Source organism: Mauremys reevesii, linkage group 23 (genome assembly GCF_016161935.1).
Source record: "Mauremys reevesii isolate NIE-2019 linkage group 23, ASM1616193v1, whole genome shotgun sequence".
In the NCBI taxonomy this organism is placed as follows: domain Eukaryota; kingdom Metazoa; phylum Chordata; order Testudines; family Geoemydidae; genus Mauremys; species Mauremys reevesii.
This window is the reverse complement of record NC_052645.1, coordinates 17,843,178-17,952,717: the sequence shown is the minus strand read 5'-3', so window position 1 is coordinate 17,952,717 and position 109,540 is coordinate 17,843,178. Positions and strand designations below refer to the sequence as shown.

Genomic DNA, 109,540 nt, shown 5'->3' with positions numbered 1-109,540 from the left:
GGGCCGGTCTTCCTCCACTCAAACACACGACGGCGCTGCCAGAGGGAGTGGGGAAGGGGAGGTGCAGCCCCCTGATCCCGTCCCCACACAGCACCAGCACTGAGAATCCCGAGACGTCAGCCTAGACGGGCCCCAGTGCAGTGCTGGAGTGCGGTTGGGGGGGGCTCTCCCCTCAGTTAGTGCTGACCCCAATGCCCCCGTGTAGTGCTAGCTGGCACAATGGCGCAGGCGTGACGGATGATTCAGCAGGAGGCGCCTTCCCCCAGGTCAGTACCAGACCCACTGCCCCAGCATGGCACCGGACGTGCCACCCTGCCGGAAGAGCCGTCTTTCCCGGGAGGCCCTGTCCGCTCATAGCTATCCTAGGGGCATGGCCTATATCTCTGAAGGAAGCAAAGTGCCTGCTGAGAGCGTTGGTGGAAAGCCCGGCCGCTCACTGGTGCCGTCCCCACAATCGGGCTCAGGTGGGGCACTACCAAGGGGGCAGCACCCCTGGGTGGGGGCTGACAGCATCCCTCTGCCCCCTCCCCATGCCTCATCCGCAACCTCCCCAGTCTCAGCTCCACGCCCCAAGAAGCTGGGGGTTCCCTCGCTCTCCCCTTTGGCAAGATGCCGTTGGGCTCTGCAGGCAGGCAGGGGGGGGGTCCAGCGCGATCCCTGCGCCCATCCTCGCCAGCCGGGGGTGGAGCTGGATGCGCCTGGGCCCGGGCAGCCTGGAATTGACCCCAGCAGAGGCAGCTGGAAATGGGTGTGGGCTGCAAGGGGACACGTGCCATGAGCTGTTTCCTGCCAGGCTAGGGCTGTAGAAAGTAGCCCCGCCCTCTCACGCGAGCACCAGGGGGCATCTCCCCTTCCCCCCCCAGCCCTTGGGCCTTTACGGGGGCGGGATGCAGACCAGCCTGAGGAAGCAAAGGACGCCGTGGCAGGGGCAGCAGCAGGCCACGCGCCCCACGAAGCGCCTGCAGCTGGATTGCAGGCGGGAGCACGTGCAGGTCACCTTCCACCCATGCAGCAGGAGCGGGCGGGCAGGGGCTCCCTGAGCAGGGAACCGGGGCTCTGCTTTCCCCCACCCCCGCCTGGCACTGCATGAGGCTGGCGTGTTGCAGGAGGGAAAACCGCCTCAGCAGCAGCACCTGCTCCACCCTGCGCAGTGCCCAACGAACTGGTGCCGGCGCCTGCCCCCTCCCCCCAGCACAGCAGACGATGCCCCACCCCGGCAGCAGAGATCCACAGAGAGTGAACTTTTATTTTCAACAAAGACAGCGCCTGCCCCATGAGATAGAAAGGGGGTGGGGAGCGGAGGGGCCCCTCCCAAGGTGGGCTCCGGGGTCTAGGAGATGGAGAGGGCCCCCTCCCGCCTGGGGGGAGCAGGGTGGGTGGAGGTGTGAAGAGGAAGAACAGTGCCGGGGGCAGCGAGCGGCCGCCCCCCGCGGCGGGCAGGGGGTGGGGCTGCGGCGATGGGCGTCGTTCCCAGGTGCACACGGTGCACTGCGTGAAGAGATGCCCAGGTACAAAAGAGTTCCAGGCCGGCCCCCCAGCCCCCACGGCAGGACACGCCGCACACACGCCGAGCGCGGGGCTGGCGGGAGGCCGGCAGGCGTGCGCGTGTCCGGGGGTGCGTGACCCTACATCCGCGGGCGTGGGGGGGTGGCTCCAGGGGTGCGTGCGGCCCGGCGGTGACGACGTCGGAAGGGAAGAGAAGAAAAGAAAGCCCACAACAAAAGGCGAAAGGAGGATGGTGCGCCGGGGAGGGCACCGGCCCCCCTGGCAGGGGGAGCAGAGTCCGATGGCCGAATGAGGAAAACAAACCCCCCCACAAAAGGGAAACAAAATCCGATTGTCCTTTTGTTTGCTTTTCCCTTCTGCAGCGTGGGGCTGCCCGGGCCGGGCCGGGTCCAGCTCCCCCCGGCTCACACCTCCGTCTGGAAATCCCCCTCTGACACGTCCAGGTTCATGCACGGGGGCTCCCAGTTGGCGCAGTGCAGCTCCAGCTTCTCCCGCCGCTTGGGGGGCAGGGAGCTGAGCGTCATGGCCTTGAAGGTGCTCCAGCTCTTCTGCTGCTGCGGCTCCTCAGGCCTGGGGACTTCCTGCGCGGGGCGGAGGAAAGAGACGCGTCGGGGATGTACCGGAGCCAAAGCACCGCTCCCGCTCTGGGCCTGGGGAGAAGGGAGCTCCGTTCTCCCCCCCTTGGCCTGCTCTCCGCAGGCTGTGATCCCGGCGGGGCTGGGGCGGGCTGTCTCCCTGGGCCCTGGCTACTCAGCCTGCAGTACCTGCAACAGAGAGCTGGGGGGCAGGCCCCCTACGCAGCCTGGCAGTGTAAAGGGGCCTTGGACTGGGCGGGAGCCTAGAGAGCCAGCCGGGGCAGGGCAGGGCACAGCTGGTGTAAGGGCTCTGCACTAGTGCAGCCCCCGTGCAGGGTTGCCGTAAGAGTGCACCGCACCACCGCCACAGGGAGCCCTGGGAGGCAGCACGGCTCTGGGCAGAGAGAGAGTGAAGCGCTGCCAGCAGGATGCTTTGCACCCATTTTGCGCCGCTTCGAGGGGACACGTGAGGGGCAGGGCGGCGGGGACCCAGGGCCGGGCAAGAGGAGGCTGGAAAGTCCCCCGTTCCCCTCTGCGTTCCTGTTCCCTGCACAGAGACCAGCTAGCAGGCTCAGGGCCAGAGAGCAGATGCTTTGGAAGCCACCTGGAGAGAAGGACAGGCAGCCGGGGTGCACGGCTTGGGGGGGGGAAGCGGGCGGGAGCCTGGGCGTAGCCAGAGGGCAGGCAAGCAGCCGGGGTGCACGGCCGGGCGGGGGGGAGCCTGGGCGTAGCCAGAGGGCAGGCAGGCAGCCGGTGCGCGGCCGGAGGGGGAAGCCTGGGCGTAGCCAGAGGGGCAGGCAGGCAGGCAGCCGGTGCACGGCCAGAGGGGAAGCCTGGGCATGGCCAGAGGGGCAGGCAGGCAGGCAGCCGGTGCACGGCCAGAGGGCGGGGGAAGCCTGGGCGTAGCCAGAGGGCAGGCAGGCAGCCGGGTGCGCGGCCGGGGGAAGCCTGGGCGTAGCCAGAGGGGCAGGCAGGCAGGCAGCCGGGGTGCACGGCCAGAGGGAAGCCTGGGCATGGCCAGAGGGGCAGGCAGGCAGGCAGCCGGGGTGCACGGCCAGAGGGCGGGGGGGGGAAGCCTGGGCGTAGCCAGAGGACAGGCAGGCAGCTGGGGTGCACGGCCGGGGGGCGGGGGGGGAAGCCTGGGCGTAGCCAGAGGGCAGGCAGGCAGCCAGGGTGCACGGCCACAGGGCGGGTGAGTGGAAGGCCTGGGCATGGCCAGGGGGCGGTTGGGCAGTCGGGACACACAGAACAGCCAGAGGATGGGCAGGAGGCTGGGGTGCGCATCCAGAGGGTGGGCAGGACAGGGAGTGTAACCGAGGGCGGGCGGGCAGGACGGGGCGCGTGCCCGAGGGCGAGCGGGCAGGATGGACGGGGCACATGCCCGAGGGCGGGCGGGCAGGACGGGGCGTGTGCCTGAGGGTGGGCGGGCAGGATGGACGGGGCGGCAGGATGGACGGGCACATGCCCGAGGGCGGGCGGGCAGGATGGACGGGCACATGCCCGGCGGGCGGCGGCAGGACGGGGGGCGGGCAGGATGGACGGGGCACATGCCCGAGGGCGGGCGGGCAGGATGGACGGGGCACATGCCCGAGGGCGGGCGGGCAGGACGGGGGGGGTGCCGGAGGGCGGGCGGGCGGGCTGGACGGGGCACATGCCCGAGGGCGGGCGGGCAGGATGGACGGGCACGGCGGGCAGGATGGACGGGGCACATGCCCGAGGGCGGGCGGGCAGGACGGGTGCGTGCCTGAGGGTGGGCGGGCAGGATGGACGGGCACATGCCCGAGGCGGGCGGGCACATGCCTGAGGGCGGGCGGGCAGGACGGGGTGCGTGCCTGAGGGTGGGCGGGCAGGATGGACGGGGCACATGCCCGAGGGCGGGCGGGCAGGACGGGTGCGTGCCTGAGGTGGGCGGGCAGGATGGACGCACGTGCCGGCAGGATGGACGGGGCACAGGCCCGCGGGCGGGCGGGCAGGACGGGGTGGGTGCCTGAGGGCGGGCGGGCAGGATGGACGGGGCGCGTGCCCGAGGGCGAGCGGGCAGGATGGATGGGGCACATGCCTGAGGGTGGCAGGCAGGACGGGGCACATGCCCGAGGGTGGGCGGGGGGCTTGGAGCAAACCGTGGGACAACATGTATCTGAGCCCGAGGCACATTAGCACGAGATGAAGATGGAGCCTGGGGAGGGGCCCCTGGACAAGAGCCAGGAGGCTGCAGGGGCAGCATGCGAGGGGAGGGGAGGGGAGGACACTTACGAGGGGGGTGGAGACGGGGTGGGGGGCATGGCCGGCTTTAGGCCTATTCCACCAATTCCCCCAAATCGGGCCCCGCGCCTAAGAGGGCCCCGCGCCCAGTGAGAATCCCTTCCCTGGCTAGAGGCGCCTTTTCAATTTTTACTCACCTGGCAGCGCTTTGGGACTTCAGCGGCACTTTGGCAGCGGGTCCTTCGCTCGCTCCAGGTCTTCGGCGGCGGGTCCTTCACTTGCTCTGGGTCTTTGGCGGCACTTCGGCGGTGGGTCCTTCAGTGCTGCCGAAGACCTGGAGCAAGTGAAGGACCTGCCGCCGAAGTGCCACCGAAGACTCGGAGCATCGCCCGGTGAGTACAAGCCCCACGTGGTTTTTTTACATTTTTTTTTCAAGTCATTCCTGCCGGGCCCCCGTTGAAACTGTTCGAATTGGGCCCCGCACTGCCTAAAGCCGGCCCTGGTGGGGGGCAAGGAGGATGGACAGAGAAGCTGGGAGGCTTTGCATGAACTACAGGGTCACATGGGCGGGAGGCCTTCATCCTGCAAGGGGCAGCGCGAGGATGAGGATGGGGTGGAGATGCCGACATGCCAGGATCCCTGCGACCGGACGTGACAACTCCACGGGGGGCGCAGGGCTCCCGGAGGGCAGCAGCTCCGCACTAGCCCGCCCGCCCCAGGGAACCCCCCTCCCGCGGCTGGGGGTGTCCAGGCACTTACGCTGGATGTGCTCTTCTCCCCGCCGCCGGAAGAGACGCTCCACCGCTTCTCTCTCTGGGGGTACGGCCAGGAAAGGCAGCGTCAGACACTAAGGTACAGGCCCCCTCTCCCCCCAGCTCAGCCCTATGGCACCGGCTACTGGTCGTCACCCATCCAGGTGCCTTATGGGTGGTATGGGCCCCCAGGCAGCCCCCCGGCTTGGGGGGGGGAGGGCTATGAAGCACAATACTGACCTCTCAATTCGACCATCTGCCGAAGCCCATCGCGAAGGGGTCCCTCCCAGCAGGGGGAGATGAAGGGAACAGGGTGAGACGCCCCAGAGAGACCCCCCAGCCTCTGCAGTCCCAGTCTTCCCAGAAGGGAATGGCCTGGTAGTGCCGGCTGTGGTGAAGCGACTCCGGCCAGCAGGAGGCGCTGCGGTACGTGCACTGGATGCAGAGCAGGCTCACAGATGCCCTAGCCTCCACAATAAACGCGGTGGGGGTGTTTGAAATGCACTAGCTCCATGAGAGCGCCAAGGCTTCTCCCAGCAGGAGGCGCCGTGCAGCACGGCTAATTGTGCGCCATCAAGGTGCCCTCCGTGCGAGACGGCAAACACCAGCCGGGGCTTCCGCCAAGGACAGCGAGCGGCAGCTGCCTCGGTCGGTAACGCAGCCCTGTGCCCATCCCGCCCGCTGCTGTGCAGGGACGTAGGAACAGCTCAGCCCTGCCCGACACGGACAGCCTTACCTTGGCAGCATTGGTAGCAGGTGCCCGGTACCGATCCATCGTGTGGAATTTCTGGTTCAGCTCATGGTAGAGTTCGGAGTGGCGCTTCCTCGTGTGCATGACTTTCTGCAAAGGGATTGGGGTGGGGGGGAAACGTACGTACGTCTAGTCAGTGCCGCTTCACGGACACACAGCATCGTCCCCCGCCCCCCGCGGCCTGCTCCTGGGCTATGGGAATAATGGTTGTTACTTTACTCGCTACAGCAGGGGGAGCTCACACACTGGATTTCTGTAGGACCCACAAGAAACCGTAGCTGCCATTGGTTTGTGTCTGAGATTTCTTGGTAACAGAGTGGCGGGAGGGACTCTAGCCCCCCTTCAGGACTCCCCCCGTCACCCGCCCCAGCAGATTGAAACAGTCACACATGTGCAGCAGGGCAAAATTTAGGGGCTTAAATAACTCAGTGGTTCCCCCTTCCCACCAGCTGAAATGACACTGCCTGATTGGGAGCATCAGCTCCCGCCATGAACCTGGCGAAAATATTCCCAGCAGCCCTCCGGCGTTTTAATCAACCGTGAGCGCTCTTTATTGCCTGGTATAAAACTCTTCGGAGCTCAGCTCTGCTTAAATCAGGCCAGGGATGCGGTTGCAGGAGAGAAATAGAGGAGATTTTATTCCCCAAACCCGGACAAGCTCCTTGCAGGGCTCCTCCCCAGCCCCCATCTCTCCGCAGAGCCCAAGCACCAGCCACCCTCAATCCCTCTTTGCTTCGGGCCGGGCGGCGCTCACCGTACCGTGAGTCCCCCCGAGCCCAGAAGGGAGCTCCATCACCGCGCCGGTGCCAAGGCACCAGGAACCGCCGCACCAACCGCAGAAGTGGGGCGGGTCTCAGCGGCGCTTACCTCGAAATCCAGATCTGAGTATCGTAACCGCTTCCTCTGGGGGTGAAATATACGCACCGGCCAAAGCAAACCGAAAAGGGGGAGGGGGAAAAAAGAAAGATCTTTATTGGTTTGTCCGGCGAAGAGCACACGCCGCAGCGCTGGGGCGAGGGGCTGGGAGAAGGACGCCAAATTAGACCTGACCGAAGGGGGCGCTATTCTCACTGACTTCAGCAGGAGACACCCCAGTCTGCAAAAACTCGATCCCAGGAGTGGAGGGCAGCCAAGCTCCCCTCTTTGGCTGGATTTCCCATAGCTGCTCCCTATGCATGATGGCCCCTCCGCACTGTGCTGTCTAGGCTCCTCCCCTGCCCTCATCTGCATATGTTAATTAGCCAGGGCCGTAGCAACAAAGAACGTGGCCCCCTCCGAACATATGTCCGGGGCCCCTTACAATGCAGAAACATTTTTTTTGCCACTTTTAGGGGCCCCCTTCCTTGCGGGGCCCCCTCCGGTCGGAGGGTACGGAGGGCACTCGCTACGCCTCTGTAATTAGCCACAGCCCCGATAGGCTAGCTGATGCCTGGGCTGCCCAAAGTGTTAGGGGGTGGGTACCACCGCTATGGCAACCGTTACTATAGCGCCTAACCATCTTTGAATGCAGTTAGCCTCCCAAGCCCACTCTGCTATGGGTATGTGGGTAACGGCTACTACCTCATTTTAGGGCTGGGGATTGAGTGACTGGCCCCAGGTCACACCCCCAGTCTGCGGCAGAGCCGGGACGACCCAGCCTGGCGCCCGAAGCACTTGCCCCGTGCTGGGGTGAGGATCACTCGGGGCTTTGTGATTCCTCGTTACTAGCTGGGAGGGACGCTAGGGACCTGGGCAGGCCCCACATCGGACCTGCTTTAAGAGAGAATCCAGCAGGGAAATGTCCTCTAGCCGCACGGCTTCTGTCTCTCTTTGGCATCAGTCACTCTGTCACCAAGAAGTTGAAAGCGATACTAACGCGGTACTCAGCCCGTGCTGGCGCCTCTCCTCCGCACCAGCCAGGTATTAACTGAACCTCCCCAGTCAGGCCAGGAGCATTATCCCCACTTTGCAGCTGGGTAAATCGTGCAGTGAAGCGGCTAGCACAGAAAAATTAGTGGCGGAGCCAGGACTAGTAGCCGGGAGCCCCGACTCCTGCGGACCCTACTCCCGACAGCAAACAGCCGCCCCCATTTTGACGTGTCACACAGAAAAGGGATGTGCAAGCGCCCCCTGGTGCTTTGCAGCCAGCAGTTAATTAACAGACACTATTCCCAGAGCGGGCCTTTGTTCGAGGGGGGACACCGGCCATGGGGCGGGGGCTTAGCCAGGGGAACGCATTGGCTCCTTCTCCTGTTCAGACGTACGTTGGGGAAAAGGAGTGAGCTAAAGGGGAAGGAAATGCAGCAAGAGACAAGCGCTGCATCCGGGCTCCTCCCCAGGGGTGAGACGCCCCCCGAGCTGGCAAGGAAGTGCTCGAAGCCGGCTCACCGCAGGGATGTGTGCTGGGCGGGACAGTCCTGGGTGCAAACGAATCCCAGTGAGAGAAAGAACGAGAGCCCCCTGCGCGTCACAGCACTATCAGCCCCCGAGACGCAGCTTCGCACACCCTGCTGTGCACTCGCTCACTCTCACACACCCCTTTGCAGGTGGCCTCTCACACGCTCGTGCAGGCGGTCAGTCACACGTGCTCACCAACATTCACTGTCTCTCTCACATACTCGTTGCTGTCTTGCACACGCAGTTACCGCTTGTGCGCTTGCACACCCACACCTTCTCTTGCACATACACACGTACTCACACGCACACACCTTCTCAAACACACACGCCTGTGCAGCCCCTTGCATGCACACCCCCCGCTACACGTGCACACTTTCGCGCAGTCCCTGGCCCACCCGCTCCCCCTCAGCCACCCTGGGCAGTGGGCTCACCTCGAGCGACCCCACTTTCATGGCGGAGCCCGGCACCGTGCGTGGCATGGTGCGGCTGCGCTCCGTGAGCTCCGAGGCCAGGATCTGCCGGACCGTGGGGTGCTGCTTGAACTGAAGGCCGTACGGGTGCTTCACCGTCCCGTAGGGCTGGTTCAAGTTCACATTGATGTGGTCCACCGAGACAAAGCCGGGGTAGGCCTCCGCCTCGGCCCCACGGCGCCCCCTGCCCACGCGTGGCACCTCATCCACCTTGATGTTGAGCCTGCCCTCCTCCCTGCCGAAGGGCTTGAGGCTCACGGTCCGGCGGGGCAGCACCATGTAGTCGCTCTCCAGCGCCGGCTCCGGCGCCCGCATCCAGCCGTAGTCGGCCTGCTGCAGGTTGCTGTCCGTGCACAGGTAGACGGGCCCCCGGCTGTCCAAGTTGACGTCCTTCTTGGCGGGTGGGTCGCTGAGTTCGTTCAGGCCCTTGTGCGTCAGCGTGGGCACCTGCACCAGGATGCCGGTGGGCGGGATGTTCCCCGGGAGGCTGGAGAAGCCCAGGCTTCCCTCGGAGCCGGGGTGGAGCTTGGGATCCTCGTCGCCGTCCAGGGAGATGCGCGACAAGGTGCCCGTGATGGTGGCGGGGTTGCACGCGTTCACCTCCTTGAAGAGGACTGGCCGGGGTGGGGAGAAGAGGAGACGTGGGTCAGAGGTGGACAGTTAATGTGCGGGTGTCTCCCAGGGACTCTGGGATGGGGTCAGGCTGGGAAGGGGACTAGCTCTGCCCTAAGTGGCGTGAAAACCAGGCTGTTAGTCCCGTGCGGGGTACCCGCCCCCACAGCGCCCCGCCGGTGCTGCCCCACTTAGCTCCTCCCACTTGATGCTAAGCCCCACCCCATCTCTGTTAAAGGGATGGCTTGGCTCTGTGGTGATTCCTGGCTTGGGGGGTGGGAGAGGGGCCCAGCACTGCCCTCCTGGCCTCCCTCCCAACCCCCCCAGGGGAGCGGGACCAGACCTCACCTGTCTGACACGCCAGGTCAACGTCCTTTTCAAAGTCTGTCTATAAGAACAGAGAAAGAGGGGGAGAGAGACGGGGGGGGGGGGGAGAGGGAGACCCGGAGGGATGAATGTATCACAGGCGGCGAGCAGGGTTAAAGGGGCCACGCAGCGGGGGCCCAGGGGGTCCGGCTCCACTGCAGCTGGGAGGGGCGATTCCCAGTGTGGGCAGACAGACGCACGCGCGCAGTGTGGATGTCACGGGCCTGGCGGTGGCACGGGCTAGCCACCGAGTCCGAGCCCTCCCGACCCGCTGGGAACAGGCTTGGGTGGCCAGTCTGAGCTACCGCCCCAGCCCGGGCCCCAGGCCGCCCGCTCGCCCCGTGCTGCCCCAGCCCGGGCCCCGTGCCACCCGCTCGCCCCGTGCCGCCCGCTCGCCCCGTGCTGCCCCAGCCCGGGCCCCAGGCCGCCCGCTCGCCCGTGCGGCCCCCGCCCGGGCCCCTGGCCGCCCGCTCGCCCCGTGCCGCGCGCTCGCCCCGTGCCGCCCGCTCGCCCCGTGGGGCCCCAGCCCGGGCCCCAGGCCGCCCGATCGCCCTGTGCTGCCCCAGCCCGGGCCCCAGGCCGCCCGCTCGCCCCGTGCTGCCCCAGCCTGAGCCCCAGGCCGCCTGCTCGCTCGGTGCCGCCTGGCTGACGCTCACTCACCATGATCTGCACCTGTCCGTTCTTGCAGGAGTCGGGCGAGTTCTCATTCTCGTCACTCTTGCACACCCCAATCTGGCACTTCACGACGTCCTGCACCTGGGCGAGGCAGAGGCTGCGGTTACTGCCCTGGGGGTTGGCAACGATGGGGGGCCCCTGCTGCCCTGCCTCTCACAAATGATTACTAGGGTCTGTAAGCCATCTGGATCCACCCGGCCAAGCCTCACGCCCTGCTGGGATCCACCCTGCCCCCATCCAATCCCTGCGCCCTGCCGGGATCCACCCCACCAACCCTCACGCCCCGCCCAGATCCACCCTGCCCCCATCCAATCCCTGCGCCCTGCCGGGATCCACCCCACCAACCCTCACGCCCCGCCCCAATCTGCCCATCTGATCCCCGAGCCTGGTGCTGGACAGTGACCAGGGGCGAGGGCAGGTCAGTCTCCATCTGCTCTTTGAGGCCTTGGACCCTGGGCCGGAGCTGACAGCACAGCGCCAGCTGGGGATCCAGGGCGTGGACACTTGAGCCCCAACCCCTGCAGAGGAGCCAGCATGAGGACAGGGCCCCCTTAGCCCCTCTATGCAGGGGGAACTTCACCCCAGGCCACCGCCGAGCCCTCACAGCCCCCTCTCGCTCTCCTGCATCTTGTGGGACCTCTGCCCTGGCACTGCCATGAGCATCTTTCCTATGCCCCCTGGCACCTGGGCAGCGCCAGCCGCTGGGCCCCCGCCCTGATGGGAACCTTCAGCCAGCAGCCGGCCACAAACTCTCCCTCCCTAGCTCTGTGCCCATCTGTAACGCTCCGACCAGCGCCTGCCGCCGTGTGAGCTGTTACCGCCGAGATATTTATAGACTGGCCCCGTCTCTCCAGAGACTCCTCTTTACTAGACTCTATAAATCCTACGTCCCTCGGCTCGTCCTCCCGACCCTCCGCTCCGGCCGCCCTGCTTGGCATTCCAAGGCGAGGCTGCTGTTGCTAACTTTCCCAGGCGGTTGCAAGGACGGAGCCATCGGGCGCTCCCTGGTTTGCGACAGGATGGGCCGGAAGCTCGTAACGATGGACCTTGCATACGCGTGCTCTGTGTTTATAGAGCTGCCATTCGCAGTGTATCACGCTAAGATAAATGAGCACCCAAGGGCGCTCCGGAATTCAGAGGGATGGGCTCGGAGGGACACGGTTCTCTCCAGACGGGTGATGGACAGAACTCCACCCCCCCCCCACCCTCCAGGGCTGGGCGACTCCATTAAGATTTAGTGTAGCATTTGGAGCTTAAAGCTGCAATTTGGGCTGGTCTGTGCTAGCCGCCTCTAGCCAGGACCGTGGGCTTTGATTACAAGATGCATTCGCTTTGCCTACCATCTCCACAACAGCGTGTTGTGCTCTACACACAAAGGGCCCCCCTTCCACAGCGGGACCCCGTCCCGCCCCTGCATTCCCGCCCGCTGTTTTGCACGGGCAGCGAAGCGGGTGTGCAAACCCTCAGTCCCTGTCAACGGGGTGTGCAAAGAGCGCAGGGCTACCAGGTGTGTGGGGGCAGACCCGCTGAGACTCCTTTCTCTGCAGGAGGAGTGGAAACCAGTGCGCAGCCCCTGGCGTGTTCGAATCCGGGGGCAGGCTGAGCCCCAGACAGCTGGGGGAAGAGAACCTCAGCCCAGGGATCAGGCCAGCGCGCGGGAGCTCGGACGGCAGGGCCGGCGCGTGGGGCCCCACCTCGCGGCGCAGGAAGCAGTGCACGGTGATGATGACGAAGCCCTGCACCGAGTTGAAGACGGCGAAGAGGACCTGGAAGAGGATGGAGCGCCGGTCGGTCATGGCGAGCACGGCCGACATCCAGGTGAGCGCCAGCAGGGGCAGGACCACGCAGGAGCTCCACAGCGACGCCCTGGGCGGGGAGAGGGAGGGACGAGGGTGAGACGGACGAGCCCCAGAGCCAATCAGGGGGGAGGCTGCTGTTTAAAAGGCACGCTCACTTGCCCGAGGGAGCTGCGGGAGCCCAGTTGCCAGCGCTCTGGGGTGCTGAGCGTGTCCCCAGGGCTAGGCAAACCGGCGAGTGCTTTCCGCCTGCCCTCACTGTGGTACTGCTGGCGAGAGCTGAGAGATCCGATCTCCCGCTCGCATACACAGCCCCCTGGCACCGCCCCTCCAGGCACAGCCCGGCCAGTTCCTGGCCTCTCTGCCAAGGCTGCCAGACTGCGGGATGGGGGCACGGAAGAGAGACCCAGCAAACTCGTTTCAGGTGGGACATCACCACCGTTCTCAGACTGGCCTGGATTTGATCCAGGCTTCGAATCCCACTCCCCTGAGCTGTTCAGCGCTGCATTCCCAAACTGCATTAAGGCCCAGTGGTTTAAAGGTATTCAGGTCCAAACCCTATTGACCGTCAAAGGGATTTTGGCTCCTCGGTGCATAAATCCCTTCTGCAAAGGAGCCTGAGGCTCCTAAACCAGTTAGGTGTTGCAATGCTGAGTGCAGCAATGCTTAAACATCTTTAAAAATCTGGGCCCAAGAGCCCGTCACCTCCTGGGGTGAGAAAGACCTGCAGCAACCCGATAAAGCTTGTAGCTTTGCCCAGCCGACGCCCCAGCTTGTGTGGATGAAGCATGCAAACTCCTGCAGAAGTGAGCCAGGCTCTGCATGCAGAGGACAGAGAGGCAGGGAGAAGGGCTCATGCACTCGGCTCATTAGATTTAACTATCTTCTCATTCGAACCTCTCCTCTGGCTGCTCCGTTCAGCAGCTGAAAGCTCATTAAGTGACAGGCAGAAGGCAAAGCCTCCCGGAGATTTAAGGAAGAGAAGTTGCAGAGTTGGGGACGGAGCGCCTGGCCTGCCTTGCCATGATCCGGGTCTTGGCTAGCTCCGGGGCTGCCTACGGCCCCAGGCACTCAGCTCCTGGGCTTGGATTACAGCTAAAAGGTCCTTCCCCCCCCCAGCCTTAGGGAGAAGCTGAGCTAGCGGGAGGAGAATGAAACCTGAGGGCCGGGTCTGATCTCGAACGTGCTGGGCTCCAAGTCCCAACTGCTCCGCACCTTGGGCCCGACGTGCAAGGAAGCGCTCGGCGCACGTCAATGAGCTGAGTCATCATTTACACCAGTGCAAAATGGGCGCAGAAATGCCGTTTGCGCCGATGCAAAACCATGGGCCAGGTGCAGGGCAGGGCTGGATGAGACCCACTGCGTTTACACTGGTGTGGCTACTGGTTTGAGTAGAGTCACTCCTGATTTGCACCAGCATGCGAGAGAATCGGGCCCGCTGGGGAAACCAGCAGGAGCACCTCCCTCCTCATTTTGGGTGGCTATTGGCCTTTCTTCCACTGAGCCCTGTATTCCTGAGACAACGTTCCAGGCGGAACGCTGATGCCAGATGCCGTTAGCAGAGTGATGCAAGATAAGCCAGGGGCCGGCACAGAGTGGGTGCACCTGCCTCTCTCTCTCGCCGTGAATAGCAGCAGAATAATGAGAAAGGATTCTGGGGGAGGACGCGGGGGAACGAGATGACAGAGCGCAGACAGATTAACCACGAGAGCGGCCTCCGACATGGAGATAGCCAGCCAGCAGCTCCCCTGCACCCCAGCCATGCACGTGGACTGACGGTCGCGGAGCACCCCCCACCCGGGGAGTCTCCAGGGGTTCACTCCAGCCTCTCCTGAAAGGCTGGCAGGGCTGCACTGGGGCTGGGATCCCACAAGCACTGTGAGGATTTTGGATCAGTGGGTACAGAGAGGAGCCCAATGTGAGAGGGTGACGCATGAGTTAGAACATGTGGGGGGGCTACTGGGTGCATGATGCATGGGGGAGTGCAGGGGGCTATGGGAGGTGTATGGGGGCGCATGTAGGTTTGAGAGCCTGAACTCCCCCCCTCCCCACCAATTCCTGCATTCTCTGCCCAAGCACAAGGATTTTGGTCTTTAAAAAACGGATTTTTAAAATTGTGCTTTTGGGGGATTTTCCCACCAGTGTGGCTGTGCCGCTCCCCAGGGTCTCCGGCTGCTGTCAGCACCATTGTCACCAGCACCCGCAGCCCTGCCCCAGGGCCTGGCTGGGAACATTCTCATCAGCTGCTGGGTTCCACCTCCGGTCCCGGAGAGCGAGGGCCCCCTCCCGCTGGGGTGGCCGAACCCAGCCCGCGTCCCGGCAGAGCCAGCCTGGACTCAGCTTCCCTGGGTTCCTCACATGCTGCCCTCCCCCAGAGGGCAGCCAGGCCCCCATGGGACTTGCCCGCAGCCACCTCTCTGCTGTGATTGCCAAGGACACATCACCCTGGGGATTCTGGTGGCAGGAACCACTCGGCCTCTGGACTGTAACCACCAACCCCCAGAAACTGACCGTCTGCTGCCATGGGCAGGTTCAAAGCAGCCGTGGAGAGGGGAACGGCTCTGTAAGGCACTGCCAGCCCCGCTGAGCCATGGAAAAGGAACTTGCCTAGCCCCCCGTGAACCCCATGTCCTGCCACCACCTGGGGTACAGGCTCCCTGCAGCAAGATGTGCAGAGTATCAGTCCCCCCTGCAGCTTTTTAGCTCTTTGCTACCTTGCCAGACTGGCTGCCCTCTTCCACTCGCCCCCAGCTGGTCCTGGCTCCCTGCCCCTGCTCATCTCCTCGCCCTCACTGATCCCTCTTGCCCCCCAATCTGTGCCCTCCCCTGGGCCTGGGATCCCACCCTGCAAAGTCCCAACATACAGAACACAAAGCAACCCAGTCTGGGGAGCTGGCTGCTGATGGCTGCAGAACCAGCGTTCCCCCATTCCCACCCCCACGAGGGACCTGCCCCAGGCAACGTGTTATTTGATGAGCGGCAGTGAACGGGCAGGAGTGACGGGTCTCACACACACAGGGCCCCACGCCAGCCACCGCGAGACACAGAGCCGAGCCGGCGAGCGCAGCAGACGCAGGCCCCGGAACAGCTCTGAGCACACGGCATTCTCCAGCCCCGGGGAGGGAGTTGAAAGGCTGAGCGCCCATCAGGCAATGCCCCCTCCCTCCCGCCCCCCATGCCCCGGCCGGCGGGAGAATGCTGCGCTCTCAGGTCCCGGGCAGCGCAGCCACACACGATAGCGCGAGCGAGCACAAAGGGCGCAGGCTGAGAGACTAACATGGCGCTGCTGGCGGTGGCAGAGGTCAGGGCGGTGCTGGACACCACGCCGCATTTGGTGCATTTCAGGAGCAGGCGGCCGCAGGCGGGCTGCTTCCAGCTGAGCGCCCCACCCCCCACGGGAGAGCCACGCGCGGCCAGGGGGCGGGGAGGGGCGGGAAGCGAGGGCACGAGGCAGGTGGGAGGGGACGGACGGACACATAAACCAAGCAAATGAGAAAAACAGAGAGAGAGAGAGAGAGAGAGAGAGATTGTTAGTTGCAAGCTGGCAGGCTGGCTGGTTAGTGACTAGCACGGGGCCGGCAGCTCTCGCTGGGGGACGGCTGGGGGCTCGGCCCCTTGTCTGGGGGGCCCTGCAGTAGGATCCCCTTTCCCTCCGCGCTCCGAGTGCAGCTCTGTGACAATGGCAATCCCAGCACTGGGCGGGGGGGAGAGGTTCGGGAGTAACGGGTGCAGGGCCTGGGCAGGGGCCGTGGGCACTTCTGGGTAACAGACAATGGGGCACAAGCTGCCCCCTCGCTGCAGCAGTCAGATCAGCGCCAACCCCCCCATTCCGTCTCCCAGGCCTCCAGGCTCGGGTGCTGGGGTACAGGGTGCCGATGGGTGGCTGGGGTGAGTCTCATCTGGTGGGGGACGTCTCTCTAGATGGGGGGACGGCTCATCTGCAGGGTGGGGGTGGTGTGCTGCTGGAGCTGGGGGTGAGGGGCACCCCTGGGAAATCCATACTCCACCACCACTCCCCTCTTAGCTATGAGAGCTGGGAGCCCGCTGAGGACTGGGCAGACTTCACTTCACTTGTGAATGGCTGGAGCCGAGCCCAGGTGCAGCAGGGGGGTGCATTGACACAGCCAAGGTGAGGAGGGGGGGCTCTTAACACCCTGAGCCTCCAGCCTCCTCGAGCCAATGGGACATGGACTGCCTGGCCCTGCCCCAGCTCCTCCGGACTGCACCTGGGCCGCCAAGGGGCAGAGGGTATTACCTGCCTGCATGTGCCCTCCCGCTCGCCCGCCCCACGTGGGGGCAGCCCCGGGGGGCACTTACCCGGCCCGCTGCTTTTTGGACTTATCTGAAATGCCGTCCCGAGACATGAGCTTGTTGAAGACAATGATCCCAATGAGCATGTTCACCTGGGTCGGGAGGGGGAGAGAGAGACAGAGCCCGGGTGAGGGACGGGGTGGTGACCCCACACAGGGGACCCAGCGCTGGGCAGCGCCCTCCCCTCCTGCGCCGCCCCCACCCCGGGGGCAGGGAGGGACCGGGCTGTGTGGGGAGTTCAGAGAGATTGTGGGGAGATTGCAGCAGCAGGCTCCGGGCTGGGAACGGGCTGGGGTCAGGGGAGGAGAAACAGGGTGGTGGGGTGCAAGGGGGAGGGGCTCCCTGGGGCCGGCAAGAGACAGGGGTTGGCCCTTTTCTTCAGCCAAAGACGTGCTCTCAAAGGGCAAACACCTACCAGCACGATGACGGCAGCGGGGCCGACGAAGGCATAGAGCAACCCGCCTTCCAGGGAGAGCCAGCAGCTGCAGAGGGAACACGGCACCATTAGGGGAGATGGGCAGATGGAATCCCCTCCCTGCCCACAGCCCGTCTCCTACCAGGGAGCCTGGCTCCTCGCCCCGCAGCCCCCAGCCCCAGCCAAGTCTGGTGTGCGGGGGAGCCCCTGGGGCTCCAGCCCCCCGTGAACCCCCTGCCAGGCTCCATTCCAACACTCACTAGCTGGCTGTTCCGTAGCCTTTGGTCCGAGTGAAGCCGACAGAGACTGCAACCACCAGGGCCGGCAAACCTGGCGGGGGAGACGAGACAATGGCCAGGATCTGCAGAGGGGCTCAGCACCCACCTGCCCCACTGACACCGGGGGGAACCTCCCTCCATTTCCTCCCCACTGACACCGGGGCAGCATCCCGCCCCCGTGCCGAACAACAGAGAGTGCCCGGCTGCCCCCCTGAACAGTAAGAGCTGCTGGGAGCAGAGCCCGGGGGAAGATCTGCCCCTGCCTCCCCACAGGTCAGCAGGGGCCGTGTCTATAGACCCAGGGCAGCAGCTGGAGAGCAGAGACAGAGCATGCAGTGACTGATGCATCAGCAGGGGGGCCCGAGCCACCCAGCAGCACATCTAGACGTGAAACAGCGCAGCGACCCACGGCGCCTCTGGGTTCCCTCTGCTCTGATGAGAGCGGGGCTCCTCACACGGTTCAGGGGCTGGGGTGAGGGTCAGAGCAGGGACTCCTGGCTTCTATTCCCAGCTCGCCCACTGAGGCAAGTCACTTTCCTGCTCTGTGCCTCAGTTTTCCCACCTGTGAAATGGGGGTGATAATCCTTAGCTCGCCCGGAGGCGGGGTCTGAGTGTGACCACCATTAACTCACGTGTGCAAGGTGCTTCCCTCTGTTCTGACCACTAGACCCCACCCATTCCTTGAGCTGGACCCACTGCTCGCGGGGGAGGCGAGCGAGGCCTCTTACCCCATCCTAGGCACAGGAAGCGCTTCCTGACCAGGCGTGTGCGGATCCTGCCGATCACGGCCAGGTAGGACTGCCAGGCCTCGGTCAGCACCCAGCAGAAGGACGAGAGGAAGAAGAAATGCAGAAATGCGGCTGTCATGGTGCACACGCCCTGCAAGGAGAGAGAGACGGCAATCAACACAGGCATGCCGCACAGAGGCCTGGGGTGCTTGGCGCCTCTCGGGATCTGGCCCTAGCAGAGCCTTCGGGCATCCCACACTCCCCGGCGTTGTTAATAATGGGCCAGATTCCCCCTGAATTAGATGGCGTAAATCAGGAACAACTCCACTGAACCCAATGGGTAGGAGCGGCGTAAGCCAGAGGGGAGCCCAGCCCAGTGCTCTCATGGCTTGGATGCATCGTGCACGCCAATCTCTGGGAAGAGGTGTGCCGCTGGCAGACGAGGTGCCAGCTCCTGGCAAGGTTCCCACGTCAAACGCTGACAGCTACAGAGCCGGATGCCGTCTGGTTCACCTATGCGTTAGCAGGGCCCAAACAGATATTAGATTGTAAGAAAGCTTGTGAGTCGCTGCCTGAATTAACCTCACTTATAACATCCGTATCCCACGCTATAAGGTAATATCTCAGCGGTTGTATTCTGAGCCTGCGAGATCGCGTAAATCACCAGACAGGAGAGAGACATTAATTAGTGTGACATTAATTAGGCCGATCTTCCCAAAAGGAGAGGTCCATCGATACCAGATGGACCACTGGGAGATGGTGCACCTGGCATTTCCCTACCTACTCTCCGCAAGAGAACAAAAGAGTTTTGTTGCTCTGCTCTCCTTCTCCTCCCCGGGAAGATGAGTCACGCCAGCCCATTCCTCCCATCAGCTGAGGTTGCAGCTCAGGGTACGTGGCAGGAGGGGAATAAAACCCCCAGACAAAAGGAACTTGGTCTCTCTGTGCTGCTTGGAATCTGGGGACCAAACGTTTCTAGGCACACGCAGGAGATCCCCAGCGGCTCAGCCTGGGTGAGCCCTAAGGGACGTGCAGAACATGCTCATGATAGAAGCTTTTATTGCCTTTTGATACTTAAGATTGTAACTCGTTTGTGTGTCTGTTTAACTTTGTCAATGCCGCTCTGGTTTCCTTTTCCGAGCTCGTAAACCTTTAGCTAGTTTCTCACAGGACTGGCTACAAGCGTCGTCTTCGGTGTGAGATCTGGGGTGCAACGGGGATCCTGCAGCAGCTACATCCCAGGCCTGCAAGGGCCTTGCGTTTATAGGGGAGTGGATGGTGCATTCCTAATCCCTGTGGCCCACCTCTCTGGTGATGCCATAAACACACACCAGAGCATTCGGCCACAAGGGAGCGCAGTCCACCCTTTGAGTAGAGACCAGGGGCTGCTCTCTGGCCCCCATCACGGCAGTGTCTGCGACCCTCAGGGATTTATCCTCACACTCCTTGTGCAGGGAAGGATTATGCCCATTTGGGGAAACTGAGGCACGAAGCCGGGCAGTGATTCAGCCAAGGTCCCACAGCAACCCAATGGCAGAACTGGGGATAAAAACCAGTTCCTCTGAGTCCCAAACCAGCGACAGGGACTGGAAATGGGTCCTTTCACTTCTCCGCTGCGTCTTGTCCCTCTCTCCCTCTCTCTGTCCCTGTAAGCAGCAGCCAGGTTCGCACTAACTGTGCTCCCACGGCCTGGGGGAGAGCAAGTATCACAATCCCACGCAGAGGTGCACACGAGCACACGCACACCACAGTGCGACTCATCCCCACTCCACTGCCGCTTGCTTCCGTCGTTCCCAGGAGCGCAGCCGGGCACTGCCCCACAGACCGCCGCCACACTTGGCGACCCACGCAGCAGGGCACTGCCTCACAGAACGCCGCCACACCTGGCGACCCACGCAGCAGGGCACCGCCTCACAGAACGCCGCCACACCTGGCGACCCACGCAGCAGGGCACCGCCCCACAGAACGCCGCCACACCTGGCGACCCACGCAGCAGGGCACCGCCCCACAGAACGCCGCCACACCTGGCGACCCACGCAGCAGGGCACCGCCTCACAGAACGCCGCCACACCTGGCGACCCACGCAGCAGGGCACCGCCCCACAGAACGCCGCCACACCTGGCGACCCACGCAGCAGGGCACTGCCCCACAGAACGCCGCCACACCTGGCGACCCACGCAGCAGGGCACCGCTCACAGAACGCCGCCACACCTGGCGACCCACGCAGCAGGGCACCGCCCCACAGAACGCCGCCACACCTGGCGACCCACGCAGCAGGGCACCGCCCCACAGAAAGCCGCCACACCTGGCGACCCACGCAGCAGGGCACTGCCCCACAGAACGCCGCCACACCTGGCGACCCACGCAGCAGGGCACTGCCCCACAGAACGCCGCCACACCTGGCGACCCACGCAGCAGGGCACTGCCTCACAGAACGCCGCCACACCTGGCGACCCACGCAGCAGGGCACTGCCCCACAGAACGCCGCCACACCTGGCGACCCACGCAGCAGGGCACTGCCCCACAGAACGCCGCCACACCTGGCGACCCACGCAGCAGGGCACTGCCTCACAGAACGCCGCCACACCTGGCGACCCACGCAGCAGGGCACTGCCCCACAGAACGCCGCCACACCTGGCGACCCATGCAGCAGGCACTGCCCATCTAGCGCAGCTAGGGTGACCAGACCGCAAGTGTGAAAAATCGGGACGGGGTGTGGGGGGGGAAGGGAATAGGAGCCTATATAAGAAAAAGACCCAAAAATCGGGACTGTCCCTATAAAATCGGGACATCTGGTCACCCTAAGCGCAGCCAGCAGAGCTGGGGGATGGGGGGTTGGGTGGCTCATTCATGCTGCAGGGATTTGGGCCTGGGGGATGCCATTTGAGGCCTCATCTGCCCTTTCCTCAATATTTATATCCATGAATTCACTGATGCAGTCACCTGGGGTGGCCAAGCAAGCTACTGTATCCTCTGGGCCACAGGACAACAGAGAGCCCAGAGGATCCCAGAGCACTTCACCAGCTCTGCTGGTCCAGGAGAGACTTCAGTCAGCTCTGAAATGCAGCCACCTCTGGGACAGAGCACAGCAGCTGTTCTAACAGCACGCAGCAACACTGCAAAGCAATTCAGAACAGGGAACTGTTCAGCCGGAAAAGCAGGATGCATCGATTTAAAGGCCACATCCTGCCATTCCAGGCTGTTCTGCCCACAGCTCTCTGGCTGTGATGTCCCAGGGAAATGTCCATCCGGTGCCTGTCTCTCTCCTGCTCTCCCTGACCTCTTCAAGGAACACGGTGTCATGGAGTGTGGGGGAGTCAGGGCCCTGCATCCCCCACTTCCTGCAATTCACCCTGACTCTCAGCCAGCCAGTAACACAGAAGGTTTATTAGACGACAGGAACACAGTCCCAAGCAGGGCTTGTAGGTACAGCCAGGACCCCTCAGCCAGGTCCCACCGGGGGGCAAGGCTCTTAGACCCCAGACTTGGGGTTTCCTGCCTCTTCCCAGCCAGCCCAAAAGTGAAACCAAAAACCCCTCCCGCAGGCTCTGCCCCCTCCTCCTCTCCCCCTCTCCCTCGGTCCAGTTACCCAGGCAAAGGCGTGGATTCGCCCCACCCCCTCCTGGCTCAGGTTACAGGTTCAGGCGTCCCTCACCTAAAGTCATCCCCCGCTCCCCAACCCCCATGCAGACAGCCCCAGTAAAACTGGACGACATTCCCAGGTCAATGTGCCGCTCCCTACTGCGTCACACCCGGCGTGTCCCCACTGGCTGCCCAGCCGGGCAACGCCCCTTGGCAGCTGTAATGGAGCAGAAGCCCTAGGCCAGATTCTCACCTTACTGAGCATATGGGACTGGCCCACAAGGATCAGCACATTGGAAGCCAGGATGGAGACGCAGAAATTCAGCAGGATGATGGAGCGCTCTGACTTGATGAACCTGCAGGGAGGGCAGAGGGAGGCAGGTTGAAGGGGTCCTGGGGCTGGGCCCCTTGCAAACATCCTGGCCTGGTTTCTCTCTAGACCTAAGGTGGAGAATGCAGGAGATGCTATGACACAATAGACTAATGGCCTAATCAGTCTGGTAGCCCGTCTCCAACAGTGGCCAATGGGGCTATGTTAGAGGGCAGCACAGACCTTCATATAGTGCGTGGAGTGTGTTAGCAGGCAGGGGATGCCTTCCTGACCCCCGGCTGGGGATCCGTTTATGCCCTGAAGCATGAGGATGGAGAGTTTATTTTATCCTAGGAAGTGTGACTCCAGGGGCTACCCCATTCATATAACAAATACTGACACTGGGATGAAACACCTGCACTTCCACAGCACTTGGGGAACACAACATGCTACACAAATGTGAACTAGTTAGGCCTTCCGACACCCCTGTGAGGTATGTGAGGGTAGGTCTCTGCTGCAAAGCGAAGGTATGACTGCAGCACAGGTAGGCATACCTGGGCCAGCTTTAATCTAGACAGTGCCTAGTGTCTCCTGGTGGGCTTGTACTCCAGTTACTAGCCTGTGCCACCCCATCTACACTGCTACAGACATCCATGCTAGCTAGATAAAGCTAACATGGGTATGCCTGCCCCTGCTACCACCACAACTTCCCTTTGCAGTGATGATGTACCCTGAGGGATACAGGGACTGCTTCACCTCTGGCAGAATGTGGCAGCCATGTGAGGCGATTTAGGGAAGCAGCCTATAAAATTTCCCTGAACTGAGAAGTAAAAACGTTAAATATTAATTTCAGCTCTTTGACTTAATAGCATCCAGCAGCAGAGAGTCCCACAGGTGAACAATCCATCATGAGGGGAAGAAACAAGTTCCTCTCCCCCCGCATTTCAGATGTGTTGAGACCTTTTACTTTCAATTCCAGGACAGAGCAGCGAGCCCCACAGATCTTCTCTGCGCCGGGCGATGTTTGTTGATAAACTTCCACCCTAACCATCTCTTCCTTCGCAGACTGAGGTGCTCCTCCTGCAGACACTTCCATGCATGCTTCCTGGTGCACCCAGGCTCCATAGCATTCCCTAGCAGGGGTGTATGTGTGTGGAGAGGACTGCAGGATTGGGAGCTAGCCTGCCCTAGGTGGAGCTTGCAAAGCCGACGAAGGGTTTTGGACTCCTGGTTCCCATTGCAGGGAACGGCATCAGCACTGAAAGCCTCATGCCCGTACAGCTCCCAGCACAACGGGGCCCCGAGCCCTGCCCGAGGTTGTTAGGTGCCACTGTACATTAACAGCCCTCTGTCTCTCTCCTCGGGTGAACCCTCCCCCCACATCTCTGATGCGTCTCGCCAGGGAATCTCAGACCTTTTCATGCCTCAGCAGCAAGGGAGGGCCTGATTCTGCTGTCCCTCTTGCTGGTGTAAATCGGGAGTGACTCCGCTGAGCGGCAGTGATGCCAGCGAGGCAGGATCAGGCCTTGCAGAGCCCTTCGGTCTGTGCCTCGTGCTTGTGGCAGCACCAGAATAGCAGCCCCAGCAGGGCACTACCATGCCCACCATTGTCTTTAACGCACTAAGAGCTTTGTTCTTTTCCTGGAACAATACAGTCAATCACGCAGCAGCTAAGCTATCGCTTGTTTCCTCCCCACTCCCGATTTCTCTTCCTCCCTCTGCTCTCGGCACATGCTTCCCGGCTGCCCAACCCTGGCCTCTTCCCCTCCCGCTGCACGTGCCTTCCTGGCAGCGCGGCCTCTCTTCCACTGCGCACGCGGGGAGCAAAGAGGAGCCGGCAGCCTGGGACTCGCCAGCTGCCCAGGGCCCCGCTCGAGGAGCACGGCCCTGGTCCTTGCTGGTACCCGTCTCTGGGCCTTGCTCCGCCCCCAGGATGCCCGTGGTGACGTTCGGATCCACGGCCCAGCAGGTTATGGCCGACTCGGCCACTGTAGAAAACCTTGACGTGAGCTCAGAGACTGACACTGCTCCGGTGCCCCCAGCTCAGCGGGCATCCACCGAACAAAAAGCTGCCAACCGTTCCCCCCAGCCACCCGGCTGGCGAGGGGGAATGATGCCCTGGCCTCTGGGCTGGTGCCGAAGGGACCGAGGGAGAAGGTGGGTCCGGGGATGGGGCCGACCTACCTCCAGAAGGTGGCGTAGATCACCAGCAGGGTCAGCAGGGCCATACAGGAGACGGCACAGCCGATCATGAGCGGGACGGAGGGAGTGCCGGAGGGGTCCATGGCCTGCCCGGGAGGAGAGAAGTGCTGAAAACGGGGGGGGGCTCAGCAGCTGGAAGGAGGGAGCTCCCCCGAGCCACAGGGGGTGGAGCTGGCCAGTGGGGGCAGTGGAGGGAGGGGGGAAGGATGGGTTCGTTGCTGCCGTTGTCTCAGTGCTGCCCCAGGGCTGTATCACTCACGTGCACAGCCAGTGTCCCTGGGACCCCGGAGGCTGCTCCCGCCCCACTCCAATCCCCGGAAATCCCAACGTGCCCCATCCCACACCTCAAAAGCTCCACCCCCAGTGAGCGGGGCAGAGCCCAAGGCCCCCTGGCACCAGGCCTCTCTTCCCTCCCCCCACCCCAGGGGCCCACTGGCCTGCGTGCTGGGGTTTTCGGGAGTGGGGATGAGGGGGGGGCTTGACCGCAGCCTCTGGGCTGCCAAGGCACGTTCCTGGGGGCGCCTCTCCGTCGTCCTGCCAACCGGGCACGCTCCCGGAATACCAATGGCCCGGCGCGGCCGCAGGGAGCTGGGTGGCGCTCGGCTTCGGGGGGGAGGGAGAACGCCCCGTCTGTGAGCGCTGGCGGGGGGAGCAGGACTCCCAGACATGAGGCAAGATGGCTCCTTTCACATCCCCTCCCACCCCTTCCCTCCTCCCGCCTTGCCGCCTGGAAGACCTGCTAATGAGCCTTATAAATCCCACCAGGCAGCCTGCCCGTGACTGCTGCAGAGCCCTGATCTCAGCACACACTGCAGTGCGGGGGGGGCTCCGAGGGGAGACGAGAGGAGCCGGGGGAGGGAAGAGTGGGGCACTTCCCCACTCACTGCACAGCCACCCCTGTGCCGGGGGGTGGGGGGGTCTGTTCATAGGGGGAGGGGGCCGGGCTTTGCATGATGGGAAATCTCCAGGGAGCCGGGCATGGGACCCCTTCACCATAGCTGGCCCCCCTCTCGCTACGGCCCTCCCCACCGCGACAGGGCAATGCCCCTTGGCTTGAATTCCAGTGTCCTGCCTCACCCCTGGGCTCGCCCTCTGTGCCAGGGCTCACACTCAGCCGGCAAAGGAGAGACCAACGTTCAGGGCCTCGGCTTGAGAGACAGCACCTGGCCCTAGGGCGAGCAAAGCCATCGGCGCAGAGCCAAGTAGGACTCTGTACCCATAACCCTGAGGAGGACAGGGACACAATGCCCTGCCCCCTACCCTGTACCCATAACCCCGGGGACGTCAGGGACACAATGCCCTGCCCCCTACCCTGTACCCATAACCCAGGGGAGACAGGGACACAATGCCCTGCCCCCTACCCTGTACCCATAACCCCGGGGAGGACAGGGACACAATGCCCTGCCCCCTACCCTGTACCCATAACCCAGGGGAGACAGGGACACAATGCCCTGCCCCCTACCCTGTACCCATAACCCAGGGGAGACAGGGACACAATGCCCCACCCCCTACCCATAACCCCGGGGAGAACAGGGACACAATGCACCCCCCATCCTGTACCCATAACCCTGAGGAGGACAGGGACACAATGCCCTGCCCCCCCATCCTGTACCCATAACCCAGGGGAGACAGGGACACAATGCCCCACCCCCTACCCATAACCCCGGGGAGGACAGGGACACAATGCCCTGCCCCCTACCCTGTACCCATAACCCCGGGGACGTCAGGGACACAATGCCCCGCCCCCCCCATCCTGTACCCATAACCCTGGGGAGGACAGGGACACAATGCACCCCCCATCCTGTACCCATAACCCCAGGGAGGTCAGGGACACAATGCCCTGCCCCCCATCCTGTACCCATAACCCAGGGGAGGTCAGGGACACAATGCCCTGCCCCCCATCCTGTACCCATAACCCAGGGGAGACAGGGACACAATGCCCTGCCCCTGCTACCATTTACCCGTTACCCTAGGAGAGGACAGGGCCAGAATGCACCCGCAAACCCTGTACCCATAGCCCTGTGGGGAGGCCGAGCAGCAGCAGGTGCACTTTGTGGGTGCCGCACCCCCACCAATGGGTTCCTGGGTGCCACACAGCTTGGGCCCATCGCTCTCAGCACAGGATCAAGCGGCGAGGGCTGGGGACAGGCGGGGGCTGCGAGGAGCACCGAGCCCAGTCCCAGATTCTCCGCCAGCTCCCGGCGCAGGGAGAGAGGCAGAGCTGGGGATTGTGAGAGTAGCAGGGGGGAGAGGAGAGGAGGACGGGAAAGCGTCAGTGGAGGAGAGGCAGAGGGATGGGGAGGGAGGATCTCGGGAGCCCCACACAAGCAGCAGCTGTCTCCTTCCCCAGCTCTTCCCTCATGCACGATTCCAACCTGTCACGAGGAACGGGGGACCCCCCATCTCACCCCATCTCCAGCCAGAGCATCAGCTGTCCCCAAAGCCCGCCCCAGGCCCTGGCAGACAGCCCCCCCCAGCATCAAAAAGCCCACTGGGGTGGGGATGGCTGGTGGAGTTTGGACACGTCCCACCCGCGCTCTGGGGTTATTGTTACAGAACCCCAGAGATCAGCGCTGGGTCCCACCTCCCAGCGTGGCCGTGTCCCGCGTCGCCTCGGGACCACCCCCTACGATCAGACCCCCTCCAGCTGGCGCTCCCCGCCCCGCAATCCCACCCTGCTCCTGCTGCCGGTTCCCGTTCGGCTCGGGCCCAGCGACAGCCGAAGACGAGAAGGGAAACTGGAGGGCGCTGGGCTGGTGCCACTTACCAGGTCCTTGGGCAGCTGGGCGAGCACGGCGTAGGTGGACAGGTGGCTACACAGGCATTTGGTGTGAGCTGGGAGGGTCTCCAGCGTTTGGCAGCTCTCGGTGTCCCAGTTTCCAGGGCCCGCATCCCTGATTAATGGAATGGGAGATCAGGAGAGAGTGTGATTTAAAATGATCAAACACAGAGCGCCCCCAGCCCCTCGGCTTCCGTGCTGACTTAACCCTTCGCTGGCGCTGCCCACCCGACAGCCGCATTGGGTCCGGGGGGGGGGAAGGTCTGAGCGGCGCTGGGGCAGGGTCTGGGCGGCTGCTTTAGCGCGTGACCCAGATGCTGGGGCAGAACCCTGCCCTTCCCCCGGGCTGCGCTGACGAAAGCCAGCTCAGCTCCATCCCCCCCACCCCCCTGCTCTCCCTCCCCCAGACACTGATCCCTGGGGGGCTGAACACTGCACACAGGCCTGATTTAATCTGAAGGCTCAGGCTGCTGGCTGGGGTCGGGGGTTAAACTCCAGCGAGGAAGGGAGGGGAGCCCGGCCCCAGGAAGGGTGGACGGAGGCCAGCCAAGGGCCAGAGCCAGCTCTCAGCCGTGGGCTCTCCCACACCCCACCTGGCTTTGGCCTCTTTTTCGTTCAACCCACCTGCACTGAAAGCTAACGAGAACCGAGGGGAATTAAATGAGCCAGGCCAGGATCCAGGCAACTGAGCCCTGAGTGACACAGCCCAGGACAGGGAGCACCCGTGCAACAAGGCATTACAGCAACTGCACACGGAACAGCGCACCTGCGAGGCCGGGGCACCATTCCCTGCACGCGCGGGCTCACGGACACGTGGCTGACTGCGTGCCAGGCCACACAAAGGTGTGTGAAGCTGCCACTCCCGGCCAACCGGGGACACCCCTCCGCCCCAGATCAGCCCAGAGTTCACCCCTGGAAAACCCAACTGTGGCCTGAGCAACGCTCCCCCATTCTGGTTACCTTAGCCCAGTGGTTCCCAAACTTTAACCACCCGTGAACCCCTTTCACTAAAATGACAAGTCTCGCGAACCCCCTCCTAAAACTGAATATTTCCAGGGACTTTCTCCTTTACCTGAGTATAAATGATAAAAGCAGTGAGCTTGGAACTATAACATTTGTTTTTTATGACATGCTTATTACACACTATTTATTATTAATTATTACTGATCATGACAGTATTTTTATTACATTATGAAAACAGCAACACTCTTCCAAGATCTCACTTTCGTAGCTTGTGTCACTTTGAATAAGCCTGTTATAAGACAAGGCTCCTACGTTTCACCAAGGAGTATCAGATGTGAAACAGCAGGAAGGGATTTAAGACGCCAACTCAAAGAGTTCCTCCTACACAAGCATTCAGGGCTTGAGCAGTCCAGGCAAACAACGCACCTTACAACAAAGCTTAAACTTGCTCTTCATAGGAATTTTAAAAACAAGACTAGCTGCCTATTTAATTTTAAAAACAACAAAATAAATCCACCTCCCTTTCCATTTCTTATAAGGAGTCTTGAAGTTTAATTTTCCTCAGTGTGACAGAGACGCTTGCTTTGCTCTGCTTAGCTCTTGGAAGTCCAGGGGCTATGGGCTGCTGGCCCCAGGCTGCCTGGGGTCCCTAGGGACAGCTCTGTCCGCCATTAGGGAATTTTCTTTCGAGAACCCCCTGTAACATTTCACGAACCCCAGTTTGGGAACTGCCTTAGCCGATGGCACAGCTGGCATTGCCCTCCCGTGGAACTGCAGGGGGTGGGGCACCCTGCGCTGAGTTAGCCAGCCACCAATGCAGCCAGCTGGCCCGGGAGATGCCCCCTCACCCCCCTCTCTTCCCCGCCCCCTGACCTTGCTCCGCTGTTTGGAAAGGAAACGGGAGGGAATGGAGCCAGCTGTACCAGGCCTTTCCCAGCTCTCTGGGCCGAGGAGCCTGCCTGCCCTACCCACGTCCCTGCCCTGCGTGTGCTGCTGGGGCCAGCTGCGGGCTCAGGAGCGCTGGCGCTATTGAGGGTGGGGCTGTTTCTGGCAGATACATTTTGAACGTACCCACCTTCCTGCAAGCACTACTCTGCCTGGAGGGGCCATTGCACAGGGTCTCCTGGTGACCAGACCGCGCCTTGGTGCCCAGGCATCAGCTTTGAACCCCAGGACACCAAGGGCCCGCAGGCCCATGTGTCAGGCGGGTGTGCGAAGCCCTGCATCTGGGCATGCAAAGCCAGCAGTGAGGGGCACTCTGAGCCACACCCCACCCTGCCCAGGGCTGGAGCCCCCAGGCTCACCCACTCCCAGAACCCACAGCTGGCATTTGTGGAGGTGCCAGGTGCCCGCAGTGCCCATTCACTTCTACTGACATGGCGGGTGCCCAGCCCCTCTGGGGACCAGGCTCTGTGACAGCAGGCACCACGGACGGGCACTGGGCCCGACTGCGCCTCACGCCGCAGCAAGGCACAGCCACACGGTCACGAGGGGTTCACTGCGGTTCGGGGCTGGGGCAGCTGAATTCAGCTGGGGTAAAACAAAGGCACAGAGCTACCCAGGGCTGCTGGGTTAAGTGGCACCCGGGCGCCAAGCGCTACCATGGCAATGGCTGGGGAAGATTTTACCCTCCTCCAGCCAGGCATCCCTGCCTGGGAGCCTGCAGCAATGGGCCCCTCGTTACTGCTTCCGGACGGGAGTGCAGGCAGCCGGAGCTGTGGGATCTCCCGGCAGCTAGGGCAGGTTCTGGGCTTTCTGAGCTGGTACCAAGGCTCCCACCCCACTGACGGCCCAGCCCCCCTGCCACATCAAGAGATTGGCAACTACCCACTCTGGGCACTGGAGAGCCCTTCCTGGGTGCTCATTAGCGAAGGTCCTGGCCCATCACTTCAGAGATGCCAGCGATACCCGCTCCTTGGGATGGCGGCGGTTCTGTCTGAGGCTTACCCAGGGTGTCAATGGATCAGGCCCCAGGCCTGCGTCCCCGAGAACTGGCTGTGCCCCGCCATCTTTGCTGCACAGCGTGTGCCAACTCCGAGCCGAGGAGGCCGGAACCGAAAGCCCAGCCCCAGATTTCGGTCAAGTCCAGCCTCTGGCCCATCTTGAGTCCGTCCCCAGCAAGGCTGCATGGGAACCAGTAACCCAGAGGGGGGGAGGCTCTGTCACCCACCCCCGAGCTGCTGCATGCCCTCAGGGCCCCGGCAGTGGCCTCAGGGGTGTGTGAGGGGTGTCGGAGCATCACAGCCGACACGGCCTGTCCACGGGGGGCAGCTGGAGTGGGACTGTACATCACGGGAGGTGGGGGAGCGCGAGCCGTGGCTGCTGCGACGTGCAACTCGACGTGCAACTCTGGCAACCCGAAGGAAGGGTGCAGGGCCAGGAGGCTGCGCTTGGCTAGATCCACAGTTTGCAAGGCCAGAAGGGACCCCTGGAATCGTCCCGCCCGACCCCCTGCCACGCAGGCCACCGAACTCCCCCCACAACCACTCCCACAGGGACAGAAAGGAGCAGACAATAACGAGGTGCTAAGACCAGGAGCACCCGCCCCCCCTTGGCATGGCTCCACTGGCCCCCAGCCCAGGCAGCACTGCTGTCAGAGCGCACGGCCAGGACCACGGGAGGCCACTGCCCACCCCCCCACACCACAGCAATCTGCCCCACTTTATCACTCTCCCGCCCGAGCGCTGCACGGCCCTGGCTCTCTGCTCCAGCCCATTGCTAACAACCTGCGTCTGGCAAGCTGCAGGCATCAATCTCCGGCTTCAAGCGGGCGCTAATCAATACCGGTATTAGCAAAATTAACCCACGGCCACAGGGGGCTTGGCCTCATTCTGGTCTCCTCGCTCTTTAAATGCGGACGTGACCGCCCGGCCGGGGCGGGGAGAGGAGCCCATTAGATCTCTCCTTGCTGTAGAACCACCCGTGCGCCAAGGATAACGAGATGGGGAGCTTGGCTCGGGGCTCTGCCTGGGATAACAGGAGCTTTCAGCTCGGGGGAGCGGACAGCACCACACAGGGCCCCCGCATTTGGCTCGCTGGCTCCCTCTAGCCAACAGCCAGTCCCCTCCCCGAACGCCAACGAGGCTGGGGCAGGGAAGGCACCAGAGCAGCGGAGGGATTTACACCCCGTTAACCCTCCAAGTGTGGGGGTGGGGGGTCCCCTTCTCATCCTCCTCTCTCCCTGCCAAGAAACCACAGGCTCGCCTGGCTCACCCATGACCCCCCTCACCCAGTCCCTGGTCCTGCCCGGTCAACCTGCCTCCCTGCATGGGGCCCTGCAGCCAAGATGGGTGGGTGGGCAGTGCCCGTGGGGCGGCTGGGGGCCTGGGCAGCGTGTGGCGCAGGGGGATCGGGGAAGGTTTGCAGCAGCGGCAGGGAGGCTGGGCACGGCCCAGCTGACACTGCAGGGAGGGGAGGCGGGTGGCTCTCACCACCCCGGAGGTGCATCCATCTCCCACGCTCTGCGGCGGGAGGACAGCGTGTAGTGAACGCTCTGCAGAGAGCCCGGCCTCTGGCACAGAGCCCTCAGCTACCCAGGAAAGGCAGGTGGGTGCCCGCTCCAGACCCTGCAGGGGACCAGGCCCAGGTCCTGGTGCGAGTGCCTGCCAGAGGCTGGCGAGCAGAGGGGCTGCTCCATGGGCAGCACGGGGCTAGCGAGCCACAGGGCTCACCCTGACAGAGCCCAGGGCAGGCTGGCACACAGCCCAGCCGGCAGCGGCTGGAGGGGAAGGAACAGCCTGTGCCGCGGCTCTCCGTCCCCGGCTGGCTGCAAGGGTGGGCAGGCTCCTGTCTCCGGGCAGAGGGTGCTGCCGTGGGGCAGGCCAGGGATGGGGAGGGCAGCACACCGGGCCCAGTGCACCTGCTCCATAGGCCCCAGCTCTGGCGCCAGCGAGCGGCAGGCTCTCCTCCCCGGCACAGAGCCGGCCCCGCCGCCCTCCAGGGAGCCCCCCGAGAGACACGCCGGGCCCAGAGCCGCACTCACGCTTTGGAGAAGTCCCAGGTGACGCACTGCGGGCGTGAGGTGCCCTGCAGACAGACAGAGCTGGGTTAGCGGAGACCCGGGGCAGGGACCGGGATGCTCCTTCTCCCCCCGCCCCCGCTCTCACCCGCCTCTCTGTGGCTCTGGCCGTGGCGGGCAGGAGACGCTCTCTGATCTGAGCATGGCCTGCTGCCCCCGTTAGCCTCATGACTACCTGCCCGCCACAGCACGGGCCCCTAGGAAGTGGCACAAGGGAAGGCACCAGCAGGGGCCGTGGCATCTGGTGTCTCTGCAGCACTGAAGCCAGGCGGACTGGTAACACGTGGCCATGGAAACTTCCCCCGCAGCCCCCAGCCAGGGGAAGCGGCAGCAGCTCCGGGCTGTGCCCCACTCGCCCAAGGTCAAGCCAGCCTCTGTGGGTGGGGACTGAGGGGCACTGAGGACTGGCATAGCAGGGGGTGTGGGTTTGGATGGCAGGGCACTTGCACGGCTGTGAGGAAGGCTGGGCACACAGGACTGGGACAGCAGGAAGGCTTGGGGGGGGGAGCAGGGGCCCGCAATAGCAGGGCATGCAGGGGTGGGTGAGGGGTGAACATTTCTCTGCCCTCACGATGGGGCCCGGCGGACGTCTGAGACCCCCCTCGAAATGCACAGCACTTACATTGAGCATGTGGGACAGCTCCACTGAGATCAGGGGCTCCGTGGGCTTGGTCGGCGGGCGCACGGTCACGGTGAGCACTCGGGACGTGACGGCCAAGGGGCTCCTGTGGAGACGAGGGAACACGCTGGAGCCAAGACGCAGCGCAGGACGTTACAGGTGTCAGGACGGGGCTCTCTGGGCGCTGGTACGTCCTGCTGTTGGTCACAGGCGTGTTGCGTGTGTGTGCGTGAGAGCGTGTGCGCACACACAGCGCTGCAAATACAGTCGTATTTGCTCATGCCCCACATTGTATGAGCTGAGTGTGCATCCCCTTAACACGGTGTGTATAAATGATAAACCGTGAAGGGACCTGACCTCTGGCACAACTCCGGCCCTGGAACTTCCCCGAATGGAATTCCTGTTTGATCTAGAACGCACGGTTAAGAAAAACTTCCCAGCTTGATTTAAAAATTGCCGAGCACAGAGACTCCACCACCAGCCTGGTAAGTCGTTAATGACCCTCACTGCTTTCCGGTCGGAATTTGTCTCGCTTCGGCTTCCAGCCATTGGACCTCGTTCGATCTTTGTCTGCTAGACAGAAGGGCCCATTTCTCCTCCCGGCGGAGGCACCTCCCGACGGCGACAGTGTCGCCCTTTCCCATTCTCTTGGTTACGCTAAACAGGTCAAGGGCCAGGAGTCGAGCCCTGTAAAGCATGTTTTCCAATCCTCTCGCCATGTCGCTGCACACGCACAACTGGGCTTGGTTTTGCTTGTGCCTGGGCGTTGTGTATGAACGTGTGACTCCTTGACCGTGCGCGTGTGTGTGGATACACCACCCCTCTCTGTATGTCAGGGGTGGAGTGTGCACAGGTGCAGTTTTGTTTGTGCATGGGTGAAGTATGTGTGTGTAGGGGGGGGTGTACACACACACACACACACCACACACACACACACACACACACCCATGAGTGCACACAGCCCTCTCGGCTGTCCCACATTTCAGACCTGAACTTTCCCCTTTCCACACAAACCTGCTGCTTCTCTCCCTTTCTCCTTCCTGTTTTCAGCTACGGACAGCAGACGCAGGTTGGAGGAACCCTTGTTTGAGTGGCACTGGCTCCCCGCCTTGCATCTCACCCCGTTCCCCTGCCTGTGCTTGTACAGCAGCAGGCTAAGATATGGGATGCGGGGAGGCGTTGCCTGGGGATGCTAAGCTACAGAAACCCAGACAGGTGCCTGCTCTCATCTGCTGCCCCCTCGCACCTCCAGCGTCCCCCCTCCTCCAGGAACCAAACCTCTGCTCACATATGGCGCCATCTGTGCTGCCTTGTACCCTCCCCCAGCCTGGTCCCCCAGCCCCAATAGGGTCCACCCTCTCCCTTACCCGCACTTGATCCTGAATCCAGGAACCAGATCTGCCCAGTGCTCAATTCCTCCCCTCTCCCCACACACGCTAAGGACACGTAGCAATAACTGCAGCAGGGTCACAGATCAGGGCACACGGCTGTGGATCGCCCCCATGCAGGGCCCAGCCTTGTCACCCCCACCCCCATGGCTGCATTTCAATGTAACGAGAGACTTGGGGCCCCACCATCCCCTGCCCCATTCAGAAGCCCTGGTTACTGCCCCCACGCCCCGGCCAGCCACTCACCTGGGAGGAGGTAAGATGAGCCCCAGCGTGCGGTACAAGATGGCCCCGATCACAAAGTACGACGACTCGTCCATTTCTGCAGAGAGACGGGAAGGGGACAGAGCAACGGTGAACAGGGGCCGGCCTCTGTCCCTGGGGCCCGGCTCCGCTCACACCCCACCCTGGGGACGGGGACACGTGGCCCTCCTGGAAAGCTGGAAAGGGCTTCAAGTCGTTACGTGCCCCCCTCTTCCAATGCGCCCCTTCCCCGTAGCCTGGGGATGCAGACAGGCCCCTTCCCCTGCTCTCCCGGAGTTGGGGGTGGCTCCATCCAGAGGAAGAGGTTACAGTGGGGGAGTGGAATCTAGGACTCCTGGGTTCTATTCCCTCCCTGCTGTGACTCGCTGGGGTACGTTGCTGAATGGCTCCGTGCCTCTGTTTCCCCACCTGTAAAAGGGGGTTAACGGTGCCGACCTGCAGCGGGGAAAGCACCACCCTGCAGGGGGAATAGCAGCCGGCCCCAGCGCCGGCCCCAGCGCGTGCCAATCCGGCCACGTCTGTGTCCCGGGGTGCACCTGGCTACCCAGCCTGCCTCTCTTCCAGCGGCCGGTCTCACACCCAAGTCCAGTCTGGGGCGTGTCCCCCATGGAAAGAGAGCGAGGGCCACAGGCGCCCCAGGTCCATGTCCCAGGATGGCCCCAAAGCCCAGGTCGAGGGCAGCCTGAGGTCACCCCCCAGCCGGTGCCACTCAGATTTTTAATCAACATTAACAGATGATGGAAAGATTAAAGCCTTCGCAGGCTCCATGCGCTGGGCTGGGAACCACCGTTTGCACCTCTCTACAGAGGAGCCACGGAGAGAACGGCAAAGCAACTGCAGCCGCTGGTCTGCATCCACGTCCATCCGCGTCCAAACAACCGTCACAGCGGCCAAACCAGCTCGCACGCACACGGACACGCACACACACGCAATCTCATGTGACCATGCACACAAGGCACATGTGCATTTGCTCCCATGCGAACTTTGCAAATGTGCCTTCACAAACATACCCGCACACACACACGAACAAGGACACCTGCTTCATGCACACGCACATGGGGATGCAGACAGACCTGTGCATTGCACACCTGCATGCAAACACACACCTCGCCCGTGTGCACACACAAACCGACACACGTAATCCCATGGGAACAGACACGCAGACACAGCCGCCCCTGCTGCTCTCCTCCCCGGGGGCCCTGGCCCCACCTTACCAGAGGAGGAGAGGCTCAGCACCGACTTGGGGATGAAGAGCTTGTCCTCCGAGTGGCGGGCCCAGTCCTTCATGCCCCGGCGCCCCTTCATGGGGAAGTTGATGTCGCTGGAGACGGCCGAGACGGGCTCTCTCTGGATGCTGATCACTGCCAGGGCGGCGACGGGGAGAAAGGGTCACTTCCAGCTCACCCCTTCCTGGCCCATTGGCCATGCTCAGGCTGCCCCGGCATCCCTGCCCATGGGCCTCCTGGGAGCCCGCCTGGCGCAGCCCTGCAGGGGCCACGTGCCTCCTGCCACCTCCACTCCCCAGGGCTCCCAGCTCTCTGTGCTGCACTGTCCAGCGCTGCACTGGCCTGGGACCCCCTCAGAATAAAGCAGCCCCAGGCCGGGCCGCCCCAGCCCGGCCACTCACCCAGGTTGTCGGTAACCACGAGGGAGCTCTGGAAGGCCTTCAGCGCGTCCCCCACCAGGTGGATGAAATCTTCCACCACCTTCATGAGGTGCACGGAGCCGGGGGACACCTGCGGGCACAGAGAGGGGGAGAGGCTACCCCAGGGCCCCAGGCACGGCAGGGGCAGGGGAAAGAGACTAAAACAGGGGCCCAGGTATGGCGCGGGGGAGGGTAGCTCCTTACCACATGCCCCCACTGACAGGGCATGGGGCAGGAAGGACCTGGACGGTTCCAAAGGGTCCCCCAAGTGATCCGCAGGGGACCCCCCAAACTTCCCAGAGCATGGGGGAGGGCGGAGAACACGATCCAGGCCATGCTTAGCCTTAGGGGAAGGGGCAGATGCTGTGGGGAGGAGGTTCCCTGCCCAGGCACCGGCCCCAACCCTTTCATCCAGAGCCACCTCCCCCTCAGCAGTGCCAGACCTGCCCCCCACTGCTCCCAGCGCGCCCCGGTCGCTCTGACTGTCCAGGAGTCTCCAGCCACCCACAGGCAGGGAGCTGGGCTCCCCCAATTCCACGGGGCCACTGAGTCGATACTGGCCGAGACAGCCTACCCCCAACCGCCTCTCCCCCACGTACAGCTATTCGGAGACCCTGCCCCACGGGCTTCCCCTCCCCACCAAAGCCTGGACCCCTTTGGTCTGCACGGTCCCGGCTGTGGGGCGATCAACGACCCTGCTGAGCCACGGCTCCCCCTCAGCCTGCCCCAGCTCCCCAGGGCCACAAAAGCCAGAGACCCCTCCCCACTGGCAGCCCCCAGCCCGATACCTCCACAGCAGCAGACAAGGCCCCAGAAAAGCTCCCAGACCTCATCTGCTGATGGGGGCTCCTCCTTGCCCCTCCAGCCTGGGCAGGGCACTGGAAGGGCTGCCCCACGAGCTGGGCTGGCAGCACTGGCACCATGCCGGTCACAGCCACAGTCGCGCTGCGCCAGTCGAGTGCCTGCCTCCCTGGCCGGCTGGCGCCCGTCCCGGAGGGGCCAGCTCACCTGCTGGGCGTCCTCCCACTTGTCTCTGTTCTCTGAGTCCACCATGTAGCTGACCACCTGGAAGAAGCGCTGCAGGGAGTGGAGGAGAGGAGAGGAGAGGGGGCGTGAGGGGGTGGCTCTGTGACGCACGGGGGGCATGGGACAGGGGGCTTCCCCCAGGCACCTCCAGGAGCCTCGAAATTCCACTGCCCTGAGAGTACCTGCATCTGCACCCAGGCAGCCCTGTCACACACCCACCCAGCCAGGACCCCCCCACCCCGCCCCAGCTCCAGCTGGGGTTCTTCCGGGACCTGCTGCCACCACCTTGGCTGCTCCCAACCGAGGGTCACCAACTCCCCCCACCCTCCTGGTGGAAGCTGAGCATCTACACCAGCTCCCGCTGCCGCCAGCTTGGATCCAGGCCAGCTTCGGCAGCGCCAGCCTGGGGACGGGGGGACCCCCAGGCACATGGGTCCAGAGATGGCAGGTGAAACCTCAGAGCCAGACACAAAAGGGGTCGTGCCAAGACACGAGGGCTGAGCCCCTGCCCCCAGCAATGCCAGAGGGAGGGCAGGGAAAGGCAGCCAGCAAAGACCCTTTCCATGGGGCCTTGGCCTCGCTCACGGGACCGTGCGGGGGCCCCGGCTCGTACCTGCACGTCCTCGGAGGAGGGGACGTAGGTGGCCCTCTTGAAGGTGTCGGTGACGTTGCGCAGGATCTCCACTGAGAAGAGCAGGTCCCCGCTGTAGTACGTCCTGCGGGCCACCAGCTCCAGCAGGCTGCGCACCACCTGCGACATGCCCTCGCCCGCCAGCATGCGCTGCCCCTTGGCCAGGTGCTCCCGCAGCTTTCCGCGCAGAGGGACAGAGATGGGGGGGGGTAGGGGAGAGATTACCCAGCAGCAGGGGGTTCCCCAGGTCCCTCTCCCAACCCACCCTGAGGCAGCAGCCAGACAGGATTCCTGTCTGGGAACAGCACAGACATCCACAGGAGCCTCCCGCCACGGCCCCCCCCGGGGAAGTTCCCCGTGTCCCACACCATCCCCGGAGCCACCAATGCAGAGCCCAGGGCCTCGCTCCTCTTCCCCCAGGCAGGAAGGTGCATACCCACGCCAACCCCGCTCCTGGCCCCACACCGCAGCCCCTGAGCCCCCGTGGCCCCCCAAAGGTGGGCATGGGGCCGGTGGATTAGAGTAGGGGTCAAGGAAAGCAGGAACGTTGGGTTCTAGTCCAGCTTCGCCACTGAGTCACTGTTCAGGGTGAGACACTCCTCTACCCCCGTGCCTCAGTTTCCCCATACGTCAAACGGGGATAACGCTAGTTAAGGCAGCTCCTTGATCTACCTCAGCAGAGCACTTGGCCTTGACCGGGAACGGGACAGACAGCGACAATAGGGAAGATGGAGACACAGAGGGATAATTAGCATCAGCCCCCTCCCCGAACCCGGGGGGGGGCGGGCGGGGGAAGGAGCCGGGGGCAAGGATGTTAATTAGGTCCCATTGCAAGGAAATATTCATGCAAAGCAGCATTTTAGCTGGCGGCTGCGGGGAGTCAGGGGCTGCTTGGGGGAGCTTTTGCCTGCCAATCCCGAGGGCCACCCGGCTTCAAAGCCCCACCCCCCACCAGCCACTTCAAACCAGGCCCCCAACCCCCTGCGGGACGAGCTCCACTGCAAGCCCTGTTAGCCCCCAGGAAATGGCCCCTGCACCCGGGTGGCTGCCTGCACAGGGGGTAACGTGGGGGGCCCTGCAGAGGGGCCGGGGCTGGCACTGGGCACAGAGCTGGCAAGACGGGGGCAGGAGGCTGGCTGGGCTCTGCCCCTGCGTGAGGGACTCTCAAAGCATCACAGCCGCCGGCACCGCCAAGGCCGTCGGGGGAAAGGCGGTGCCGGCGAGAGAGGAGGCGGGGAAGAGAGCGCGTGGGCCCGCTGGGGTGTGCACCTACTGAGAGATGTAAGTATCTGTACTCGTGGGAGATGCACCGGGCAAAGCTGGGCACGCCCCAGTACGCCACCCCCTGGGCGTTCAGCAGGCACCGGCGGCTGGCGGAGCCTAGACAGAAGAGGGGAAAAGAAGCATGGAGCACCCAGCCTGTGCGGCCCGAGCGCCCGCAGCCCCTGCCCCCACGCCACCCCCCAGTGCCCACAGCCCCCAGGCCCAGCTCCAGCCCCCCAGCTCCAGAGCCTGCAGCCCCGAGGCCCAGCTCCAGCCCCCCAGCCCCAGGGCCCGCAGCCCCCAGGCCCAGCTCCAGCCCCCGAGCCCAGTGCCCGCAGCCCCCAGGCCCAGCTCCAGCCCCCCAGTCCAGTGCCCCCAGGCCCAGCTCCAGGCCCCCAGCTCCAGAGCCTGCAGCCCCAGGCCCAGCTCCAGCCCCAGCCCCAGTGCCCCCAGGCCCAGCTCCAGGCCCCCAGCTCCAGCGCCCACAGCCCCCAGGCCCAGCTCCAGCCCCCCAGCTCCAGAGCCTGCAGCCCCCAGGTCCAGCTCCAGCCCCCCAGTCCAGTGCCCCCAGGCCCAGCTCCAGGCCCCCAACCCCAGCACCCACAGCCCCCAGGCCCAGCTCCAGCCCCCCAGCTCCAGTGCCCACAGCCCCCAGGCCCAGCTCCAGCCCCCCAGTCCAGTGCCCCAGGCCCAGCTCCAGGCCCCCAGCTCCAGAGCCTGCAGCCCCCAGGCCCAGCTCCAGCCCCCCAGCCCCAGTGCCCCCAGGCCCAGCTCCAGGCCCCCAGCTCCAGCGCCCACAGCCCCCAGGCCCAGCTCCAGCCCCCCAGCTCCAGAGCCTGCAGCCGAGGCCCAGCTCCAGCCCCAGCTCCAGAGCCTGCAGCCCCAGGCCCAGCTCCAGCCCCAGCCCCAGTGCCCGCAGCCCCAGGCCCAGCTCCAGCCCCCAGCTCCAGAGCCTGCAGCCCCAGGCCCAGCTCCAGCCCCCAGCTCCAGAGCATGCAGCCCCAAGGCCCAGCTCCAGCCCCCCAGCTCCAGAGCCTGCAGCCCCCAGGCCCAGCTCCAGCCCCCCAGCCCCAGTGCCCGCAGCCCCCAGGCCCAGCTCCAGCCCCCCAGCCCCAGCGCCCGCAGCCCCCAGGCCCAGCTCCAGCCCCAGAAACCACATGCAGTCCCTGCCCCCCAGTGTCCGCAGCACCCAGGCCCAGCTCCAGCCCCAGTGCCTGCAGCCCCCCCGAGCCAACACCCGCAGGTTCCCCCAAGTCCCAGAACCTGCCCCCAGGCTCCCAGCCCCGGCAGCAGCCTGCAGCCACCCAAACCCCACCCAACAAGGTGCCGTGGGGAAGCTGGGGTGCGAAGCCGGGCCGGGGAATCAATGCTTCTAGGAAGGCAGCAGAATTACTCGGGGGCCCAGCAGCCTTAACTCAGCTCGTCCTGGGCAGTGCGAGGGGGTCCCGGGGAGCAGGCAGGGGCGGGACAGAAAAGAGCCGACTGGCAAGTGAATCCTGGAGCCCACCTGCCTCGCCCCCCTCCCCGCTCGGCTCTCAGCCCGGGTGGGAGCTGGGGCGGGGACGGTGCCTCGGCCGCTCACCGGTGGCGTTGGATGGGCATTTGTTGTAGATGATCTCGCCAGCGGCCGTCTTCTTCCAGGTCATCAGCATGACGTACTCATCCTTGCACATTTCGTGGTAGGCTGCCGAGGGAATGCGAGGGTGAGACGGGCCCCCGGGTGGCTGCTCTGCATGGATGGGGAGGGGTGCTGGGCGGGACTAGCAGGCGTGTGGCAGGTCAGCCTGGGTGGAGGGAGGCCTGGCTTGTGTCGGGCAGACTGGCTTGAGAGAGGAGCTGGACGGACGGCGGGAGGGTGGAAGGACGGAGGGAAGGAATGCAGGAGGATAGATGGAATGATGGACAGATGGGTGGACGGAGGGACAGCAGGCGGGTGGAAGGACGGAGGGACGGATGGACGGATGGAAGGACAGCGGGTGGGTGGAAGGACGGATGGAAGGTGGGTAGGTAGAAGGACAGATGGCTAGAGGGACAGCAGGTAGGTGGAAGGACAGATGGCTAGAGGGACAGCAGGTAGGTGGAAGGACAGACGGACAGAGAGACAGCAGCTGGGTGGAAGGACGGAAGGACAGACGGACAGACGGAGAGACAGCAGGTGGGTGGAAGGATGGACAGAAGGTGGGTAGGTAGAAGGACAGATGGCTAGAGGGAGTGCAGGTGGGTGGAAGGACAGACGGACAGACGTAGAGACAGCGGGTTGGTGGAAGGACAGACGGAGAGACAGCAGGTGGGTGGAAGGATGGACAGAAGGTGGGTAGGTAGAAGGACAGATGGCTAGAGGGAGTGCAGGTGGGTGGAAGGACAGACGGAGAGACAGCGGGTGGGTGGAAGGACAGACGGAGAGACAGCGGGTGGGTGGAAGGACAGACGGACAGACAGCGGGTGGGTGGAAGGACAGACGGACAGACAGCGGGTGGGTGGAAGGACAGACGGATGGCTTGCTGGGTGGGTGTCGGTGCAGGACAGGAGGAGGAGGAGCTGGCTGGACGGAAGGGGATCAAACCAGCTGGCCAGAGAGAGGCAGAGTCCCTGGGTCCCATCGCGGTGACAGGCCGAGGCGGGGGAGCCCGTGTGCTGGCCTGGAGGCTGGGCAGGGGTCAGCAGACTCTCTGCCAAGTACCTGGGCACTTCTTCTCATTGCACGTCTTGACCTCCTCTCCGGAGCCCTCGCACGGGTAGCCTTGCATGCCCGTGCCCTGGCACATCCGGAAACGTCTCTGCCAGCCCGTGTCGCACGTCTTGGAGCACAAGCTCCAGTGGTTCCACGGGCCCCACTTGCCGTCGACTGCCGGGGGAGCAAGAGACGCGTGTTAGGGCCCTGCTCTGGGCGGCGGGGGGACCAGACAGATAGACGAGCAAGAGGGACTGCCAGAGACTGGGACATGGCCCCGCCAGCCCATAATAACTTTAATCAAATATTCTACAGATTATTAAACCCATTAATCAATCGTTTCAGCCTCATTTCAACCAACCAAGACAAATGTCCCCTCATGTCCCAGGGTGTCCTCGGCTAATTAGAGCCACCCCCGGTATTCCTGTCTTTTCAGCCCCAACACACCCAGCCACCCCCCGGCCCAGGCCCACACTCCTGCCCTCTGCCTGCCAATCCAGGGGAGCCCAGAGCCTGCCTGCCCTCCCCAGGACCCCCTCTGCCCACTGCCAGGCCCCTGTGTGCAGGGCTCCAGCCACCTACGCAGCTCCCCACCCGCCCTGCCTCCCCTCCCAATGCTCCCTTGTTCATTTGTTGCACCCCTGCAGGGCTGGGGGGACCCCCACCCCAATGGGTCAGAGTCCGGTGCCACCGCAGAGTCCAGGGAGACACCGCTGAGGTTTGAGGCATCGGCCTCCCGGCACTGCACAACGGTGGGTCAGTATCCTGCCTCCTAGCCCAGTGCCCCAGCCCTTGGGTCATGCCGCCCGGCCTTGCCACTTGCACCCAGATCCAGGAGGGGGAGCGGGCGCCCTTCGAACTGGCCCAGAGAGCGGCAGGTCTGCAGCACCGCACGTGATCTCGGACCCTTGGGGGGCTCAGCTGCCTGGCTCCGGGCTCTGCCAGGGTGGAGCCTCTCCCCCCTCCGCTGAGGCTGGCTGAGCCGCGTGACCTGCCAGGAGCCGGCGCCCCCGACCTTTCCAGGCAGCTACTGCAGCCAAGTGACATTTAAAGGTCAGCAGGAGCGTGACAGCATCTGCTGCTGCTTCGCACTGGGCCCAACACCCGCCCTCCCTCGAGGGCTGAGTGCAGAGGGCCTGGCCGGACCCACCCGAGGGGCCGGGACTGACTGGGGATGGGGGAAGGATCAGGAGACCTGTCCACCCCCATCCCGGGCGGCCTCGCACAGACCCGCTCGCCCCGCACTGGCTGTCGGGTGCAGGCCAGCAGGAAAGGACCATCCTCAGCACTGAAGGGCCACCAAGGTTCGGGAAAGGTCCTTGGCTCCCTCCGTGTGCATGTGAGTCTATGAGCCAGCTCCACCTTGCACTAGTGCCCACTTGTGAACACTTCCCCAGGCTGCATTTGCACGTACCGACTGCACTGAAGCACATGCAGGCAGACCATGGGCGTGGCAGTGGGAGAGAACCCGGGGTCTGGCTCCGCCCGCTGAACTGACAGCAAACCTCCCCTGGCTAGCGGCACGGCTCAGGGTTAAACCTCTCTGCGTGGGAGCCAGGACGGCATCTCCTTGGCTGTGTGCTTGGTCCTGGCAGCAACTGACCAGCCACGGGGCCTCGGCAGGGCATCTGTCCCTGCGTGCGCACACGAGCGGTTCTGGGCGGTTGGGAAGGTTCAGTTCCCGACGCTGCCGGGAGTGCTCGTGCACGGACGCATTCCCAGAGCTGCGTCCCAAGTCCGTGCCCGTGGCTCGCCTGGCTCCTGGTGCCATCACGAGCGCTCGCACAGACGCTTGTGCACCCCCCTCTCTCTGGGAGCCACGGCCCCACGACTCCGCCGGGCCCCAGGGCTAACGCTCGAGCCCAGCGGGGAGCCGCAACCGTCACCAAGCGCGCAGGCGATGAAGGGCAGCGATCCCCGCCCAGGGACCTGCAGCCTCCCCACCATCCCGGGGCAAAGATCACGGACGCTCAGACACTGGGGAAGCACGTGTGAGCGTGTAGCACCACGGCAGCATGTCTGAGCTCAGCCCACGCGAGGGGGAGCCCCTAGCGCCCAGGAGACAGCGCCCCCCAGCTCTGGACGTACCCTGTCCCCCAGCCCCTCTGCTTTAGTTCTCCTAAAAGCTGACAGCTCAGCTCGATGGCGGGGAGAGGCGGCCGGGGCCCATCTGTCACCGTCGCCTGCTGACGGGCAGGTCCGTCCCCGCTGCTTGGGGATCAGCGTTCCTAAGGAGCGCAGCTGGCGCCCCAGACGGGTTCACGGGGCCTGTCTGTGGCTCAGTTTAAATGTGTTTACGCCGAGTCTGGGCCCCAGCCCAGGGTCTGCCATGGAGCAGAGATGCCCCCTGCTGCAGTGGCATCAGGCTACGCGGGACAACCAGAGCTCCTGGACGCAGAGATCCCGAGAGAGCAGCTGAGACCGGGCTCAGAGACCCAGGACAGCAACCCCCACCTGGCTCGGGGAGCAGGACAGAGCCCTCCATAGCGAGCCCCACGCAAACCTGGAGACAGGACACGCTGCACAGAAGGGTCAGGCAGCTGCGGGCAGCGCCAGCTCCTCCCACTGCACATCAGCTGGGGGCAGCTGCACTGAACAAACCCCCACTCACTGGGCAAACCAGGCCAAGTGTGAGGGCACAGGGACCCCCCTGACCCCGGCATGGCATCACCGCTCACACCCATAGTGACGCATGGGGATCCCCCCGACCCCGACACGGCACCGCCGCTCACACCCACAGCGACGCACGGGGATCCCCCGACACGGCACCGCCGCTCACACCCACAGAGACGCCCGCAGATCCCCCAACACGGCACCGCCGCTCACACCCACAGCGACGCACAGGGATCCCCCGACATGGCACCACCGCTCACACCCACAGCGACGCCTGCGGATCCCCGGACACGGCACCGCTGCTCACACCCACAGCAACACCCGCAGATCCCCGGACACGGCACCGGCACTCACACCCACAGCAACGCACGGGAATCCCCTGACACAGCACCACTACTCACACCCACAGACACCCACAGGGCACTGACATGGACATCCACCAGGGTGCACGGGGACCTCCCAACGTGGCACCACTGCTCACACCCACAGCGACACACAGGGACCCTCTCCCCCACCCCGATAGGGCACTGACATCCACCAGAATTCACAGGGACCTCCCAACGCGACTCCGCCACTCACACCCATAGTGACACACAGGGACCCCACCCCTGATGTGTCACTGCCGCTCACACACCCTGCGATGCATGGGGATCCCCCGACACGGCACCCCTGCTCACGCCCACAGGGACGCACGGGGATCCCCCGACACGGCACCCCTGCTCACGCCCACAGGGACGCACGGGGATCCCCCGACACGGCACCCCTGCTCACGCCCACAGGGACGCACGGGGATCCCCCGACACGGCACCCCTGCTCACGCCCACAGGGACGCACGGGGATCCCCCGACACGGCACCCCTGCTCACGCCCACAGGGACGCACGGGGATCCCCCGACACGGCACCCCTGCTCACACCCATTTACTGCAAGGGGGCATTTACCCTCCCAGAGGTGCTCCTGCTCTCCCCCTAGAGTCCCTGTGCAGGGGTTGGGCCCCAACATGCCAGCACCTGCCACATGCGGCCTAGTCTGCACCAGAGCAATGCCCAGCACCGTGTCCCCAACCTCTCTGAGCTCTGACACCCTCCCTGTGGCCTGCCCCCTGCCCCCACACAGCGTAAGGAGCGAGCGTGAGCCTTACTTGGGCAGTCAGGGCTGGTGCACTCCCTGGCGTCGGCGTGGGCTCCTTTGCACTCCGCCCAGCCGTGGCCCGAGACGCTGCATTTGCGCGTGCGCTGCTGGGTCCCGTTGGAACACGACACCGAGCACCGGCTCCACGAGCCCCACTCCAGCCACTGACCTTCCACTGCCGGGGAAAGCACAGGAGAGAAGGTGGTTAGTGCAAACAGGAGCTGGGGGGATGGGGGGGTGGGCAGGGGCCATTCCTCTTGGCCCCGGTTTCCAAATCCAGGCACGAACCTCGTCCTCCCCTATCCACAGTTTTGGGCTTCGGCAACACATTGGCAAAGTGTGCATCATGTCCCCTCTAGTGGCTGGCCAGTTAGAGGATAACAGCCTACTACTGCTACCAGCTACCAGCTGTGCCTAGAGCTGAAACGCTAGCTGCCCGCATTGTGGTGCTCAGGGCTCTGGGTTCCCATCCTGCCTCCCCACAGTGGTTACGGCAGTGCCGCCCAGACCCACTCTGAACAGCAGGGGTGGTGGTTACTGTTCCCCGTGCACCAATGGTGCTACAGATCTGCACAATGCTGCTGGGTAACAGCCTGGCGCTTACGGCGAGAGGGCACCAGGCTGCAGCCATGGGGACACGTGTCGCAGGGGGACTATCTGCCTTAGCTCCGTGAGTGGTCCTGCTGCAGAGGCTCAGTAGATAGCAGGCCACGGCCCGGTTCAGCCTGCTCCCGGCAGCTTCCTGGACAGGAAATGTGGAGGAGAGGCTGGAATGGGGGGGGGGGGTGTCTGTGGGAATCGGCACAGCTGTGCCTGGGGACCCCGGGCTGAGACAGGTGAGCAGCACCTCAGCTCTGCCGGGCAGCAGGAGAGCGGAAGGATCCTGCCCTGACTACGCCCCTCACACCAGCTGAGCAATGAATCCTCCCGCTAGCCCTTAGCAGGGACCTTGCTGGGGGGGCAGAGCAGCCGCCTGCACTGGCATCCCAGCGGCTCCACGCGCTCCGAGCCAGGCCCGTCGGGGAGGGAGTGTTAACGAGCCGCCCTGTGCCAGGCAGCACCCGGGAGAGCTCCCAGAGCAGCAGGCTGGCTCTGCAGGAGCACAGGCAGGCTCTCTCGCCCCGTCCGCCTTTGGCTGATGTGAGCACTGAACTCCCTGCCCTGGCCAGAGCAGGTTCCTAAAACCATCGCCATGGAAATGCAGCCGATCCGCTCGCTGGGAGCAGGAAGGAGGGAGAAACTAACCAACGCGGGGCTCAGGGATGGCCCCAGGGGACAGGCAGCCGGGGGATGGATCTGGATCTGGGAGACAGGCCTGGCTCCTACACTGGGCAGCGTGCAGGCTCAGAAACAAGCGAATACGTTTCCTCCCCTTGATGCACTCCTGGCCCCAGACCCCTGTCGGGATAACACCGCTATTCCCCCGCCCCACAGGCTGGTAGCAGCTTGTCTGGCCCGTCAGCCGCCCAACGGGGCAGGAAAGAGTCAGCTGGTAACCTGCTGCCGCACAATCAGTAACTGAATAAAAGAGAGAGAGAGCGAGAGAGCGCGAGAGAGCGCGCGCTCTCGGCCAGATCCGCAGCTCGACTGCAAGGGGATCCGGCCCACTCACTCCCTTCGACACCTCTCTGCTCTCTGCCTCCCCTCATTCCCAATTCCTCCGGCAGGCTCCTGGCGGGCACCATGGGGCTCTGGGAGGGTTCTCACCCTGGCACGCCATCCCCCGCCCTGGGCCACTGCCAGCTCTGCCCCAGATGGAATTGCTTGTTAGCCCTGAACACAAAGCTACTTACAAACGACCTGCCTGCAGCCTGCCTGGTGCTGCTACTCATCAGTTCCCCCCCCCGCCGACAGAGCTGGGTGACGCCCACCCATCACGCTGGGTCAAAGGCACGGCCCGGAGTGACCCGCTGGCAGCCCAGGCACTGTGGGGCGGCAACCCTCCACCCCGGGCCTCTGAGCTAGGGAGACACCCAGGAGAAATGACAGCGTGCGGGGGGAAGAGCCCCCACGTCCCCGACCTCTCGGGGGGGTTCCCAAGGGGCCGTGTCAGGACTCAGCACAGAGGTGGGGGTTCCACAGAAAGGGGGAGCCCCTCGTCCTCTGCTCTCCCCTGGCCAGCGACGGGGCGGGCTGGAGTCGCCGCTGACAGAGCTACACGCTTCCCCTGCTTTAAAGCAGCAGATACAGATGGGGCGGCCGCCGGCAATTTCACACCTCGGCCACGTCCGCCTGCAGCCCCCGCCCACTGGGGAGCTCGGGCTGCCAAAAGGGAACTGACAGCAAAGCCCCCTGACGGGACAGGCCCGGAGCCTCCCCATGCCTGGCACCGCCCCCAGAGGGGCTCTGCTTACAATCTCAGCTGACCCACAGCAGGCCCTTGCCCCTATGGGGCCCTGTCTCTGATACCCCATCCCCCATAGCTCCTGCCCCATGCATCCCCCTTACTCTGCCCTACATTCCCCCTCGTCCCATCCCACAACTCCATTCTTGCCCATGGAGCTCTGCCCACCCACGTCTCGTGCCTCACTACAGACCCATCACACCCCCTCCTTTGCCCCCACACGTCCCTCCTCCAGCGCCCCAGGGCCCTGTGTGCTCACGATGCGCCCCCCAGACGTCACAGTCCTGCCTTCTCCCGTTCGTCCTCCCCGGCCCCCGGGGCTCTCCCCCTCCCCACAAGGGGCTGGAATCATGGCTACCCCCTGGGGACGCTCAGTGCACGTCACGTGCATCCCGCGCGCCCACAGAAATGCCACTTGCTGAGCCCGCCGGGGCCTCGGCCAAGCGGCCACATCTAGTGAGACGGCAGCGTTTGCTACCAGCCCCCGGATCACAGGCACCGGCCCAGTCAGGAGCTGGACGCAGGCCATTCAGCCCCAGAGCTGGGGAACCTGGGCTTTAATGTGGGGGTGCGTCTGTCTAAGCTGGAGTCACGTACCCCCTCCCCCAGTCACCCCAGCTGCCCCCTTCGCACTCACACCTGGGTCACACCCCGCCGGCCTCATTCTGACCAATCTCCCGGCCGAGTCCCCTTCCAGCCCGCTCTCCTGGCTCAGGGGAGGGAACAAAGGGGTACGCCTCGTCTGCTCCCCAAATCATCCCTCTCCAGCACAACACCTGCATCCTGGGTCACAGCCCCAGCAGTCCGCCCCCAACACACACACTGCTCCCTGCGCTCCGAGCCTGCGTGCCGGCTAGCAGAGAGCCAAGGGGGCGCCGGGGTCGGACGATGACCTCCGTATCAGTCTCGCTAGGCTGTTCCTAGGGCTCCCAGCCCCGGGGGAACCTAACGCACAGAACAGCAAAAGTCTTTGCCTTTGGTTTCAGTCAAGCTGGGAGCCTAAATACCTTTGAGGATCGGAGCCTAAGTGCCCTGAGACCGCTCAGGGAGGGGGGCTGCCTTTTCTGAGTGTGGTGTGGGGCTGCCGCCGAGGCGAGGCTTCGAGGGGCGGCCAGGGAAGGCAGGCAAGCAAGCAAGCCGAGCGGGAAAGCGCGGAGGAGAGCCAAGGCGCGAGTTACTAACCAGGGCAGATTGCGATATTGCAGGGCTTAGTCTGCACCTCGGGGCCCTCGCAGGCCTTCCCGCCGTGCTGCGGGGCTACGCACTGCCGGGTTCTCGTCCTGGCCCCTCGCCCGCAGGTCACGGAGCACAGACTCCACGGGGACCACTCCTCCCACAGGCCGTGCACTGCAATACAGCACACAGCAATCACGCCTCCGGCCCAGCCCGGGCCCAGGCCGCGCGCAGCATACGGCATGGCGGGGGGAGGGGGGGGGGATCGGGGGCGCGCTGTCCCAGGAGTGCAGGCCCGCACCCAAAGCAGAGGGGAGGGCTGAGCTGCTGCACAGAAGACCTGGAAGCATTTGTGAAACGGGGTTCAAATCCCACTGCGGCCTGGGAGGCATCACAACCCTCATTCTACGAGTGGGGAAACTGAGGCACAGAGCGGCGAGGTGACTCCTCCAAGGCTACACAGTGGCAGTGCTGGGAACAGAACCCAGGAGTCCTGACTCCCACTTCCCTGCTCTGACCACTGGACCTCTCCTCCCTCCCCGGGGTGGAGGCTTGCCTAAGTCCCACCCTCCACCCCAAGGCCTCAGCAAGCAAATCAGAAGCCGCCACCTACCATCCCGGCCCCTTGCTGCACCACCCAGCAGATCCAAGGGAGGGAGGGTGTTATTCGGCTCTGCCCCCTACAACAGAGCATCCTCACTTCGGATCTATGGGGCGGGGACAATGGGAGGCAGAAACGTTCTCGAAGATTGAAAGAAATGTTAAGGTGGCAGGGGGGACACAGGGACAGCAGAGGAGAGAGGATCTGTCTCCCACACAGCCAGGTCAGACTCCCCTCCAGTCCCTAGTCTCACCCCCAGCCCCAGTCCCATTACCGTACACCCCCTAGTATAACCTCCTAGCTAGAGCAGGTTAACCAAAGGCAGCCTTTTCCTTAGGGCTGATTCCAAAGGGCGTTTTGGCTGCGGTGGCAGCGAGGTGGGGCCAAGCATGATTAAAAGATACCGACAAACGCGCGACATGGTGGGAGAGCAGCAGAACCCAAGGCCCAGGGGATCTTTGGGTGATGGCTGCCACACCAGGGGTCGAACCTCCTGAGCTAACCACACAAGCTGCCAAAGCTGAAGTCAGGACTCCTGGGTTCCATTCCTAGCACTGCCACTGACTCGCCATACAACTTGGGAGGAGTCACTTCACCTCTCTGTGCCTCAGTTTCTCTAGCTGAGCCTATAACAGACCCACATTCTCTGTGGACAATGCACAGGGATGGAGCTGTAAAACACACCCCACTGGGTTACAATGGGCACCCAATGCCCTTTGGGCCTGTCTACACAAGAAACTAATTTAACCTAAGGTGTGAACCAAAACCGATTTAGTGCAAACCCCTCTGCAGACGCCCTTAGTCCAGTTTCGCGTAAGTTGATTGGAACAGGTTTAGTTGCACCAAAATAACCTGAAATCAGAACATCCACATGTGGCTTTGCTCCAGTTTAACTAAACTGGTTTCAGAACCTATTTAGATTAATAAAGTCTCAAGCTAGAGGGGACCCCTCTGTGATCCTCTAGTCGGCCCTCCTGTGTAGTACCAGCCAGAGAAGTTCCCTGAAATAAGTCGAGCTAGTGGCACCTTCCCCTGCAGACAAGGCCTTGAAAAACTGCACCTGAATGTCCAGCTGCAATCCGATGCATGCGGATGGATCCACGTGGGACCCCACTGGCTACCCCTGCCTAGCTGTGAGAATCCAGCCACAGTCTCCGATGGCAGGACCAGACACTAATCGGGTTACAGGGTCATGGCCCGCTTGGGACTTATAAAAAAAACTGGTTAATTTTCAAAATTCCAGTTTCTGATTTTTAAAAAGAATTCAGGTTTGTTAAAAATAAAATAGTCAGTAAAGGAACTATTGCATTGGTGGGCGGGGAGTGTTCCTGCTCCTCCGCTGATGTTTATAGGGGTCTTGTCAACCACGGTGAAACTGATGATCCATGGAGGGGAAAACAGCAAAAGTGACTAGCTGCAAAAGGCCAAGTTTCCTCTGGCTCAGCACCTGGAGTCTGAGCCAGATTCTCAAAAGCCCTCAGCCCTGTCCATCCCCTCACTCACCATGTCGGTGAGTGCCGATCCCTTTGGAAAATCCGGCCTGAAGTGCACAGGTTAAACAAGCTGGTCTAAAGAGAGAGACGTCCCCACCCCGCAGCGATCTCCGGTGTTCCCTGGGACTAGCAGGCTCAGCATTTTCAGACAGAAATGGGATTTTGGGGGGTTGATGCTGTCCCTTCACCGCCTTGCCCTCGCCTGAGCCCAGTGCTAAGAGAAACACTCCCGCCTCTTCCGCCTCTTCCACCTCTTTGCTCTGAGGAACTGAAAAGTATTTCGGGAAGGCGGACTGAGCTTCCCAAGGCCCTGAGCGGGGAGTTGGGGAAACCAAGTCACAGCAAGGCAACATGACTCGCCCAAGGTCGCAGAGGGAGCCAGTGGCCGAGCTGCGAATAGAACCCAGGAGTCCTGGCTCCTGCTCCTGGCAGACGTGGGAAAGAAGCGCAGCTCTCTCAGCCCGCCGAGCTCTAACTGCGAGGCAACGCTCTCCTATTGCTGCATGAGCCGAGAAACACGATGCCATGGCGGGGCTGGGGGAGGAGGGCAGCCCTCATGCTTTCAATTTCCATGGCTCTGCCTGCAATGTCAACATCTCGCCCATCCTCAAAGCCTTTGCGAAGCAGCTTTAGCCCTCAGGGAAGCCCAGAGCTTTCTGAGGATCAAACGGCCGCTCGGAGGGATAACCTGAGAGCGCCGGGAAGATGAGGAAAAGACGAAGGCGACCGAGCCATCACTGAGATAAAAGCCTTCGGCCTGGAGAAAAATCTCATCCTGGACTGGGGGAGGCGACACAGCCAGCGTCAACCCGTGGCTGGGGAGTTATGACATCACAAGCAGACTCCTTCTGCCCACGCGGTCATTTTGTGACAGCCGATAAGCTCCACAGAAGCAAAGGCCCCGATCCTGTAATGACCTCGGCTCCCTGAGCCCACCCGCAGCTCATCCTGGGACGGAGGCCTTGGCATAAGAAGAGGCCAACTCTCATCGCAGCTCCTACCCCTGCCCCCCGATGGCCTCTGCTTGCTTGTGGGGACTGAGCCCATGACAAGGCTGTTGGGGTTTTTAATTTCACTAGCACAGAAAACCTTGCAATGAAATGAAGCCAGGCTTGGCAATCAGACTGGGAAGATCAGGAAGGGCCAGAAGGGGAGAAGAGGGGCAGGCCCCCGCTGGCTATGGCCCTGTCTGGCCTAGGATTCAAGGTGTGGTCTTAGCACACGTGCTAACGCACATGGCAATCTAGGGAGGACCATAAAAATAACACCGAGCCCTTTTCGGCCCTAGCTCCCATCATTATCCCCTCTCTATCGAGGGGGAAACCGAGGCAGAGAGCTGGGAAGTGACTTGCCCAGGGTCACCCAGCAGCGGAGCTGGGAATAAAATGAAGGTCTCCTACATCTCAGCCCAGGGTTCTACCCACTGGGCCGCACGTGCCAGGGTCCCCACCCAGTTTAGCACGTGTTAAAGGCCCTCGCTTGTAAGGTCACACCTCAGATGCTGGCCTGGACAAGGCCCCTGGGCAGGCAAGCACCACATCAGTCACAGGGGCTGCAGAGGGACCAGACTGGTGCCTGGGTCTCGTGCTGCCCCCTCACCCCAGCGTCCTTCCCAGCCTCGGAGCCCCAGACCAGCGCCATGCTGGGCCCAATCCTACATGGTGCCGAGCATCCCCAGCTCTCAGCTGACGTCCATGGGAGCGGAAGATGCTCAGGGCCTGGTCTGCCACCCCTGGCAGTTCAAGGGGCTGCCTGCGCCGCTGGCCGCTGAGCCCGAGCCGAGGTGGATCACTGAGCTGGCTGGGACAGGGGGCCTGGGTGCATGCCAGGCAAGGAGACTTACCCCCACTCGGGAGAAGCTTCCCATCTACTGAGCTCCCAAAGACAACAGCACCTCGGGTGGCAGCTGTGCAAGCCCAGTACGTAGCCAGGGGGTCGGGTGGGTCTGTACTCGGACGGCCAGGGCACAGCGCTGTTTTTCGCACGCTCGCTCGAGCAGAGCATGCCCGGGTACCTCTACCCGAGCAGGGAGTCACCCTCCAGGCTGCTGTGTAGACATGCCCTGAGTTTAACAGCACAATGCACAGCTCCGAGATGCCCCCAGCAGCCAGGGAACCTGCTCCCAACAGGCTGGCCATGCACAGCCAGCACTCCAAGCTTAACGTGCTGGCTATCTGAGCTCTAACCATGCAAGCCGGTGCCAGGGACATGGGAACTACAGACACCGTCCTTCCATACTACTGCACACACCATCTCTGGGATCCAGGCAGGTGCCGTCCTCTCCCGATTGAATCCTTCCTTCTACCCAGGCAAACACTCGTTCCTACCCTAAAATGCCTTCCTCCCTGCTGGGGGCCTGCGCGGAGCATTTCCGGCAGCAGGGAGAGACAACCTGGCGGGGGACTGCTGAGCGCTTTGGCTGGGTCACCAGCCCTGGGAGTTTCAGTCTGTGCCCGGGTTCAGCAGGGGAGGATCAGGGCACGCTTGTCCCCTGCCCCACTCCCCACTTGCAGGCTTTGGTTCTGCCCTGTGGGTGAAGGGAGCTTGGGCCATGGCACTGCTTGAGCCTGTGCGCAAGTGTCGCGATGGTTTTTGTGGGTGCCTGTCTCCACTCGGAGCTGGGCTGAGAACCCACCTAACTCACCACACCAATGTCATCATCAGGCTCATTGGCTTAGAACAGGGGTTGGCAACCTTTCAGAAGTGGTGTGCCGAGTCGTCATATATTCACTCTAATGTAAGGTTTCGTGTGCCAGTAATGTTTTTAGAAGGTCTCTTTCTCGAAGTCTAGAATATATACCTAAACGATTGTTGGATGTAAAGTAAATAAGGTTTTTAAAATGTTTAAGAAGCTTCATTTAAAATTAAATTAAAATGCAGAGCCCCCCGGACCGGTGGCCAGGACCCAGGCAGTGTGAGTGCCACTGAAAATCAGCTCGTGTGCCGCCTTCGGCACGTGTGCCATAGGTTGCCTGCCCCCGGCTTAGAATATCAAGATCCCGGCCGGTCAGCATAACATTACAGATCAATACATCCCACTCACACACGTCAGCGCCTCATGCATGAGGCCAATGTTCAGTCCTACAGAGGTGTCCCCTGGGGGACAGTATATGGGCTACACCGCACGCCCTGCATGTCCCTCACTCAGGCCAGATTAACTACTCTGGTGTAAATGAGAAATAACTTCTCCTGACCGCAACAGAGTCACTCCAGATTCACATCAGCGTGACCCAGCTCAAAGCCCAGTTCCGCATCCCCTTTGACAGCTGGATCAGGATCTCCCCCCACCCACTCCGCACTGCCCCAGGATACAATCCCTGCCCCATGCCAGCACCTAGTGAGGGACCCCAGGGCCGGGGTCTAGTCTCACACGCCCCAGCTCACGTGGCTGTCCTGGAGCCAGTGGCGTTTCATCCCCTCTCCAGCTGAGACCAGGATCCAGTGGGTGGATCCCAGAGCAGGAAACCAGGCATAGAAAGGACTGGAGTTTCTCACTTGGCCCTTAGGACGCCCTGCCCCTGCACCCCCAGGGGGGGGGTAGGAACAGCTCACGGGGTGGGTGGGTCCAGCTCAGGAAGAAGGGCAGAGAAGCCTAGGGCCACCCCATCCCTACCACCAATTCATCATCAGGGTCCTGATCCCCACAGCTCGCCTGCCCCGGGTGCTGGGTGCTCACTGGGAGCCCTGGGGTCACCCTGCAGCCTGGGACGGGCACCTTTGCTCCTCCTAGCAATACAGCATCTCTGCACTGCCATGGGGCCAGTTTGTGCCCGTGGCACAGCCGGGTGAGGGGTGGGGGCAGGGGACCCTCGTTATGAAATGGAACAAAGCGCCACAACTCCCCCCTCCACACTGTCTGCCCCCCCACATACCTGGGCAGGTGGCGGTGTTATTGCATATCCGCGTCTCCCGCAGCAGCCCGCTGCACAGCGTCCCGTAGGGAGACGAGACGCAGGAGCGTGTGCGCACCTGGGAGCCCTGCCCACACGTCAGGGAGCAGACGCTCCACTGGGACCACTCCTCCGCGGCGGGGTCTCCTGCGGGGAGAGAGGGAGAGACACGCCTTGGCCAACCGGCCTCCTTCAAAACGCAGCGCAGCCCCCGCCAGACACACATGCACGCAATGCACAACTGGCCTGCGGAACTCACTGCTACATGAGGTCACTGAGCTTAGCAGGGTTAAAAATAACGGGACTGGACACTTATCTGGAGAGCGCGAGGAGCCAGGTTTACATTGGGGAGGCTCAGTAAAACACAGAAGCTCAAAGCCATCCTGCCCCACGGCTTGAGCTAACCTCTAACGGTTCTAAACGAATAGGAATCAGGAGGGAATTTCCCAGGGGGCAGGTTATCCTGTAGCTGCAGGGTTTATTGCACCTTCCCCTGAAGCAGCTGCTGCGGGCCAGTCGGCAGCAGGACACTGGGCCCGGATCGGATCCGGTCTGGCTCGGTTCCTGGGAAGCTCCCTGGGCAGTGGTGCTTGGGCTGGCAGGCCCAGCAGCTGTTTGGCTGGGTGGGCCCAGGGCTCCATCTCTCTTTCTCCCATGAGCAGGTGTGATATTGACATTTACAACAGTCCGGCTCTTATTAAGCTTGATGATCCGTTTGAAGATATTGGACGGGACAGCTGTAGGGATATCAGTTTCAATTAAGAGGGACGTCTGCAGGAGGCATGGGAAGGGGATTATTATTTGCTGGAGACAGAGAGAGCGGAGATTAGCTGGAACGGGCCTCTCAGCGAGGTGCTCACGTACTTAGTCAAAAATTAAAGGGTGGGATCGAATTCTGGGCTGTTATTACTCATTACAGGCTGGGATCTGCTCTCAGCTCCACTGGTGGAAATCAGAAGTGACGTCACTGAAGCCAATGGACTCAGCTAGCGAAAATCAGCATAAATACTGACCTCCATGGAGCTGCGCTGATTTACACCAAGTGGGGATCTGGCCAACTTACGCCAGCTGGGGATCTGGCCCTCTAGATGCAGGGCAGCATGGGGTCCGGCACACCACCTGTTTCATTCCATGGTACGTGCCCGCTGGCGTATTATCTGGATTGGTTTATTGTCGTAGGGTTGCTGGCGAACAGTGGGGTTGTACCCTCAATTTACAACAACTGTTACAATCCATGGCCCCTAGGCAGCATTTTTAATCCATGTATCTCAGGGCCCATCGGGTTGACTTTCAGTTGTTTGTTATTGTAGGGTTGCGCATACACACCACTTCATTGCTACGAAGCTCCTTGGCAGGAGCACTGGGGCCAACCGCACCACTGCAGGGCTGGATGGTTGTTATCGTAGGGTTGCCAGGGCTGCAAACACTCCTGTAGTGCTGTGGAGGTTCCAGTCCCAAACCGGGAGCTTCCACTTACCCACAGTTCAGTGCGTGTTCGCTCAGCATCTGGGTCTGTCCAGGTCTCACAGCCAGCGAGACACCCGGACAGGATAATAAGGGCCCGATCCTGCTCCCAGGAAAGTCAATGAGAGTTTGGCTGCTGTCTTCCCTGGGGACAGGATCCAAAGGGGCCGGGAGGTGTCCGCCATGGGACAGCAGGGCTCAGCTGCGGGCCCAGCCGGTTGGCAGGCATTGATCTCACTGGCGGGGGAGGAGGGCTCGTTAACGCCAACCTGGGTACCAGGAGGACGAGCAGGAGCCGGGGCAGAGAAAGCTGATCCTGCCCCCAGCAAAGCCAGCTGCAAAACCCCCTTGGATTTCAACAGGGACAGGATCGGACCCCTACACGGGAGCGACCCCCAAGCCATGGGCATGGCCGTATCCGAGATCCGCAAGCCAGACTCACTGCACCCTGATCACTCCTGCCGATTCAGGCTCCATCCAGCTTGCCAGGCACGGAGCCGCCCACAGCCCATAAATCAGGGAGTGGGGAGCAAGAGGCGCTCAAATGACCCAATTGAATTAGCTAAATAAATACGTTTGAACTAAACAATTAATAGATTTTTTTTTAATCCTCTAAGGAAGGTGCAAAGAAAATACAGACATGGAGCCAATTAAGTGGGTGCACGGGCTGGAAACAAAGGACCTCGCTCCATCTCCATCGCGGGTGCTGCTGCTCCAGAGACAGCGCAGGGCACGTGTAAATGGAAGCCAGGCAGTTGTTTTTAAACCGTCAGGGTTTTCTTCTTAATTAAAATGCACAGAACTATTATCATCCCCGGGCTGATTTATGGGACAACCCAGTGGAGAACTGGCTTCCCGTCACACGTAGCCTGCTGCTGAGGCGGGTCATTTCTGCCCCTGCTGCACCCCAGAGGTGGCTGCCTTACAACGTTTAGCATTCTGAGAGCACTTTAATGTTCAAAGAGCTGTGCAGACACGAGCTAATTATACCTCACCTCAGCTCTGGGAGAGAGGGAGAAAACCAGTACCGCCCCCTGGCTAGTTTTTGTTTTTACACATGGGGAACTGAGGCAGAGGGGCAGCGGCCCAGATCCTCAAAGGTACTGAGGTGCCTAACTCAGAGTGAGGTGACAAGGCCACCCAGTAAGTCAGTGGCAGAGCTGGGATTAGGCCTCAGGGCCTCCTGCGTTTTTAGAACCACCAGTGGGTCCCAATCAACAACAAGGCCCCGTTGTGCTGTACATATTATTATTCATCGTGTTTATTGTGGTAGGGCCCTGGGACCCTCCAAACTCAGTGCGGTAGGTGCTGTACATACGCACGGTGAGACAGGGACAGAACATACAAGAAGCTGATGGGAAACTGAGGTGCAGAGAGATGAGGTGACTTGGCCAGGTCACTCAGGGAGTCAGTGGCAGAAAAGGGAACTGAAGCCAGGCCTGCTGGAGCCCAGTCCAGTGCCCAGCACCCTGGGGTGCTGGTCTCTGACTGGGACTCCTAGTAATACAAATAAATCATCATCATCAACCCCCCCACCCCGCTATCCCTCGGGGCAGGGTGGGTGCAGCCCTGGGCCTACTGTCTGGCTAGAGAAGTCCCACCGCGCTGGGCTCACAGCAAGCATCACCGGCAGTTGCTGTGTTTGTTTGGGGGCTGGCAGGACTCCGGGAAGGGCCGACGATGCTGGAACGTCTTCCCCAGCCTGCAGGTAGATTTGTTGCCTCCAGGGGAGGCTGCAAGTCGATTTCCCCTGGATTTCCTGGGGGGAGCACACGCCTGTGTGTGCCCGGACATGATGCCTTACAGGGACTGGCTACCATTGCTTCTCCAGCCAGCATTGTGCAGGGTGCGGTACTTCCCCAAGGAGCTCGCGCCCTGGCTACCCATCCCTGGTTTGAAACACCACCTCACCCGCCCTCCCAGCACCATTACCTGTCTGGGCCATATAAACCCCGGGTTCGTCCGCCGACCTCGGCCACTGAGTTTTCACCTTCTGATTCTCTTCCACATCCTCGCCTGAAAGGAGGAGAGTGAGACACTGGTGAGAAAGCGGGGGAGGGTGTCTGTGCCCTGGCCTACAGAAGTCTGGGGCTGCTAGAGGGGTCTGTGAGGGCCACTCCTGGCAGCCCTACACTGGGGGAATCCTCCCGCCCCCCCGTCACTTGTGGGTCCTTCACGCCATGGGACTGGGGGTCAGAATTGTATTATTATCCTCATTTTACAGACGGGACACAGGCACAGAGAGATTTCCACAATTCGTCCATGGTCACAGTGAACTGGGGGCAGGGCTGGGAAGAGAACCCAGGAGTCCTGACTGCCAGGCCTGTGCTCTCACCACTAGACCAAAGCTCCCCCCCCCAGCTCCTCCCTCCCCCCAGCACACAGACCTCGCACTCAGGGCCGGGCTGGAGAAGGGCAGACAGGCAGGGAGCAGGCTAAGCCACCTCCAGATCTCCAAGGAACGTTCCTGTCCCCAGCCGCAGACATCACAGTTTTTGCCCTGGCCAAGGAACTTCAGTGATGTGTGAGCCTCTAATACACAGCAGCACACTGCGCTCTGCCTCTGACCGAACTGCCTCACTGCAGGGCACTGCCCACTGCTGCAGCGCCACTGCGCTCTGCCTCTGACCAAACTGCCTCACTGCAGGGCACTGCCCCCTGCTGCAGCGCCACTGCGTTCTGCCGCTGACCGAACTGCCTCACTGCAGGGCACTGCCCCCTGCTGCAGCGTCACTGCGCTCTGCCGCTGACCGAACTGCCTCACTGCAGGGCACTGCCCCCTGCTGCAGCGTCACTGCGCTCTGCCGCTGACCGAACTGTCCCACTGCAGGGCACTGCCCCCACTGCAGCGTCACTGCGCTCTGCCGCTGACCGAACTGCCTCACTGCAGGGCACTGCCCCCTGCTGCAGCGTCACTGCGCTCTGCCGCTGACCGAACTGTCCCACTGCAGGGCACTGCCCCCACTGCAGCGTCACTGCGCTCTGCCGCTGACCGAACTGTCCCACTGCAGGGCACTGCCCCCACTGCAGCGTCACTGCGCTCTGCCGCTGACCGAACTGTCCCACTGCAGGGCACTGCCCCCACTGCAGCGTCACTGCGCTCTGCTTCTGACCGAACTGCCGGGCACTGCCCCCTGCTGCAGCGTCACTGCGCTCTGTTTCTGACCAAACTGCAGGGTACTGCCCCCTGCTGTAGTATCACTGCACTCTGCCTCTGACCGCACTGCCCCCTGTCACAGCATCACTGCGCTCTGCCCCCACTATCCGAGGCATACAGCCTGCGTCTCAGTACATCACCCACTGCCTTGTGTTGCCATTGAGCAGCATTCACAGCATCCCAATCCATCACCTCACTGCAGGGCTCTGCCGTGTGCTGCTCACTGGCACCCTCTCACTCCATCCAGCTCTGAGCTGGCACCACGTCAGGACCAAGCAGCATGTGTTCAGGCCAGACAGGGCTGGGTTAGCCGGGTGCCAGGGGTGGAACAGCAGGGGGTTGGGCACAGATGCAGCGACAGAGCTAGAGGTGTGGGGGAGGACGAGGCCTGGAATAGCAGGGGAAGCTCCGGGGCCAGACTACGATGCATTGGCAGAGTTGGGGGCCAGCACTGCAAGGTGCTGCTACAGGGCAGGTCTGAGATGCACTGACGCAGCCGCACGGGAGGACGCTTACCCAGCCCCTGCACCCACCGAGCCTGACTCCGGGCAACAGCGTTAGTCCCTTGACACTTAGGAGACCCCATGTTAAAATAAACTCTCCAGGAGAAGGCTGATCTTGTCTGTGCCGAGCTGGGCCCCCTTCCCCCTCAGGGTGATTCGACCCTTTGCACCGTCTAGTTCGCTGCAAAATCGCTTTGTGGATCCCTGCGATTTCATCTGGTTTGCACGCTTCCCTCTGGAGGCCAGGCAGCCGGCAACGCTCATTGCCCCCACGACCCAGAGCCCCCGTGCAATGGATCTGAGGTGCTCCCGTAAGCACATCCACTCCGGAAAGCGGGCGCACCAACGCCCGTTCTCCTGGTGCTAACCACACGGCCAGCCTGCTGCACGCTCGCAGTACTTCACTCCACGCAGGGCAGCCCGGCCCTGGGCCTTCACCACCCATCCCGGCTGCTCCGCCCGGGGCCCCACGTGCCACGCTGACTCGGTAGCTGCGCCCGCCTGCCGGGGTTTGAGTTGATGGCGGTGTTCTTCGCTCGCCACCTAACAGATTGCTGCAGCGAGGTGCCACAAATTGATGGCTCGGCTCACCAAAAATAACAAGAGATCCATCAAGGGTGCTTAGCGTGAAATTAACAGGCATGTGGATGTGCTCATCAAAGACGCATGCCAGCCACGGGTGGGGGGGGGCGCCTTTTACTCCTAGCCCCCCCCTCCCAGCTCTCCCACCCTCCCCTCACACCTTCCTCCCCAGTCCACTCCCTCCCCCACCCATAGGACGACAGCGGACATCTTGGGGAAATAATCTCCTCTCTGTGCCACGGCTGGTGAATCCCTGCGCCAGCCTAGAGTGGGGGAGCACGTAGACAGGACCACGTTCCCAGTGCAGGACTCCCTCGACCGCAGGCCTCAGTGCCAGGAGCTCTGCTGAGCAGACCCCCTGAGCTACGCGTGTGACGCCACAAGCTGGCAGCGGTAGTAGGCTGTTACATTCCTTTGTGGAGCAGCCGATGAAGAGCGACGTGGCACTCAGCCAGTGTGCAGCATGGTCCTTTCCCAGCAGAGACCTGCCTGTGTAGCTACTGCCAGATGTAGCACAGAGCCCCCCAGCTTCTCCCCTGGGTGTTCCCCGAGCAGGATGCTTCCCTCTGTGCAGCCGCAGGGGGGAGGGGGATATTGAAAAGGAGCCCTCCGTGAACACACACACACGCACACACACACACACCGACATGCCAGGACATGCACTGCTTCATGCATGGACACACACACATGAACACACACAAAGACGCTCATACACATGTGCAGGTCGGCATACTGGCTCTAACAACCTCCTCCGCTCCCACCCCGAACGGATGCAAGGCCGTTCCCTGCACTACCCAGCTGACTAATAGGAACCAGGCAGCGCCTGGAGTTTTTACTTGGTGCATAAAGCGATGCCAAGCCCGGTCTGTCAAGGGGAGTGTGCGGGTTGCTCCGCTCCTGTTATCCCATCTGGCCCAGCGCCGGGTGGTTCGGGGAGGCTCTCCGGCAATGGCTACTGCTTTCTGCTGTGTGCACCTTCCCATCTGCGGCACTCCCGGCACACGGCTGTCGCTAGCCTGCCGGTGCTTCACACCCCAGGAAACAAACAGCAGGGAGTGCCGGCGATGACACTGACTGGCACGAATATCCCAGATAATGGTCCTGGGCAGAGACGCTTGGAAAGAGGAGGAACCCCACCCCCTCCAGAACTGTTGGGCTCCCAGCCGCTGCCAGTGACGGCCCCAGGGCCACCACCCTGGAGAAGCTGGTTTCCAGCAGCGAGAGCTTCCCCCCAGCACTGCCCTGGCAAGGCCAGCTGGGAGTGGAGTGGTGCGAGCTTCCTTGCAGCAGTGCCCCAGCAATGGCAGTTGAGATTAGGGTAACGTGAACTTCCTCCCAGCAGTGCCCTGTGAGAACGAGGCAGCAATGGAGGGCAGAAGTGGGAGTGAATCTGTTTCAGAGGCCCCCCCACCACCAACAACAAAACTGGACTTGCCAGATGCACTGCCCTATACCCGCATGAGAGGGACCCTTGGCCTCCCCCACCCTGCCTCCCCGTGGGGCAGATGCTGCCGCCAGGTGGATTAAGCACCTGCCCTGTCAGTATCTCTGCTGTGCATGAAACACATGCAGGCCGCTGACCTGAGCACTGACTGTGCTGACACTTATTGGTGCCATAAAGGGACCCAAATTTACTGACTGTTGCGTCCGACTCAATCTAATCCGCGCCCGAAGGGCTCCTTGGAGCCGCAGGACACGAGAGCGGGGAGCCCGCGAAGATCTGCCCAGCTCTGGGGGGACCGGAAGGTGGATAAAGCCACCGGCTGAGGGCAGGTCGGACTGGGGGAGCGCCGCTGGGCAGAGCCGCCCGCCTCCCCACTCGAAACGCTCAGGAATTATGAGCGGCACAGCGAGTGCCCAGAACAAATAATAAATTCACAGGATATACGAGGGCACTTTCCCCACTTACGTTCGACTAAGAAACCAAATTCAATTTCCTTCGGAAAGTACTAAATCCCAGGCTGCCGCTCTGCAGAGCTTCCCGCACCAGGGAACCAGCCCAGCCTGCCCCCTCCCTCTCGGGTCCCTCCCCTGCCACATCCTGGCTCTGCTCCCCCTCGCTTGTCTCTGGCTAATGGCTCTCTGCGGAGCCGCCTCTCTCCTCTGCTGCTCTGCCCTCAGAGCCACGGGGAGGGAGCTGTGCCGAGGACAGCACTGGAAAGAAAGAAAGAAAGACCGGGATGAGGGAGGAAGACCAAGCAAGATGGACCATGCCTAGAGTCATCTGCTGGGGCCTTAATTTCTCCACCAGGTGTGAGTAACAAGCAGGAAGCTGGAGAGGTGGCCCAGGGGAGCTGGCAGGAGGCCCTGGCGCAGGAGCACGTGGCGACCCCACGGCAGAGCCTCGTCCCGTGGGCAGCACAAGTCGAGGAGCAGAAGGGACAAGGTCCCACGGGAGACGATTGGCTCCCAAGTTAGGAAACGGCAGCAGATTCCCACCCCAAAACACGAGCGAAGTGACCCGGCCGCCTCCGCCAGGGCTGGCACCGCAGCCTGGGAGCAGGCACCTTGCATCAGGGCCGCCAAGACAGAACTGATTGGCCATAGGAGCCGCCGTGCTCACGAGCCAGAGGAACTACCAGGGATGCCACGGCGGTGGGTCTCCGTCATTTTGATCTAAATAGTTTAGCATGCAGGTAAATCACCCCACCCCAGCGACCTCGGCTAAGTTCATCCAGCCTCGCAAATCCCTTCCGTGGGCCCCGCTGGATACTTGGAATCTTCAGCAATGGGACTGTTAAACAGCTACTGCGCTCTGCCCCAGAGGTGGCTGCATTTCAGTGGCGGGAGAAGCCAATAGATTTGGATTTGTCTATAGGTTAGAATGGACAGACAGAGGGGAGTTCTAGTCTGCTACCCTGAATTGACGGGGGTTGTGGGGCGTATTGCAGGGCAGAAGTTGGCCATGGTGTATAAGGAGTGAGAAAACGCCAAGCAGAGGCAAAGGAAGGTAAAACAGTGCAAAGGGGGAGCAATCCCCCAGGACTCTCCAGCCGTGGTGCCCCAAAACAGGGGGCGGAACAAACACAACGTGATCGTGATCGGCCATTTTTGCTTAACCGAAACCCCAGCCAGGCAAGAGCTGCGAAAACCCTCACGCCACGAACAGCCAGGGCTGCGATTGGAACGGACACAATAATGCACCCACAGAGCCCCCCCCCAACCCCCCCCCCACACACACTGACCTCGGTGCACCCTATAAGCATCCCAAAAACTGTCCCCTCCAAAGCCCCCCCAGACAGGGGTCCCAGAGCCCCCCCAGACGGGGGCCCCCAATGCACCCCACAGAGCTCCTTCCGACTCCAACTGCCCTGCACACACCCCACACTGAGTGCCAAGCAGCCCGCTCCAGCTGGGCTTGCTTGGCTCCCCGCAGGCAGGCCAGTTCAGACGCCTTTCACAGCAGGCCCCCGTGTGAAGTGCTGGAGCCCCCAGAGGTCTCTGCCTGTCCCCCCGTTTATCTCCATCTGCCCCCTCCTGGCTCGCTCTGCCGGGGGCTTTCTTTAGTCCTCAACCTCCAGGGAAATCCGCTCACTTTTCACCTCCTGCACTAAGGGGTGGGATCATTGAACGAGGGGCTCCACCGTGCCTCTCCCAGCCCTGCAGACCAGTTCTGGGTGGCTCGAAAGCTGGGTCTCTCCCACCAGCAGAAGTGGGTCCAAGAAAAGACCTTGTCTCCCGCACCCGTCTCTGCTCAGGGGAAGGCAGAGAAGCACTTAACGCTGACACCAGGGGAAAAGAAGGCTAGTCAAACACACCCTGTGCTCCCCCCACCCTCCCCACCGGCTACCGCTCCCCCAGGAAGGAGGGGGACTGAAGACGGAGAAGAGCTGGGAAGCCGCCCAGCTACAAACGGCCTATTGTTCTTGGGCAGCCAGAGATATTAAGACCCAGAGGTCCCACCGCTCTGAGCATCTAGCCTGGCTACCCAGGTGACCCAGGCCAGAGCATTTCACCCGGCGGCGACTCCTGCCGCCCAGGCAATGACCCTCCGCAGTGATGTACGTGATGGACAGAGCCAAGCTCGGCCGGCCAGCCTAGCAGGAGATTTGCTTGCCGCCTGATCCAGCCTGCCGTTGGGGTATCTGAGCCCCTCCGGCCCAGCGCTGCAGGTATCCTCCCCTCCCCTCTGAGACAAGCCAGTAGCATCACCTCCGATTCTACTGAAGGGGAAACTGAGGCAGACATCGCGCAAAGAGCTGTACCCAGTCACACGTGTCCCAGCTCACGGCCTTGCCCACACGGCCATTCTTCCACAAGTAACACGGCTCTGGCCACTTCCTGGGGATTGCACCTCGCTCACCCCACCAGGATCCGTCTCCCTTTGGTCCGTTGCATCCGATCATCCACCCCCTGTGCCCGGCTGCCACCTGCCCAAATCTCACACGCTTCCCTTCTTGTTCCTCGCCCTGCCGAAGCCAGCTCCCCGCAGCGCGGCGGTTGCCATGGCTACCCAACAGCTTTCAGCCACCTCTGTTTTAACCTGCTTGGCAGCGCTGCGGTCTCCCGCGTGGGTGGTGGGACTGGGCTTGAGGGCGGGAGGACAACCACAGCCTGCCCAGCAGGATTCGCACTCAGCGCTCCGCCCCCCAGCATGCTGGCCCCGCAGGCGCGTGGGGAAGTTTGGTCTCCCCCCACCGAGACGAAGGGCTTCACGGCTGTGATGAAGTGGGGGATTTTCTTGTGTTTTCCTTGGTTTTCCAGAGGGTTGCATGCAGAGGGAGTGGGACTCAGTGTCCCTGGGTGTTACTGGTTTAACGAGGTGAGGGGAGAGGGAGTTTGTTGTTACAGAGGACTGGAGAGGGACTCGGGACCCCGGCCGATGGCCTGGAGGACGGATCCCCAGCGACTGGGGACCTGACGACCCGGAGGCCCTGCTCAGGAGTCGCAGCCGGTTCTGGCCAGAGGGAGGACAATGGGCTGTAAAGAGAGGACCCCGGTGACCTGACCAGCAGAGGGGCCAGAGGACAGAAGCGAGGAGAGGAGGTCCGGGGACCGGTTTAGGACTCTGTTTACCTGGAAAGAAGACAATGGACAGAGGGGGCTTGGGGCCAGTGATCTCAGATGCCCAGCTGGGAAGAAGGGGAACTCGGGCTGGAGAGGGAGAGCAGGCAGGGCCCACCTGGCTGCAGGGGGACTGGGATGTGCTGTGCTGAGGCCCAGAGAGTTTCCTGTGCTGTGTTCAACGCTCAATAAACCCTCCTGTTTTACGCTGGCTGGGAGTCATTCCAGTCTAGAGAACAGGGTCGCATCAACCCCTTCAGGGGGTGGAGGCCCGGGGGTCCAGAGCGAGTGGACTCCCCGAGGGGGCCCACAGCGAGAGACAGACGTGCTAAGGCTCAGAGAGGTGCGGCTCCAGGAGGTGGAGGGGCTTAACCCCAAGAGACAGTGGACCCCCGAGAAGGGCTGTCTCACTGAAAGGGGCACCCCCCATGGACCGCACGGGGCCAAGCGTGGGCAGGATCTGTGGGTCCGTGACAACGTCCCAGGCTGCTGGGAGCACACGGCCCATCTGTGAGCCTGGACCTACAGAGGAGGCAGCTGGGGGGTGGACGAGGCCCATTCTGGCCATTCACCCTGCTGGGGGCTGCCATGTGTCTCCCACTCCAGCATCCTCTCCATCACACCTCGCCGCCCGCCCCTTCTACGCCTCCGGATCGGTGCCTCCCCATTTCAGCAGCAAGCGAACCCGAAAATTCAGAGCAAACCCGAAGCAGAATGTGCCGCGCTCAGCTGGCTCCGACGCGGAGCCGCCAGAAACACACCCGTCCATGTGCCTCGGTGGCTTAACTAGACCCTGGCCCAGGCTCGCTCCACGGAGCCCTGGCCCGTGAGCCCTCCAGGGTTAGCAACCCCAGCTCCTGTTCTGCCTGGGCTCAGCTTCCACCCAGGGAGCCCCTGTGCAGCTCTTTGCAGATCAGGGCTGCCGCAGAGGGCAGGCTGGGGTCCCTTGGCAGCCCCTTCCCCACGCTCCCCGCATGTGATGCTTCCTTTGCAAGCACCAATGTTTTCTCACCGTGGCACAGATCCTGACTGTGCTCTGGAGGGAGCCGGCTGTGAACAGGCTCCAGGCGTGATCACAGCTAAAATGCCTCCCCCCCCACACACACACACAGCTTCTCCTCCAATCTCCCATTCACACTCGCCTACAGCCTCTGGGCTGGCACAGAATTTGCCAGGTTCCTATGGATGATAAAGCTCCATGCAAACGTGGGCAGCGCACGGGTGCCGGAAGGAAGCATGTGTGTGCACAGCATAGGCAGGGTGAGACAGCAGAGTAAGAGAGAGGGTGGGCGGGGGGGTGGGGGGGTGCACGCCTACATGCAGGGAAGGCTGGCAGAGTGCACGTGCCCGCGTGTCTTTGTGCTTGCCCAGGAAATGAAGGCCTGCAGCAGATCCTCCACCGAGAGCCTTCTGCCCTGGCACAACAGCCCAGACCTGTCTGGGGACAGAGCACAACCAAGAAAGGACGCGACGGGCAGCTGGACGCTCACCACCGAGCACCGCCCCAGAGAGCTCCCTGTACAGATGCTCCAACACCCCTGGGGACTGGTAGCCAGGGTGATGGGCCTCCCAGCTCTTGGAGCCGGTTTCAACCCCCGGAGGAGCCAGGCCTGGTCCCATCGGGAGCACGCAGGAGCGGGCGATGATCCCCCCGCAGCTCCAGGAGGAATGTGTGGCTCCAGGTCCCTGGAGGAGGCCTGATGAGATCCCGGCTGGGTGTCTGCCAATGCAGAATCAAAGCCCAGCATTCAGCCCCCCGGCCCAGCCTGCCATGGAGAACCTGAAAGGCAAACAGGGGGCTATTCTTAGCGGCATCTCCATGCAGCCAGGACTTGGGAGGATGCCAGGTGTGAGTCCCGGCTGGGGCAGGCTAGTGGCTACCAGCCCCAACCCGCCACCTTCAGCTACAGCCCAGCATTCGGGAACATGAACATCTCTGCCCTCTCGTCTGCCGGGATGCCCGCTGCTTCTCCAGCCAGGACCAGGCAGGCTTCCCGCTGCAGGGCACTGGAGTGAGGCTGGCATCTCTGTCACCAGCCGTGGCCTCACACGCATGCACACACACTCATCACACACACACACGCCCTTTTCACACGCTTGCTGACACTCTAACAACAAGCTGGAGGTTTATCAGCCCTAGCATGTCAGTAACTCTTCTCTCCCCAGATTAACCCACATCTCTGTCAGTTCCTGGATGCGCTGCCCCCTGCTCTCTGCTTGTGCACAGAGAGACTCCCATGCATTCGTGTTTGTGTCCAGGTGTGTGCCTAAGTGCACAAAAACACACCCAGCCATGAGTGTCTGAGTGTGCATGAGACCGTGCACTAGCATACAGCCATGAAAGGAAAGTGCAGAAGGCAGAGGAGAAGATGCACAAGCACATGGGAATACAAATACGTGCAGGAGCAAGCCAACGAACACCCATGGGCAAGCTGGAATGTGTGTGACAACGTGCACAAGTGTGCAGCTATGCAAGGTTGAAGAACATGCATGAGAGTGAGGGAGCCATAGCACGCACAAGTGTGTAAATGTGAAAAATGATGCATTGCGTGCAAGTGCGCAAGAGTGAAGGATGTGTATGTGTCAGCGTGCCATGCCACGGACATGTGTACAAATGTAAAAGACAGCGTGCAAGCGTGTGAGAATGAAGAGTGCATGTGAGTGTGCAAGAATGTGAGCACACACATGCACATGAGCGTGCAGGAACATGCGGCGCTCCTAGAAAGGTGGGAACGCTGATCCGTCCATGGGCTCTGTACAGCAGAGAGGCCTCTGAGCTGCGTGACATGGGAGGACAGGGGCACAAACAGGGGGCTCAGGCCAGGCGTGCGAGGGAGGCAGTGGCACTACATGCCAATGCCCAGCGATATGCCAGTCCAGTCGTGTCCCAAATCCGGCAGCCGATCCCGAGCAAAGCTGATCGGTCTGGGCACCACGTGCTGGCACCCCAGCTCAGCCCAGGTGCGAGCCGTCAATGCGCTCCCAAGGCCCAGGCTGTCTCCAGCAATCCCTGCCAATGATGATCCTGCCAATAAAATGAATTACCCCTGCGACTTCATCTCTACAATAACATTTTACATCCAGGTGCCTTGTGGGTTTAATTGAATGTCAAACATAATTTGGCGAAGGTAACCGAGTTCAGGCAACTGCCCTTCCAGAACAATCACCGCTCGGGCACTCGCAGAGACACGGAGCCTGCTCAGAACAGCAGCCTCGGAGATCCCCAGGGGGCGCGGGACACGGGCGATCGCGCCATGCAGCTCTGCCAGGCACCCCTCCCCTCGAGACCACCCACCTGCATCTGGCCCAAGACAGCGCTGGCTGCTGGGGAGCTGGCCTGGAGTGAGTTTGGAGGGGTCTCTGCTCACATGGCCACACTGCAAAAGCCTTCATCCCAACAGGCACGGGCTGGCAGCGAGAGACCAAGGTCAGACTGCACCGTGGAGACGTCCACCGCACTCCAGCCTGCCCTGGGATCCAGAGAGCTCCAGCCCATTGAACATGGCCCATGCTGCGTAATACCCACGTGTATTACAGCAGCAGCTACAGCCTCCGGACAGAGCAGGACCCCACTGTGCCGGGCTCTGCACAAACACACAGCGAGAGACAGTCCCTGCCCTGCTCTCATGATCTACACGGACAAGCGAGGGGTGGGAGAAGGGCATATCCTCCCTCCCCAGATGCAGAACCTGAACCCCGAGAGATCCAGCGACTTACCCTGTCACCCAAGAAGCTTGAACTTTCACTGCCTCTAATTAATTACTGCCTGACCCGCCCCCCCATAACGTCCCACAACTGTGAATATTTCTATCCATACACGTGTAAAAAACCTGCTTACAAATAAACACGGACATTCTCCATCGAAATTCTCAACACGCGCAGGCAGAATTCTGCCCAAGCCAGCTACCCAACAGGACAGCCGATAGCCCGCCCGCCTCGTCTCACAGGGAGCCCCAGGGCGCCTTTCTGCTGCAAAAAAACTCGAACAAACACCGGGCAGCAAGTCTCCGAGCCTGGGGCAGCTGACTCAGGCTTGTGGTACAGGGCCAAAACTAGCAGTGTCGCCGTTCCTGCTTGGTCTGGAGCCTGGACGCTGAGAGACCCCCACCTTGCCCGCTCTCGGAGCCCAGCAGGAATGTCTACACCTCTGTTTAGCTCCGTAGCGCAAGCCCAAGCCAGGCGATCCAGACTCAGAGACCCACAGGGGTTGTTTTGGGCTGGGGTTTGGGGAGGTTTCTTGCGCTGTGGATGTGTCACGGAGCCCCCGGGCGATGCCCTGGAACTGCTCCCCACCAAGCCAGGCAGGACTTTGGGGAGCCTCCTCTCCCTTGGAGCAGACTGTCTGCAGGGCAAGGAGCTCCCACGGCTTCACCTCCTGGGTCTCTCCTTGGAGCATTCAGCATCCTCTGCCCCTCCGTGCGCTTCCCACAGCGAGTCCGCCCAGGCGGGGTCCAGAGGGTGCTGCACCCACCCCCACTTCGCTTCACAGTCAGACGTGACTCTGAGCCAGCCAGTAAAACAGGTTTATTAGATGACAGGAACATGGTCTAAAACAGAGCTTGTAGGTACAGAGAACAGGACCCCTCAGCCGGGTCCATCCTGGGGGCAGTGAGCCAGACCCCCACATCTGCCCTCACTTCCCATCCCCCTCCAGCCCCTTCTCTGGCTTTGTCTCTTTCCCAGGCCAGGAGGTCTCTGATCTCTTTGTTCTCCCCCACCTTTAGCATCCCCTTGCAGGGGGGAAGGGCCTGGCCATTAGTTGCCAGGAGACAGAGGGTCGGCCAGAAACTGAGGCCCCCACCCAGTATTCAGAGGACACATTAAGAACAGCCCCACTTCGTCACATCTCGTAACCCTAGACACCAGGGCATCAGCGCCCACTCTTGGAATCCCGCACTGCCCCAGGGCTGCCCGAAGCCAACCGCGGCGGCACTGTGCAGACAGCCTGCGGTGCCCAGTACTAGCACACAGAGCTCAAGGCAGCCTGCTCCAAGGACACACCGGGGGTGCTGGCTCTCCCAAGCCCTGCAGGAACCTGTCCCCTATCTGTGGGCTCTGCAGGGCTCCAAGCGCGGATCTGCCCAGGGAAAGCGTCTGCGCCAGGCCACCGGCCCCTAGCCTTCCATCTACATTTGCATTTGAAAAAAGCCCACCGAGATCTCCCTTGGAAGGAAGCGCGTGGCTGGAAGAGAGCAGGGATTATTCGGAGGGATTTGCCCAGGAAGACATTTAGCTCCGGATAGAAATGCTGAAGCCCAGTAAAGAGCCAGTAATGCCACAGGCCTGAGCCGATGAGAAGAGCAGGAAGCAGCGCCCCAGATAAGGACAGGACCCTGCCAAACTGCTCCGCCGCCTGCCCAGCCAGCCCCGGCTCCCGTCAGGCTGCAGGAACATCTGCAATGGCCCACGGGGCGGCTACTCCTGGCCACAGCTCTATTCTGGCACCACTTCGGATCTCGCACGGTTCGATTTACACAATGCTGCCGCTCCCCTCCAAACACACAGAGCCCTCGTCAGCCCGATGGTCCCTACCCCTTAAAGCAAGCACTCAGCTGAGTGCATGTGCCAGCAGGGCCACTGGCCAGAGGGCTCCAGGGCCCAAAGGGCTGATGCACCAGCCAGCTGTCACTGAAGAGCTTGGCAGGGGAAACAAAGAGCCAAGAGTCTGAAGACTGTGTGGGTCTGGCCCGAGATGCACTGGCAGAGCAGGGGGGTGGCCCAGGGCTGGAAGAGCCGGGGGCGCTGTGGGTCTGGCCCGAGATGCACTGGCGGAGCTGGGGGGGTGGCCCAGGGCTGGAAGAACAGGGGGCACTGTGGGTCCGGACCGAGATGCACTGGCGGAGCTGGGGGGGTGGCCCAGGGCTGGAAGAACAGGGGGCACTGTGGGTCCGGACCGAGATGCACTGGCGGAGCTGGGGGGTGGCCCAGGGCTGGAAGAGCCGGGGGCGCTGTGGGTCTGGCCCGAGATGCAGTGGTGGAGCTGGGGTGGGGTGGCCCAGGGCTGGAAGAGCCGGGGGCGCTGTGGGTCTGGCCCGAGATGCACTGGTGGAGCTGGGGGGGTGGCCCAGGGCTGGAAGAACAGGGGGCACTGTGGGTCTGGCCCGAGATGCACTGGCGGAGCTGGGGGGTGGCCCAGGGCTGGAAGAGCCGGGGGCGCTGTGGGTCTGGCCCGAGATGCAGTGGTGGAGCTGGGGTGGGGTGGCCCAGGGCTGGAAGAGCCGGGGGCGCTGTGGGTCTGGCCCGAGATGCAGTGGTGGAGCTGGGGTGGGGTGGCCCAGGGCTGGAAGAGCCGGGGGTGCTGTGGGTCCAGACCGAGATGCACTGGCGGAGCTGGGGGGGTGGCCCAGGGCTGGAAGAACAGGGGGCGCTGTGGGTCCGGCCCGAGATGCACTGGCGGAGCTGGGGGGGTGGCCCAGGGCTGGAAGAACAGGGGGCGCTGTGGGTCCGGACCGAGATGCACTGGCGGAGCTGGGGGGATGGCCCAGGGCTGGAAGAACAGGGGGCGCTGTGGGTCCGGCCCGAGATGCACTGGCGGAGCTGCCCCAGACTGGCTCGAAGGGTGGGGGCCGTGGCAGATGCTGACTGGCCCTGGCGGAGCCGGGCACACGCACCCCCTCACACGTCTCTGCGGAGTGGCTCGAAGCAGCAGGCATCCCACAGCGCGGGCCACCCAGCCCTGCTTTGCCAGGGCCGCGAGAACCAGCCCAGCCATCCAGGGACACTCTGGAGCTTTAATTTCACTTTAGGTTCTATGAGATTCTATAACAAGCAAATGGCCTCATTCCTCCTGGTTAACAGCCCGCAGAGCTCTGCCGCACGCCTTTCTAGCCTGGCTGGAATAACAGGCACCTGCCCTGCTGCAGTCAGGGGTAATTTGTCACAGGAACGGGTCATTTTACCTGTCAATTGTTTGCTGCGTCTCCACCAGTGTGGGATGACAGGGCCTCCTGCCCCAGGCGCTTCAGTCATCCAGGCAGCCGCGGCAGCAGCAGGGAGCTGGGGAGAAGCCCCCAGCCTCAGGAGGGAGGGCAGGGGCTGTGCTCACTGGCTGGGGACGTGGGGCAGGATCAACAGGGAAAGGCTCTAAAAGTATTTACTTTCCCATTGCCGGGGGGAGAGGGGAGGAGGAGAAATCTCCATGGCCTGAACTCACCCATCCCAGGGGTGAGTTGGGTGGGGGGGGGGAGAGAATTCTGGGGCCTGACCCAAGCCCTTGGATTCCCATCTTTCCATTGACTCCAGTGAATGATGCAGCCGCCAGCTGGGTGCAGGGTGGATCCCCCCACCCACAACCTCTCCCCCCACCCCCTGTGGCTTTTCCAGGCCTTCTCTCGGTGTGTCAGATGATGCCCCAGATCCACCCCCGCGAGGGGACGCATCTCTCCTGATGGGCAAAACTCCAGCCCCCTTTAGGGACGCAGCTACCCCCTGGGCCTTTCGCTCTCTCCTCCTCGCAGCCGAGTGCCAGCCTCGAGCCTCCCGCAAAGGCCGCTGGGAGGGACTGTTGTGGTGGGGATGAGGGATCCAAGGCCTGGGATTCAGGAGAGGCTGCTGGCTCTGGACTGGGAGCTCACATCAGCCAGGTGGTGGGACGCAGGTCTCAGCACAGCAGAGAGGGATGGGAAATCAGCTGCTGATCACGCCCACCGACGCCCAGCCAACAGGGAAGATGGTGCCAGTGAGATCCCCTGCCCAGTGCCCCCCATGCCATGGATTGGGGGGGGGGGGAATACAGCATGTGAACTGCAAACTCCTCCCCAGCTCTAACCTTGTGCACGCGCCCCAGGGTAACCTGCTCTGGGAGTCCATTCTGCCCCCTGCTGGACTTAGCACCACACTGCACGTGGCCTTCCCCCTTCCACCCCCTCTCCCCCCACCACCCCAGAATCCAGCTGCCAAAGGGGACAGGGGAGCCGCTCCCCTCCCCACTCTAGAATGGACAGCACCCGGAGCAGCCCGTGCAGCCCGCGCTGGGCACAAGGGGTCTGTTCTAAGCAGCCTTCGGGTCGCTACGTTCGATGCGCCCTGGGGGAAGCGCACAGAGCCATCTGCATCCAAGAGAAAGGCCTCGGAGCCGGCCCCAGAGCCAGGAAAGCTGGCGGAGCACTGCAAACCGACGTGCTCAATGCGGCCCAACCATCAAACCTTTTCCCTTCGCCAGCCTGACGCCAGGCAGCTCCGCACAGCCAGAGCGCAGGGCTGCCACCGGGGCCGTCTGGGCAGACTCCCTATGCCCCAGTGCACCCCAAAGCTGCCGGGTCCCATCACGCTACAACCTCACACCCCAACCAGAGCATCGCAAAGCAACACATCGCACCCGGCTGGCGGTGCAGCGGCTCCCCTGCACACACACCTGCTCCGGGAGCCGGGGGCGGAGACTGGAACGGGACTCGAGCTGGATTCCTTCCAAGCCAAGCGGCAACATGAACTCGCAGCAAACCAAGGGCAGGATGCTAACGGGCCAAACGCCATTGTGGGCGTCACTCAGGTGGACTGGAGCTGAGCGCTCTGGTTACAAACCAACTCCACTAGCTCCCCGTCTCCGCTCAGCACAGACTGGAGCCAGATGGGTCACTCTGCCGCCTCCCCATGCACTAGCACACGGCTGTAATCACTACAGATGACGACTAGCGTGCACGAGCGCCGCTGCCCTCTACTGGATGGCATTAGAACTGCCCGCGCTGGGCATCCCGCGCCCCAGAGTGCTAACAGGGAAAGTAGATTCCCGGAGGCGGAAGGGGCCAAATTCCATCCCCCTCTCAGCACCCAGTGATCAAATGCAGCCCGAGCCGGCTGCGGCTCCGTTACTCTGAACCCCCCGCCCTCCTCCAGGCCCCGGCGCCCCCTTACCGTATTTAATCTCCGGCGCGTATAAATCATTCGCATTCCCAGAATGCAGCTCGGTCACGCAGCACTGGCTGCTGCTCGTGGCGGCCGGGGCGCCGGCTGGCGGCAGGGCGTTGGAGAGCGTCTCGTTTTGCCGGGGCACCGGCGGGACCTCGGCCTGGCAGCTGCAGCCCGCCTGGGTGAGGCCGCAGCGCCGCGCCCCCCGCTCCCCCAGCCGCAGACACTCCTCGAACCAGCGGCACAGCACCCCGCAGGTGAACTGGCTGGAGTTGTTGTTGTTGATGAGCAGCACCTCCACGAAGCGGAACTCCAGGGCGTCGGGGGCCAGCAGCCGGGGCGCGGCCTCGGGCTCGGCAGCCAGGCACAGCTGCACAAAGTTCTTGTCGAAGTGCAGGAAGGTGATGGGGCTGGCACCCTGGCACAGCTCCACTCGGGCCTCCCCTTCCTCCTCCCCGTCCTCCTGGCCCCGGGGGGGCGGCCCCGCGTCTCCCTGCGGGCCGCAGGTGTAGTTGGCGAGGTAATGGTCGAGTGGCAGCACCATGGGGGAGAAGTGGGTGCACACCTGCTCCTCCCGGTTGAACTTGAGGTACAGGGAGTACTTGGTGGGGTCGGGGTTCTCCAGGGTCCACGAGCAGCCGGTGGCGATGGTGGGGAAGAGGTCCTTGAGCGAGAACGAGCCGTAGAGAACCCCGGAGGCCAGAGCTGAGCAGGCGCTGGGAGCTGGGTCGAAGCCCCACGTTAGCCACAAGAGAGACGATATCACAGACAGTAAGAGGGGACCAGCAGGGGTCATCCTATGTCATTTGCCCTGCAGGAGGGAGAGACGGACAGACAGACAGAGCCTTACTGAGCTGCAGCAGAACAAGGAGCCATTATCGCAGCAGAGCACCAGCGCTCCGGAGTTAGGGCAGTCTCTTCCAAGTGCTCTAAGATCCATATCCTTACCCGTATTGCTTTGAAACTTGGGGTGCCTCGTGGGTGCATGCGGTAGGGCTAGTGAACTAAATTTGGGGACATTTGAGCAAGGGATTCCTGAGATACAGCCCTCCCCAGATATATACATTACGGCAGCCTGAGCCTGGAGCTATGCTCGATGTTGCACTGGCCGGTGGTAAAGGGGATTGGCCCTGCCCAGGGCGTGCAGCATCTGCCCTGCTGGCGGGTAGTGCAGACAGACAGGCTGGGGGAGGACAAAGGAGAATTGGGCAGGGGAGCGGTAGAGCATCCAATCCTGAGCAATGCCAGGCAGCCGCATCTGCGGGCGTCGCGGCACCAGTGGGATTGAAGGAGTTAAAGGGGGCGGAACTTTATGACTCTTGAGGGGGGTGATTCCCATCCAAGGCCCCCCAAGTCCCTCCATCCCAGTCTCCATCTCCACCTCCCACCCAAGTCACACACCCTGCCCTCCCCCACCCAAGAATCCAGCAGCTCACGCAGTAGCGGGGGTGCGAGAGAGCTGGGGAACAAGGGGGTTTCCCACAGCTTCCCCTTCGCCCCCAGGCTGGCCAGGGAGCACAGAGCTACTGAGGGCACCTGGTACTGACAAGAGGCGCCAACTGGGGGCTTCCTAGGGGCTATGGGGCAGGGACTTTGGGTTTGCTCTGTGCAGCACCGAGCGCGACCGGGACCCGGGCTGTGAGGGCAATACAAATAACAAATCCTGCTCCCACTGGGTTCTAGCCCTGACTCTGCAGGGAGTGGGCGGTGAGGTGAGAACAGGACACCTGGGTTCCAGTCCCAGCTCCAGCCTGGGTGGGCTCTGGAAGTCGGTTCCCGTCTGGGGGCCGGTCTCACCGTTTCCCCACCTGCAACGGGGCGGATGCCACAGGGCGCCTGGGAGGCTCAGCTCGTGTTTGCCAAGCCCTTGGTTAACCCTTCGCTGGAGGAGGGTGGAGAACAGCTGGGCTTTCCTCTGAGAGCGGGAGAACGCCGGCTGTATTTCCTCAGCACTAATCCCAAACCACAAACCCCTTGGCCAGGTGCCCGCTGCCGAAGGGCCGGCGTTTCCCTGCAGCACCCAGCCCGGCACAACTGACACAGACCCCCTTCTCCAGGGCCATAGCCTCTGCCCACCAGCCTTCACAGAGCCTGCTTTACCGGCTCACAGATTGTCCCATCTGAGCCCCTGCCAAGCACAGGCCAGAGACCCCCAGCCACTTTCAACCTCTCAGTGCCAGCCCCATGGAGGTGTGGGGCTCGCCCCGCCCCAGCAGCTCTTTCTGCTGCTCCCGGGGCAGGGAAACAGAGATAATTCACACTTTATGCCCACACGCTGGCGTGGTTTGTAACGTGGTAGCACCAGGCCTGTGGGACCACGGCACTGCTCCAGGGGGGCTAGGAAGCAGAGAGAGATTCTCCATGGCGGGAGAGGCTCTGAGATAATCCCAGGAGAAACCCCCGCCAGCACAACCAGGCGAGGGAGCGTCCTTCGGCCAGATTCACTCTGGCTTTCCCTGCTCTCCACACCAGCTTCCTGGCGCTGCCAATGGCCTTCCGGGGGGGTGAGCGCCAACCGCCTGCCCGCAGGCCACAGGGCAGCTGATGGGAGAGACCAGAGTGTCAGGGGCTGGGGAGGGTCCCAGTCTGACAGCCCAGCAAACAACGCGCTCCTGCCCAGAGTGGGTGCTGGTACCTCAGGCTCCCCAGGGCTGTTGTGCCCCTGGCATGGAGGCAGGCAGTGCCAGATGCCCAGTGCCTTGTTGGAGAGTCTCCGTGAATGACTGGAGTTTCCCCACTCATCTCCCAGAGGGAAAACTTACCCTGGAATCTCTGCTCTGCCTCTCCTGGAGTGTCCCAAGAGACTGGGACACTCACAGCCCTTCCCCCCAAATGCAGCTTCCCCGGCCGGGAGGCAGGACCGAATCAGAGGCTGCCCGATGCTCGCCTTACGCAGAACCGCCCAGCCCATGCCGTGGCAGAGCCTGATGCAGCTTTCTCCTGCCCCATCACCGATTTAGCTAATGGCATACAGAGCACACTTATTAAGTCTGCAGGTGATACCAGGCTGGGAGGGGTTGCAAGTGCTTTGGAGGATCGGATTAAAATTCAAAATGATCTGAACAAACTGGAGAAATGGTCTGAAGTAAATAGGATGAAATTCAATAAGGACAAATGCAAAGTCCTCCACTTAGGAAGGAACGATCAGTTGCACACCTACAAAATGGGAACTGACTGCCTAGGCAGGAGCACTGCGGAAAGGGATCTGGGGGTCATGGTGCACCACAAGCTAAATATGAGTCAACAGTGTAACACCGTTGCAGAAAAAGCGAACATCATTCTGGGCTGTATTAGCAGGAGAGTTGTACCACACGAGAAGTAATTCTTCCGCTCTACTCTGTGCTGATCAGGCCTCAACTGCAGTATTGGGTCCAGTTCTGGGCGCCACATTTCAGAAAAGATGTGGACAAATTCAAGAAAGTCCAGAGAAGAGCAACAAAAATGATGAAAGGTCTGGAAAATATGACCTAGATTGAAAAAATTGGGTTAGTTTAGTCTGGAAAAGAGAAGACCTGGGGGGGACATGATAAGAGTTTTCAAGTACATAAACGGTTGTTACAAGGAGGATGGAGAAAAATTGTTCTCATTAACCTCTGAGGACAGGACAAGAAGCAATGGGCTTAAATTGCAGCAAGGGAGGTTTAGGTTGGACGTCAGGAAAAACTTCCCAACTGTCGGGGTGGTGAAGCACTGGAATAAATTGCCTGGGGAGGTTGTGGAATCTCCATCATTGGGGATTTTTAAGAGCAGGTTGGACAAACACCTGTCAGGGATGGTCTAGATACTTAGTCCTGCCATGAGTGCAGGGGACTGGATTTGATCACCTCTCGAGGTCCCTTCCAGTCCTGTGATTCTATGACCCAGGGGCGCCGTACCGGTGTCAGGGATCACAGGGATGGTATACATGGCCATGGGGAGAGGATCCTGATTGACTGATTTAAGATCTAGTATAAGAGGCAGTGGTGACAGTCCTGGAGAACTGGGGGCTTTATGCACATAGTGCCATGCAGGCCGTGACAACGCCAGCCTATCCCACGTCCCAGTGGGCACTGCCCACACAACGGGCATCAGCTCAGCGCTGGAGGGCCCAGCTGTCTCCTCTGCTGAACTTGGCTAGCACCAGCCAGGCTGCTGGCATCTCTCACGAACTGTGGCCAGCTCTGAACTGGGAGGTGAACAGGCTCCCAAACCACCCGGCATCGTCACCAGAGCCGCCTGGCACCGACTACAGCAGCACGGCCCTGGGGGAAAGGAGGGAGAGAGCCGGGCGAGCGCTGAGAACAGTCCCCCAAAAATCAGAGACCAAAGGCGCGTCCCCCTGCTAAGTACAGAACAAAGGAGGCAGCATCTGCTTGGCAGAGGAACAAGCCAGGACCTGGGATGCAGTCACCCCTCCCTCCCCCCGGATGCAACAGGTACCGGATCAGCAAGACAGTTCTGGGTCAGAATGTCCTTAGTGTCTGGGGCCATGGCAACACATGTGCACACCCCCACCCCGCCTGCACACACCCCACCTGCACACACACACACACACACTGCCCCTGCCTGCAAACGCGCTGCATGCACACACCCGCATTCACACACACGGCCACGGATGGACAGCAGAAAGCCCCCTCTCCACAGCCCTGGGTTTGCTCCAAACTACCGCACACGACATAATCACCGCAGCCTGTTAAATGTTCACAGGGCGGCTTTAGCCGGGGTTTCACTGGCTCTGTCAGACGCTCCCCGGGACAATGGTCGGGAATCAATGTGACACACTGGCTGCGTCTCTCCAGCCCCCCTCTGTCCCTTCCCCTGCCCTTCTGCAAAGATCACAGGCGACAGGTAATTTGGGGAGAGAAGCAGGTGAGCAAGTGCCCCCACCCCATTCAGCAATGTAACAAACCGGGGCAAGAGCCCTTTTAATTAACAGCTGACTTTGGCACAGGGATCAGGGAGGCCGTGAGGAGCCTGTTATCCTGAGCTGCGCTTCGCGAACTGCCCTGGCCATGCAGGAGGAAACGGGTAAACTCGCCCCCCTCGCCATCCCAGCAACCTTGCTGCTGCTAGGTCGCTGGTTCAAATCCAGCCCAGGGCAGCCGAGTTACTAATGAGCGGCCCATGTGCAATGAGGCTGCTGGGTCTCAGTCCCATTCACATCACGGTTGGTGCAAATTCCCCACCTTGATGGCCAAGGACTGGGTGAGCTAGAGAGACCTGAACTCCTGGCAGCAAGGCGCTCGGATACAACAGATCCAGGGCTCACAGGGGAGCCAACGAGCTGTCCCCAGAGCCTGAGCCCCCATCCCCATGGGAGAGCAGGGAGCGGATTCCAACGCCTCTCGCCGGAGAGGTGCTCCTGTAGGGCAGGGGAAATGTAACCAGTATCCCTACAGGCGAGAGCCCCTCTCGGGGAGACAGCCACACAGGGAGAACAGACCGAACGCTACCGACTTTCCCCACGTCCTGTCCCGAGTGAGCACAGCAGGGACTGACGGATCGAAACCTTCTACCAAAGGCACTGGGGCCAGGACAGCGTGGGGGGCCCTCTGGAGTCAGGACGACACCTCATCAGAGCGGGACTCTGCAAGGACACGGAGGCTCCTGCAGGCACCTGTTGTACATTAACTAGGAACCAACGGATCATTAAAGACATATTTCTTGGGAATGATCCTAGAGCTGCAGCTGCTTCGCCTCAAACGGGATTTTAATAACTCATTAATAAAATAACGGATGGCAGCTGCCTTATTAAATCAGGGCGGAAGCGTCACTTTTAAGAGGGGCTTTGCATCTGCGACGTGAGCTGGGCTTACCTCGGAGGCTGCAGCAGGAGCCCACGCGTGATCTGAGATACAGCCAGCGTAGCGGGCAGAACGCTAAAGGTGGGAGATCCAGGAGGGAGGGGATCTGGGGGAGGAGGTCAGGGCAAGGCGGGTGAAAGTCACGCCGGTGCGAGGATGAAGGTTTGCTCTATCCGTGCTAGCATAGCGCTCTCAGAGCAGAGAACAGGGACCGTTTCCAGGGTCCGATCTCACAAGAACCACCAGCGTGAGCCCCACGTTGCGAAAGAGATGCCAGCTCTCTGGTGGCATGACGCACCTGCCTGTAACATGCAGCTGGAGACACTCTGGCTGCTGCAAGTATGTCAGGACAGGAATGGGGAAGCCAGCATGATTGCTGCAGCATTGTGGTTCGCAGCGCCAAGGGCTCAAAGCTAGCCGGAGTCCAAAGAGCTCTGGTGGGGCTGGAAACCGCTGCCAAGCATGGGGCCTGGAGCAGAGGACCAAGCCCAGCATGCTGGAGTCCTCTGCTCGCGGGTAGATGGGAAGGAGCTGGATCTAACTGGAGGTGGGAGGGATGGGAAAGTGCCCCGGAAGGTTGGCTGCTTTGGTGAAGCTTTGCAGAAGGATGCGAGACTCGTGACTTCATGGCAGAACTGGTGGGCAAAAACAACAGATGGTTTTGCAGAATCTGGGTAGCTGGGGACTCTTTCTGCAAGGTGCTGGCCCCATCGGCGCCTGGTGATTTCAAAAGGAGAGGGGGCCACACAGCCCCATGCAGGATAGGGCTGGGGGGCTGCAAAAACACTGGCAGGGGAGGTCTAGATCTGGGTCCCATGGGATCCAAGGCCCCCTAGAAGAGAGGAAACAGACTTACCGGTTCCGTGACCCTAGGGAATGCATCTATCGAGGGCCCGCCAGCAGCAGCCACATGAATCCCAGAGGAGCCCTGCTTTGGAGCCCTAGACTGCGCCTCTCCCCTACATCCTTTGTATTCATGCAGCTCAGCAGCTCCCCCAAAGACAGGGTCCCTGCACGGGGAAAGAGGATCCTGGTCTCCATAGTACAATGCTTGGCGTCAGAGTGCTACAGAGCTCTCGTAACTCACTCATGTCCGCAGACCTTCCCCCAGCTGGACACGTGGGGAAACTGAGGCACAGAAGGTCACAGACAAGCTCAGTGGCAGGAGAACTCAAGAATCCCTTTGAGACATACGTCCGTGCACCCATCCAAACTCAACCCCAGCCGCCACCATTTGAGACTTAAGCCCCAGCCAGCGGCTGGCTGCTCACAGGCCTAAGTGAAATGAGCTAACGAGCACACGGCACAGCAATACTATTATGAATTATTTGTACTGCTGGAGCACGTAGCGGCGCTAGTCACTGGCCAGGAGCCTGCAGTGCTAGACTTTGTACAAACACAGAACACAGATGGTCCCTGCCCCAAAGAGAACAGAACCCAGGAGTCCTGACACACAGCACCCGCCCCTAACCACCCCATAGTAACTTCTAGGGAGAGTCACAGAAACCACCAGTCCTGACTCGCAGCCCGAGATGCCAGCCACTAGATTGAACCGTCTTCCAGGGAGCAACAGAACCCAGCCGTCCTGACGCCCAGCCTCCTACCCACACTCCTGCAGGGCTGAGGGTTCAGCCATGCATGACAGAGCCCCCATCCTCCCCGGCACTCGTCCTCGTCAGCCTCCACGCAGCTCCGACTGCAACTTCGCCGCTGCGGTTTCCACAGGAACAAAACCCTTTTGTTCTTCGGTGTCGTCCTTGCTGTCTCTGCGCCAGCCAGGAATGGGGGGGAAGTCGGCACCACCTCCAGGGAGCAAATCAACTCCGTTCCCTTGCGTGGTCTCCGGAACCACTGCTGGGTGGGCAGATGCCAGCCAGCCCTCGCCAGCTTCTTCTTCCCACCCACCCACCAGGCCTATTTCTTGGCCTCGCAGCCTGTTTGCCCAGGCCAGTCTTCCGCTGGCTCCTCCCTCCCAGCTGGACCCCGGGGGCAGGGACACATTGCAGGCAGTACCCCTTGCTTGGCCATCGGGATGGGAAAGACACCTCCCCCAGGGAGGAAACACACTGGAATAAAAGCTCCCGGAGCTGCATTATAAGGGTCGGTCGCCAGTGCCAGCCATCCCAACAGAGGAGCGAACCCGTCCACGGCCCAGCAGCGCAGTCCCCACCCTCGCCCAAGGGACCCCACCGAAGTGACCTCTGGTTTAGCCAATGACTGGACCCCGTGCGCTGTCAGGGCGGCGCAATACCGGCTGCTGCGGGAAGGGGCTTGGTCCACAGCAGCCTTCGCACTGGGATTGTAACCGATCACTAGTGGCTGCTGCTCCCACCCAGCGCACGGCTGAAGCCAGGATGTTCCATCGTGTCACACTGCAGCACGCACACCCCAAGACGAGGGCTCTGGGCCACGTGACCCCTGCGTCCGTTTGTGTCACGACACGAGGATGCTGCATCACGCTACCCCTGCACTGCAGCAGCCGGACGGTGCCCCGCGTGACCCTGCATCGTGCGACGTCAGCGTGACCGCTGCTAGTGACAGTGCTTGTGCTTGTGACCGTGAGGTGGCATGGCACGACCCATCCCCCCGGCTTCGCAAGGCCCTGCCGTGTCACGCAGCTGCATCACGACACAAGGCTGCTCCCCCACGCCGCGCTGCGAGAGGAGACGTCGCCATGGCGTGATGCTGGCACGCCGGGAGAGGAGAAGGCCACGCCACACAACGCCACGCCACACAACGCCACGCCCCGACGCACCCATCACATGCCATGCGTTTGCCCCACCAAGCAATGGCCGGGCAGGCCCCTTGCCGCCCCCGATGGCTGGGGCTTCGGGCGAGAGCAGCTCAGGATAGGCAGAGCCTTGGAGTCTCCTGTCCCAGGTCGTGCAGTAGGCAGAGGGAACCTCCATGCGAGAGCTAACGAAGCAGTGATGTAGCCAGCTCCTCGTCCGACAGGCAGGCCGGCGCTCGGCCCCACGTGCGGGGGGGAAAGTGCTCCCTCGGGGGCATGATTCTCCAGCTTCCCAGCTCTTCGTTTTCATTAGTTCCAGCACACTGAGCCCTGAACGTTTATTCTTCCTGACGGCTCCATATTGGCACTGCCAGGGCTGATCCCGCAGGCCTGGCGTGAGGCACAGGGCTGGGGGGGGAGGGTCCCAGTGCAGGAGGCGGTGGGCCCCGCCCCCATCACCATGAGGGAGGGTGGGCAGAAGGGGGAGCCAGCCACGCTAAAACAGCTGGGAGGACATTCACCTGAGAGCAGCAGCTGGAGATCTACCAAGCGCCCCTCCCCAGGGGACCATGTGCACAAGTCCTGGCCCTGTGAACACTCAGCTGCCTGGAGCGGAGAGGGGGGTCAGCAGGGGGCGCTCTCCCCTCTGGCCGTGCTGGCCCAGTGCAGCGTTGGGGGTGTTCTGCTGCAGGGAAAGGGACGGGGGGCTCAGCAGGAGGCGCTCTCCCCTGCGAGTTAGTGCTGAGCCACTACTCCAGAAAAGCAGTAGGGGGCGCTGTGCTGATGGAGGCGTCATCTACCCGGGAAGCCGCCCAAGCTCCGGGGTCTGCTGGGGCTGTTGGCTCTTCACGGAGCAGCACAAGCGGCTGCCCCCAGGCTGCATGCAGAGGGGGGGCGCTGCAGGCAGAACCCACAGGCAGGGAGCCAGGCCGGGCGGGCTGGGAGGACACACAGGAGGAGGCAGGAGCAGATATTAAGCGAGCCACTAACGCAAACCTGGCCCCTGCCCGGTAAGGGGGCTCTGCCAGGAGAGCGCAGCAGTTTTCTCACAGGCAAGCAGCGCAGGCCCCTCCTCGATGCCACGGGGCCTGGCGTACCCCGGCCAAGGGCGCTGCACAGAACAAACCACCCGGGAACAAATTCCTCTCCCGCGTCTGGTGTCTCAGCTGGGAAAGCAGCACAAGACGCCCGCAGCGAGCCGGTGCCCCTCCTGCACCAGTTGTGAAGCCTCCCGGCCCTCGCTGCCGTCTGGCAGGACTAGAGACTGGCTGGCCGTGCCTGGGCCGCTGGAGCTGAGATAGGGACCTGGGGGGAGATCACGCTGGCTGCGGCTCAGCCCAGACAGGACAGAGATGGCCCAGGGGGGACAGGTCTGGGGGGCAGGAAATGAGGCATTCAGGCAGGAGGGCTCCTCCTTGGATTTTATTTCTCTGGAGACCCATGGTGGGCACCTTATAAATCTAAAAATAACCCAGCTATTGAGCAACGGCCTCTCACTGGCTGGCGTCTCTCCTCGTTAGCGGCAACGGGTTCGCGGTTGTCAGCACAAGCACTCACTTGACACTCTGCAAAGCAGAACAGCTTCCGCAGCAGGGATTGGGAGACTGACCCCAGTACAAACAACAGCCTGGGGTCACGTCCAACCCCAGGGCAGTGATTCGAACCCAGGTCTCCCAAATCCCAGGGGAGAGGCCCAGGCACTGGGCTAACCGTTTTCAGGCAGCGCCTCCTCCTTAGTTTTGCAAATCAAGCCTGGAAAGTTTTTGTTTGGCAACATCAAAATGGTTCATTTCCACGGTTCTGAAATGTTTTCTTTTTTCATTTCAGCCAAAACAGTTTGGTGACATCGACACGAGTTGGTGAAATGGTTCGGCCAAAACCAATGTGCATTTTGCAGCCCAAAAAAAATAAAAGGTTTTAGCCAAAAAAAATGTGCCCTGCTCTAGTGAGGAGCCAGTATAAGAACCCATGCAGAACACAACACACACAAATCCAACCACCCTCACCCACACACACATCCTCCCACCCACTAGAAACACTAACATAAGCACCCTTCTCCAACCCCCCCCACACACCCATGAACACGCACGTCTGTGTGTACTCCAACACATACACCCAGTGCAACCCACTCTACGACTGCAGCCAACACAAGTGTGCGGGAAGCGCTCTACCATTACTTCTGGAACATCAGTTCACAGCTGCGCTGGCCACAATGCTTTATTTACTTTGGCACCTTTTAGGATTTGCCAGTTCCCCGTGTTTTAGCAGAAGAAAGCTAATCCTTCCCAGCCCGGTCTGAATCAAAGCTAACAGAGTCCTCGTTTGGAAGCGCCAAGAAAGGAGAAGCCCATGGAGAGGCGCCAGCCTCATTCGCCAAAACCCCAGCATTTTCTCTCTACACAAGGCATGCTGGGAAGTTGAACCCACAACCGCTAGCATGAGGGGCAGGCAGGGCCATGCCGCCAGGCCACCCATGACTAAGGGCTTAGTCACATGATTAAACTTATTAGCATAGCTCCAGTGCATGAACTATTCTCCCAGCGCTATTCTGGACTATCTCCCCATGCAGACGCTCTACTCCAAAATAATTACAGTACAGCATAAGTATTAGACAGCCGTTACTTGTAATCCACTAACGGTGATCTCCAAGGAGAGGGGAGGAAAAATCCTTTTGCATTTGATCTCGCTCTACTGTTAACAGCACCTGCGATATCTGGCGTGTTTCTTCAAGCCCCAGCTTCTGGAGCCCCGGGATCGCATCAGAATCTCAACTTAACTTCCATTTACAAAACAAAACCAACAAACAAAGTTTGAAATGTGAGTGTTTCAAACGGAATAACTCTTTCAGTCCCTGCAGCCGACTGCACAGGCTGATGGGGAGACAGGCGGGCAGGACGCTGGTTTTAGATTGTAGACTCTTCGGGGCATTGGCCGTACCATTTACCGTATGTCCGTCCAGTGGAGCTGAGGGACTGGCACCTCGCAGGTTCCCACAGCCCGAGCCCAGACAGCTACACGCAATGACTCAGCCCCATGGCCTAAGCCCCACGAGCCCAAGTCGGCTGGCATGGGCCGGCTGCGGGTGTCTAGTTGCTGTGTAGACCTGCCCTGAGCCGGCTGCAATACTCCAATGTCAATAACAACTGCAGGTAGGAGGGGGCCTCAGCAAGATTTGCACATTTTTGCCGACACATGTGCACCCCCCGCTGCGTGCACCCCCTTCCCCAACGTGCTAAGGAGAGTACAACTGCAGAAGGGGAGACCTCGCTTCTGTGGGGAAAAGCTGCCCCCGCAATTTAATTGGGTTGCCAAGTCCTGCGCTCGCATCTTCTGCCACCTAGCAGAGGGGGCCAATCGGGTGGCTGGAGATGCGATCCCTTGCATCTGCAATTCAACCCTCAAGATTCAACAGGCACCCCTCCTTCTCCAGCCCCCTACTTTCCCTTAAGCCTCTACCGCTCTGGACCAGCCACTAGCAGCAGGCAGGGGAACGGGAGCCCAGCCCGGCATGGCTACGGAAGCGCCGGCTTTATAGCGATAATGGGAAGCGAACTCACAGGGCGGAATGTGGGGCACAGGAGATTCATTTTCTCTTTATATTTTTAAAGAATCCATTAAGGAGCTGGCAGGCTGACTTCCCATCTCCACTCCGTGGAGCGGCAGAGAGCTTGTGGAGAAGCAAGTCAGACGGGGACACGCTAGATACACCTCTACCTCGATATAACGCGACCCGCTGGAACACGAATTCGGCTATAATGCGGTAAAGCAGCGCTCCGGGGGGGCGGGGCTGCGCACTCCAGTGGATCAAAGCAAGTTCAATATAATACGGTTTCACCTACAATGCGGTAGGATTTTTTGGCTCCCGAGGACGGCGTTATATCAAGGTAGAGGTGTACTTTGCAGAGGGCTCCCCTGGCCTCAATACTGCAGAGAAGCATTCCTGCATCCTGGCAGGGCAGGGCAGACCCCCCTTGGCCCCAACGCCCCTTCCCAGAATAATTCTGGTGTACAGTGTGAAGCAGCACAGAGCCACCCTCCGAAAGTACCCGACAACCACACTCAGCCGCTGTCAGTCACTCAGTGTCTTGCAAACTGCACCGGCTGCTCACATGTGCATATGTCACGCACACGCTTCGCCCATCACGGAAATGCAGCGACCTCTGGAGTGGGACGTGGCAGCTCTCACAGCAATGCTACCCACCCGTTTAGGGGAGGAAGGGAGAGGAAAACGGTCTCTCTTTGAAACCACGCTGGCAATTTTGACAACCAGGGGGTAGTTATCCAAACCGGCCATCATGGCTCACACCCCCTGCTCCTGCCAAGTGCATCAGGGCCTCTTTAAATCATCTGAGCATAACCTTGGGTTTAGGTCCCTCCCAAACTGACAGCACAGTATCTCCGAGCAATGGGCTGGGGCACTAGGGTCAGAGGAGAGCGCCCCCTGCTGACTCACCCACCCCACTCCCCTGCAGCACAGCGCCCCCTAGCACCACACTGGGGCCTGGGGCTCACAACTCCGAGGAGAGGGTGACCCTCGCCAAGTCACCCACGCCATCTCTGCAGCAGCTGGTCTCCCTGATCTAAAGCACAGACTCAGAGAAGATCAGGGTTGGAAGGGACCTCCGGAGGTCACCTAGTCCAACCCCCTACTCAAAGCAGGACCAATCCCCAACTAAATCCCTGTTCAGCTTGTAACATCGCAGGAAACTGCAGCTGGAGGTGGAACAGCAGCAGCTAAAGCACAGACAAAGGTCAAAGATCAGAGAGCCCAAGCGGGGCAGCTGGACTTCACCCCACCCAGGGATACGCTGCCCGATCCACACCCAGGGCCCTGGTAAGGAGCCTACAAGGCAGCAGGGGAAGCAGAGGATCTCTGGAGCCCCAAGCTGCCCCTTATTTCTGGGGTTTCCTTGGCAGCCCCACAGCATGTGCACAGTGGCACTGGAGGGGTCGCCAGGGCCATGGAGGTGGAAGCGGGAGGGGAGCAAACCACAGGATGTTTTACAACTGTAACGAGAGAATATCCCGTTAGTGGGGACGACAGGCCGCTGGGGAAATCAGCTCCACAGTGGCCTGGAGATCCGGGCAAGGGCCTTGGCAGGAGGGACCCGTGCACTGGAGGGAGGGAGGCCTGTCCCTTTAAAACGTCCAAAGTGAGAGGCCAGCTAAAAAGCCCCTCAAAGCCCTTCCCCAGAGGAAACCGACCGGCAATCAACTCAGATGCTGCGTGAACATTCCCAGTCGCTTCCAAACGCTCTACCTGGGCCAGAATCAGGCCGGGCGTAAGTGGACACAAGTCTGCTGACCTGCAGGAGCCAGACCCTCCCGCTGGTGTAAATCAGAGGCAGCGCCAATCATTTCACTGGAGTTACACTCATTTACCCCAGCTGAGGATCCTGCACCCGCACATTTGAGACTCTCTCTCCATGCTGCCATCTATTAAACCGGCCCAGCCTGCAGACCGACCAGAGCAGCAACGATCTGAAACTGCTGCCAACCTTCCTGACCTTCGACATCCCAATAGCATGAAAATTGATGCTCTCTCTGTCCCCCCCAATGCTGTAATGCTGAGTGGTTCAGACGGCCACCAAAGCCGGCTCCTTCCTGGAATGGGGAGGAGTTCCCAAACACCGGTGGCTCCTCACAGAAGTGCCGGCAAACTTGCTGGCTGCCTCGCGGTCGCAATTCATCTCAGATCTTTCATTCTGCTTCTGCCCCTCTCGTTCCCCATTGCGCTACAGAGCCAGTTTAGGGCTTGGGGGGGAGGGTTAATTAAAAAAAACATTTAAAGAACCAAGAAAGTAATTGTGTAAAACTGGCTTCCTGGGGTTCCTACTTTTATCCTCGCGCTCTGGCAATTTCGCAGCAAATCAGTAGCACAGGGTTTGCAGATCAAAAAGGTGATTTTTTTTTTGTTGCTGTCGCAAACTCAGCCGGACGCCTGGATTCTTTCCACCTCCTATGACGTCGCCACTGACACAGGCTCTGCCGTCAGAAGCTGGCTGCCCCTCCCTTGATGATGCACAAAGCGAACGCCCCAAAACTGTGCTGGGAGCTTTGCAGCACACACAGGAAGCCCAGGTTGCCTGCCCAGAGTTTATGAATTATTTCTATTAGCAAAAGATCCAGACATACCGGCCGGGATCAAGGCCCCACGGTGCTGGGTGCTGCATACAGAATATCCAACCCAGATAAGCGGTGTGGGCTCCTCGCAGCCACCCCAGCCACCACTTTCAATCCTGGATGCCCACAGTCCATACTGAGCCCCTGGGCCTGCCCCGCTACTTCAGGGCCTAAAGACGTGTCTGGAGCTCATGGATCGGTGCAGCCGGCAGCTAGCGCAGGACTTGACGGCCCAGGGGAACATGATGCTGGAGGAGAAGATTCTTGTTTGACCTCAATAGGGCTGCCTGGGTGTAACGGAAAGGCTGGATGTGGCCCCTTCAACGCCCCTTCGCCGTGGGGCTCTGTCCCTCCCGCTCCCAGCCTGCGGGCTCCGTTCTAGGGACACTACATGGCTGAGGTTTGACCCAATACAACCTCTCAGCAGCCTCATCGTCCCTTTGCCGATCTGTCCCGTGGAGATGGCAGGTCCCAGGAGGCTGAGCGCTGTTAGCCCGGCTGGCCAGAATCATTACCAACCATTAAAAGCCTCGCTTCTAACCCCCACCCTCCAGCTCTGCTACACGACCCCCGGCCTGCGCATCGAAAAGGATGGTGGTAAATCGCCCGTTAAAACATTGTGCCCTTGTGCAGCTCCCAGGATCTCGGCGGCTGCCCCGCTTTAAACCCGTTTCATAGAAACCAAGGCAGTGATTTGCCCAAGGTCACGCCGCAGCTCAGTGGCAGAGTCGAGCGCAGCCCTCAGGAGCCCTGATGTGCCGTCCCCTCCGCTAGGCCAAGAGAAGTTATTCGCCCGGAAAAAGGACGCCCCACACCAAATGCAAGAGCCTCGTCCGCACACACAAAGTCTCCCTAGGCCAGGGCACCGCACCTGGCACCTGGGCAGGCTGCACGCAGGGTGGGTGCAGAGAGGGGGCTGCCCGCCACGTTGTGACATGAGAGGCAGCTGTAGCAGGACCTACCCGTCAGCTGGTGCAGAATTTGTACCTCCCGGCCGTGGCCCAATGGAGACTGCAGGCAGCACAGAGAACCCCCCTGCGTTCGTCTCAATGAGGCGTTCGCGCCGGCCCGCCCCAGTTTCACCGCTGCAGGCTGTGAGACAGCAGGTCGTGGGCTCCACAAATCACAGCACGGCAGGAGCTAAATACACTCCCCCACTCCAAACAGGGGCGGGGGGTTGTATGGCCATGGCTGGGCAGGTGTCTCTCCCCTCAGCCCTGGGCACTGGAGGTGAAATTCATCCCCATGCTGGGGGCAGCAGCAGGGTTAAGCCCAACGTACCTCACCCTAGCCGGGCTTACGTGGGCAGTAAGGGGTGCACAGGCCTCATACTGGCCCCGTGCCCGGGGTGAATCCTTTCCTCGGAGTCTGCGGCAAAGCCGGGAAGGCCCCTGCATGCTAAAGCCTCGGTGATTCTCCGCTTGGATGAGAAGCCGCCTGGGCCCTCTCCAGAAGCGCAGCAAGAATCACAGCACATTATGGCCTGCAGCAGTCACCGCCATCCGCCTTGTCAGCACTCAGCTCCGAGGGGAACTGGGTGGATCACCTCGGGGCCAGCAATTCAGGAGGGGGCTCTCTGCCCCGGAGAGTCCCCGCTGCTGACCCCAGTACATTGCCGGGGGGCACTCGATGGCACGGAGCGGGACTTGTCACTGTCTTACATCAGTACTACCAATGCCCCAGAGCGGCGCTATGAGGCACGGTGCAGCTGGAGGCGTCTTCTGGATGAGACACAAAACAGACGTCCTGACTACTCCGGGCCGTTAAAGCCGTCGCTGTGTTTTTTTCTCCAAGCATCACGGTGCCCTGGCCAAACGCCTACTTCTAGCTGTCTATGTTGTCCTTGCTGAAGCTCTGCATCATGCATGCACCCTTCCCTAAAATCCTGGAGGGAAACGCAACCTTCCACAGGAGTGAATTAGGAGGCAAGATGCCAAAGTGAAATCTCAGCAGCAGGGTAAAAGGATCAGGGGATGCTTCTGTTTACACACAAGTCTCTTGAATATCAGGCCCATATTGCACTTACATTGGTGTAAATCCAGAGTCACTCTACTGACATCGGGAGAGGTTCAGCAGCGTAAGTATGATCAGAATCTGGCCCATGATCTTTTAATTACATAGTATAATTATCTTCAGTGACATAGTAGCTTACATCCCAATGGATCCCAAAGCTCTTTTCAGACTAAGGAATTTCATCACCTGCTCCTGAAATGCAGCCACCTCTGGGGTGGAACGCAACAGCTGTTTTATAGGATGCTAATTGGGGTTTTAGGATAGAAAGTGCAAAAGAGTCTATCCACCTGAAACTGCCTGGTGGCTTTAGGGGGGCACAATGTAATTACCCTAGGAGGGTGAAAACCCCAACTCCGGTAAAAAGTGTCATGGGATCTTTAACGACCACAAGTGGTCAGGCCAGCCGTATAAATCTCATCTTTAAACAAAAATAAACCACAATTCTAGCAGCGTCAGGCAGGGCTGACTCAGACAGAAGAATGCATCATCAAACTATTTGTCATGCAGGTGCATTATCTCTCCAGAGATCTCCTTCCAGGAGGAGAGAAACCCAGCCCTTCTGAAACCAGTTAAAAGTCTCTGGGGTTCATCTCTCTTGAGGGAAGATGTTAAATACCTGCCTCACACATGATTATTCCCAGCTGCAGCATGGGGAGCAGAGAAGACAGCTTCTTCCTGCTCAGACTGCACAGAGGTTCCCTAACGCTCCCCAATAAGAGATGACGCCTTCCTCCCACGTAGGGGCGGTTGTGACTACAGAGGCCTCAGTCAGGGTTTGTTATTCACGAGGTTGTTGGGAGAAAAAATGTAAAACATCCACAGGAAACCCAAAGTTAACTCAGCAGCAATTAACCTTCAGCTTGTTGGGATTCCCCTGACCCCAGGGACTTGGATCTGGCTGCGCATGGAGCCTCTGGGTTCATTTCGATTTTTCTGGACTAAGGCCGCAGTCAGCACTCTGGGCGCCTCTGACAGTCTTTGAAAAACACAGGTACAAACAAACAGACCCATCAAAATCAAATCACATCGATATAGAAAAATTAATTGGCCCCTCCACCCCCCAAGCTGCCCCACTGTCACTCCCCAGATCTACCCATCCTGTTAGGGGTCAGGAAGAAAAGGTGAATCTTGCAGCGCACCTCACTGGCTAACACACTCAGAATAGGAATCCATCTCTCTTGCCATTTTCCGCTGCTCAGCGCAACCGGTGGGAGGGGCTGGGACACCCCAAATATGTGCCATGGGCTTTGGACAGGATAGTACTCCAGGCAGCCAGTCCCCCCCACCGCTGCCACTCAAGCTTCCATGGCTACACTGCTATTTTTAGCTCAAAAGCTCAATTGGAGCCAGCACTGCTGTGTCCCCTGGAGCTGGGAATCAGACACCCAGCTCCAAGTGGATCAGGAGAGAAGGGGCAGGTAGGAGGGGATGTTTGCACTGTGAGCGTCACCCTCCTTATGGCACAAAGAGTTTGTCAAGGAGGAAGGTTCTGCAGCATTTCCTGACGACAGACAGATTTCCAATTCCCTCATTCCACGGCCGGATGCCCCGGAAGAAGGATGCTTCGTGCCCAGCTTTCATGCCCTTCATCCCGTGCTATAAACATCTGACCAAAGCAAAGACCAACAGAAATGCATCCAGGATGTTTTGCTTTAAAAAGTCCAGTGGGAACAATTTAAGGAGACGTCAGCAATGTGAGTCTGGGGTCTCCTCTTGTTACCAGCGACTCCAGGGAGAGGGGAGGAATTGGGTAGAGCAAATCTCGCTCCAGGCTGTTTACTTGTGCACAGATTCACTGCACAGGCCCCACATCTGCAAACAAATGAGTAACTTTACATGAGTGAGTTGCCCCAGTGAGCTCAAGGACACAACTCCTGTGTTCCAGGCCCGCATACTGACAATGAACAGCACCTCGCTCCACTATTTAGCTGACCAAAGTCAATGGGACCATTTGAGTAAGACGCTACTTATGGTATCAGAAACATTGGAAGGATTGGGGTCAGAGTTAGCTAGAAAGGGAGACCTGGATAACTAAAAAGGCCCATATAAACATCTCCACGGGGAGCAGAAAAACCCTTATAATAAAAATTAAGGATTTAAAAAAAAAAATCAGGACAGACTGTGTCCGACAGGTTGAGTCAGACACTGGGATTTTTTTTAGATGAGTCAATTTGGGAGGGAAAAAAAAACCCAACGCTTATTTTGACAGTGCCCCTTGAAAGCAAACCCTGTCCTGCAGTGACTGCAATCCAAACATTGTTATTAATTATTTTATATTGCGGGAGTGCCTAGGAGTCTGAGTCACAGACCAGGTCCCCTTTGTGCTAGGCACTGCGCAAACACAGAACGCAAAGATGGTCTCTGCCCCAAAGAGCGACAGCCCCAACGACTCAGCAGGGGCCTTTCCAAAGATTTCAGTGGGAGATGTATTGGCTCCTGTATGGAGCAGAGGAGACCCTGAAAGTGAAAGTGACTAGCAACAAAAGGGAAACTGACCAGTCGGTTCCCAGTCAGCAAAGTGAAAAGCTTTTAACCTGACAGTGTTCTTTTAAAAGTGCATATAAAATATATGGCCCATGACATTTCCTAACATGGAGACCACTAGGGACCAGGGCATAAGTAGCAGGAGATAATTAATAGTCCTTTTACATTTACACCGAGCCTTTCATCCTGATGGATCCCAAACTGCCTTGGCAGAAATTGCTTCCCGCTCCCCACTGAATGCAGCCTCCTGGGGTGGAGACTTCGGCTGTTTAACACTTCACAATGCTACCACAAGACAGGAAATGAATGTGCTTTTGGGGGGGCAAGAGGTGCAACTCCCTGGGTGCTTGGAAAGCACCTGGCACCGTCATCCCGGCTGTCCAAAGGTAACGGCTCATACATACCAGCCTTCCCTACAGGGCTGAGTTTCCAAACCCGATTTTCCCTCCCTCCAGCACAACTGAAAAAATCCCCCTGCTCAATTGTACAAGTACCACAGACGGACCTAACTACTCTCTGCCCAGACCCGATGCTGTGTGCAGTCTCCACTTCCACACCTCGGCCTGGATACTGTCAATCAGGGCCCCATCCTGTATACACACACACACACACACACATACACACACACACTCCTTGGTCCTTAAAGGTCAAGCCGACCCCACTCAGGAGAAATGGTTCATGCATCGGATCCTTTCGTAGAATCGGGACCCTCGGCTGTAAGCTGTTGGTGCAGGGGGCAGCCTCTCACCCCCACGGCCTGTCTAACGTGCCTGGCATGCTGCTGGCATCAGACCAACAATCGCAAAGAGCCGCTCTATGACGTAATTACTGGTGAACCAAATCCACCTCTGGTGTGACTCCATTGAAACCAGCGGCGAACCTGGCCCGGTGTCTCCAAGTCTCACCGCCTGAAGCCACCCCCAGAACTGCAACATCCCTCCCTGGGGAGAGCGTGTGTGTATGCATGTGGCAGAGAACAACACCTGCGGTGGGGGTTCCAGCAGGAACCGTAGTATCTCCATGGTGCCTGGAGACAAGCGCCTGCTTCCCCTCTCTCTCCCTCTTTCATCCCTTCCGCTCTCACTCCCCCACTCCCTCTGGCTTCCCAGGCACGCTGCCACCACCTTTCCTGAGCAACGCATCCCGGCAGCGAAGCCAAGCGGTAATTAATGGCGCTGTTTTGCCAATCACTGGATCAGACTCGCTACCACTGGCAAGCACAGGCCTTTTTATTTATTTTACTCAACGGCTGTTGGTAAAACTCCACTGCGAGCGCGAGGCCGGGAGCCGGAGCGATGAAATCCCCTCCAGGCTTAAGGATTACTCTCGGCCAGAGAACACACCGTTCGTCCCTGCCTCCCGCCTGGTATAATTTACAGGAGGGGGCAGGGGGTCCATCTAACCGAGAGTTCGTAGCAGGGATACAGGCTAGCAGGAACTGTATAAAATGTGGCTATTCTCTTTGCTACCCAGGAGCTGGATAACCTCTCTCTTTCTGTGTCTCCAAAACACCCCTCCCTTCTTCACCGCTCCAGGAGCTCGGGCCATGGTACTGAGGTACAAAGCCCACAGAAGTTGACGGAAAGACTCCCGTTGACCGTAGGCCCCGGAACAGCGGAACCTGCTTGCTGCATCAGAGTCATTCCGAAGCTACTAGCGGATCTCTGGGCTAACCATTCCTGGAGCGGACCAACCCCCAAGCTGGGCTGCAGAAGAGAAGAGCGCCCACAGCACCCCTTGGATTCAGCCAGGGTATATTCTGTAGACGGCTCCGCATTCCCCAACCCAGTTTGGTCACAGCACTGACCAAAAGCCCCTCTGATGAGCTATTCGGTGGCCTGCACGAAACAGGCTACACCCAGCTGTGCGGTCAAGTTCTGACAGGACGTCAAGAAAGCAGAAGGGAGCAAAGGGACAAATTGGGGAGGCTCTTGCTCTGCCCATGGCCTGCTGCGTAACCTTGGGCAAGTGGCTTTGCCGTTCCTGTGCCTCAGTTTCCCCACCTGTAAAATGGGGGTAATGAATGAGAGTGACATCCTTTGTAAAGTGCGACTGATCCGAAGTACTCTGTAAGAGGCAGGTATTATTACTATTAATAAGCTGACAGTTCGGCTACAGTCCTGTTCCTATTCGATGTCTGTCTGGTGGCTGATGTGAAATGGGTTTGCTAGGCCTCAATCCACATTGCCCATGGCGAGATGTCTCCATCAGAAGAAACACCACCAAAGAAGACCAAGGGCCAAATGGGACCGGGAGGCTGCATCACCCTCTCACCCTGAATGGGGTCCCCCTGAGGGAGGAGTTGGGGGGGAGGGCTAGGGTTGCAGAAGCTCCTCACTACTTTTAGGAATTAATCCCTAAAACCATCAGTCTGGCAGAGGGGGAGAGAGACCCTCACTGTCCCATCCAGGACTAACACCCCTCAGCACCTCTGTGGTCATTCTCATCACCCCAAAATCGCACCATCAAAGTCATGCCTCACCAGAGTCTCGGAACCCTCATTTTCTTTGCAGGTTTCTACTGGGGCCAGATGCCAAGGCAATGGGCATGTGCCCACTGCATTCTCCCACCCACCTTGTCAGCCGAACAACCCCCCAGCTCATGCCCAGCTCGGGGAAACGAGCACACACACACACATCTTAGGACAACACCCCACTGGGCTGTGAGGGGAGACAAATCACAGAGCGAGAGGTCTGCTGCCACCAGCCTCCAGTCAAACCCACCCCAGCCAATCACAACTGTCGCTCTGGGACAAGGGTAGGAAAACCAGCCAGCCAAGTCCCTGGTGGTTTGGGTATCCCCACGCAGCAGGGTTACGAACCACATTCATAATCCAGGCCGCACGCTCAGTCGCATCGCACGGCTTCTGCGAGCGTCACAGCTCTGGGCGAGGAAGCCACGCTCGATGCGACCACCTCGGGAGATGCTGCCTGCCAGGCTGGATTCCGGCTGCGCTTCGTGTCCACCCCACTCCTCCAGATCTCCGCATCCCCCGTCCCAATCGATTCCAGAGCCATGCTGCACAGATGGCGCATTTTTGCCAAGATGTTGCTACTGTCACGGGGGGAAGGATTGGTTTAAAATATTCACACACACACCCCAAACCTTTCACGGATGGGGTTTCAGCCTCCCATGCTCTGGCACTGCACTTTAGCTGGGCTGCATGCTCCACAGGGTAGAGCATCATTAATTCCACGTCCCCTTATCTGTGCAGGGTGCAATGAGCTACTAAGAAGCACTGAACAGGAGCCCGAAGATGCGACTAACGAACTGCCCTTGCCTATGGCAGCGTCCCCCCTTTGGGCAGAATTCCCCCTCCCCACCCCGCGTGGAGGGGACGTCCTCTCCAAGGGCAACACCGAGGTGCACGACTGTCCTTTCCCTGACTGCACAATTACATGGCACGTCCCAAGACACGTCAGGGACTCCAGTGAGCTCGCAGCGAGCCGCGAAGCGCTGGCACAGAGAGCATTCAAATCTGACCTAGAAAACCAAAGGGTCGCTCAGGCAAGACGTTAGTGAGCGTCCCTGCCGCAAAGCAAGCAGGAGCAGCGAGCGGTCACGGTTGTCGCCCTCTCACCACAGGCATGGCTCGGGCTGGAGGGAATACAATCATCTGACACTGCAACAAGTTACTGTCTTGAAAACAAACAGCGATCGATCTGCACACATGTCCAACCGCTCTTTGCTCCCAGCAGCTCCTGGAACGAGAACTCACTCTCCCCTGCCCATCCCTGCCCCCTCTTTATACTGCTCACACAAATCCACCACACACGTATGCACGCTCGGACATACACACCGTGCATGCACGTGGCAGTATGCCCGCATCCACACCCCACACCCGGTAACACACATGCCCATGGTGCCCACAGAAACAGATCCAGCTTTACACACCCAGTACTCACAAACCCAGGAATGCATGCCCCTGACACACGTACCAGCCAGAGCCAGGCACTCACACCCTGATGCTAGTTCAAAGGGACCCAAACATACCTGCCACATCCAACCGAAAGGCTGTATGCTCATTCTACAATACACTTACTCAGATACACCTACACTCTGGTGCTCGTACAGGCCCTGCAAAGCACACTTACACACTACAGCAGTGCAAACAGCCCCAGCAGCGCACCTGCCTGCCAGTGCCTCCACACCCAGCAACCTACGCGCATGAGAGCAGAACCCACAAATCCAACACGCAGGCTGCAAAGGACATAGACCCAGCATCGCAAAGACATTACCTGCCAACAGAGAATTAGGTGCACACGCTAATTCAGCCCTGGCTGGAAACTAGTGCATCTCAATGAATGTTTCAAGCCCTTACACCAGGGCTGACCTTGTCTCATCTTGTGCCAGCACATTAACAGCAATTCCAGCACACTTTCAGCCTCGCTACAACTCACGTCTACACACATGCAGTGGGACATGGGTGCCACACACCAAAGCACGCCGCACCAACGCACGCCTCCCCACCGTACAAGCACAAGCATCCAGAGAACTCCCGATCCAAGCCGTGTCAAAACTCTGCTCAATCTTATTCTGGCTGACGTGCCATGAATTGTTCATCTGGATCGGGAGCACACACGCACACACACACTCCCATATGTCTTGCTTTCTGTATCCGATTAATACTTCTAATGAGAGCCCTTCCAGATGGGCGGTTATGGACAGCAAGGAAAAAATAAAATACCCATGCAGAGCTGAGGGTGTCCTCTCTCTGGTCGCCTCTAGCAGGAGCCAGAGAACACTTTTCTAAAGAAAATTCGTCCAACGCATTTTTATTTTTATGCTGTACAGAATGTTTAGTGTCTCTTGAACTTCTAATGCACTGTCCATTAAATCCCCTCTCTCCACCTCTTTACTTCCCATCTGCTTGAAAGCTGCCCCCTCCGTGCTCTGCCCCCGATCGGAAACAAACAAAACCCAAATGAAAAAAAAAGATGGTAAAGCATCTCACCCGCTTCTTCATCGGAAAAGGCCAATATGTATATTTCAGCCTCCAAAGTGAACCAGTTAAACTACTGTGGCTGCTTAATCCAATTAAAACTTAGCCAGCTAATGAGGCAGTCGTCGGCCCTCAGTGAAAGGGGGGGGGGGGACTGTCGCTGAGCAACGCAATAAGCAAGAATCCTTCCTTGTCTCCCAGCTACACCGGAATTTCCAAAATTCGCCGAAGAAAATCAGCTCGGCGGAACATGCAAACTATGAAGATGCGTCCTCAAAATGCAACCCCGGGGTGTTTAAACACACCGATTCCCCTCGCGTTATGTTTGCATTAAAAGATCGACCCCCCCACAGTCTCCCCCCCCCCCCGAGTCATTACAAATAAAAATCAGGAATGTTTTTTCGCATTGCATGAAAACTGGGGGGGGGGGGCGGTTTGCTGATGCAAAGAGGACGGGGACGCAAAGAACTGAGGTGGATGCATCACTCCGGCACAAGGAAAACGCAGCAGAGCCAGCGAGGAGGAAGATCCGAGCCAGTTGCAAGCTTCGCCTTCACGGACAAGCAGGGGGGGACCACCCCAGGGGAGTATTTATTACCCTCAGCCCCCTCCTCTAAACCGATCGGCCCGTCCTGCAATGAACCGGAGCGGAAAACTTCCATCGCTCAAGGGAGCCCACTGGACACGCAGCAATTGATTTTTTGGGGGGGAGGGTAACACGCAAAGGAAAAATCACCCCCCTCAATCCAGGGCGAAGGGGATTTTGGAAGTAAACTTGGGGGCTCCCGCTCTCTGCACGCCGCGAGCTCTCTGCATCCCGCGCCCAGCGAGTCCCGCGGAAGGGGGGAGGGTGGAGAGCAGCGCGGGGGGGAGCTTTATTCCGCAATAAATCACGGCAGCCTCTAATTGCGATCATTACGAAGTTGAGTAGTGGGCGTGATGGCGGCCGCCTGCTGTCTGGGGATTTGGGGTGGAGGCGGACCGTTTGGTGGCCTGCCACTGAGGGTTAACTCTTTGCAGGCCGCCCCCCCCGGGTCCGGGGGGGGGCCCACGCGCGCTCCCCCCCTCTCACCTGATCTCTGCTAGCAGTACTTTAAGCCCTTGCGAGACGAGGCGCCCGAGCAGCTGAAGTTTGCCATCCCTGGGAGCCGGCCTGTGGCTGGGGAAGGGGGGAGGACGCGCCCCCGGCCGTGCGGGGAGGCTCCGTGCGATGCAGCGGCTCGCTCCGATCCCCCCCCCAGTGTGAAACGAGGGGGGCACGATTAAAAAAACCCTTCTCCGCACAGGGTCCCCCCCGCTACTGGCCGCGCGCCCCCACCCTCCAGGGGGCTGCACGCTGGAGGCGGCTGCAGCCGGCGCCCGGAGCCCGGGGTTGCATCCTCCGGCGTGGGCGGGCTCCGGGTCCCGGCCCGGCTGCGCCCCTGGCCCCGGCTCCCTGCAGCAGGGCTGGGTCGGCTCGCGCGCGCGGGCACTTGCGGCATGCGGCTCGCGCCGGGCTGTGTGACAGCGGCAGCGCCGGGCATGGGGCGGGGGAGCTTGCGCGGAAAGGGGGGGGGGGCGAGTCCCAGGCTTTAAGGAGGCTCCGGGCAGCTCACTGCAGAGCCGGTGGGTGCCCGGGGCGGGGACGGGGGGGCGATGCCGGGGCCTGGCTGGTGCATCTCTGCTCCTCCTCTCCCTTCCCCTGCTCCCGGGCTGCGGAGTTCGCCCCCTACCCTGCTGAGGGAGAAGCGGAAAGGGCAGCAGGATTTAAGGTGACCCTGGCATGTTCGCTGCAGGGACTATAGCCGCTGGTGGGGGTCCCCTCATGTGGGTCCTTTCCCCATCCCTCCCCAGGCTGATTGCTGACAGGTTTCTGCTCCTAGGTGGGGCGTGGGGGGTGTACACGGCACCGCTGCCTGTGTTGTGTGAGCCGTGGGGGTGTGCCCAGGTGTGCTGCATGGATGTCTGTGCCTATAAAGAGGAGGCACCTCTAGGCGTGCAGAGGTTTGCAGTGCACAGGTGTGTGTGTGCACACGCACAAAAGTGTGCATGGAGCTGTGCCCAGGCGTGGAGAGGTTTGTGGGGCACATATGTGTTGTGTGGGGGGGTGCACGGCTGTAGTGTGTGCACACATCGCTGTGTCTAGGCATGTGCCTTTGCTTGGCCCCGTGTGTTGGTGAAGACATGCTGGGGAGGGGGAGGTGAGGGTAACTGTGTTAACAGCCCAGATCAATGTAGGCAGATTATGTATGGGCACATGAGGTCTGGAGCATGTGTGGTTATGCAAGTAGAGAGCACACAGGACGCATGTGCCCATAGTTTTTTTGGGGGGGGGCGCTGTGGGGCACAGATGTGTTGACATGTGCTGCGTGCAGGTGAGTAGATGTGAAATGCGCAGAGCTGGTGTGCTGAGTGCTTAGATGGGCACACAGGTGTATCACGTGTGTAGGTGTGCAAGGGTGAAATGTGTACACACATGGGGTGTGTGCATGCCTGGAGATGTGTGCACATGTACTGAACATCTCCGTGTGCATCAGTGTGACGTCTAGGTGCACATTTGTGTTGTGTGGTCATTCTAAATCCGATCCCCTGACAAAGACACGGCCCTGCAGCGGGGATGCTGACAAGGGTCACAGAGTTCCGGCTGCCAGGAATTAGCCTGGAGTCGGGCAGCATGTTTCTAGGAGGGTGCCAGGAATTGTGCCTGGGCCACTCAGCACAGACCACACGGAGCGACAGAAGTCACATTGCAGCAGGGCCCAAAAACCTCTCAAGCATCAACAGCGTCACTGGGGAGCAGCCTGGCTTTAAACTAGACTGATTCCCATTCCTTAGCCCCAGCCAGATCCCCATCATCCCCAGGGACTTCCTCAGCTGGCAGCTTCCCAGCCCTCCATCTCCTCTGCCGGGCTTGCTACCCAGCCGATGCTATTCAAACCCTGTTGATTATTCACGGCACACAGCTGGGTGGTTTTGCGGTGTGAGCGATTCTCCCCCAGGGGATTGAAACCGCTTTCATTTGTGACCTCAGCCCGACAGCAACGGGTCACTCAGACGGCTGGGCAAGGGGAAACGCTCAGTCATTTCACAGGCAGCGGGAGGATGAACAGTAAAACCGCAATCCCTTTGTGGCAGGTCGCACCCCATGCACCGCTATTAAGGCCTGGCGTACAGAAACAGCTGGGATTTCTGGGCACTGCTGCCCTCTACTGGAGAATATCCAAACTGATCAATAGTATCATGGTCCCTGTACTGTTTACAGTTAATGGAAAGTCAACTGGCAAGAGACAGGCTGGGTCAGTGGTTAGAGTGCTAGGCAGGGACTCAGATTCTTTTCTCCCTCCACCAGCTTCCTGTGTGATCTTGAGCTAGTCAAGTTCTGTGCCCCGGCTCCCCATGGGGATAACTGTACTTCTCCACTTCACAGGGTGCAATCAACCTGCAGTAAAGATTTAAATCCTTCAAACTGCATTTAGAGCAGGAGCCAGGCCTCCCTCCTCCCTGCTGGCTGATGAGAGGCCACACTGGTGGGTTTCTCTAACTTAACATTTTGACAGGGAGAGGTTCTTGGCCTATTGTGCACCTGGTCGTCTCTCCCCCCGGGGCCTGTCCAGCTTGGGGAGCCCTACCCAGGGTTCGGTCTTTCTCAACGTCTGCACAATGTGCCCTGTCATTTGATGGCGTCGGCGTCAGCCAGGTGGAGAGCCTGTAGCTCGCCGTCGAAGTAAGTCAGTGGGCGCTCGTCAGGGATCTGCGACAGTCTGACGCTCACCGCAGCTGCATCACAGGTCATTCGAAAAACCCCATTTAGAGAGATTGGCCACACAGCTGCCCTGCCCTGTTCAGAGATGACACCAGGTGCCTTGGCAGATCAAAAGCTGGTTGGGTCAGTGACGAGGGAGTGATTAACGACGGTCGTCACTGGCCACTCTTTGTGCCAAGCAGATCCCCCTGTCATGGCAGCATAAAGGATGGCTAGAAGACAGGCGAGCCGGCGGGTGGTTGAAGAGGTCTGTGTACAAAGGGCAGGTCACTATTAGAATCATAGACGATCAGGGTTGGAAGGGACCTCAGGAGGTATCTAGTCCAACCCTCTGCTCAAAGCAGGGCCAATCCCCAACTAAATCAGTTTTCTCACAGATCTTGGCCAGCAGCATGACGGAGACCCATCTAGCTCAGGATCACTAGAGGACAAGCCTGCCAAAGGTGCAGGCCGCAGAGAAGGAAAGATTGTGAAGTCTTCAAGTCCTGGGAGACAGCTAACTACGATGAACAGAATTGGGGGCAGGGAAGGTTATGCTTCCCTTTGCATTGATGAGAAAGTCATTAAGATGAGAAAGACTCGGTAACAAATATACCCAAATACAGATCATTGCAATTAATATAATTGTATGTGGGAATATCTCAGAAGAAATACGCTTTCACACAGATAATTGCAGCTTGCCTTCACCATTAATGATCCCTCAGTCAAGGTACAAGGGTCTTTGCTCATTTGATGCACTTTCTGTACTGAAAAAAAACATCCATCCGTAAGTAGGCGTTATGAAACCACAGCAGGCAATGCCTGTGATTGTACAGCGTGGTCTGTGTGTCCTCCGCTCCAGGGCTGCAGCTGGGAGCTGACGGCCCGGCCCAGTGGATTGGCATTCTTGTCCCTGATCCACGCTCACGTTCACCCCCTTAGCACCCTGGTCCTACGAAGGGCAGAGCACCCTCTCCTCTTGCTGACTGTGGTGCAAGGCCAGGGAGCTCAGCACCATTCAGGATCAGGCCCTCACTCCATGTATTCCTGGAGGGAAGTGCTGAGCCTTTAGGCATGAGGATAGCACAATGCCCCGCGTGTACATAGAAATACAGCACAAGAAGAGACCAGGGACCAAATTCCCTGTTGGTGCAAACTGGCACAGGGATGTCAATGGACCTGGTCCAGCTTGCGCCAGCAGAGAATTGGGCCCCAGATCTCAGGCTCCCCCCTTCGGTTCTTAGACGTAGAGGCTAATTCCTGCCTCCTGACACTCCCCCGCCCTCCCCTAGCCAGGCAGAGGAAGGACCGGTGGCTTTTGGCGCAGGAAGGGCCCTGCGCTATCCTCGCTGTTACCAGGACAAGGGGGTGCTTGTTCCGGAGTCCCAGCTTGGTTCCAGAACCATTGCAAACCCCGCTCCTAGGACCAGCCCTGGAGGGAATTCCACGCTATGGCAGGCCAACTGCAGAGACCAACATCCTCTCTTCCTACAGAGCAAGGGAAGCAGAGGCAGCAGGGAAATCACCCCCACCACCTCCTCCTGGCGTGACTAGCTTGAAGGGGACGCCGCAGAGTGCGGCCTGAGACCCCACAAATTCATTTCCTAGGAGCTGCTGGTCACGCAGCTTGTTAGACAGCAACGGCTTTCAATGGCTAGAACCTGCCAGGCTGCATCAGACGCGTGGGCCCACCTAGCGCAGTGTCTTGCCTTCGACTTTGAGCAGCCCCAGGAAATTCCCAAGGAAGGAATATCTCCTGCCCGGAGGGAGAGCATCTCTCACCCTCCGGACTCCGTCCTGACAAAGCAGCGGCTTGGATTCCCACCAGTGACCTAGACAGGAAAGGCTCAGTAACCTTCCCAGTCCCCGTCAACTCATCCAGTCCCCTCCCCTCCTAAAATTAAAGTTCTCAGCAGCACACGATGAGCAAATTAATGCAAATTGTAAGGTACCGTACAGCCAGTGTAACCAGAGAGGCACAAAGGGCATAATTAGAGCAGCAGCCGAGATTATGAAGGTTGTAACATCGGGGCTTTGTGGGACTAATGGAAATTGGACCCGTGCATTAAGGCAGTAATCACTAGCCAGGTTTACACGGGTCCCCTCGGTGCCCGGGCATTTCTTATTGATGTTATTGTTTATTCATTGCACTCATTTCGAAAGCACCCGTCACCGGATGACGTGGGCACTCCTAGACGGACGCAGACGTGAGATGTAGCAGCGTCCCCCCGATGCTGCTGGTCTGAGGGATTTTTGCCCCCACTCCGCTTTGTTCCCGCATCACCACCCTAATTCCATGCAATGCTCTGCTATTAACGTGTGCCGCTGACTTGCCACCCAGGCTGTCTCAGACAGAAGGAGGGGGCCAGGATTTTCAGCACCAGAGCTGGTCAGGATTGTTTGGACATCAGAAAATGCTGGTTTGTTGAAACCCAGTCTGGTCACGGGAACGTCCTAGGTTCAACCCCACTTCGGTGAGGAAGGCTTCACGGGGCCAGGATGGAATTTCTGGTCAAAACCAGAGAGAGACCAATCAACAGCCCTGCTGGCACATTGGACAGCCAGGTTTGGGTCGCTGTTCCCAATCACACGAAGCAGGGACTTGCACCTGGTTTCCTACCTTGCAGGTGAGTGTCCGGCCCACTGGGCTATTGGTTATTCTGGGGTTCGGATCTCTCTGGTTTTTCTTGACAGCTTTCAGAATATCTTGGTTTCCTCCCTGTGCAAACCAGAGTTTTTCAAAATCTGAGAAATTGCCATGGGACTAGAAACCCATTTCTTCCCCCTCCAACTCTGGTCAGCACCCAGGAAAGGGCCAGGTTTTCCTAAGAGCTCAGCACACTGGATACCAAGTTCTTTTCAAAATCCAACCCTCATTTAGCTGCCCACCTCCACGGGAGCTGAGCTGATGGAAATCCTGTCTCCTTGGGGCCAGGTTTCAAGAACTCAGGCCTAGATCCGCAAAGGTAGGTAGGCTCCTAACTTCCACTGATGACCTACCTTTGCGGATCTGGGACTCAGCCCCCATTTAGACACTGCAATAAGCAGCCAGATTTTCAGAAGAGGTCAGCATCTAACAAACTGGGGTCTCGCTCTCCGATGGGACCTCTCTGCGCTCTACTGCAGTTGACGTAACAAGAATGGGGCAGGCCCCAAGAACCTCTCCACCCGCTAATAATTGCAACCTCCTCTTCGAATCTCTTTACATAAACTTTGCTTCACATAGCACGGACCAAGAAACAAACGCAGCAATAAAAGGGAGATTTGTTTTGCAAGATTATCTGTTTTAATGGACAAAGGTAATAAGGACCCAATGAAGGTGTCCTGCAAGGCACCTTAAAGAAATTTACGATGCCCGGTCACTACCACTCCCCTGCCTGTTGGTGCGTCTCCTCCATGCAGCGCTCTACACTATGAGCCACAAGTCAGCTGAAAGGCGATTTAAAGCTTTGTTTTTTCAGGGGGGGGGCGGGGGGGAATATGAAGGGAAACAAAGGCATTTAAGTGCAGTGTGCACATTAAACAGAGGAGCAGTAATATGAAAATATCCTAGAATAAATTTCAATTTATGGGTTTGTCAAGGATCAAGGAACATTGCTGCGGTTCTCGATCCAACAGCAGTATCCCCAGTGGTTCCAGAGTAACATAAATACCGTCATTTAAGCCAGGAAAGTACATTTCAGCGGGGGGTGGGGGGAGGGTTTATTTCCTTTCCAAGTGCCGCACGATCAGAAGAACTGGCCGCCGTTGAAGCTGCCGTCCCTGTGCTGAAGGGGAAAGAAACAAACAGCGCAAGAACGGGGCTGAAGGGAATTATTCACGCCTCCGGGCCAGATCCTCTGCTGGTGGAAATCAGCACTGCTCTGCTGAAGCCAGCGCTTTTCCCTGGCATTAAAGTCAGAGCTCTGCCGATTTACATCAGCGAGGAGACTGGACCCCTCCGTTTGTGTCATACGCCTGCTTAGCTAGGATAAAATATCAACCATGACATACATTTCTACAGCACCTTTCACCCCAGCACTCCCAAGTGGTTTGCCTCACTCGAGAGGTCAGCTTGCCGAGCGCGTAGCTGGCTAGGATAAGAATAACAATTCATGTAGCGATAACAGCTTGTGTGTTGCAGGCGCTGCAGCACAGAGGATCTAAAGTGTTTGGAAAACTTTTTGAACAAATAGACACCCAAATGTACAGAGGAGTCCCGTAACCCACTACTGGTGTGCATCCCCCTCTGGCATGAAGGCGGGCAGCTGATGAAGGTGCCAATTCAGAAAAGCACATGCTTAAGGTCCATTGATGTCAATGGGACTTAAACACATGCTTAAAACTAAGCATGTGGTTTAGTTCTTCCCTGAAGTGTGGCCTAAGAGCACATGGCAATGCTACAAGCGAATACTGTATGCAAATAAATCTGCATATGGAGACAAGGTGCAATTACTCCAATTGCAATAAGTCCCGGACCCCAGGTTTGCACTCCTGCTCTTGCAAAAAGTGCCTTCAGCCTCCTGAATTATTTCCCGTGGACAGAACTTGTTTTACGTCTCATCGGAAAGGCTGCCCCTCCCACATTACAGCCTCCCACCTTGTGTCTTCCCCCCCCAGCCCCGGCTCGTTGGTTCCCCCTGACTCAGAGGGGAGAGCGCCGCCTACTGAATCACAACAGCTGCTCACCTCTTTCACACTGTCTCAGCGGGGCAGTGCTGGGAAACCGGCGATTCAGATTTTAAATGAAGAGCTGGGACCGTGAAACGGGCTAATGCAGATGGACACGGAGGCAGTTACGCTACAGACTGGGCTGGACCGGGCTCAAATGGCAGAGCTATCGGTAGCACATTCCCTCTATATGCAGCCTTGCCGAGGCTTCCTTGGTGCCAGAGAGACTGCAGCTAACCACAGTGACAAGCCACAGAGATGACAAAGAGGCTGGCAGCACTTAGCAAGCAGGGGAGATGAAAAGGATGAGATATGTACAGCGTGGCCGAAGGGTGGCTTGGCAAGGGACGAGCGTTCGATGGGTGCACACAGGATGGAGGGGATTTTGTTTTCCAGGTGTTGCCAGCGAGGATGAGCCACGGAGGGGAGGGAATTAATCAGGATCAGGCCCTTAGTAAGACCCAGCGGCAGCCCCTTCTTGCTCTGTTTGTTACCTTATGGGCCCGATGCTGGTGCCACTGAAGGCCACGGAAAAGGCCCCTGGTGTCTGCTGGAGCAGGCACAGGGTGGCAACCATGGGCATGTCTGATACTCATCCTCACTCTAGCAGTGGGTCCAGCCTTTTCCATACCAGGACCCCTCTCCCACCAGCCAGGACACCCCCTAAAATCCCATTTACCAATACGGGCAGGGCAGGGGGGTCCCAACTCCCCCAATCCTTGTCTGCAACCCCCGAGTTCGTGACTCCTGGATTGAGAATCCCTGCAGACTTCAGAGGAAGCTGGATTTCACCCCTAGTGCCTGCATGTCTGGCAATGGATCATTTTGCTGCCCCAACAGTTCCCCCCCCCCCGAGCAAGGCCGAGCCCACTCCCCAGCATACAGGGCCCCATCTTTCCAAACCCAAGTGGCTTGTCTATCAAAGCGAGAACGTTTCTTCAAGCTTGATGGAAAAGGAGCTATTTTGCCGGGCCACGGGGGGTGGGACACAGCGGCGCAGAGACACCAGGTGTGAACGCAGAGGGAGTCTAGCAGCCTCATTCAAGCATGGGCAGAGCTCCTGCTATTAAAGGCAATCAGGGGGCAGTGCAGGCTAACAAATCCCTACTGTGCTGTCCAGGAAGGTGCAGATAATAGCTAGAGGGGGAGGAGGGCCTACTGGTTAGAGCACTGGCCAGAGGCCCTGTCTGGCCTTGAGTAGATCACCTCATCCATCCGTGCCTCAGTTTCCCCATTTGGAAAGTGGAGATAATGGCACTGCTCTCCCTCCCGAGAGCCTGTGGTGCTAAGGTCCCAGGGCCGCGTAAATAGCTACGATCACTGGCGGCAAGAAGGGGGGATTTATGAAGCCGTCGGTGCTGGCGCCACGCTCTCGGCTGGGGGTGGAGAGATTGTTATCCCAAGCGGCGCCCAACTTCACCCGTCACCTTTGCTCCCGCTTGTCACGGTTCATTTGCCTCAATTCCCTGGAGCCGTTCCGGGGTTTAAGAACATCTCGCTGTCTTGGGTTGCCATGTTGTGGTAGCCGCCTTTTAATCTTGTGTTTAGCTGTGACACTCTGGTTCGAAGCTCGGGAGCTTGTCTCTTTTCCCCCCACTGACGTTGGTCCAATACAAGACGTTGCCTCACTCGCCTTCTCTCTCTCATATCACCGTCTCTCACCTAAGGATCAGGGACTATTTTACCAACCTCAGCTATGCCACAGCACCCCCAGGGAGCAGGCCGGTGTTATCACCCCATTTTACAGACAGGAAAACCAAGGCACGGAGAGAGGAGTGATTCCCCCCAAACCCCCACAACAAGTCAGTGGCAGAAGGAACCCAGGAGTCCTGATACCCATTTCTCTGCTCTAACACCCTAGCAACCCCCTCCCTTTTTATCTTTCCCCAGCGCCTTTTCTCATTCCCCTGCTTCTCTCGCTTCAGCTTGTCCCACAACGCACCTATTTCCAGCGATCCAAAATGCAACAGACCAGGAGCTCCTAGCCTCTAAGGGAAGAAATCCAACCTCACACCTGGACATCTGAGCCTTCCTCTCGCCCGTGCTAGGAACGACTCGTTCAAATAAAGAACATGCCTGCAACACAAGCCACTGCTCGAGAGCAGGAAATGTTGCATAAATATTCATCTCAATTAATATACATGAAGGCTGCAGCAAGCGCCGCTTAAGCCTTTGGTGGGAAGTGTTATCTTCTCAGCTCTGTGTTGCTGGAGCTGTACATTTAAGGCAGAAATCCAACAGATTTTCAAAGCAATAAACCAAAGCTTTAGCTTCTCTAATGTTTTGGGGGGGAGCAGCCTTTCCCATCCCCCGGCAGCCCAGAGCTCACCGCTGGGGGAAAACACCTTCAAGCCTCCAACTGAAGGGATTTCTTTCAAAGAAACCTTCCTGTGACCGTTTCCCTGGGACACCAAAGCCCGGATTCTCTCCAGCTCTGTTCCAGCCCGCATCAAACTGGGACGGGCCCGATCTGGGTGCCGGCTGGGACAGAGAGTCGTAATACAGTCCTCGGCGCCGGTTTGCTCAATCGCAAGGTGGCCCACTGATTTCCTTAGGAAACCCCCCTTATTGTCAGCGTGGGGCTGTATCTGCATCTAGCGGCTGGATCACAGGATGCGTCTATGGGCCTGATTCTCTGTGGCCCAGCGCCTCATAGTCATTCCTGCCTGTGCAAAGCGGGTATAAAACGCTACCTGCCCACCAAGAAGGGGCGTAAATCTAGAGTGCATAAGGGTGCTGTGCGCTACCTGGCCACCTGGTCCCTGCTACCATGCACTCAAACCTCCCTCGCGTACCTTGACCTGCTCCCATCAAATCAGGCAAGAGTCAGCTCAGCCTTCTTTCTTTCCAAGGCAGACAAAGCCCTTTGACCCTGTGTATCTAGGCTTCCTGGTGGCCCTCGCTGATTTAGTATCCAAGCATCTCATTGCTCATCAGCACTGCTGTAGATGCAGCCTACAATGAAAGAGGCTTTTCCGTCGGTGTGGGAACCCCACCTCCCCAAGCAACAGTAGCTACATTGACAGAGCTTTCTTCCGTGGACATAGCTGTGTCTACACCGGGGTTTAAGTTGGCATCGCTCTGGTGGGTTTTTCATACCCCTGACTGATGCAACTTTGTCA

At 60.4% G+C, this 109,540-nt stretch overlaps 1 protein-coding gene and 1 long non-coding RNA gene across 3 annotated transcripts; one reads left to right on the top strand and one right to left on the bottom strand.

Annotated features, from left to right (window-relative positions):
• Positions 1 to 1,441: 1,441 nt before the first annotated feature.
• ADGRB2 (adhesion G protein-coupled receptor B2) lies at positions 1,442 to 99,352 on the bottom strand. Of its 2 annotated transcripts, XM_039511798.1 has the most exons (32): positions 99,120 to 99,352; positions 73,978 to 74,782; positions 57,814 to 57,897; positions 54,400 to 54,564; positions 48,443 to 48,607; positions 44,927 to 45,091; positions 41,184 to 41,348; positions 40,086 to 40,187; positions 38,514 to 38,620; positions 37,223 to 37,417; positions 36,592 to 36,660; positions 35,566 to 35,674; positions 35,153 to 35,299; positions 33,921 to 33,996; positions 32,290 to 32,392; positions 31,632 to 31,675; positions 26,675 to 26,801; positions 23,890 to 23,993; positions 21,649 to 21,751; positions 17,814 to 17,964; positions 17,068 to 17,137; positions 16,808 to 16,874; positions 16,399 to 16,484; positions 15,359 to 15,457; positions 11,980 to 12,151; positions 10,271 to 10,366; positions 9,593 to 9,632; positions 8,594 to 9,246; positions 6,654 to 6,689; positions 5,772 to 5,876; positions 5,043 to 5,096; positions 1,442 to 2,087 (listed from the first exon to the last, which is right to left on the bottom strand). In XM_039511798.1, exons 2-32 carry the CDS (start codon positions 74,765 to 74,767, stop codon positions 1,911 to 1,913), a joined length of 4,626 nt encoding a protein of 1,541 aa, XP_039367732.1. In that variant the 5' UTR covers positions 74,768 to 74,782; positions 99,120 to 99,352; the 3' UTR covers positions 1,442 to 1,910. The 2 variants fall into 2 exon arrangements, with proteins under 2 accessions (XP_039367732.1, XP_039367733.1); XM_039511799.1 differs by lacking the exon at positions 15,359 to 15,457.
• A 3,834-nt stretch (positions 99,353 to 103,186) lies between these two features.
• LOC120389321 lies at positions 103,187 to 108,502 on the top strand. The gene is made up of 2 exons (XR_005590866.1): positions 103,187 to 104,395; positions 108,344 to 108,502. It is a non-coding gene; the product is annotated as an uncharacterized LOC120389321 (long non-coding RNA).
• Positions 108,503 to 109,540: the final 1,038 nt, after the last annotated feature.

Excerpts from the sequence above, each read along its gene's own strand:
- ADGRB2 (XM_039511798.1), bottom strand. The coding sequence starts at position 74,767 with ATGACCCCTGCTGGTCCCCTCTTACTGTCTGTGATATCGTCTCTCTTG. Across the intron at positions 17,138-17,813 it reads CTTCCTGTGCCTAGGATGGG|GTTTGCCGGCCCTGGTGGTT; the intron begins GTAAGAGGCCTC and ends CTCCCCCGCCAG. Across the intron at positions 6,690-8,593 it reads TGAAAGTGGGGTCGCTCGAG|AGGAAGCGGTTACGATACTC; the intron begins GTGAGCCCACTG and ends TTTCACCCCCAG.